At 49.2% G+C, this 142,924-nt stretch overlaps 4 protein-coding genes across 7 annotated transcripts; all 4 read right to left on the bottom strand.

Annotated features, from left to right (window-relative positions):
• Window positions 1-34,763: 34,763 nt before the first annotated feature.
• DCDC2C (doublecortin domain containing 2C) lies at window positions 34,764-73,838 on the bottom strand. Its single transcript, XM_066386568.1, has 11 exons — window positions 73,552-73,838; window positions 68,039-68,090; window positions 65,240-65,316; window positions 62,200-62,328; window positions 60,111-60,248; window positions 59,245-59,291; window positions 58,581-58,591; window positions 56,931-57,042; window positions 54,753-54,853; window positions 50,114-50,182; window positions 34,764-34,895 (listed from the first exon to the last, which is right to left on the bottom strand). Exons 1-11 carry the CDS (start codon window positions 73,836-73,838, stop codon window positions 34,764-34,766), a joined length of 1,155 nt encoding a protein of 384 aa, XP_066242665.1.
• A 1,439-nt stretch (window positions 73,839-75,277) lies between these two features.
• ALLC (allantoicase) lies at window positions 75,278-115,708 on the bottom strand. Its single transcript, XM_066385641.1, has 12 exons — window positions 115,377-115,708; window positions 105,790-105,880; window positions 104,152-104,202; window positions 102,667-102,754; window positions 101,461-101,586; window positions 99,677-99,756; window positions 86,986-87,118; window positions 82,739-82,894; window positions 82,272-82,345; window positions 80,633-80,741; window positions 76,541-76,665; window positions 75,278-75,484 (listed from the first exon to the last, which is right to left on the bottom strand). The coding sequence occupies exons 1-12, from the start codon at window positions 115,523-115,525 to the stop codon at window positions 75,278-75,280; spliced, it is 1,389 nt and encodes a 462-aa protein (XP_066241738.1). The 5' UTR covers window positions 115,526-115,708.
• Window positions 115,709-117,272: 1,564 nt separating this feature from the next.
• Window positions 117,273-131,571, bottom strand: COLEC11 (collectin subfamily member 11). Of its 3 annotated transcripts, none has more exons than XM_066384742.1 (7): window positions 131,497-131,571; window positions 127,424-127,567; window positions 125,040-125,111; window positions 121,475-121,546; window positions 119,326-119,379; window positions 118,356-118,451; window positions 117,273-118,176 (listed from the first exon to the last, which is right to left on the bottom strand). In XM_066384742.1, exons 2-7 carry the CDS (start codon window positions 127,539-127,541, stop codon window positions 117,767-117,769), a joined length of 822 nt encoding a protein of 273 aa, XP_066240839.1. In that variant the 5' UTR covers window positions 127,542-127,567; window positions 131,497-131,571; the 3' UTR covers window positions 117,273-117,766. The 3 variants fall into 3 exon arrangements, with proteins under 3 accessions (XP_066240839.1, XP_066240838.1, XP_066240840.1); XM_066384741.1 differs by having other exon boundaries at window positions 131,486-131,567; XM_066384743.1 differs by having other exon boundaries at window positions 117,273-118,158; window positions 131,486-131,567.
• Window positions 131,572-136,879: 5,308 nt separating this feature from the next.
• RPS7 (ribosomal protein S7) lies at window positions 136,880-142,719 on the bottom strand. Of its 2 annotated transcripts, none has more exons than XM_066385829.1 (7): window positions 142,610-142,719; window positions 142,324-142,407; window positions 142,129-142,200; window positions 141,311-141,454; window positions 140,546-140,610; window positions 137,497-137,647; window positions 136,880-136,989 (listed from the first exon to the last, which is right to left on the bottom strand). In XM_066385829.1, the coding sequence occupies exons 2-7, from the start codon at window positions 142,396-142,398 to the stop codon at window positions 136,912-136,914; spliced, it is 585 nt and encodes a 194-aa protein (XP_066241926.1). In that variant the 5' UTR covers window positions 142,399-142,407; window positions 142,610-142,719; the 3' UTR covers window positions 136,880-136,911. The 2 variants fall into 2 exon arrangements, with proteins under 2 accessions (XP_066241926.1, XP_066241927.1); XM_066385830.1 differs by lacking the exon at window positions 142,610-142,719 and adding an exon at window positions 142,488-142,586.
• Window positions 142,720-142,924: the final 205 nt, after the last annotated feature.

Below are 142,924 nucleotides of genomic sequence, written 5' to 3'. Positions count from 1 at the left end.
GCCTTGGGGTAGTCGATAATGCATTTATTTCAGAGACAGGAATACTGATCTGTCAGCCAGTTCACCAGAGATTAGATACACCATTCCCTAAACATTTTAGGGAATCAGAGTATTTCTACCTCATGTTTTTCTTTGTGAACCTTCAAAAGGTACAGTTAACAGAATGTATTCTTGAAACTACAATATTTATCTTCCTGGACAAAATTTAAAAAAAAAACTATTTTCAAAGAAATCTACGGATTTAATTGTTTTAGTAAGATTTCACAAAAAACACAATGTGAGCAACCTGAGCTCAGTTTTCCTAAAACAAAGCAAGAAAAGCATCTTATGGCCCTGTCTGGTTGGCTCAGTGGTAGAGTGTCAGCCTGGCATATGGATGTCCTGGGTTTGATTCCCGGTCAGGGCACACAAGAAAAGCAACCCTCTGCTTCTCCACCCCTCCTCCTCCCCCCCATCTCTCCCCCCCCCCTTCTCTCTTTCTCTCTCTCTTCCTCTCCTGCAGCCATGGCTCAAGTGGTTGAAGCAAAGTGGCCCCAGGCACTGAGGATGGCTCCATAGCCTCACCTCAGGTGCTGAAATAGCTCAGTTGCTGAGCAACGAAGCAGCTGCCCCAGATGGGCAGAGCATCACCTCCTGGTGAGCTTGCTGGGTGGATCCCAGTCAGGGTGCATGTGGAAGCCTGTCTCTTTGCCTCACTGCCTCTCACTTTTAAAAAATATATAAAGAAAGAAAGAAGAGCATCTTATGCTTGTATGACATTTTCAATTCAGGGTGTTTGTTCCCACTCTTTACCTCAAGACATTCCTGAGGCCCACGAGACAGACAGAAAGGTGTGCTGAGCTCCTCTTTCCAGATGAGACCATGGGGCTCAGAGCGTCACGGAGAAGGAGATGTCTGCGCCGTTCTCTGGGATCCAACCAAAACAGTCACCAAGTACGACTTTAATAATGAAAAGCACCATGAGATTAGGATGCTAAGGGCTAACGGAGTCAGACAGCACAGCCCTGCCCTGAGGGCGGATGGTTCTGCCTCCTGCTGGGCACAGCTAGGGAAGCATCCTTGTGTTTGGTGAGGACGGTGCTCAAGCAGGGAAGGCAGGTGTCTGATTATATGGTCCCGAGCCTGGAAGGCATGAACAATGGGGAGAAAGGAAGGAGAGAGCAGCTAACAATGGAAATCTAACCTGTGCAGGCGCCAGGGACCGGTTCTCGTGTGATAGCAGATAAGTGGCCCGACGTAGGAAGAGCCACTGTGCTCTTATGCAGGACTGAGCAAATGCCGTACATTTTATAGGAACTCAAGGGACTCTGGCTGGTGTGATCAGAAGAAATTCCTGGGACCCAGAGCAAGAACATGCCCCCAAACACAGGCACGCTTCCCCGGACCACTGTGAGGGGCTGTTCCCGGGGAGAACAGGTGAACGTGGTCCCACCCCCAAACGCAGGCACGCTTCCCTGGACCACAGTGAGGGGCTGTTCCCGGGGAGAACAGGTGAACGTGGTCCCACCCCCAAACGCAGGCACGCTTCCCTGGACCACAGTGAGGGGCTGTTCCCGGGGAGAACAGGTGAACGTGGTCCCACATGGGGTGTGGAGGCTACACTACGATGCTTTCCTCCGGGCTCCGTGGAATATCTCTCTCCCTTTCTCCTTTTCTCATGGGGGGCTCTGCATTCAATTCAACCTGCTCAAGATGTGAAAGCCCCAGGAGGGCTGAAGAAAGTTCTTGGAGGTCTCCTTTCAAAATGCCTGCCCAGGCGTCCAGCCAGCTTTTCCATATTTAATCAAAAGCTCTCAAGTGCCTACGTTCAAAGAAGTCAGCGCCCCCTGCGCCCTGCCCACCAGCTCTGAGCTGCAGCTCTTCAAAGGGTTGGGGAGGCCTGCCTCAGCCAATCAGCCGAGCTGAGAAGCACTGAGTGCCGCACTGGGCGAGGACTGAATGCTGAGTAGATGGTCAATGTCATTGGCAGCAGAACACACCCAGGTGGTGCGTGTGCAGGTCATTATCTGTGATGTAGGAAAAGCCAGACAAGAGCCCCCCCCCTTTTTTTTCACACTCTCCTTATTGTTTTCTAATCTAATTAACAAAAAAAAAGCCAAGAAGGGCATTTACAATTGTTCTCTGGCCAATAGGTGAAAAAAATATATATTTTTTACGTGAGAAGTTAAAGGTAGACAAGGAAATAATGCAGGTGCACGGACTGGTGTAGCTGTGGTTGAAGAACAGGGGAACCCATGGCATGTAGGGGAGGTAGCCGGGATGGAACAAGGGAGACAGCACTGGTGGGTGAGGTCACCGAGTCTCACTCTCGGGAAGGACATTCGTGCGTCTAGTCATGCAGCTTTTCAATTAGGAGTGGGGCCTTCTTCATTCTCTGCATCCTGACCCTGATGCCTGAAGAGTCTCTCACACAGGTGCGTGCCAGCCCGGAACACCCTGTTGACCTCTCTGTAAAGCCCACACCCCACCGTGTCAAAGACACAGTGTCCATGGATGCGCAGCCATCAAACATGGCCTTGCAGAACGGTTAACGCGAACGTCTTTGAAATGATCGTGAGTTGTTGTCCAGAGAGTAAAGAAGCTAGGAAATGAACTCTGCATTCTCGTAATGCTCCCGGGGAGGTCAGAAACCCTTTCTGCCCGACGCTGAAGCCACCTTATGGCATTAAAGCTGGAAGTCTCCCGACGACGTCTCTGAGCATCTGAAAGAGCGCTGCTCCGCCCTGTCAAGGGGACAAGTGTTTTCTGGCCGCGCGGCTGCCACATGCTCAGAGCGTAAGTCCTAGTGGATGCATCTGTGTTTCCTGCTATATATAGACTAAATCAGGATTATATAGACCCACTCCCCATAGATTAGATACACATGTCTGTACATGTCTCCTATCGGCCCCAGAGCAGCCCTAGCCCCTGTACGCGAACAGGAAAACCATTATAGTTCCAAATGACAGAATACATAACGACCAAATCGGGTTTCCAGAACAGCCAGTTCTCTCTCGCATGCCTGTTTGTAGTGGACCGCGCCACCTGATAAGCTGACACCTTAGAGATGGCTTTATTATCAGAAAGCAGCAATACCAACATGTACCTCTTTAAGTAAAACTGTGCCTTTCCACCAGATAAGCTCATCCAGGGAGAGATGAATGAATTCTCGGCCAGGGGCATTTCCATTGGCGCCTCATGTGACTGAAGAGAGAGAAGGGGTCCCACAAGAAGGCATGCTGGAGGCGCATTGCGCCCATACATGTCTGCAGGAAGGAAGAACTCTGTGTTCAGGGTGGCAGCAAGAAGAGTGAGACTTAGGAGGGGAAGAGTTTGCCTTCATGAACACACATTCTATTTTCAGACACAAGTCAATGAGGAGAGGCTATAAAAAGGAACATAAAAGACACCAGTGGACAAAGATGTGGAAGCTATGTCTACCAAGAAGGGCCAGTGTCCTCTGAGGAACAGAAAAGGACTTGCCAGGAGGTACTTGTTCCAGACAAAGCAAGGAAGCTGGCTGGCCGCCAGTGTGGCCGCGAAGGTGGCACACCATTCCCCTGACCTGGACCTCCATCTCCTGTCCTGGGAAACTGGACCAGATAGTCTGGGAGGTTCTTCCCAGCCCCAAACAGGAACGGCTCCCCTGGAGAAGGCAGGGCACCCTCGCCTCGCTGGTGGGTGCCGGGCCACACACACAATTCCCCTCCCCAGCCTCACAGCCATCATATTCCTCTCCAATATCCAGCTTGCCCACTGGACCTGCACCACAGGGCAAAATCTGCTACAGAAACTGCCTGTATCCTATTCCCATGGGGAGAAAGGGACACAGGGGGTGCTAAGCACTCCGCCTTTACTTTAAATGAAATTCAGCAATGTCCATCCTGTCTGTGGTCCAGGCGTCTCCTCTGTCAGGAGCTCCTAGAGGGAAACAGCACAGGGGTGGCCACAGCCCATGGAGCTGTGAGCGCAGGCCGAGACTGGAATGTGGACAGCTCAGTGTCCCCCTCACACCTGCCAGGACAGCCACCTGGGCCGTCCCAGGAGAGCAGAGCCCCTGACGCCTGGGTCCAGTCATGAGGCACACCTGTTGCAGGAAGAGATGCCCAGAGCCAGCTCTGCAGTGGCGGGGGCAGAAAAGCATGCCCCGCATTCCTCCCTGCAGCCGAGCCCCCCGAGTGGCCTCGGCGAAGCTCGTGAGCATCTTCCAGCCCCCAGAAAGGAGAACACGGCACGCACTCTGAATGGAGGACCCTTCCTTCTCCTTGCCTCCAGAACTTTGGCCATGAGCTCACGTGGTTCCCAAAGGGATTGCTATTCAAAAACAACAGACAGGGCTTGCTTAAGGCCAAGATCAGCCTACTACTAAAAAAGTTATATGCCTGGGGTAAGACCACCCACCCTGACCTGCCCAGTTGGGAGTTTATGATCAGACCACCCTGCGAGGTTACTTCTCATCCTGGGACTTGTCAGTTTGAATGCAGAATCCCTTTTCCGTCCACACTTAGTCACTATAATTTGCTATTAAAAGAGTGAAGCGTCAAATAATAAGCCCAGAGTAATAAACAAATGCTTGCTTTGGTCAGAAGTTCATGGTGGATGGGTACGGAACCATCGGCCTGTCTAAGCCTTCAAAGGGGCCGGGTGTCCAATGACCTCGTTTTCGACAGATACCTGCTAATGGTCTTCGGGAGTTGACATTTTCTTTGAATTGACTACATTCTTTAAACCTTCACCAAGAACTAGTGAGTGTCATGCCCTTTCATAAATAACAACAATAGCAGGGCGACTAAAACCCTGGGCTTTAGAAGCAGGCTGATCTCATTTCTGGCCTGGACTCGACCACCAACCAATGTGCTGCTGTTTGTTAAATTGGAACATCGACCATGGGACAATTATTCCTGGCAGAGAATCAACACCTGCGACATTGAGATCACCACTGTCACACCCATAACATAAAGGAACAGCTGTTGCGAAAAGGGGGTAAGTATATGTGTTTCACCAGCACATAGGTTGGGGGAGATGTACGCCCCAAAGGAACAGATAATCAAGGTCAGTCTAGAACCCCCTTGGGCACACTGGACCACCACGTTTAGCCAAAGAGGTTGTATAGCGATACTGAATCAGGTGAGAAATCCAAGACAGCAAGCATATGCCCCCGACGGCATGTTAGCGGATGAACCCGACGGCCGGGCTCACGTAAACCCGCTCCTCTGCGCCGACCCACCCCGCTTGCTGCCCGCCTTTGGTGGTTTCTCTGGGTCACAGAAGCCAGTATCCAGGAGGAATGTCGGTTCTCTGAGTGTTTCCTTCCAGGTGAACTGGAATGCAGGATGTTTGCTCAGGGGGTGGTGGTGGGGGTTAGGGGAGAGTCTCATTTCATTAACTGGTGGTCATTTTTAACACACCCACTTGAATGAACCCAGTGTGGTGAGACTTTTCCCAAGTGGAAATGTGTGAGGGTGCATCTGTTGGGTCCTGAAGGCCCCATTGTTTTAACTCCCCAGTCTCACCCATTAAATCACTCACCCATCCAATTAACCAGCCGTTGTTTGTTTTGTGACCACGTTGACAAACACTGGGGGAAATTACAAGGTGACACAGCAGAGACTCGGCTAGGGTGTGGGCTCACTGCCTCCAAAGCGAGTACACAAACTTCCCCGCGTTTCCCACACCAGCCCAACGTGGGCACGTGTTCCCTTGTCTACCACTGAGTCCAGAAATGTGTCTGATGAGCGCAAAACAAACTGTATGAACCTGGTAAAGGATGGAGAAGTGGAAGAGAGAGGGAGAGAGAGAGGAGGGAGGAAGAGAAGAGGTTTAAGGAGAAGAGGAAGAATACGAGGGGAGAGAGTGGGTTTTTTTTTGTGTTTTTTTTTTATTTCATCAGTAGACACAGGGCACGTCCATCCTAGGTGGTCACTGAAAGGCCTGAGGTCTCAGCTCACCCTCAAATACACCTCTACCCGTTCACCATTAATGGTCTATTGAGCCTTGAGAATGCAAAATAAATATTTAAGTAAAACAACCATAAGAGGATAAGTGATTTTTTTCACAGCAAAAAAGGTAGATAGGTAGTTGATAGATAAATGATAGATGATAGATAGATAGATAGATAGATAGATGATAGATAGATAGATTTAGCCAAAGAAACCAGCAGAAAGAATTCATGAATAACCTTCTCTACCATATGCAGAAATGAAAATAGAAGAGGTAGACTACTTCTCTCCAAAACAGAAAAAGCCAACAACAAAACGTGGTGGGGAAAACGAGGGGGTGGGGAGCACATGGTATTACCATGGAAAAACTGTCCCTGGACGGGTCCCTGGGCTTTCCGTGGGAGTTCAGAGAAACTGCTGAGACGTCACTGAAACCATGTCAGGGAGGGGAACAGAGCTGACATATGTTGCTTGACATATTACTGTTTGACAATGTAATATTCCAGGGGGCAGAGGGAACGTGTTTCAGCCACCTGGGGGAAAAACTGCCATTAGCGTGACTCCCCATCTTCAGTCACCCTCTGCACCTGGTCAGCCGGGGGCAGCGTGGAGCAGGTACTGGCGTGTGCTCCTCTGAGATACTTCTGAAGTTTCTTTCCTCGGAACTTAAAGAAACACCAGCAGCTTCATGACCTAGGTCTGGAGCATTACATTGGTTACCAAATAATAATAATAATAATAATAATAATAATAATAATAATAATAAGAAGAAGAAGAAGAAGAAGAAGAAGAAGAAGAAGAATAGCCCTGGCTGGTTGGCTCAGTGGTAGAGCGTCGGCCTGGCGTGTGGGAGTCCCGGGTTTGATTCCCGACCAGGGCACACAGGAGAAGCGCCCATTGCTTCTCCACCCCTCCCCCTCTCCTTCTTCTCTGTCTCTCTCTTCCCCTCCCGCAGCCAAGGCTCCATTGGAGCAAAAAGTTGGCCCGGGCTCTGGGGATGACTCCATGGCCTCTGCCCCAGGCACTAGAATGGCTCTGGTTGCAGCAGAGCGACACCCCAGATGGGAAGAACATCGCCCCCTGGTGGGCATGCCAGGTGGTCAGCAACAGAGCCACATGACATGGGAAGGACACTGCCAGCCACTGCTATCTTTGAAGACAGCAGGGACCATGCACCAAGGGTTGGTAAGGAGGCAGGAGAGGAAAGGAATGGGGCCCCTTCTGGAGCTCCAGGAGGGGCGCCAGCCCAACTGGTACCTTGACTAGAACCCAGGAGACCCCCTTCTGACATCCAGAGCTGCAGGAGAAGATGTTTGTGTTGTTTTAAGCCCCCAGATATGTTCCTATATTTGTGCGGTAGTTTTGTTGACGCTCCTGTTCTTGGGAGTTAGGCTGGACATATTGAGGCCTAAACAGTCTGGGTCTCTCTCCGTGACGATCTCACAAATGGCCCAGCAAAACAGATGTGTGGGGTCAGTCCCAAATCCAACAATGGGACAGCAGCAAGTCAGTCTTAGCAAATAGAGGTGGTGTTCCTTTTACCAACAGTTTTCTTGAGGGGGATGGGGGAGGTCTAAGAATTTTCAGAATAAAATTGGGGATGGGGGGCTGAAAAGAGAAAGAAAGAAGAAAGAATGTTCAGAGCATGTCCAAGTTCGGCCAGAAGGAGGGTTTTAATTCATTAGCCAAGTCTACCATCAACAGAAAACCGGAGGTGACATCCACCACATATTTGAAGATCCCAGATAGTCTAATGGGAGCAACACGGTTAGACGCCCCCCCCCCAGGCCCCCTGAAGCCTCCTCTCCCCCATGGAAATCAGAAGTTTTCTTCCCTGGAGAGGAGTAGGGTGTTCTTGGGCTGGGAGCACCAGGGGAGCGGAGAGTAGACATGTCATACAGAAAATGGGGATTGGGTGAAAATCTGCCCAACTGATGCCCAGTCCCCACATCCTCCCCCACGAAGCCCTAAAGCCTGGCAGCCAAGCTCAAACACCATGAAGGGTCTGGCCCACCAAGGGAAGACCTCACACTCGGGTGGTGGGGGTCTTTTCCACCCTGATCGTCGTGACCACTGGCAGTGAAGAGACCGCCGTGAGCATCGCTCTGGGCGTGGCTCTGTGCTGCCCTCGGAACTATCAGGGAGTCATCAATGTTTTGGGGAAACAGTTGAATACAAAAGACACCGTCCAAAACTTTGCAAACTTTGTTTCACAAACACGGGCAATGCCCCCTAAGATTTTTATTAATAGTGTCAGAGGAAACAAAAGGAACAGTGTAGCCACAAAACAAAAAATTTTGTTGTTGTTGTTTTAAATCAGGAGTATTGGAGAACAAAACTTTGAGAGAACAGAAAAACTAGCTCTTGGAAATTGCTACTATGAAAGCAGGGTTGTTGTTTTAGTTTTTGTTTTTAATTTAGCAAGAGAACTGGAAGAGAGGGTAAAGAAAACCAGGCCAACAAAGGCATCCCGGTGGCTCCTGGCTCTCTGTTTCCATGGCAACCAGCCGCCTTCCCATCAGCCTGTTTCATCTTAACCACACATAGTCTAAGGGCTCTGGCCGCCGCTGGTGAGGGTCATGGTTAGGGAATTGGGTTTAGAATGGCTGCCCCCACTTCAGCCAGTGCAAGAAGCAATCACAAGGCCACCCAAGGACCCAGTTCAAGGTGGCAGATGAAGTATGGAAACCAAGAGGGTAAAAGAAGGGCTGGGGGGGGGGCCTAGAAGTGGAGGGGCCGCAAAGCTTCCCTGCGGCCCCCGGGAGGATGTGGGCAGCCAGAGGGTCCACGGGGCCCTGCACCAGCCCCTCGAGCAGAAGAATGGGGTTTCAAGGGGGCGGCCCCCTGGGGCATCTCTTCTGTCTCGTGTCTCTGGGCTGACCCACTCGGCTTTGGTATTAAGGTTTAATCAGCAAAAATCAGCCTTGACTGCGGCCACTTTCGTCCCAATATCGTAAGTCATTTCTAAAATAAATATTCCCTGAACGCACAGATTCTTAAAGCCATTGATGAAGCAACACGTCTCCGTTCCAACTTCAGTGCAAATGACGGTCCACCCACCATCTGGGACCCTTTTGCAGGGGAACATTGTTTCCCTTTTCACAGACATCGGCTGGAACACATGCTTGCTACTTCCATTCCTGATCGATTGTGTCTGGCTGGCCTGGAACGAAGTGACCAGTTGTCATCTTCAAATTTGGAATGTATTTCCCCTTCTACCCATCTGTGATCATTACTGCTTTTGTTTAACAAGAATCTACCGTTCTAGGGACGTGTTTCCCTTTCATAATTATTTTTTCCAATGAAAAACCTTTTTAATTTGCCAGGTTTGTGCAGCAGTACAACAATGACCACCTTAAAGTAATAGCTATTAGCAGGGGTTTTTTCTTTTTTTTGTATTTTTCGGAAGTGAGAAGTGAAGGGTGCCAGACAGACAGACTCCCACATGCACCCGACCGGGATCCATCAGGCATGCCCACCAGGGGGCGATGCTCTGCCCATCGGGGGCATTGCTTCGTTGTAACCAGAGCCATTCTAGTCCCTGAAGCAGAGGCCATAGAGCCATCCTCAGCGCCCGGGCCAACTTTGCTCCAATGGAGCCCTGGCTGTGAGAGGGGGAGAGAGAGAGAAAGAGAAAGGAGAGGGGGAAGGGTGGAGAAGCAGATGGGTGCTTCTCCTCTGTGCCCTGGCCGGGAATCGAACCCGGGACTTCCACATGCCGGGCCATTGCTGTATCGCTGAGCCAGCCGGCCAGGGCAGCAGTTTTCCTAGTTGCAGAGGTACTGAGAATAACAAGTCAAAGCTCAAGTGTGCCTTACTTCCCAAGCAACGCTTACATTTCACTTTTTTTTATAACATTTCCTGGACAGTCTCTCATGTTAGGCAGTGCAAGACATTCAACGTGGGTATTGAGTGTGAAAAAATCCCTCTCTGGCCCTCAGCCCATCTGACACACGGTGGCTGGACAGGGGTCATCCACGTCCCTTCCCAGTCTGAAGTTGGCAAATCTCTTACATCTTTCCAGGTTTTGCACGCTGTCTCCATGCCAAGGCACAGAATCCTTGAATGTGAAAGATCATTTTTTTGCTGGGCCTAGTTTGCAGAAGAGACGCAGAGAGCCAACACCCCTCCGGGCGCCGCGCACTTGCTGTGGCCAGTGGTTGCCCAACAAGAAGGACTCACTGCAATTCTGAAATTCAAATTTAACTAGGTGCCGACCTTTCATCCAGACCAAGAGTTGTACTGTTAAAAAAAAAAAAAAAAAAGCACCTGCCTCCTCCTGGGGAAAGGCTAGGTTGGAGGAGGACACTGCAAATGACCCAGGTGCTCATCTGTCACCTACCTCGACCCCAGAGTCACTGCTGCTCGCTCTGGAGCTCACAGCAGTGGGGGAGCAGGTGACTGAGAATGCAGAGGTCTTGGCAAGCGTTCCCACCAGGTTGCTAAGCAGAGTGGGCACCCCTCATCTCCACGGAACATCTCTACATGCCAGACTCTCTACTAACTGTTCGCGATCCATGAGTTTAAATCGAAACAAACAAACAGAACAAGTGGGCAAGCTCCCTTCCGCGGTGCAGTCCCCATTCCAATGGGGGTAGACCTAGGACTTTCTCATCCAAATGATGGGAATGATGGTGATGTCCACAGTCGTTGTGAAGAACGGGCTTGGCTGTCTCCACCAGACGCCAGCCTCACCCAGAGCCAGCTGTGTCCTCCTTCGATGACCAGGTCTGAGTCCTCTTATGAGCCCTGCCTGCGGCTGAGACACAGGGGGACAGAAACAGCATGGAGCACTGTGTCCACAGCAAGGAAGATTCTGCTGGTGCAGGTCACTGACATGTTCCTCTCCTCTAGGCACTCTTTAAATCCATGTAACGTGCTTGAAGCCCCACGTATGCCAGACACTGTTTTAATTCAATCTCAGCAGTAACCTGCATTGAACTGAACAGAGCCCCAGGAGGAAGGACCTGTCATCACATTGTGTGACAGCTGAAGATGCAGCCAGGAAGGTTCAATCACTTGCCCAGGGGCACTGCTGACGGGTGAGGCTGAGAATGGGCCCCAGGCAGAGTGACTCCGAACCCTAGGCCAACCTCATCACCACACAATGTCTCGCTGAAACCTCACGAAGTAGGCTTTATGGCTCAGCGCACACCCAGGCCACTGAGTGCTCAGAGTGGGCGTCACGGCAAGTGGTCGAACCACTGCTCCAGCAGCAGAACCGAAGGGCACAAAAAAGTTTTCATCCGCATCTGTTTCCCCAGGAGAAGCCCACCCTGCAGTGCCTGATGAACGTCCCCATTCTGATCCCCACTCTTAGAGCGCTCAGGTCACCCCTACCATCTGCGTGCCTAACCAAGTGCACACTCCCGGGTGCTGTGGTCACACCCTGATGTGGATTCTGGGAGCTTCCAGGCTCCTCCTGGATTATTAACTATCCCACACAAATGAGTATGGGAACCCCACGAGACTAGCTGCGTAAAAAGCAGCAGGAATGAAGCAGAAACCCCCGGGGTGACCCAGATAGTCAGCATTAGCAGACTTGGTTACAAAGGGCACACTTGTCATCGCTGATGTCACCACCATTCAGAAGTCCGCAGTCGTTTCTGTTAAAAAGCGTAGGCCTCTACATGTCTAGTATGATGAGAATTGTATAAAGGAAAGAAAAGTCATGTTTACTCCTCAGAATGGTGCCATTTGGGTCAGCAGGCCAAAGGGAAACCTGTTCAGAACTAGATGATTATAAAACTATGTACACACGTTGCACCCACACGTGCAGATTGTAGAACAGAGCTGCCCCAATAGAATGTGTCCACTTCCTTCGAAGTGCACTAGTCACAATGTGCACTGTGCCACAGACACTAAGGTAGTCACAGTTTTTAACTTCACAGACCAAGGGACCGTTGGGAAACGAACGGCCCCACAATCCTCCCCTCTGTCCACCTCTGATTTACACACAGGAAATGAGCAGCTACAGCAAGTTTATAAACTGATTTTCCAAACTGGCATTTCAGTGCTGGCCTGTTGCCAAGTGGCTCATGTCATGGGCACGTCTGCTTCTCACCTTTCCAATGACCAAACGATGGAATAGTGACATGATTCCCGGTGGGACGTGGCTTTGTCTGTCAACCCACAGCCTGCTCTACATCCGAGACCTGATGGCAACACGTGATCTGGCCCCAAAGAGGCTAAACCCGTCAGGACTGAAGGTGTCTGGTTCCAATGTGCCAGGAGCAGAGACGAACACAAAGCCCACTGAGAAGCTGTCCGGAACCCCGAGCATCACCCAATGGCAGGGAGAGCTGAGGACGCAGGGGCGACACATGTACACACTTCACTTTGGGTCCCAATGAACCGTTTCTCGGAGTGATCCATCAGGGGCCACCTGGTTTTTCAGCATGACTGGCATGCGGGTTTGCTGCGTGTCTTTCTCAAGCGTCTTCACAGCTGAGAGCACGTAAACCTGGTCTGGATGGAGTTTGCACCCTCATTCCTTCATCTGACCAGCTGAGAAAGGATGGAGGAAGAAAGCTTCCCTCTAGCTCACAGACAAGAAATTAGAGACAGGAAAGATCAGACCCAAGGAGAAAGTAACTCAACACTTCACCTTACAGGTCACCTCCAGGCCCTGCCACAATTCCAACGTGAATGGTAGAAAGGAAATTAAAATATTGTTTTGGGTTAAGTTTTCCCTTCATCTACAATTTAGAAATGCTAACAGAATCAAGAGCTAGCGCCCAACATCCTTGTGACTCTGTGAGCTCGGAAAGCACTTCCCATCCTGCAGGTAAATTCGGACACAATTGCTTGTATACTGGGAAAGCTTTTCTACAAAGACCCTGAGGAAATAAATAGTCCAAGCCCTCTGGCCCAGATGACTCTACCGACTAAGCAGGAAAGGGCATTCTAAAAGGCAAAGTGGGCCTTGGTCGGTTGGCTCAGCAGTAGAATGTCTGCCCAGAGTGCAGAAATCCCGGGTTTGATTCCCAGCCAGGGCACACAGGAGAAGTGCCCATCTGCTTCTCCACCCCTTTCTCTCCCCCTTCTATTTCTCTCTCTTTCTTCCCCTCCTACAGCCATGGCTCTATTGAGCAAGTTGGTCCCAGTCACTGAGCATGGCTCCAAGGCCTCTGCCTCAGTTGCTAAAATAGCTTGATTGTTGAGCAACGGAGCAATGGCCCCAGATGAGTAGAGCATAGTCCCCCAGTGGGTTTGCTGGGTGAACCCCAGTCAGAGCATATGTGGGAGTCTGTCTCTCTACCTTCCTTCCTCTCACTAAAATTTTTTTTAAAAAATTAAGTCATAAACATATAATCTTCCAAAAATTAATCTGGAAGAATCAGAAAACCTAAACAGACCAATTACAACAAATGAGATGGAAACAGTTATCAAAAAACTCCCAAAAAAGAAAAGTCCTGGGCCTGATGGCTTCATAAGTGAATTCTACCAAATATTCAAAGAACTAACTCCTATCCTTCTCAAGCTATTTCAAAAAATTCAAGAGGAAGGAAGACTTCCAAGCTCCTTTTATGAGGTGAGCATAATTCTGATTCCAAAACCAGGCAAGACAACACAAAGAAAGAAAATTATAGGCCAATATCCCTGATGAATTTAGATGCTAAAATCCTCAACAAAATATTAGCAAACTGGATCCAGCAATATATGAAAAAAATCATACACCATGATCAAGTGGGATTTATTCTTGGGAGGCAAGGCTGGTACAATATTCGCAAATCAATCAATGTGATTCATCACATAAATAAAAGGAAGGAGAAAAACCACATGATAATTTCAATAGATGCAAAAAAAGCATTTGATAAAACCCAGCACCCATTCATGATCAAAACTCTCAGCAAAGTGAAAATACAGGGAACATACCTCAATATGATAAAGGCCATCTATGACAAACCCACAGCCAACATCATACTCAATGGGCAAAAATTAAAAGCGATCCCCTTAAGATCAGGAACAAGGCAGGGGTGCCCCCTTTCACCACTCTTATTCAACATAGTTCTGGAAGTCCTAACCACAGCAATCAGACAAGAAAAAGAAATAAAAGGTATCCAAATTGGAAAAGAAAAAGTAAAACTGTCATTATTTGCAGATGATATGATATTGTATATAGAAAACCCTAAAGTCACAGTCAAAAAAACTACTAGACCTGATAAATGAATTCAGCAAGGTGGCAGGATATAAAATTAATACTCAGAAATCAGAGGCATTTTTATACACTAACAATGAACTGTCAGAAAGGGAATCAAGGAATCAATCCCCTTTACCATTGCAACCAAAAACATAAAGTACCTAGGAATAAATTTAACCAGGGAGATATAAGACTTGTACTCGAAAAATTATAAAACATTGATAAAAGAAATCAGGGAAGATACAAACAAGTGGAGGCATATACCATGCTCTTGGTTAGGAAGAATAAACATCATTAAAATGTCTATATTACCCAAAGCAATTTATAAATTCAATGCAATACCAATTAAAATACCAATGACATACTTCAAAGATATAGAACACATATTTCATAAATTTATATGGAACCAAAAGAGAACAAAAATAGCCTCAACAATCTTGAAAAGGAAGAATAAAGTGGGAGATATCACACTTCCGGATATCAAGTTATACTACAAGGCCATTGTACTCAAAACAGCCTGGTAATGGCATAAGAACAGGCATATAGATTAATGGAACAGAACTGAGAACCCAGAAATAAACCTCAGCCATAAGAAATGATGACATCGGATCATTTACAACAACATGGATGGACTTTGATAACATTATACTGAGCAAAATAAGTAAATCAGAAAAAAACAAGAACTATATGATTCCATACATAGGTGGGACTTAAAAATGAGGCTCAGAGACATAGACAAGAGTGTAGGGGTTACAGGGTGGGGGGGGGGAGGAGAGGGAGGGGGTTGGGGGAAGGGAGGGGCACAAAGAAAACCAGTTAGAAGGTGACGGAAGACAATTGGACTTTGGGTGATGGGAATGCAGCATAATCACATGTCAAAATAACCTAGAGATATTTTCTCTGAACATATGTACCCTGATTTACCAATGTCACCCCATTAAAATTAATCAAAAAAAAGAAGGAATTTGTCTCACAGCTAATTCAGACAGTTAGAAGAATAGTATAAGGATGCTAATTCTGCTTCTCAGGCCACATCCTGCAAAAGGGGCCCTAAGAAAATTGGTGATTTGGCTCCTCTGATTTTGCCAATTGGATTTTAAAAAAAATAGGTCAGGAACTCCCTGAAATGGAACTAACAATACATGGGCATGAATTTAAAGGACTTTTAGATACTGGAACTGATGTATCTGTTATTGCTAAGCTACACTGGCCTCCTTCCTGGCCCACTCATGCAACAGCCACAGAATTACAAGGTATAGGGCAGAGTAAATCCCCTCAACAAAGTTCTAGTTTTTTACATTGAGAAGATTAAGAAGGTCATTTTGGATTTTTTAAGCATTATGTGCTCCCTGGATGGCCAGTTAATGTGCGGGGTAGAGATGTTTTGAAAAATACGGAAGCGTTGCTTGTCAGTCCTAATGGTCTAGTCAGTACTCAGATGCTTGATCGGGGATTTTTGCCCACTAAGGGACTAGGGAAAGAACAGCGAGGAATTCTCACCCCCATAGAAGTGGCACCCAATACCAGAAGGTGTGGATTAGGATATCAAAATTTAGCATAGGAGCCTTGGTAGCTCCTGCTACCCCAATAATGCATTGTGCAGACCCAATTACTTGGAAATCAGATAATCCTGTATAGGTAGACCAATGGCCCCTTCCTCAGGAGAAATTTAGGGCAGCTGCTCAATTGGTACAAGAGCAGCTACAGCTTGGGCACATTGAACCATCTAATAGCCCATGGAATACATTTCCATATATTGATCTTGTCGCCTCCTGGATTATCAAGGGGCATAGGCGACCCTTACAGCTTATAGGTTTTGAGCCTCAAAATTATTGTTGTTCCTTTTTTCAAAGGATCAACAACAATGGCTCTGGGAAACTTCCACTAAATGGCAAATCGCTTTTGCAAATCAATGGACAACTTTATACTGAAACAGTCAACTTAAAATCAGCTCAAAGACTAGAATTATATGCCATTATCATGGCTTTTCAGCATTTGCCATATTCCTCCTTTAATCTATATACAGACAGCAAATATTTACTTATGGTTGTTTCCACTATAAAGACTGCTGTCTTAGGGACAAAAGCTGATGAACTATTTCAGCAGTTCCTCCTTCTTCGAAGACTTGTATGTCAACATAAAGCTCCATGTTTTATAGGACATACTCAAGCTCACTCCATGCTCCCTGGAGCTTTAGCACAAGGAAATGCCCTTGTTGATCAAGCTACCCAAAAGAAAATTATTTGGAGCAACCATGACAGATTGAGCAATTCAGTCTCATACTATTCATCACCAGAACATTGCAGCCCTGTATAAACAGTTTCAACTTTCTCAGGAAGCAGCACGGCAGATTGGTAAATCCTGTCCAAGGGGTCCTATACTATAATCTGTCCCTTCATTTGGAATTAACCCTCAAGGACCCCTACCAGGACAACTTTGGCAAATGGATGTTACTCATATACCTTCATTTGGCAAACAGTCCTATGTCCACATTACAATGGATACCTATTCTGGATTTATAGTAACCTCTGTCAGAACAGGAGAGGCTGCCTGCTAAGCATGTTATAGCTCATTGTCTGTATGCATTTTTCTATTATTGGATTTCCTAAACTGGTTAAACTGACAATGCTCCTCCATATGTAGCAAAATCATTTGCTGTATTTTGTCCAACCTTTTAAATTATGGGTATTTCTTACAATCTTTAAAGTCAAGGTATTATTAAAGTGTACCCAGAAAATATCATATTTTAAGGTCAATTTAAAAAAAATTTAAAAGGGGGGAATCATATCCTGGAACTCCTACAGTCTACCATATCATGCTTTTTACTTAAAAATTTTTTATTTCTTTTGAATGCTGATGAACAGGAGACACCAAATCTTTTTCTCCTGCAAACTTCTATATTCTTTTATTTGATCCAGCTAATAACACTGTTTTGTCTTTTTCCAAATAGCTCCAGATATATGGAAAAGGTTTATATAGGCGGATGGGGATCCTCAAACCCCTCAGAGAGATCTTCTGAGCATGGCTTTTAAGGTACCAAGAGGCAGAAAAAGCCCAATAGAGATCAGGGGAACTACCAGCTTTTAGGATACACCCTTAAAGGCTCCAATGCCCCAAAGGGGTCTCATAGGATTCCATCTGGGTCCTGCTTCAATAGTGAATAGGAAGGTCATTGAGCTAAAACCTGCCAAACTTACATGCCTCTGCAGTGAGGAAACAGGGACACTGGAAGGTAGGCTTCCCCCTCACTCCTCTAAGGGAGGGTTCAGTCTCTTCCAGCCCTGCTCCAGCCACCTATGACCTAACCTTGCCCAGCATGCTGGAGTTTGCCACTGAAGGCTGAAGGTGCCCAGGGCCGTCGGCCCCATCTATGACACTGTGGACGAGCCTAGGGTATTTCTTCCAAGAAGCAGGTAAACTGATCTCACTTGCACAAGGGCCACTTAACTATGTTTTGCCTGAATAGTCAGGTTTTTTATTCTTTCCTCGAAGATCTCTGTTGTGGGTGTTGATAGTCCTATTTTCTGCTGCTTTGTTTAATATATAGTGTTCCCTTTATTCCTCCTACCTCAATGCCCCACTCATATTTCAGGCTGGGACCTACTCCTAATTTAAAGCTCTCTTTCCCCCTTTTGCCAACTTCTATTATGAACTTACCTTTGCCACCCAGCTTAGTGTATCCCAAGGTTCTCTTTACCAAGCCACAGTCGCAGAGCTCCAGGGAAAAGCAACCTGGTCTCATCTCTCCAGACAGAGGAGAACAGAGGCTCCATATCCACACATTCTGCAGATGGCTTTTCCAGTCTACCTGAATCATTACCAGCTAGAAGCAGCGGTCATTGGGACTTGGACGTGAGCTGCAAAGTATAGAATTGTGACAACAATTCCAGTGCCATGCGGACTTTTCCTGGATGTGGACTTTTCCTGGACTCCTGCTCCTTGTGACAGCTCCTAATGGACTGAACTGGGGTTGAGTTGCATTTTTCAGGGATTTGGAGTGGTGTTGGTGCCAACTTGAACTTGGAGAACATGTTAAGGACACTACTCTTTTATGGATTCTTGCTGCATTGGCCAAGAGTTTGCTTAAAGGCCTTAATCAGTGTAAAAGAATAGAAGACTGGATAAAGAAGATGTGGCACATATATACCGTGGTATACTATTCAGCCATAAGAAATGATGACATCAGATCATTTACAACAAAATGGTGGGATCTTGATAACATTATATGGAGTGAAATAAGTAAATCAGAAAAAAACAAGAACTGCATGAGTCCATACATTGGTGGGACATAAAAACGAGACCAAGAGACATGGACAAGAGTGTGGTGGTAATGGGGGGGGGGGGAGGGGAGGAAGGAGAGGGGGAGGGGGAGGGGGAAGGGCACAAAGAAAACTATATAGAAGGTGACGGAGGACAATCTGACTTTGGGTGATGGGTATGCAACACAATTGAATGACAAGATAACCTGGACGTGTTTTCTTTGAATATATGTACCCTGATTGATTGATGTCACCCCAATAAAATTAATAAAAATTTATTTATAAAAAATAATCAGCCTGACCTGTGGTGGCGCAGTGGATAAAGCGTTGACCTGGAAATGCTGAGGTCACCGGTTCGATACCCTGGGCTTGCCTGGTCAAGGCACATATGGGAGTTGAAGTTTCCAGCTCCTCCCCCCCTTCTGTCTCTCCTCTCTGTCTCTTCCTCTCCTCTCTAAAATGAATAAATAGAAGTTAAAAATAAATAAATAAATAATCAAGTCATTAAAATTCAATAACATTTAATTCCTCCATCACATCTCAACTCTAGAACAGAGTAGAAGAAGGGGCAAGGTGGCTGTCAGTCTAGAAACACCAGGAGAGGAGGTAATAGGCTTTCTCCAGGAGGTAAAGTGTGCCATCGTCAGCCAAGGGGCTGGGCGGGAGGTCCTCCATGGAATGCACGGCCACCTTGAACCCTGCCGATGGCACTCAGATGTGTCCACGTTGTCTCCCACATCTGGAGGGTGGGAGCCACAACACCTTACAGAACAGTTCCATGGACGAGATGCTCAGCATGTCTGGAGACACGTGGCAACGACACGGAGCAAAGCATACTGACTCCCATTGTCCTTTCTTCTCTTCTCCCTCATGATCATTTTTATCTTTGGGCAGTCGGCGTGTACTCCAGAGTCAACGGTCTTCTGAGACAAGGAAACTCCCTGGCCGGGGTCTGACTCCCCCAAACCTGGCCCAACCCTGGCAGCTGGGGGGGGGGGGGTTAGTGGGCATGGCAGTGTAAAGGGATGGGCGGATGGCAGACCCTTTTTCAGATAAACCCCTCCTGTGTTGGATCAGTCCTTCAAACCAGCCTACGGTAAGTGGGGAAGCAGCCCATCGGGACGGTCCCCACTTGAGCTGCGTCCTCTTCCCATTGACTCCGCAAAGATTTCCACCTTTAGGGCGTGGGGTGAGGGGCCCGTCCCTGCTGTCCAAGGTTCCCACCCCTTCCCATCGCGAGCACGTAGGGAATCCAGGGGCCAAGTTCCCACTGCATCCTGAGCTCATGCAGCGACCAGGAAGGCAGACTGAGCGGGTCTGTGAGCGAGCTGAGGAGTGTTTTCAACTCCGAATGTTGTTGGGGTGAGACTGACGGGGATACGGCTGGTCGTGTTGAGGCAACTGAGAAAAACATGGCAGAGGGAAGGAAAACAATGTGAACAGAGCGGCAGCTCGCGAGCAACGGGCGCTCTGCCTCCCTGTCACACCAGATTGGATCACAGGGAAGCGTGATGTCATTTTCCTTGTTATTTATCACTGCTGGGACTCAGCCATGTGAGACTTGGCTGCGGAGCCTGGGTTTCAGACCATTTATTTTATTTTATTTATTTTATTTCTTTAAGAAATTGTTGGATTTTATTGATTGAGTGATGCTTTTTGAGAAACAGAGGGAAGAAGTGGGAGAGATAGAGAGGAAGGGGGAGACAGAGAGAGAAGCATTCATTTGTTGTTCCACTTTATTGTGCATTCATTGGTTGTTTCTGTCTGTGCTCTGATCAGGGATCGACCCTGGTGTCTTGGGACAACACTCTAACCTACTGAGCTACCCAGCCAGGGCTCAGACTGTTTGTTTTCTGCCTTTATCATTCATTAGTCATTCCGATAGCCAAACACTGGAGCTATGGAAATGCAGAAAGGCCCAACTCCCTGCTGCTCTGAGCACAATACACTAATGCCAGGGAGGCAGTCTGCTTGTACATCGTGTGTGGGCCCAAGACGCAACATCCCACGGTGCTGGTGCAACCAGGAGTCAGAGCTGTCTGGGCCTCCCGCTCCCTGCCCCAACCCCAGGTCAAACGTCAAGAGCTCAATTCTGGGTGAGACATGTCAGTGCTCCTAGACTTCTCTCTCGTTTGCAAAATCTTCACCCATCCTTGTCATGCACCGCCCCCCTGCCCCCATCTGGTGGCGGCAGTTTGTGTGGAACATCCCATGATCTGGAGTGTCGCTGGTAAAGACTGGTTTCATCTTGGCCCACGTTGCTGGGGCCTCCTGCCACTGATGTCCACAGGTGGTACGGTTTTCAATGGCCATCCCGAGACAGTGCTGCCCAACACAGCGGTGCTGGCCACAAGCCACTACTGAGCCCTGAGGCGTGGCTCCTCCCACCAAGTGAAGTCCACACTGGGCCGGAAGGCCTGGTACAAAACAGTCAAACAGCTCACTCAAACTTTTACATTGATTGCCCATGGAAATAATATTTCAAGATATGAGGTTAAATAAAATATATTGTTAGAGTTATTGTACCAGTTTCATTTTACTTCTTCTAATGTGGCCACTAGAAAATTACCATGAGCACCCGTGGCTGCCATCTATGGCCCCGTCCGTCTCTTTCTTTGGACAGCACTGTCCCAATGCCCCTGCCTGGCCCACCCTCTCGGCCATGTGGGACCTCACCCCACTCAGCAGCACCCACTGTGGGATGGCGGGCCACCACAGGCAGGCGGCCTGTCCGAGGCAGCCACACCGTTAGCCTCGGTCTTCCTGTTGCGGGACCTTCACAGAGCAGTGAGAACCCAGCTGGAGCCACTCTTGCCATGAAAACATTGGCAGGGAAGGACCTTCACACAGAACTGATGTGCTTCCGTAGTGAACAGTTCATTTTACAAGTTGCTAACCAAATAACAGTCTTTTTGAAAATAATACCTGCCTGACCAGGCGGTATCCTGACAGTGGATAGAGCATCAGACTGGAACACAGGAGACCCAGGTTTGAAACCCCAAGGTCGTCAGCTTGAGCAGGGCCTCACCAGCTTGAGTGCTGGGTTGCTGGCTTGAGCACGGGATCATAGACATGACCCCATGGTCGCTGGCTTCAGCAAGTGGTCACTCACTCTACTGTTGCACCTCCCCCCACCCTTGTCAAGGCACATATGAGAAAGCAATCTATGAACAACTAAGGTGCCGCAATGAAGAATTGATGCTTCTCATCTGTCTCCCTTTCTGTCTGTCTGTCCTTATCTGTCGCTCTCTCTGATCTTTCTCTGTCTCTGTCATAAAAAAAACTATATATTTTTGTTAGCAATCATAAAAAGAAACATCTAAAACAAAGCATGAAGAACACGTGCTGTGTGTACAGTTCTGTTTATAAAAACACACTTTAGTGACAAAAAGCTAGTGAGTGGGGCCAGGGCCAGGCGTGCAGAAAGAACTGAACCCCCCAGGGCACAGGCACTTTGGGGGGTGATAGAAGTGCTCTGGGCACTGAACTGGAAGCACATTCACGGAGCCATACTTCTCAAAGTTCTCCAAGTTGTCCAGTTAGGTTGTACATATCAATCCAGTTCATTTTTAAAAAACTAATGCTATAACAAACATAGATAAAACTCCATAAATTTTAAGCTAGTGAAATAACCTTTCCCGTGATTGGATATCAGCACAGTCACTGACAAGTCAAAACACTTCCTTTTGTTTAGCTTCTCGGGTGGGCTCCTGCATGGGGCCCTTACTGCCTTCAACCCTCGTTACAAAGCCGCTAGTGTAGTTTTTATCACTTTTAATTCAAGAAAAAATTCTTAGGAATTGAAACTTCATGTTAACAAAGAATGCACTTTTTAAAATTGCATTCAGGTCAGAGCTCTTATTTTTTTTTTTTTTTGTATACTAACATTCTTAGCATATTTATGGTTATAATTTTCTTTTTCACTTTTGAAATATTTCACACAATGGACCGTATGATTCTGATAGATAATTTTTTGTCAAGAATGCAGTCCTGTGTCTAAACATATCTCAATGTCTTCCACTGAATGCTGGGGACTGTGTATTTAAGACCAGATCACTCCCGCAGTGAGGAGTCTCTCTCTCTCTCTCTCTCTTTCTCTCTCTCTCTCTCTCTCTCTCTCTCTCTCTCTCCCCAGCTAGCCTGAGTGAGGCTGACGGTCCGGTCTTCTTGGGGGGCTGAGCTAAGCGGGGTCTGTCCTGCGGTTCCTCTACCTCAGCTTCCTGACTTGTCTCTCTACTGGCATGTGAATTCCGTGAGTCTTGCTCACCGACGCCCGCTTCCGAAGGAGACACCAAAAATACTTGACGGGCACCACAGAGGCTCGTACAAATCAGACCTCTGCTCCTCGTGACATTTGCAAAGAGTGAACTACAGTAAAAAGCCAACTGCTTGTCGTTGTCTGAACACACACAACACACAGAGAGAAAGGGATCCTTCCAAGGTGTGCCAGCGAATGGACCGTCCGAAGGCAGGTGCCACTTGAAGTGAAAATCGGTGCTAGAGAAAGCTGTTGCGTGTGTGCACTTTGCCGCCTTCATAAAAGGAAGCAAGTAAACTTCTAAGCTCCTCTTCCCAGCTAACTTGGGTGTTTTTATTTTTATTTCCTTTACTTTTGACTTTGAATTAATCATTCAGAAGATAGAAATACTTGCATCCTCTGAATTTCATACAGCAGAGGTTCTAGAAACCTGTGAGAACTTCCAACTTGTATTTTTTAAAAATAATAATAAATGAAACATTACCTCCGCTACACCGTCCAAAAAAAGAAAAATATAATGAGGGGAAAATATGCAGAGATTCTTCCAAATGCCCTTAGTCTTCCAAATGGTCTTTGCAAGTCTGAATCAGAAGGAACAACGTTTCATTGTTTTAAATGTTGACTAAAGAAATATCAGCAAGGAAAGGGGGTCTGAATAATACGGTATCCATGGGAAACCCTCATCTTTGGCTTTTGTGAAGACGAGGGACACGTCTGGGATTAATGTCACCCCAGACATGATTTTCTCACTGTGAAAATGCCCACACGCAAGGTGGGAGGCCCCAGGAGTGAAGAGAAACTGACTTCAGGTGGATAGCAAGGTGATTTATTATTATTATTTTTAAATCTATGGGTTTCCATGCCAGGCCACCAGAAAGACCCAGAGGAGCAGATGAAGAGACTATGTCCTGAAGCCGTGAGCTGTCACAGAGCCGGTCTTCCCGACGCCTGGATTCTGGGTGTTTTCTGGGCGGCAGCCATGTCTTGTTGACAGGCAGGCAAGGCTCCATGGCGTGAAATGAGCAGTCACCCGGCACATCCCGACAGGAGCTGGCTGCCCGCGGCTGCGGGGGCAGAGAATGATCTTGGACTTACCTCAAATGCGCTTTTGTTCAGTGTCCCGTCACATTTCAGTTGATCTAGAAGAGGCCCCTGGCTGTTCTTTCTACCCTCCCCCGTCTCCTCCAACCCCACCCTGGCCCCATCTTCAAATGCACTGTGGGGCATTGTGGGAAGTCACATTTTGTTGGGTGGTAATACTAAATAACTCTTTTTGTTTGTTTGTTTTGACAGAGACAGAGTCAGAGAGAGGGGCAGATAGAGACAGACAGACAGGAAGGAAGAAAGATGAGAAGCATCAATTCTTCGTTGCGGCATCTTAGTTGCTCATTGATTGCTTTCTCATAGGTGCCTTGACTGGGGGGCTACAGCAGAGCAAGTGACCCCTTTCTCAAGCCAGTGACCTTGAGCTCAAGCTGGTGAGCCTTGCTCCAACCAGATGAGCCCACGCTCAAGCCAGTGACCTCAGGGTTTCAAACCTGGGACCTCCGCGTCCCAGTCCGATGCTTTATTCACTGCGCCACCGCCTGGTCAGGCCTGAATAACTCTCTTAAGGAGAGTGTGACCCGTCCCGCAGCACTCAGATCACAGCACTTAAGCCCCCAAACGTGCACATCATCTAGGTGGAATATTTTCAGTGAAGCAGGGTTTATGACATCATCAACGTACAAGGACCCTGATGCCAGGACAGGACTGGATTTTAGAGTTTCATTTCACTTTAGTCATACGACAATTCTGTACTAAGGAAAAGCTGAACATTACAGTGGATTTGGGACTAAATGTGTTTAAAGACAGGAAGGGAAGAAAAAACATGAGTTTAAGTCCTGTCCTTGAGACCGACAAGTTACAGGTCCCATAGCTACCTAACCCATCTGGGTGACCTCACGCTACAATGTCTGCCATAGACTCCGCAATCTCTAGATTTGTCTTCTGCTCTACTCCGATCATTATTTTATAGAAAACTGATATTCAGAGAGGACAGTAGCTGCTCAAGACTGTTTGGCCACCAAGGGGGGGGGCGTCAAGACCAGAACCCTGGTTCTTACCCTAATCCATGCTCTTCCCGATAACGTGCACTAGGACACCGAGACAGAAGTCTCAGGGAAACAGGAACAGGAAGTGCAGTTCTCAAGTGTTCCTTTACAAACACCCAAATATGTTCTGAGGAGGGAGCTGGATCAATGTTCATGGGCTCTCCACCAGAACAGTATTAACTGCAAAAGGCTGAAGAGGTAATGGACACAGCTCCCATCTGATGACAATGTCTTCCTTAGAGTGTCACAGACGCTGTGGCCAAGTCTCACGATAGGTCAAAAGACCTTAGAAATGGTGAAATGATAGCTTTTTCTTCTCCCTCCACGTGACAACACTAGACAGCTAATTAACCAGTGGTAAAGACCTGGTTTGATCCTTAGCTAGAACCTGGCAGTCCTAAAACCCTTGCTTCCATGTTTGTCTAGAAGTCAAGAAGCCCAGTTACCCTTAGGAGTCAAAAACAGTGGTGATCTTAACAGAGGCTCTGGGTAGAATCATCTGTCTGCCGTCTCTTTATAACAAAGGCACAACCACCAGAATGAAACCACACGGGAATAGCTGAGGTTTTTGTAGTGCCTTCTGTGTGTCCAGCAGTGTCAAGTGCTTTACCCTAAGCATTGTTAAATTATCCCAGCAACCATGGGATACAAGACAAGCTCCGTGACATCATGGTTTTCAGGAAACAAAATAAAACAAAATCACCAATAAACATAGTAGCCCTCTAAACCAAGTAACACAAATCATAAGAAGACAAGCACCGCGATATCATGGTGCGCTAGGTATTATTCACCCCAATTTATGGATGAGTTCAGTGAGGTACAGACCTAGTTCACACACTTAATCAGTGGAACAGCCAAACTTCTGTGTGATGTAAGAGTCTGTTCTTTCAATCACCAAAAATTCACCACATCATGGGGTTCTACAGTCTATTTCTGACATATAAGTCAGAGAACTGCACAGGGTGGGGCAAAAGTAGGCTTGCAGTTGTTCATATGGAAAAATAATACAATAATTAATAAATAAGAATAAGAACAAGCTCTGTGTTTCACATACTCGCAACTGTAAACCTACCCCCAACCCATAACATGTGTACATGTGTGTATGTGTGTGTGTGTGTGTAATATGTACAATCACAATACAATGCTTTGACTCACTTTTACATTGGAAAATAAATAATAGACAACTATGTAAATGTGTGTCGTTTCCAGGGTCTCTGGGTTTTTCTGGAGCCTCAGGGATGGGTGGATGTCCTAAGGAGAAAGGAAGTTCTGAGCCACATGGCAGCAGCCTGGGGTCTCCCTGACCCCTCCCTCTCCACCTCCCTCCACATTTCACATTCAGGAAACACAGGAAGAAGTCCCAGGGAAATCCCATCTTCATCAGTTTTTAAAGGGCCATCCAAATATGAAATGCACAGTTTTTAATATTCTACTCATATACCTCTTCAGCATAAGGTGAAAAAAATGCCTAACGGATTTCTGTTTGCCTTCTTATAACCCTCTCTAGCCTCTAGCTGTTCTTCCCAGCGCGGCTGATGTTTCGTTTTTCATGGTTTGTGTCCTGGAGTCTGTTCCCCTTGAGCCGTCTCTGCTTGGGACGATTGTTCTAAGGACTCCGAGGACAACTGGACAGAGGATTCAACTTTGTTGTGTGTCTGTTCTTGGGATGGTTGTCCCAAGGGTGACTGTTCGAACAATGCTTGTGCCTCGGGTTTTTCTTCTGGTTGTTTCGGTGACAATTCTTGCAACTGCTGCCCCATGGGTGGTCCTCTCTGGTCTTCTGTTTTTACTGGGGCTCCTAGTAGTCCAGGTATATTTCTGTCCTCTAAAACATCATATGGTTCCTCTTCTGGTTTTCAGGAAACAAAATAAAACAAAATCACCAATAAACATAGTAGCCCTCTAAACCAAGTAACACAAGTCATAAGAAGACAAGCACCACGACATCATGGATCTCATAGTGACAGCGAGAACACAAATAAAAATAATTTTTATGTAATGGTGTTACCTTAACTAGATGCTTTTGTATAAATTATCATGGACACCTGCATTTGGGAATGCCATCTCAAACAAGCATCAAAGAGGGTGAGTGAGTATCAGACCAGAGGGGCCCCGGAGAGGCAAGAACAAAAGGTATGTTTCCAAATATTAGACAGATAGCATTCACTAGCGGTTGAAAAACTGGAAAAGCCACAGGAAGGGCTGGCTTTTTCTGTGAGTCACCGAGGTAGGGGACGTACTTTCAGTAAAATGACAAAGGAAGAGTCTGAGTGCGGGAGGACCCAGAGCACAGCCCCTCAGGAGAGGAGCCCACGCACAGAGCCAGTGTGCGTGCAGGAGGGTTCCCAGGGGCTGGCCACCTTCCCGGGGCCAGACCTCGTCTCCTCCTACAATGAGAAACACCAGTGGGCACAGGACTTTGAAGAATGCTCCCCAACACCAGACACACCTTTGAAGTCACCTGTGGAAAGACCCCCTCTGTGAGGGGACCTCAAGGAACCCGAGAGAAGACGGGAAACTCAACCAACACTATGCTTTCCCTCAGGCCTGCTCCTCCTGTGCTTTCAACAGCAACACCAGATTCTGAGCCGGACACTCAGCTCCGGGGTCATCCTCACCCTACGCAGCCATGGTGGGGCCAAGCCTGGTCCATCTGCTCTCTTCCCAGAAACCTGGCAAGTTCCCGTGCAGCTCCAAGCCCCGGCCCAGGCCTCTGCCGTCGGACAGAAAGACAGTTGGGGTCCATGATTGTCTTACCCTCTGTCACAGTGGTGTTGCAAACCATAACTCTGATTACATCTCCCTGCTCTGGCCAAAGGCTATGAGCAGGCCATGCCTGTCCCCTGGGCTGAGAGGTTAATGTCCAAGGTCACCATCTGTCCTCCCCTCCTGTTGCAAACGCGAACGCTGTGCAGGAGATGGCAGAGCCACAAAGTCGAGGGTCCCTGAGTCACCACTCAGGGGAGAGACAGCCAGGAAAGCCTCCAACCCCTGGTAGGGCTTTGTGTGATCAAGAAATGCATACTTATTATGTAAAGTGACCGAGATTTGGGGTTGCTCTTTCTGCTACCATGTGGCCTGGCCAACACACTGACACGAAGGACCTCATGCTCCGAAGTGTGTCTGTGCCCTGCTTCCTCTCACACACTCACCTTCCATTCCAGCGGCCCCTCCTGGGGGCCCCTTCGGTGCATACAGGCTGAGCCCCATGCAGCTCCCCTTTCCTAACACTGCCCGCTGTCACCTTGAACAATCCTCTCCTTTACAACCAGCCACCCCTCTCCTGGGACAGCCAGACAGACAGCCATTCCTCCCTTCAGGGAGTCTCCAGGGTGTCCAGCACCAACCTCTCTCTGTCTACACGTCTGAACTGCACCCACAGTATGAACAGGCTTCCCCGGTCACTGCGTGTCTTCCCAGTGTGCCGTGTAAAGCCAAGTCCACAGTGTTCTGTTTAAGGTATGATTAAATAATACGGGCGTCCTGGCTCCCTTACACTGCTTTCAGAATAATATCAGGCCGGTCCCCTTCCCTGTCGGTCTCTCGGTGGATCCCTTCTTGAGAAACAGAGGTGAAAATGTGGCTCTTTAAAAAGACAGGATCAAATACGGTCCTATTCGAATGAAGCACACGGTGAACACGTGTAAAACCCGTGTGATGTGATGCTCATGTTGACATAAATATGTAAGGTGCAGGAAAAAGGATCACTGAAAACTGTCACAAGGTACGGTATGACTATAAGCCCCAGGTAAGGCAGAAGGGGGGTGCTCTGAGGAGCTGACCCTGCCCTTCAGGGAGCCAGGTGGCCCCAGTGGGGAGGACTCACTCCCTGGATTAGCTCCCCTCCCCATCCTGCTCCCCTTCTGCAGGGGGGGCTGTTTTGAACCCCTCCCCCCAGGCCCTCAGACCTGCCACATATAGGCAGTGATTGTAGCTCATCTGCATTTCTCAAGCCACCCTGCCAGCTCAGCCTGGCTCATGGACAGAACTCAGAAAACATAGGACAAATGAAAGCATAAGGAATAGAAATGACTGGACCAGCAGTCCCCTCACCTCATGCCTAAAGCACCCCTAGAAACAAGTAAAATTAGAATGTGCAAAGTGAAAATGGAATTGAGTATGTTTACATGATTACTACGTCACCACAAAGTACAATAGAAAGTTACAATGACCATGAACACAAAGGAGTACATGTGCTATATTAATCACAGAATAAAACGTATGCAAACCCCCACGTTCTCCTTGCCTCTTCGACGCCCCCCAAGTCCACGTCTCTAGTGCAGCACAGCACGCCATGTGGTTCCCTTTCTCAGCTGAGCCCACCATCCAAAGAGCCACTACATATGGCTAAAAATGGGTCACATCAGTGCACTTGGCTGTCTCAAGTCTCCTTTCTGAAACCTGTAAAAAGTTTCAGGAGCTTACTTTTTTTCTCTCTCTCTTCTCTACTTCCCCCCCCCCTTTTTTTTTTTACAAAACATTATAAGGGTCAATGCAGGGATAGGTGAAAACAATCATTATGATTAAATAATAAAACATCTCCCCAACCGGAACCGCGGCCTGAGACCAGAGCCACCAGATGGTGCGCCAAACCTTCACCTGTCAACTCGCCTGAGCACCACGCACACTGAATACGGCGCAGGGGTCCCTGCGCAGCTGCAACAGAATAAGGAGCTTGTTCAGAGGCCAATATACTGCGTGGAAGGCTGCGTGTGAATGCAAATGAATAAATGACCTTCCTGGACACTTCAGGGTTGGGGGGTGGCTCACACACATGGATAGGGTGAGCCCAGAGCATGGGTCACACGTGCCCCCTAAATGACCATCAATCATTTCCTCTTACCAGAAGATGGAGCCATGTTCTCATCCTTGCTGAGGTTCTTGAGAGATGCTAAAAAAAAAAAAAAAAGAAAGAAAGAAAGAAGAAAAATCCAGATATTAAATACATTCAGCAAAGGGTTTGCGTAGCCGTGAGATTCTGCTGGAGGAGTTATGATGGACGGAGGGGGGTTCCCTGGCATGGAACTGGGCTGACGCGTGGAGAGAGAATTTAGAGCCAACTTCCATAAAGAGTATCACTGTGTTTATTTTACCGAAAGTCGTGCTGACACTGCACATTGTAGCTTCTGGGGTGAAGGACAGCGGGGAAGGTCCTGATCTCAGTTTTCTTCCTCTAAGGAAAGAGCCTATTCTAGCCCCAGGGTCACTGTTCCCTACACTCAGGTCTCCCGCCAGGTTCCCAGCAGGACGTCAGGGGCAGATGGTGGCATTTCCTTTGTGGCCTTTACGCAGATCTAGTGGATCACAGAGTCCCTCCAGTCAGACAGTGACTTTAAAATGCAGGTGTCGGGTGCACGCCACGAACAACCGGAGAACATAAACCAGCTCAGCTGACGCGGGGGCTGCTTTCTTCAAAAACCTTACTGGCACCCAGCCATCAATAGAGAATATTCCGTGTAAAGTAAACAAGAGTCAAACTAGAAACGTGTGGCTTCCACAGACACCTCCGAGACGAACACACACTGAAACCTGACCAGGCGGTGGCGCACTGGATAGAGCGTCGGCCTGGGATGTGAGGACCCAGGTTTGAAACCTCGAGGTGGCCAGCTTGAGCGCAGGATTATAGACATGATGCCATGGTCACTGGCTTGAAGCCCAAGGTCGCCGGCTTGAGCCCAAGGTCACTGGCTTGAGCAAAGGGTCACTGGCTCAGCTGTAGCCCCCCCCCCCCCCGTCAAGGCACATATGAGAAAGCAATCAATGAACAACTAATGTGCCACAACAAAGAATTGATGCTTCTCATCTCTCTCCCTTCTTGTCTGTCTGTCCCCATCTGTTCCTCTCTCTCTCTGTATCTCCCTGTCTCTCTCGCTAGGAAAAAAAAGCACTGAGCACACAGGAAGTACACCAACCCTCCCTCTTGCCCCGGGCAGACTGGCCCCATTTAGCATCTTGTGTCACAACTCCACTTTGATTTCCAGCTGTTCCAAGTCCACAGGTGTCTGTGCCAACGCACCGAAGGCCAAGTGAAAATGTCTGCTCTATGACATGGGACCCACGCCCCTGCGCGCGTCTGTGTGTCCAAGTCTCCACAGGCCTCGGTCACATGGAAATGTTTCTTGCTAATAAGCACTCCAGTTCAACAGAACTCCAGGGCCAAATAACTCAACTGCAGCCGCTCTGAAGACCTGACGTCCTGGCAAAGGAGACCAGCCGAGCAGCTGGGGAAGCTGCTGGAAGCGTGGACGGGAGAGATGAGACTGCCAACAGCAGCATCTGGGAGCGGTGGGGGGAGGGGATCTAAACACTGGAGCAGAGCGGAAAAAACAAACAAACAAGGACTAAGGGTTTTAAGAGAAGGCTGGCTTTGATGGCAATCATGGGAGGTCAGAGGCCACCGAGAATCAGAGCAGGGCAGCCAGTCGAAATCGGTGAGGCCACTGCCCTTGTACCCAAGGAATCCCATTAACTGTCCCTTTAAAAGACAACACGGTTCAAGCACGCTACAAACCCTGCATTCGACGCTTGCTTGGGAACCTCATTTTCATGTTCACCTTATTCTGGGGACGGCCAGAAATCTGCAACAGCTGCTAGTCACGGATGACAAGGCCAGGCTCACGTTTGTGAGAACAGATCTGACGTTTCGAGGAAGGTATAATTCGTGGACGGAGAGTTAGAAATGGCAGCATGAGGTAATACTGGATTTCTGTGTTTACTCACTATGACCTAGGTAGGCATCTGATGTCTCTGCGGCCCTGGGATGTTTTTAAATAAATCAGCAAAGACACACCGGAGTCTCGTGTGAAGAGAGTGATAACTTATTATTATGCAGTCGGTATCGTTTCTGTGGCATTTGCCAAGGAATTCAACGGAAGTATATGGCAGAAAGCTGATAAGAATGTGTTCTCGGATCATCCTGGGCTGGCAACTGTCTCAGCCTGGATGTTTGGCTCATGGCAACGGGAAGATGTCAGTGAGAGGGCCGGTCAGAACCAGGTGAGCACAGATGGCTGGAAGCTAAGAGAAGGACGTTGATGAAGTTTCCTCACAAACAAATAAGGACCCTCGACCAAGCCAGGAGATGCTGACACGGACGTGGAGAGCTCAGAAAACGCAGGCGCAGAACACTGAGTGAAGGACTGCCTTCCATTCATTTATTAGCGTTTCCGATACCCTTTTGGTGACATTCCTCACACTCGGTGACATTAACATCACAACAATGCCAAGGGCCATTTTAAAATAAATCAGTAAGGACACACCAGGAAAAAACGCTCAGAGAGGGTGTGTGACCTGCCTCTGACGGCTCAGGCATCTAGGGCAGGACAGGTGCTCAACCCCATACTGCCACGTCCACGGCTGTGTCCACGGCACACAATTCCGCGATTGAGCCTCATGGTGACACTCAGTTCCTCTGATGAACACTTGGCTTCTCCTTTTCACCTCTCTGATGTTCTAAAGATAATTTTTGAATAGGAACAGCCTCCTAGCCATTCTACCTTCCCCAAAGGCAGCTTCTCCAGGACCATTTTGGAAGAGGGTTGTCTGCAGACAGGAGGAGGCAGACACCTTGTCTCTAGGGCCACAAGAAGGCAGAGCAAACTGCCCGTCTTCATGCCCCTAGATACAAAGCATGGTCTTCCATCACTGGGAGGAAGGCTGCCGTATGCATCCTGCTTCTGTTACGATCGCTAAGAAACAATTCTCATACAACTCGAAAGGTCATTTAATCAGACTGAGATGACTGGAGAGGGCTTTGTATGGGCTAAATACCACACAGAAAACAGGTTAGTCCTGCTAGCATAGAAACAGAGATTCTACATCCCCAGAAATGATTCCAATTTAGTAGAAAGAAAAGGCTCTGAGGAGGAAAAGGCACTGTAAACGCCTTTGTCTGGGATTACTTGGATCCTGTTCCGTGTGAAGGCAAAGACTCTGAGTTCCAGACTCAAACAGTCCCCTCCACCCAGGGAAATAAGTGACCACTGAGTCTCATTCTCTGCAGTGGCTGTCCCCAACATCGTCCTCTGGACTCTGCGTCCAGCCCCGGCGTGGGCAGCGGCAGAGAGGGAAGGCAGATCTCCTAATGCTCCTCTGTCTGGAAAAGGCAATGGGAAGAGCAGGACTCACACCCACTTCACAGACTCAGCCTGCCTGAGATCAAAACGCAGCATCTGGTCCCGGTACCTCCTCATACCCATTGATGAGCTCCCAGGCCGTGCAAGTGACAGGTCTGAGTCGAGACAGCCCTGCGACCACAAGCTCAGAGATACCAGCCGGTCTTTGGGGTGCAGGCACAGGGTTCGATCTCCTTGTACCCTCTGTGGAAGCCCTGAACATTGTTTTATACCGAGTAAAAGACCACAGACTATCACAAACTGGATTTGCCAAAAATTAAACCTCCGATAAACAGCCCTCAGAATTTATCAGAATCAAAAGAAATACCAACCAGCTCGGTTGTCAGCTCACCAATACCTGTGAGACTGGCCCGGAGCGGTCAGACACGTCCACGGTGTGGCCCGTGCCACCAAGCTGATGGTGACCCTTGGTTTCCTTTCCGTCTCCCTTGTCCTTCGGCAAAATAAGTTGCCTAAGTAATGGAGTAACTGTCCGCATGGTGGGCGGCCTCACCTATAGACCAGGTTGCCCTCACAAGCCGACAGAGTATGACCACCAGAGCTCAGTTACTACTGCGCATGCTTAACTGTCAGCCTCTCCAAAGCCGAGGTGACTTCCAGTTAGGACACTAACCAGCTCAGTCTCGCTCTATGGGGTAAAGAACAGTAACAGCTCCCAAGAGCAGAGGTTTTGCTCACTGGCAACCTGACCGGGAGGGGAACATGGGGGAAGGTCTCCCTGGGGGACGGATGAGCAGGAAGAGGAGGGCTGCAGTCACTGCTCTGCTCAGGGTCACTCTGATGACAACCATAAAACCAGCGGGAAAACAAGTAGAGAAGCCTGGTTCGGGCAAATACCGTATTTCCCCGTGTATAAGACGTTCTCATGTATAAGACTCATCTTAATTTGGGGGCCCAAAATTTGAAAAAAAAAATGTATTACATAAAGTTATTGAACTCAAGTTTTATTCATCCTAAAATTCATGCAACTCCTCATCACTGTCAAAACTCCCATCCATTAGCATGTCCTCATCTGTGTGTGGTGATGAATCACTATCTCCATATATTGCCTCATTCTCAGTTCCATCTACGACATCTGAAATGTCACAACCCCTGTATAGGACGCATCCAGTTTGTAGACCCCAAATGTTTCGGAAAAGAGTGCATCTTATACATGGGGAAATACGATAAGTCTCCTGGCTTTACCCCAAGATAGGAAATAAGGATTAAAAAATTAACCAGCCCTGGCCGGTTGGCTCAGTGGTAGAGCATCGGCCTGGCGTGTGGGAATCCCAGGTTCGATTCCTGGCCAGGGCACACAGGAGAAGCGCCCATCTGCTTCTCCACTCCTCCCCCTCTCCTTCTTCTCTGTCTCTCTCTTCCCCTCCCGCAGCCAAGGCTCCATTGGAGCAAAGTTGGCCCGGGTGCTGAGGATGGCTCTGTGGCCTCTGCCTCAGGTGCTAGAATGGCTCTGGTTGCAACAGAGCAATGTCCCAGATGGGCAGAGCATCGCCCCCTGGTGGGCATGCCAGGTGGATCCCAGTCGGGCGCATGCCTCCCTGTTTCCAACTTCAGGGAAAAAAAAAAATTAACCACCACAGTGAACTTCATGGAAGCAGGTGTCAGCACAAGTCAAAGAGGCTGTCAAGGTGAACAGTGTCACAAAACCATGATGTGCTTTAGAGCTAAAATTATGTTGATCAAAAAGCCAAGCTGGTCACTGGATACTTTCTCCATCTTCACAGGGGCCCTGTCTGGCCGGCTGGACTCAAGTCATTGCCAATCATTAGCTTTTGGAATGACAATCTATAACAGGTCGCCACAGAGCCAAGCTAATTTAAGATTATAAAAAAAAAAAAATTACAGATTCCTTATTTAATTCCTAAGTGGCCAGGTTGACTAAAATCATAGGGAGTTGAGGGGAAAGGCATCTAAGGAAGGCTTAGAAAGGAATAAAAGTCTGCCTCAGGGTCTCCGCCTACGGCCGGCAAGGATCGGGTAGGAAGGAACCCACCCAAGGGCGTCCACCCTGTAGAAGGGCTCCGAGGCCAGGCACCCCGGGCGTGGGCAGCGTGGGCGGCTCCGTGACGTGCCCCAGGAACTGAACATGCTGAAGCAACATGAAGCACGTTGAAAGCCACCGCGGAAAAATCTCTTTTCCTCTGAGACTTTGGTTCCCTCCATCTCTCACTTCTCAAAAACAAACAAAATACGCTACAAAAGAACACAGCCAGAAATTATTCTCAGAGAGGAAAAAGAAAGAAAAAAAAAACTCATTACTGCCTTGAATTAAACTCCAGGGGCTTAAAATGGCCTCATTCTCCCAGAAAAATGAAACTTGCGAACTCTCACAAACAGAAGACCGCGCGACGGTGCACAGGAAACACGTGTTGCAGCTGTGGGAGCACAGGGTCTGGAAGCTTCTGTCTCTAGGACGTTGACAGGCTGATGGGTCACATGGGTCACACGGCAGGAGGGGGAGCGTTTCTGACATGAATGGTGAAATGGACTGATTCCCTTCTCCCAAGTAAATCTCGGTGCTGGGCCACAAGTGCTGGCAACCTTGGGCTGGTGGGTGGATCCCCAGAGCTCTGGGAGGTGCCTCAGTGAAAACCCCCACAGACTTTGAGGCTGGTCTTGAACCACAGAGCTACTGGGTCCAGCCCAGAGCTCACCTGGCCACTTAGAAACAAACAGGCAGGGACATAAACTCGCTCTCAGCTGCCTCTTCAGACCAGTCAGCAAGGGCATCGTGGACACCCCTGCCCCCAACCTCCACTCGACTTTTCCCTCCACCTTTGTCCCCAAGGACAAGACAGGTGGCCATTCTGCTCCCTGCCCTGTAAAGTGAGGGTCGTCACCTGGCAGGGGAGTTGCGATGGACATAAAACCCAAAGGGAAACGTCGCTGAAGATATCATGGAATCTGCGCATATTTCTTTAATGATTGTTACAGCAGATGGTTCTATACGTTTTATAAACTTAAGGTTCAATAAAAGCCTAGAAAACATAATGGGACTTTTTTAAGTGCTCAAGACCCTGATGACAGAGGAAGGACAAGGAGGGGCTGGGAGGGGAGAGCAGTGGGATTCTGCCCGCTGATAATTCTTTCCGGAGTAAGTCATCCCCTGCACAGCATCCTTCAGTTAGAAATCAGGGAATGCCACAGACAAGAAGCAGCAGATTGGACCCACATTTGGAACAGCATCAGAGACTTATTTGTGACCCCCAACGGGGTCTCTTTTGCTCACCAGGTGGGACCCAGGTATGTCTGTCTGCCCGCCCCAGTGAAGTACAAACATCACCTGCATATTTTAATGTCTCCCATCCACTTCATAAACCTCTTTCTATAAGAACTAAAAAGCTTCTCTAGTCATCTTGTTGGCACTTATCATACTGAATGACGAGTCTTCTCTTCAGTCACCCAGAAGAGCCTTACCAGACAGTGACACAGTGGATAGAGTGTCGGACTGGGACGCAGAGGATGCACGTTCGAAATCTTGAGGTCACCAACGTGAGAGCGGGCTCATCTGGCTTGAGCATGAGGTCACTGGCTTGAGTGTGGGATCATAGACATGACCCCATGGTCACTGGCTTGAGCCCAAGGTTGCTGGCTTGAAGCCCAAGGTTGCAGGTTTGAGCAAGGGGTCACTGGTTCAGCTGTAGCCCCCCAGGCAAGGCACATATGAAAAAGCAATCAATAAACAACTAAGGTGCCACAACGAAGACTTGATGCTTCTCATCTCTCTCCCTTCCTGTCTCTGTCCCTATCTGTCCTTCTCTCTGTCTCTCCTCTGTCTGTATCACACACACAAAGAAAAACACCACCCAGAAGAGTAGAAAAGCAAACGGTATACATTCCCTGACATTCAATGAAAACTGGTATCGAAAGATTTTGATTGCCGGGATATTAAAAAATGTAATGAAAATTTAAAAGTAAAACCCTAAATGTCATTATGTAGTGCCCAGGGCAAACCTGGGCTCATCAGTCTGCTCAGTCTCCCTGTCACGAGTGAGGAACAGTGCAAAGACCCCTTCTCACAAAAAAACTCTTGCCACCATCTTGGAGCCTGGAAACCACCTTGGACCCAGTCCTACTGGTCCCCAGATGCTGGCCTCTGTCCCCTGGCTTCCAGCACCTCTGCCTTGTGCCCAGTGTCCACAGCCACCCTCTGGCTGCTAGTTCATGATCTCTCTCCCCCTCTGGACTGCCCCTGGGCTTAGTGTAACCTCATCTCAACCAGTATACGTGCTAAGAGTGGTCAGCTGGTGACATGTGACCGGTGATGGCCGGCCCACATGACTAGAGAGCTGGCAGAGGTCTCTCAACTTCTCTTATCTTCTTTCTTCAAGGGGAACAGTGCTCAGGCCTCACACCCAGGGTCCACAACCCAAGAGAGGGGAAGAGAGGAGGAAAGGGGGAGGGCGGAGTCAACACTGTCAGATAATTTCACAGCTAATTACTCCCATAGGACCCTGTTACCTGGTAGGATTGTCATGACCACACCTTAAAGAAAGAAAGAAGTTGCAGGTGCTTTGTCCGAGGGCCTAGATTACATCCAAGAAAACATACACCTTACTGGGAGAGATCTGAGCCACAACTCAAGGCTACAGAATTAACTACATGGGTTTCCATCCCCAGCCACGGATACGAGACCCTCAGACCCCAGAGGACACACCCTGTAAGTGAGTTTGGGCTACAACATTATTAAGTTCAGTAACACAGAAAATAACCATGGGACCTTGGAAAGGGTACCTACCCTTCCTGTGCCTCAGTTCCCTTATCTGTAAAACCCCCAACTTAAGTCATAAAAAGACAAATAGTTAATACAGCCACAGGAATTTTTTTTTACAATTTGCAATGCCTTATGTCATTTAATACTGTAATATCTCATTTTCTTATTTTCCGTGGCCAGTGTTCCACCAGAAACATGTACACATGAAAAGCCTTTATAAACTACATTTAAACCTACCCATCTAAGGAATTATGATATAAGAAAACAGTCACAAAAAAAAAATTTTGGAAAGAAATTTATAATCTGGTGGTATTGTTTTCACGGGGGTTTTTTTATGGGAGACAGCAAGGGGACAGTGGACAAGAATTAAGGCATTTTCTCTGTCGAGTGTTGTCTGCAAGTTTTAAGTATATTTCAAACAGCAGCTTTGACTTACTGTTTAGAGTAGGATTTTATGAGTCCCCACCAGGGTTAGATTATTACAGAACCCGTACATTTCTACTTCTTCAGCGTCTACGTGACATACCTTCTCTCCTTGTGTCATGTCCTAAAGGAAAGCTTTTCTCAAAAGACACTCGTGAACTGTCTCCCTGAAAAGGAAGCCACATGTTAGCCACTGGCACTGTTTTCTCCGGGTGCAAACAAGAGTCCTCGGCTCGGAGCTTGGCTACAACTGGGCCCTGAGAGCTGAGGTTTGCAATAATGGTTAGTCCATCAGAGATGGCAATGCCCTCCACGATGATTTGCCGAGACACGACACCAATGCTGGAAGGCCACCCGCCTCTCCATGCCGCAGCAAGGGCCAGCCTCACTCCAGCCTGGCCAGAGGGTGTGGACCACAATGACAGGGACCTGGACAGCTTCCCTAGCCTGGCTTCAGGGCCTAGCCCCAGACTGTTGGACTTTTTAACTCAGGGCAGTTCAAGGGCCCACTTGGAGACAGGAGTGACGGACCCTGTTCACACTTGACCCCATGGGTCACCCCCCCCCCAGGTTTCTACCACCATCTCATCCCCCTCAACATTTCCCACATCAAAAATGACCCAGCTTCAGCTTGGAATGTAAAAAAAAAAAAAGAGTGGAAAGAGAACCATCCAATAAGAAAAAGCCAACAATCTACAAAATTGTAACCTTCTTGAATGCATCAGAGAGTCGTGGTCACAAGGCAACCAGCTCGCCTGGAATAGAAGGACAGACAGACCCCTCTACAGAGGGGCAGGGCCCAAGTGCGGCTTGCCTGGGGCACAGAGCCAGAGGAAGGGGGGTAGGAAGGTTCAGACACAAGTTACCATGAAAGCCATCCAGTGTGAGCGCACCCCCTCCCCCAAGGCTGCTTGGGTAAAGGGCTGTTCCCATGGCAAGGGCACAGAAAGCACAAGGAAAGCCCAAAGCAACTCATAAGAACAGGATTTCTGGTGATAATTAAATCGTGTCACAAGAGACATGTCAGAAGGACCTAGGCACCAGGCTGAAAGAACTCCAACGGCCAAAAGAGAACAACTGGAACAACAAAAAATAAATAATGCCATGTTGGATTCTGACCCAACGTAGAAAATAAATACATAGACGTCCATGATGATACAAATAAACAGTCAAATAGACAAATAACTTGGAGATAAGAAGAAACACGACCTCCTTGCAGAGAATTCCTGAGAGCAGATGTGCAAATTGAGACCACCCCCCTCCTGAAGGTGATGAACCCCCACCCTGCCTCCTTGTGGAGGCCAGTGCAATAAGACAAGCGTAAGAAATGTAAAATCTGCCCTGGCCGGTTGGCTCAGTGGTAGAGCGTCGGCCTGGCGTGCAGGAGTCCCGGGTTTGATTCCCGGCCAGGGCACACAGGAGAAGAGCCCATCTGCTTCTCCACCCCTCCCCCTCTCCTTCCTTTCTGTCTCTCTCTTCCCCTCCCACAGCCGAGGTTCCATTGGAACAAAGTTGGCCCAGGTGCCGAGGATGGCTCTGTGGCCTCTGCCTCAGGCGCTAGAATGGCTCTGGTTGCAACAGAGCAATGCCCCAGATGAGTGGAGCATCGCCCCCTGGTGGGCATGCCGGGTGGATCCTGGTCAGGCACTTGCAGGAGTCTGTCTGACTGCCTCCCCGTTTCCAACTTCAGAAAAATACAAAAAAAAATGTAAAAAAAGAAATGTAAAATCCTAGAGAGGAAACAAAGAAATAACTTGGTCTGGACTCACAGGCAATGGGATGTCTAAGTCGAAAAGTCCACAAGAATCTACAAGAAGCTACTAGAGCTCATGAGTTGATCAAGATCTCAGAATACAGGTCAATATATAAAAATCCACTGTTCTTTTATATATTAGTATTGAACAATTGGAAATTAAATTTTAAGCCCCATGTACAATAGTTTGAAAACCAAAATACTTAGGTATAAATCTAACAACATACCTGCAAGAGCTGTATTTTGGACATGGAAAAACAATAATTAAGACATCTCAGACCTAAGCAAACAGAGAGATGGACTGTGTTCATCGTGACTTATATTCAATAGTATTCACATTTGTAAGATTCTCCCAAGCTGATAGATCAGTGCAATCCCCGTCACTCTCACCAGGATTTCTGCCGAAATCAGCAAGCAGAATCTAATATTTATTTGGGAAGACCAAGGATCTAGGATCACCCAGAACAATGGGAGGTCTCACATGATCTGAGTTCAAAGCTACAGTCATCAAGCCCGTTCGATATGGGTGGGAGAAAAGACACAGAAGTCAATAGAAGGGAACATCGATTCCAAAAACAGCCCAACACAGACGCTATCAACTGATGACTCTCATAGGCATCACAGTAAGTGAAAGCAGACAAGCTCAAAAGGGTTTACACTGTAAACTTCCAGGTATATGCCTTTCTGTAGAAAGCAAGACCTGAGGACAGAAAGCAGATCAATGGCTGCCAGATCATAATCCAGGCAGGGAGGAGTGGGATGTGGCTGACCATGGAGGGACACAAGGGAACCTAGGACAGTGGATGCTCCATCCTTGTCTGGCTCGTGGCTACATGATTGTGTGTGACTGAACCTGGCATGGCCTGCATTCACCTGAATAAGCACTGAGCGCGGAGGATACCCTCATTGGGTACTTAGGAGTGGTTTAAAATATTTCAACTGCAACAGAAAATTACAAAAAATTCCAGTGCTGAGAGCAGAGATGTTTCTCTTTCCTCCTACTTTGCAAGGACTGGAGGAGAGCTGTTCATGTCCAGGGGCGCCTCTGGTTCAGGGGTTTAAGAGTCCATCCCACAGACGGCCTGCCGGACAGGAGACAGCTGCTGGTCTCCTGCAGACCTCATAACACACAGCTGGTCACGGTAACAGAGAACACTGAGAGGATGTCACACAGGCTCCCAATGCAGAGGACAGACTGCAGTACGTTTAGGAGCAGTCTAGCCCAGCCTCAATATACGAGCAACTTGGTAAAATTCACATGCATTCTGGGCCCACTATATTTATGGGCTCACGAAATGCAGTGTGTGTGTGTGTGTGTGTGTGTGTGTGTGTGTGTGTGTGTGTGTGTGTGTCAGAGACAGAGAGGTACAGATAGGAACAGACTGGAAGGGAGACAGATGAGAAGCATCAATTCTTTATTGTGGCTCCTTAATTGTTCATTGACCTCTTTCTCATATGAGCCTTGACCAGGGGGCTACAGCAGATCCAGTGACCCTTTGCTCAATCCAGCACTCTTGGGTTCAAGCCAGCAACTTTGGGTTTCAAGCCAGTGACCTCTGGGCTCAAGCCAGCGACCATGGGGTCATGTCTATGATCCCTCACTCAAGCCAGCAACTCCCTACTCAAGCTGGAGAGTCCACGCTCAAGCCAGATAAGCCTGTGCTCAAGCCAGTGACCTTGGGGTTTCGAACCTGGGTCGTTTGTATCCCAGTCCAACTCTCTATGCATTGTGCCACTGCCTGGTCAGGCACAAAATGCATTCTTGAATCCATTTCCCTGCAAGGTATAAATTAGCTTTTTTTTTTATTTATTTATTCATTTTAGAGAGAAGGGGGGGGGAGAGAGAGAGAGAGAGAAGGGGGAGGAGCAGGAAGCATCAACTTCCGTATGTGCCTTGACCAGGCAAGCCAGGGTTTTGAACCGGCAACCTCAGTGTTTCCAGGTTGACACTTTATTCACTGAGCCAGCGCACAGGTAAGGCCTAAATTAGCTTTATGATATATTACAACTTCAAAAAAACAAACACCACTTGTCTTTTTCTACATGTTCTACTTACAAGCAGAACATAGGATTGTCACATTTATAGAACTCTTGGGGATTCCCCTCCTTCCAACATCTTCACTGACAAACCCCGAAGATAAATAAATAAGAAGCAAAGGCCTTGGTGTGGATCGCCAGGAGCGGCCTCACAGATGGCGTCCCCATGCCATAGCAACAGCGGACCTCAGCTCTGAGCTACACACCCTGCTCTTCCCACCTCCGCACTCTCCTGGGGAGGAGCCTCCAGGTTCACAGGGAGATATGCTGAATAGGAAAAACCCTCTGCCCACCCTCACTGGCCAATCCAAAGGGCCCACGCACCTCTGACCCCTCTTCTCCTCTTCTGCTCCGGTTTTCTCGCCTCTAAACTATGCACCGGAGAAGGTATTTTCTCCTCTGCAATATGGCTGTAAATTTAGGGTCATTGGGGAATAAACTCACCAAACAGTACCTTCCCAGAGTGTGGTGTAGGCAGCCCCAGTGCCAATCTCATTAGCTGTGCCCAGAAGTAAATTTTTAAATGTTACTTTTTGTGTCGAAAAATGTATCTCTGGCCCTTTCCGTTACAGAAACCTAAACTTCAGGGGTGTTTTTATTTTGTTTCTTTTTTGTTTTTATGCTGCTTTACAAAAGCACCATACATCGACCACAGATAGTTTTAGAATTAAAAATAATGCAGATGTTTTCAAGTGATAAGCTAGCCTCTCTATAACTCATGGAAAACCAAGTAAACACCAATAAAACGATTTTTTTCCTTTGAGATTATGGTGGTTATGTGCACTGTTTGGCCATATTGTCATCAACCCTGTCCACCTGAGGCCCGCGGAAGCGTGCTGAGAGGACCACTCACAAATAACGGAAGAGGATTTGGAATGCACCGTGTCCCGGGTCCAGACTCGCGCTGAGAGGACCACCATGCTAAACCCAGGAGGGTCACTTCCTTCTCCGAGTCCTCTTCCTGCTACTGGAGTACGACACATTGGGCACAAAATCCTATCCAACCCTTTGTCCCCCCGCCCCCCGTGTGCTACCTCCACTGACACTTTTAATAAAGCGCTGCTCACAGCAAAACCCCCCATGCTGTTCTTGTCCATGTCCCAGCAGATGGCTCGAGGTCAGAGTTTTGTCCATCTGATTAAAACCAATTTTCTACAACAGATAATAATATTGAGGGCAACTGGTGGAAGAAAAAAACTAATCAACAAACAGCCCAATACAGGGCTGATGAGGAGTGGAGAGCCTTCCTGAGTGCCTGGCTTTATTTTACCTCCTTCTCCCTTCACAAAGTTAAGGCCGTCCAATACATCAGGGCATCTGAGAAACAGAGAGCCCAGTGGCAGCGTGTCGGAGGCATGCAACAGAGAGTCGCTGAGAACCTGAAGCACATGCAAAATAACTTGGGGATGACTACAGCAGCACGCGTCACTGCTCAGAGATGGCGGCATTCAGACATGACCCAGGGCGAGCAGATCATGTACAGTTTTCTTGGAAGAGGTGGCTGGTGAAGCAATTGGAGATGTGGCATTAGGAAAAGAGGGACAGGTCAGGCATTTCTCAGGGGAAGCACGGGGCAGGCATCCCTGGGGAGGGAGCATGGAAACCATGCCACCACGTGAGGATGGGCACACCTGCACAGGTGGGTCAGCACTGTCTGACCACACACCTGCTACTTTGTCTCACCTGCTCCTTCTGTTTCCCCAGCCCAGCACCACAAACAGAGCTTTTTAGGGCAAGAAGATGACTGAACCATGAACTTCTCTCACTATAAGGAAGATAAGAGCTCTGCCACTTAAAGGGTGCCTTCCTGCACTAGCCCAGGGCAGACAACCTACAGACCCAATGATCCACAACACGCCATTTCCTAATCAGAGACGAGACAGCTGATCCTCACATGCTAAACACTTCAATTTATAGACATCAAGATCTTATCAAGCCTGACCAGGCGGTGGCGCAGTGGATGAATCGCTGGACTGGGATGCTGAGGACCCAGGTTTGAAACCCTGAGGTCACCAGCTTGAGCGCAGGCTCATCTGGCTTCAACAAGGGGTTGCTAGCTTGAGCGTGGGATCATAGACATGACCCAAAGCTCACTGACTTGAAGCCCAAGATTGCTGGCTTGAGCAAGGGGTCACTGGCTCTGCTGCCCCCCCCCCCATCAAGGCACAGATGAGAAAGCAATCAATGAACTAAGATGCCACAATGAAGAATTGATGCTTCTCATCTCTCTTCCTGTCTGTCTGTCCCTATCTGTCCTTATTTGTCTCTCTGTCTCTGTCTCTCGCCAGCTAAAAAATGAATGAATAAATAAATAAATACATAAATAAATAAAATTTTATCACAACACATGAAATCCAAGTAACATTCTTATTTACTTTTATTTAAAGTTTAGGTTTATCCCACAAAATGCATTTAATAACAGACATGGGTTTTTCATGTGTTGCTCAGCAATTTTTCTCTCCTGTTTTATAGATTATATATTTAGCCAATGGGCTAAACTAGAAGTGATTCAGAGGCAGGCAGACAGAATCGCCATGTTTCCATCATGTTGATGGCATTCTGCTCACAGTACGCAGCGGAATCTGAAGTGCAGTCCCGTCAACACGCCATGGAGTGGCTTTGCCTTGATTAATCACGCATACCTTGTCATAAAACGTACAACATGCATCTCTAAAAAGCGATAGGCCATTTCATAAATCAATGGATATGCCAAAAATCTTATTTAAGGTACAATAGTAAGTGATCAAGTTACGCTTGACTTTTGAAGTTTTGAGAGAAAAAGTTTCAGTGATCATTTTATTGTCTTACCCACTTTGCACCTGAAGCTTGTCGATAATTGCAACCTGTCCTGATGCCTGTAAATCAGAAGTGATCTACGGGGGTGTACTGTGTCCTATAACAAAAAGAGGCAAAGCCACCAAACTGCACACCCCAGGCTGTTCCCAAAGGGCCCTTGTGGGTATGACATTTCGAAGAATCCGACACTAGATGGAGCTACAGAAATTCAACCTCCAGTTTCATGATTTAAATTTTAGTTCACATGTTTACATGTCTTATGGGGTAAATCATGCCATTCGTTTCCCTTTCGGAAACCTCTCCACTGTTCACAAAAGTCACATAGACCCAGTTAGAAATCAAATTGAATACTTATCCCAGGAAAAGAGAAGTAAGATTGTCTTTTTTTTCCATCCTGCTGTGAGATCAAAGGACCAGAACAGCTGACTCCCAAGACACTGAACCGTCCTCCAGAAGAATTTCACAGAAACACCATTCACATGTGCTTCCACCGGTGCCTTTTCATGTCAAGGGTGCCTGTGCTCAGAAATGTTTAAATCTATTTCAAGTAACTAAAATCTACATTCTGAAGTACACTGAGAAAAAAACCTGTAAATATTTAAGACTAAATATTGATTTTATAGAGTATTTGTTAAAATAGATTTTTTCTATGGTCAGCAAAGTAGCAAGCTTTTGGAATACATGACATTATGAAATGGAAAATGAAAAACAGCCTGTACAAATATACACCAAAAAAGCAGAAACAGGTTCTGAGCAGAGGAATTCCATGTTTTTACTTTTTTTTTTCTTATTTGTATTTCTTTTTTTTTTTTTTTTAGAGACAGAGAGAGAGTCAGAGAGAGGGATAGATAGGGACAGACAGACAGGAAGGGAGAGAGATGAGAAGTATCAATCATTAGTTTTTCGTTGCGACACCTTAGTTGTTCATTGATTGCTTTCTCATATGTGCCTTGACCGTGGGGCTACAGCAGACCGAGTGACCCCTTGCTCAAGCCAGCAACCTTGAGTCCAAGCTGGTGAGCTTTGCTCAAACCAGATGAGCCTGCGCTCAAGCTGGAGACCTTGGGGTCTTGAACCTGGGTCCTCCGCATCCCAGTCTGACACTCTATCCACTGCACCACTGCCTGGTCAGGCTTATTTGTATTTCTTAATCATTCTAAAATAAGTAAGTTGTCTATAATTTGGTAAAATATTCTTATTTTTAAAATGTGAGGTATTATGGGGGAAAATTCAACTTTAAAATGCAATTAATGCCAACTATATAGCAAGGCACTGTGTGTGCCCGATGCCTACAAAATGTAAATAAAATGAAATTCCTGCTTCCAGGAACTTTCAACATTTGGTGGGAATCACGATTAAGCTGAAGAATAACAATAATAACAGTAGCTGTCATTGACTTCTGACCCCCCCCCCCAACACCCAGAATAAGAGCTTTATGAATATTTCTAGTCTTGGTTCTGACCTCACCCTTTGGAAAGGATCCCGGTTTGACACATGAGGAAACGTTGGCTCGGAGAAGTGAGCGCCAGTTCGCAGGTACAGCTCACATGGGGCCAAAGTAGGCACACTCTCCTCCCTTCGTGTCCAGTAAGACGTTCTTATTGAAAGACAAGTAGCATGCACGCCAAATAAACGACCTTTCCAAAGAGTAACTTGATCTACACCCATATGGGTGCCACTCATGCTCACGGGGACATGGCCACGCACCCCTCCAATGGTCCTCCGGCAACCGCAGAGGGGTTGGTTGCAGACAGGTTCAGGGGTGGAATACCTGATACCAAACCAAGTGGATGGATTACACTGATTTTAACAAAAGACTTAAGAGTGGGAACAGCTAAGGAAGGGTCTAACTTACAACTGACAAATACATACTTCCCTTAAATTAATACATTGTAAACACAGACAACTTGATACTTTTCAAGAACTTCCAAATCCATCCATTGAGCTGTCAGTAAACCTATGAACATGTAAATGAGTTGTTGAGTGAATGAAGGAAGGACAGAGGGGTAAGCTAACTTCGAGGACACCTAGGATGTTCGGGAGGAGCTAAAACGGGGACATGGTGCCCCGTCAATGCCGTGTGCCTTCTGCATGGGCAAGTCCATTCACAAACAGAGCCATGGTTCCTGTGAGTGGCTTCCCCCCGACACACACACTGTTAGGATTCTTTTGCAATTGAGCTCTTTCTAAAGCCACACAGTGAAATGGTGACACCGAGCATATTTTATGGATACTATCTCCAATCCTGGAGGTAGATGTTGCTGTAAATAAACCACTGAGCAAGCTTGAAACAGTGGAGGGAGCAGGGGCTCTGGGATGGCCAGGGGTCTTCCCCAAGCTGACGCAGGGCGAGTGATGGATGGGGCATCCAGCTCTCTGCTGAGCTCAGGTCAAGTCCCAAGTGCGTCCCGTCTGCTGGTTCTGATTAAGGAGCCTTTCCCAAAGATGACTATGGATGGCTCAGGTTTTTTATGGAGTAAAGAAGTCAATGAGTGAACAAAGCAATAAATTTTTTAAAAAGAAAAACCTTGTGGACTCAGAAGATAATCAGAATGGTCACTTAATCATTTAGCAAATAACAGTGAGTCCTGGATTCTTCTTCGGTCAGAGCTACTACTGAGCAGCTGAGCAGAGATGGACATGTTCCCCCAAGCACAGGGGGCCGGCTTCCCAGCCAGAGCCTCTGCTTGCCCAGGGTGTAGCCTCTGTCCTTCCCCTGAACCTTCCCCATGTTGACTCACTCATCCTTAGCCCGGCAGCCACCTCTTATGGGTTTGTGGACTGTCTGGAGAACCCAGTCTGGGTGCCCACTCGCGGATAAGTTATGAAGGTCACCACCTCGTGCACTAAAGGAGCCCCCCACTCTTGGGGGTTTTTAGCTGCTTTTATGGTGGACCCACCACCTGTTTGAAAGCCTTCCCGAAGTTCCCTTTCCTGTGAGTTTTTCTAACTTGGGGGCACAGAGCTATGGTGTGTGGGGGAGGCCCACATGTAGGTCCGACTTCTACAGAGCCCTCGACAAGTTTCTGGGATCCTCTGTGATTATCTTGTTAGGTTCATCCTCAGATTAGGAAACACAGAACAACAGAATCTGCGGACACAAACCTTTCTTTCATCCTCTTCTTCATTATCTTCATAAAGCCTATCATCCTTTTCCTAGTAATAAAAATAGATAAATAAATATGGTGAGCAAGCTATCTGCCAGGAGAGTGTCCAATACACCTTATCCCCACTTCCTCTCACCTCATTTCTGTGTGGAACTCCTTCCTGCTCTATCTCAAACTTCAGCCCCATCCTTACTGCCACTTAGGCTGTTCCTCCTACGTCCCTTCCTTTCCTTGAGGCTACACCTTTCCCATCAGGGGTGAGAGGCAATGGGAGTCAGGGCTCAGTGACCACAGAGCCTCTGTCCAGATGAGGAATGTCTCGGTGGAGATAGTGGTGAGGCTTGTACAACACTCCAAGGTACTCAACACTGCTGTGTCTTGCACTTAAAAATGGTTATAATGGAAAATTTGATGTGAATAGATACATTTTACTACAGAAAAATGTTAAGTGAAGCCCTGGCCAGTTGGCTCAGAGGTAGAGCATCGGCCCGGCATGTAAAAGTCCCAGGTTTGATTCCCGGTCAGGGCACACAGGAAAAGCGACCATCTACTCCATCCCTCCCCCACCTCTCATTCTCTCTTCCCCTCCTGCAGCCATGGTTCAATGAGCAAGGTGGCCCCGGGCACTAAGGATGGCTCCATGGCCTCGCCTCAGGTGCTAAGAATAGCTCAGTTGTCAAGCAATGGAGCAGCAGCCCCAGATGGGCAGAACATTATCCCCAGATGGAGGTGCATGTGGGAGTCTGTCTCTTCTTCTCCCCTCCTCTCACTTGATTTTAAAAAATGTTAAATGATAATAGAAACCCTTGTGATCAAACAACAGAAATATAATATACATTTTAAAATGAAGTTCCTCATCGTGAGCTTCTTACAACCTTGCAAGATCACTGCCACTTTGCCCCACGATTATATAATCAAGTCCCCAAGGCCCATGAATGCTCTCCGAGGCCTAAGGAGTTGACATACCAAGTCCATAAGGCATAGATGACAAATTCTGATGGCCCGTCTGTACAAGTTGCTCAGGGGACGGTATTAACTCAGTATGATCAAGTCACCTGTGTCATGGTTCTACTAAAATACAGCATTCTGTTCCTCCATAGTGAGACAGGACAGCTCTCCTTCCCTCCACTGCTCCAAGCAACCACGGATCTCTGCCCCTAACGCCCCAGACTAATGTCTCCTCCACCGTTGTTTCTGGGCTCAGAACACGGCTTACACTCTGCCATCAGGGCACCTATCAGCACACCCCCTCATTGCACAGTCACCCCTAATCATGCAGACAGGGCCTCCACATCAGAAGTAGTCAAGAGCGTAAGGAAGAAAACAAGATTTGCTGGGAAGATTACTCCCTTTGTCTGTTTTAGATCATAAAACAAATTTGAACAAACTTCCAGAAGACCCACATCCTTCTCACAAGTGTCCCTTCTCAAGGCTGACAAGAACCAGGGAGACCCCTCCGGGCCACTCCGAACCCTGCCCAGGCACCCTCCAGGGTTCACTCCTTCTTTTTCAACATGGGCGCTGGAAGCTGGGGTAAGTTTCAGAGCAGAAAGGTTTACTTGCTCCCGGGTTTATTTATAAATCGGGGGGGGGGGGGTCAGCATCAGGATAGACTTGAACTTGACACCCCAGATTTATTTCACAAACTCCTGCGTGGGCCCAAAAGTCTACAAAAAATAAACATCCTTGGGGGAAAAAATCTAGAGACAGAATTTCAAAAACAGTCCTAAAAATCTATTATTTAGCTACCTTTGTCTTCAATGTCTCATCTCCAAGAAAAAAAAAGGAAATGGTAATTACTAGGGTGATGAATATGTTAATGAGCTCCACAGTGGTGAATATTTTGGGATGGATAAATGGATACGTACATCAAACCATGAATTGTACACAATCTGTCATTGCCAAGTATCTCTCAATAAAAAGTGAAGCTAGCAGTCAACTTTGTCTTCCCGGTCCCTGTTATCTGTGGCTGAGTCCCCTGCCCTATAGTTCCCCATGGTGGCCCATCTCACACTTGGGAAGGGAAGGGGCGCACAGGGTGGGCACAGCAGCCCCCCCCTGCTGTCGTTGGTGGAGCGCACGCTGCCCATGGCCCTGCTTGCCCACTGACATGCCGCGTACACGACACAGATGACCCACGTCACATGTGTCCATGGTGCCCATGAGAAAGGCATCTCCCACACACCCCACTCCATAGTCCACCCCCCGGCATCCCCTCTAGAAATACATCTTGAAAGTTGTTTTAGTCTAGGACAGAGTGCCATCAGTGGTCATTAAGACAAACCAGAAGCCATTACACTTCCTCATATGGCCCCTAGCCCTCAGGAGACCAGGTGTAAGGCACAGCCCCGTCTGAAAAACACCCCCTCCATCCCTGACTCTGGGCCAACTTGTGCCCCAAGCCCTTCCCCACCAGCATGAGGAAGACGTGTCCCAGACCCCAGCTGGGAGATACCCTCAAACAGCAGATGGCTCACCCTGCTGCTCTCAAAGTCCGGGCTGTTGTCACTTATCTCTTCATCCTCTCTAACCATGTTGACCAGGACCTGGGGAGAGAAGTGAGAAGCGGCCACAGGTGAGATGCAGTTGTCGTCCATCAATGTGCACTCCTGTGAGGGGCACATGCGAGGTGGTGCAGCCTTCTACACACTCCTGTGCAAGGAGCCAGGGAAGCCACCACGGTTTTCCTAGGTGGTTGCTTTCTCCGCAGGACTGCACCTGATTGGACCAAAATTTAATGTTGGTCCCAACAGAATGCCAACCTGTTTACTCAGACTGCTGGAGAAAGATTTAACCCTTGGAGGAGTGAGTTTTTTGTTAACCCTTGGAGTGAGGACATACATAAACATTCATACTACTCAAAAGATTAAGAAGAAATTATCAGCTCTGGCTGGTTGGCTCAATGAGAAAGCATTGGCCTGATGTATGGATGTCCCAGGTTCAATTCCCGGCCAGGGTACACAAGAAAAGCACCCATCTGCTTCTCTACCCTCCCCATTTTGCTTGTCTTTCTCTCTCTCTCTCACTTCCTCTCCTGCAGCCATGGGTCAATTGGAGCAAGTTGGCCCCAGGAATTGAGGATGGCTCCATGGCCTCTGCCTCAGGCGCTAAGAAGAGCTTGGTTGCTGAGCAACAGGCCAGATGGGCAAAGCATTGCCTCCTAGTGGGCTTGCCAGGTGGATCCAGTTGGGGCACATGTCGGAGTCTGTTCCTGCCTCCCCACCTCTCACTGAATAAAAAAAAAGAAAGAAACTATTAATCCTTTCTGTATAAAAGGGAGTCAATCAGTCATTGCAAGTTACATATGTCTTTGTCTCTCTCGGTGCACCATAGGGATGGTAACTGGCACCCTCCTCCTGTGTGCCCAAGAGATATCTGCCACACCTGGCCAGTCACATGGGTGAGTGTGTGCTCATGGTCCCTGTGGGCATTTTCGTTCTCATGACTTGTTGGCAAAAGGCCACAGGCAGTCCTCAGTGGTGCCCAGAGCCTCCGTCCAGCCCGGAGAAATCATGTGGCTATGTGACAGAATAGAAAAATGCTCCCCAGGGGCCATCTCAGTCACAGTTCTGCATCCGTGAGACCAAGCACCAAGCAAGCCAGCATACCTGCAACATCCACTGTGGGCTGGCGAATGGCTCTAGCTCACAGTTGCCCAGGACGCCCGGCAGATATACACCCCAACTCTGCCTGTGTGATCTCGGAGACCGAGAGGGGCGGCGTGGCGAATGACCTCCACCTGGAAGTGCACCCTCTTTGCTCCCCTCCCCTGTCTCTGGTGGGGACCGGTGGCACAGCCACAGGAGAGGTCAAGTGGTGGAGAAATCCCCCTCCCCGAGTGGGCAGACCTGGGTCAGGGCAGAGCCCTTGAGGCCCAGCAGATCCCACAAGCCAACCCATAAATGTGCAGGAACCCCGCTCTGTAGCTCTGCAGGCATGAGTGACAGTTAAGCACAGCCAATCCATCAGCCCCGACCTCAGTCACCCAAACTTTCTGAAAATCCAGACCAAGACCACCTTCTTCTCCTAGAGTTTTCCTCGGGAACCAGTCATGATGCTATAACTCTGTGGGGACGTCACAAGCCACGTAAACAAATGTCAAAGCACCTTCTCCCAAGCAAGCACACATGTGCCGCCAATCAGTGAGTCACCGATTCTCTCTGCAAACACACACGGGACACCCACCGCAGGGCGTCCCACACACAGACACGGTAGAGAGCTGCTGCACACAGACACGCCCTCAAGAAGCATAGGGTCTCGCAGGGGCGCCAAATATTCATTCAACAGTCACACAAGTAAGCATGAGACACAACTGCGGCAAGGGTTCCGGGAGAGATTACATGAAGCCATGAGAACACAACAGGGTCTAACACACACGGGAGACAGGGTGCGCCCCCTGCCGCCAGGGTGACCGGCGTGGAAATCTGAAGGCTGGAAAAGCATTCGTATATAAAAGGAAAAGAAGGGAGACTGACAGAGGGTTCAGTGTGAGACAGCCCTGCTGCAGGAGGAAGCGTGGAGCCACAGGGAAGCAGGCGAGGTCCATGTGTGACAACAAAGGCAATGTCGCCAGGATGCCACAGTCGGGACTGGAATGACCGTTACAGGGCCTGGGAGGCCAGGTCAGCCCCAGACACAGTGAGGAGGGGACGGACAGAACCTGAGATGACCCAGATGGGTGAGGGTGGGTCCCAGGGAGAGTGGGTCCCAGGAAAACCGCACGTGTTTCTTCTGTCTCCCTGATGGACGGGGTGCCCACACTCACTGAGACAGGGAAAGAGTCACATTTGGGGATGGTGGAGGAAGGGACCTGAGCTCGTCCTCACTATGCCAAGCTTCGGTGACTCAGAACAACCAACCAGGGACATGAAGTTGGCCGATGTGCGTATGTGTCTGGAGCTCAGAAGAGAGAGAACTGCGTAGAGCCTGAAGCCAGACCATAGAGAATTTTGCCCAGAAAATAGAGTGATTAGAAAGGAAGAAAAGAATAAAGAAGAGAAAGAAGGGGAAAGAAAGAAAGAAAGAAAGAAAGAAAGAAAGAAAGAAAGAAAGAAAGAAAGAAAGAAGAAAAGAAGGAAAGAAGAAAGAGAGGGAGGGAGAGAGAGAAGAGGGAGGGAGGGAGGGAAGGAAGGAAAGAGAGGGAGGGAGGGAAAGGGGAGGGAGGGAAGGAAGGAAAGAGAGGGAGGGAGGGAAAGGGGAGGGAGGGAGGGAAGGAAAGAGAGGGAGGGAGGGAAAGGGGAGGGAGGGAAGGAAGGAAAGAGAGGGAGGAAGGGAGGGAGGGAGGGAGGGAGGGAGGGAGGAAGATACCTAGCCCTGAGCCGTGTTGAGCTCCCCGGTGGAGGACCAGGAGCATGAGAAGAAGAATGAGTACGTGTGGCCAGAGAGAGAGAAAGAGAGAGAGAGAGAGAGAGAAGAAACTGAAAGGTGGGCAGGTCTTGCCAAAGGAAGAATATTTCAAGGAACCGCGTCCAGTGTAGGTGAAAGGTCGAGTGTGACAAGGATGGAGAAGGGTGTTGGGTTTGGTGGCCTGAGGTCAGGAGCTTTGCCCAAGCTGGAAGAGGCCAAGGTGGAGGGGAGGCAGAGACAGGAGAGACCACTTCCAAGGACCACAGAGCAGGGAGGCCAAGGGGTGAGGGCTTCTATTACAGCAGAGCTATCAGCGTGTTTGACGTCCAGCCAGGAGGAGCCCACTGAATATATAGAAAAAGAGAGAATAAAAATTGATAGCACAGGTTGGAGAGGGGCTCTGAGAGGACAGGAGCCAAAGCCCAGGAGGGGACAGGGAGTCGGACACTGACCGCAACTGAGATCTTCGCGTACAGGCTCTGAGGGCTACCTGTCTCTTAGCCATGTCTTATCATCATTGTAAAAATCCCAACTTTCTCCAGGGACCTGTCACACAATTCCAGGGAGACTGGGCCCTTTTCCAGATACCAGAGGTAAACACAAACTAGTCCTACACCGCACGTGTCAGTGCCGCCCTGGCCAGCGCTAGGAACCGGGCAGAGACAGGTGGTTGGTGTGATGGCCCCTGGGAGAGTCTTGGCTCACAGAGGAAGGCAATGGTCTTTCTTCTTGTCCTCGGTCACGTGTCTCCAAGTGCCACCCAGAGCTGAGGTCAAACGCCCATGCTTGTGCTCGGAGACAGCCAGTGGAAGCTGGGAGGAAGCTGGACGATTCTGGGAGCTTCCACGACACGTGCGTGATCAGCATTCCCTACTCAGCCGTGTCTCTTAGGTTTTCTGTCCTTTACGGCTAAGAGGATCCTAAACCGATCCGGCACTAATTGCACTTTTTGGTTTATTCACGGAAGTGGTCCCCACGGACCTCCGCGAGCCCAGGCTCAGCCTTGCCACGCTCCTGGACGTTCCAACACCTTCACGCTCCATTATTAGGTTTCCCTAATGAAACAGTCGATTACACCACGTTAGACTGACCTTCCCCTCAATAGTCAATGTCATTTTGGTTTCGCTGTAGTTTCCATCTCACTCTCAGCTCTGTCCTTGGGTTGGACAGGACGGAAGGGAAAGCCATCCGGCTCAGGACACATCCATCGGTCATTCCCAGAGGAATGAAGACTCTTCCTCACACTGACTCTTTGAGACTCGGAATGCGACTGGACTTCAGGGGTGGTCAGGCCCAGACCCAGGCCTTTGTGACTTCAGGACCCATGATTCCCAACCACATCGCCTGAAGCTCCTTCCCTCCATCACCCCGTCATCATCCCACAAATGAGTGTGGAGCGCCTCCTACCTACCAGGAACTCTGCTGGGGACAAGGGCCACAACAGTGACCAGGAGACCGTCCCCTCCTGAGGGAGCACAGAGCTGAGTGGGGCAGAGACAGGAACCCAGTGATTACGGCAGAGCTACCTATGCAGTCACGACTGTGACAGGCATGAAGAAGGGGAGCATGGGAGGGAGAGGCGGGCAGGAGGGGAAATGGGCGGCAGCATGGGGTCTGACAAGAACCAGAGGAGGCGCAGGATGGGGCACAGAACATTCTAGAAGCAGGGCGCACATGGGGGAGGGCTTGCAGGTAACACTGCGGGCAGGCAGGGCTGACGGAGAAGGAGACAGAAGGCTGCAGGCACAGCGGTGCGGTGCTTGTACCCACCTGGTCCTCGGTCATCTCCACCTGCACGTCCTGGTCCTCCCTGACTTCCAGTGCTCCCTGGGTCTTCATGTTAGGAGTCTGGGCTTTATACATGTCACCTTCTAGAGAGAAAGAACATGAACAGGGAGTTTTAAACCAATGTCATGGGACACTTTCTGATGCAAACCACAGTGACAGCTCAGTACCCTCTGAGCCTCTGTCTGTGTCCCCGTCAGACAGCCTGGTCTAGAACCCCTCCCCATCCCCGATGGCCACCCCACCTCGGTTCCCCAGCACCCTGGCTTTTGCTTCAGTCGTGACATGGGGCTCGGTGGGCCTCAACGCCCCATTGTCTGCATACCTCTCTGTCCCCACCAAGGTCCTGGACCCTGAAGCTGTCCGTGGTCACTGCTCTGTACCACCCACTGGGTCACTCAGTCCCAGAGAAAGAGTACAGTGAATGTTCAACAAGCGTTGTGTCCAGCTAACTCAGAAATAAACAAAAAACAGCCCCCCTGGCCTCAAAACCAGGTCCTAAGGACATGCAGGGCATGAGTTCACATTACGTCTCACACTAGGCTGCTGTCTCATCCTCAAGTTAGTGGACAGATAAGTCATTTTAATTAGCATCACAGTTGGATGTCTGCGATGCTTGTACGATTCCAAGGTTCTCGAAAAGTTTCTCTTCACCCTGATAGGAGCAGGTAAGTTATGGCAGGAGATACGGAAGAGGGGCAACCACTTCTTTTCAACCCTAATGAGCTCAGTGGTCCCACTGGGAAACTGACCACATCTCAATTCTCTGTCAAGAATCTTGGGACCCCCTAACCCCCCAGGGGTCCATGCTGGCCCCTCACTGCCCTCGCCCTAGCCCAAACTTGGTCTGTGGGGGTTCCCGTCCCCCACAGTGAGGGCTGGAAGGCGCGAGGACTGGGTGGTGCTCAGCAGGAACCCATGGCGTTCCAGCCACTCCGCCATTCATTTGGGGTCATTCCTCATGACAAGCCTCAGGCAAACCATGGTGCCCGTGTGTAGGCAAGGGCTTTGCTCATGTCCCATGTTCATGGGCACCCACGCCGCCTCCCCCAGGGAGGTCTGGGAGTGCTGCTCATGCCAGACATAGTGTGCCAAGAAACAGCACATGGAGATTAAACTGTCGACGTCTGTGGGTATAGTTTGTTATTTCAGGTTGCGCAGGGTCAACAGGCGTTAGTCTCAGACCCAAGCTGGGCACGGTCAGGCTGTATGAGGACAGTGCAGCCTGTGTGCTCACATGGTTGCCAGGTGGGGGCGTGGAGGACCTGTCCACGCAGCCTGTGTCCGCACCAGGGCCTGGGGGCAGCGGAGGACGCAGTCGCACATCAAGGGCTGGGTGGACCGGCAAGGGGACAGGACAGACAGCAGCTGGAAGCACCCAAGAGCGAGAGGGCACCCAGAGCAGCCAGAGGGCACCCAGAGCAGCCAGAGGGCAGAGAACAGAGCCTGGGCACCATGTAGCCAGGCCACGGAGGGTGGGTCTGCGGAAAAACGGCTTCAAGCCCCGTCAATGCTGCAGAGGAGCAGGGGGCCGCCTCCCTTCTTCCCTCCATCCTGTTCGCGACTCGCTCAGGACAGGTGTCTGTGATCAAGTATGAGTCACACCCCCAGCCTAGATACCACAGGGAGGAGCCTCCTTCTGCACGGGTATCCATCCATGCCCACAGAAGGCAGGGCGGTGGCAGCAGTGGTTAAGAACGGTTTAGGGGCCAGGGGCCACATTTACAGCCGTGCACTTTAAAATCTGTCCCGAAGCGTCACGTGTTAATTGTCTCTCAGGTGCACAACGTCACCCCCATGATTCAGATTGCTTTTGTTTCCACGTTTCCCTCAAAAGGCTGATGCGTGGGTTGGTCTTTTCTGTGACTTCGGTCCTCAGGGGAACGTCCACCCGCCCGCCGTACACCTGGGGGATGGAACTCCTTGTAAACGTGTGCTTATCTCGGAGGACTTCCGCGGCAGGGCGTCCTGCTGCCCTCCGCGCCGGGGTTCTGTTCCTCTGCTCTCCCCACCGCGGCCCGGAGCTGACCTTTTGTTACTAACTCACGTTGTGACAAGCCACAGCTCGGCTATAGGACACTGCCCGGAGTAAAGCCCTCGGCTCACACAGGGATGGCATTTTTTTTTACAGCCCAGCGCAAAAGGGGATGTCACATTAATTACCTGCCCCAGTGTGGCCCAATGGCTCCGCCGGCCTTTTCTTCTTTCCTTCTTTGGCATAAAACACAGAATCCCGGGGTTCAAGTGGAATGAGGTCGTCTCTGTGAGGTTCTTTCTCTTTGAGACCCTCCTGCAGAACGGATTAAGAACAAAAAGCGGGTTAGAAATGGCCACAGACGATTCTGATCCAGTATTTTGAGAAGGATCGGGGACAGCACCCAGCCCCTCGGGGGATGCGAGGATGGAATTCAGGGACCTTCAGGGAGCCTCCCTCCAGCACCATCTGGACGGCGCCACGCTCTACACCTCTCTTCTGTTAAGGGGACATGTCAGGACTTGATGCAAAGACATGGGCTCTCTTTACGGCACCAGGGTCTGTTTCCTGCCACCAGAGATGACCTGCCGCCATCACAGGACACTCACCAAATCCCAGAACTTAACCCCTGTAATAATAAGTCTAGCTAATCTATCACCCGAACACTGTCCTTCGCAGGAGTCCCCTCAAGTGCAGACCAGTCCAGGATCACCCACGGCGTGTAGAAGCCCTGCCCTGTTTGTCTCCTTTAACCCTGCATCTTCCCTTGGGCTTCTTTCCTCTTTACTGATGTTGGCATCTTTGAAGAACACAGGTTGTTTCATTTCGTTTGTTTGTTTCACAGAAAAGTCGTGAGATTGGCTTACTGTGATGTTTCTGTACAATGACATGAAGCTTCACCTCCCTGGCTGGGTCCTACCTGGCCGCATCCCTTCCCAGGTAGCACACCTGGACGCCCAGGATGACAGCCTCTTCTTTGGGGATGTGGGTGCCCAGGCAGGGGCTTACAACTCCCCTGGAACCGTCCTCTTTGTCCCTTCCAGCTGACACCATCGCTGGACGTGCAGATTTCTGGTCCCTACCATACCCTTGCCCTTGACTTGGATTCCACCTGAGTCTTGACCTAATAATAATTACCTTTCCAACAAGCTATAAATTACTCTCACTTAAGTGGGATGATTTTAATTATTTAAACACAGCCTGCTGTGATATAAGTGTTGGGAGAACTCGAAAAATAGAGCAAAAAAATATTTACTTTCTTGCTTTTCAATGAAGAAAATAAAATAACCCCCCGAAAAATACATCAAGAGCTAGCAGCAAAGTGTACGTCAGGACCTGCACACCTACTCAGTGTAACAAGACCCGCCTGTGGGGCTTGTGCTTGGGCACACACATTTGACAGGTCAGGCCCAGGCACGGAGCTGGGATGCCGGACTTTGTCCGAGAGAAAGAGAGGCCTCTCTCAGCCAAGCGAGACTGCCAATATGCCCCCTGTGCCGCTCTGATGCTGCATGCGGTGGGGGCTCAGACGCCCAATGTCACCCCAACTCCCTCACACACCAGCCTGAGCCAAAGGCACATTCCGTCTCAGTGCCCTCCAGACGAGATGGGACAACCGTCGCCCTCCCAGTGTGGTCACAAGGACCGCAGAACCTCACACCCTATGGATTCCAGAGCCGCGCTGGGCACACAGGACTCCAGGATGTGTTAGGAGTGAAGATTTCTGTGGCGGTGGGCAGACAGGTGTGAGTTAAAGGTGGGCAGGGCATCTGAGTGGCCATGGGAGGAAGCAACTCTGAGGGCAGGCTGCCTTCAGGTGCTGGAGAGAACGGGTCAACACCCTGGGACGCTCCAAGGCCAGTGAGCTGCAGGGTGCAGTGGGCCCTCTGGCAAAAGAGCCAGACAGCAAGGAGCCAACAGGGTGTGGGCACTGAACAGCTTTGCTGAACAAAGCCACTGGCAGCTCAGCATTTATACATGGGTCACGGCGTGCAACTGTTGTGCCTAGAAGGGCCCGGGTCTGTCTGGCTTCCAGTCTGGTACTCTAACCTTCCTCGGATTCCTGGGGCTTTATGTTGTAGTGTTAGACTGTGTGTCGATAAACATACACACACACACACACACACACACACACACACACACACACACACCGCCCAGAGCGAGCTGACCTGCACCTCTGCGCTCACCGCAGCCGACATAGCCCCCCAACAAGCCCTCCTCCCAGCCGGCTACCAAGCCCATTCACTGTCTGTCCCCTAAGTCTTGTGTCCCACGTCTCCCTGGGCCGGGCTGTCCTCACATGCTTGGCCTGCCTACAGCGCCAGGCTCAGCGCCAGGGCACCCAACCTGCATTCACGTCTCTCCCAGGAGCCGGCCTGGCTCCTTGCAGAGCCCAGAGCTCCATCCGGCAGCGTTGGGCTCACGCCCTGTGCCGTGTCCTTGCTAACACCAGACGACACCAGATTTGGTTACGGTTATCATCTTTTCTTTTTTAAAAAGTACTTACTTTTTTCTTTTTGGGCGAGGATTTCCTGGTGTCTGCGTGCATTCTGAAAGGCAAAAGAAATGTATGAAGCTCATCCGGAAACACCTTTAGAAACATGCAGACAGCGGCCATGGTTCTCGGGAGGGCACGGACAGGAGGAGGGAGTTCGCTGTCCCCCAGCACACGGCTCACATCCACAGTGACCTCCCAGCCTCGGGAGCAGAAAGGCCCCTAAGGAGCTCTGTTCAGTCTTTGAAAACCCAGGGTTTTTCTGCCTCAGGATGGAGACACCAGGGGTCCCTCAGACACAAGGCTACAAGAGAACAGGAAGGGACGACCGTGTCCTCTCAGGGGACGGGACAAGGGTTGCCACCAATGTCTTCATCTTCCTTCTCGTCATTTCCTCCTGTCCACACACACACATGGTGCGAGACCCCAGCAGCCAGATCTGGGGTCCACTCGAATCATCACGGCTTTCTCACCGGGAGGGACGGCAGCCCCTACACAAACTCCACACTTCAGAAGGAAACATGCACCCCTGTGCTGACGGAGCAGGAGCAGTCATGACCAGGGCCTGGGCCAGCTCTGTAACTGTTGGCACGTGTGGGCTCTGGACCGCTAGGATTCCCAGGGTCCCCACAGAAAAGGCAACAGACTCCACACAAGAGTTCCCTATCCGTGTGACTGCGTAAGACAACCTCGTCTGTCCGTACCCAATTCTGAAAACCCAAAACTGCATCATATTCAAAATGAGGATGTTGAGTTTCACTTCAGGGAAGCAGCCCAGAGCAGAATCGGCTGGATGTGAGAGAGACGCTGGCCGGGGGGGAGGGGGGGGGGGCAAACGTTACCAACGCAGCAAGAAAGGCGTGAATGTGCTCACTGTTGGACCTTGGCGGGAACCCGTGTGTACTTCCAGTATGGGAAGGATTTGAAGTTCTCCAGCCCCACCGCGACGTAGAAATGGTTGTCGTGCAAGTCCTGCGAGCTGTCCAAAAGATGCCCATCCATGGTGAATAACCTGTGGGGAAAGAAAGATGACGACGTGGGCAGGAGGCTGCAGACCTGCGGTGTGTGGGCTGGGGTGGTCTTGTCAATGGCGTGACAAGCATGTGGACCAACAGAGGACCGACACCTTCCGGAGCCAGCGTAACCCAGATGGGCTCGTTAAACCCGGGGCGGGAGCTAGATTCCAGGAATTAGTCTTGGTTTCCATTTTTATATATTTTTTAAGTATCTTTTAAATTATGTACCAGTGTTCGGAGGCCCTGGAGAACATTTTAAGTGCTTGGTTGGTGTTCAATTAAATGTAACTAATAACAGCTGAAAGGAATACAAATCTACTCATATTGTTCTAACCAGACTTGAAACACAAACGAACATTTACGAGAATATGATATTCATATTTATAAGCCCCCAAAGACTAATCGTTGTCGGCTTTTTATTCTGACCCCTCCCCCTTTTTTGGCGTGAATTCATTTACAGACCTGCTTGTCTGAGAAACAATTCCATGCCTTCGATGCTGAGCATGTTATGCACCAGACGATGAGAGAAATAGGCACTGCCGTGCTCAAAACATTGAATATAGTCACCACTCCCCCAAAGTCAAGTGCTGTCAAAAACCAATAAAGAGCCTGACCAGGCAGTGGCACAGTGGATAAGAGCGTCGGACTGGGACAAAGAGGACTCATGTTCGAGACCCCGAGGTCGCCAGCTTGAGTGCGAGTTCATCTGGTTTGAGCAAAAAGGTCACCAGCTTGGACCCAAGGTCGCTGGCTTGAGCAAGGGGTTACTCGGTCTGCTGAAGGCCCCCAGTCAAGGCACATATGAGAAAGCAATCAATGAACAACCAAGGTGCCGCAGCAAAGACTTGATGCTTCTCATCTCTCTCCCTTCCTGTCTGTCTGTCCCCATCTGTCCCTCTTTGTCTCTGTCAAAAAAAAAACAAAGACAAATGTGACCAGAGTAGGGCAGAGTGCGGGGTGTCCAAGAGGAGGGAGACCACGCAGGTAGGGATGAGGGGAGGACAGCTGCAGATGGGAGAACACCTCTGGGACAGCGAAGGGGCCTGGGCAGAGAGCCAGGACCTGGGCTGGGCTCCCACAAAAGGGTGAAGCACAGACACGACCTTGAACGTTGGATTCTAGTGCCTGCGACTCCAACGAGAGTGATTTATAACTGATCTGGCCAGTGACGGGACAGTTCTGTGGAAGAGCAGTTGAGCTGACTGCGGTGCATGGGCTGGGACAGAGGACAAAGTCCACCCCAGGCCACCCCAGGCGAGGGGACGCGGAGCTGCCTCAAGGGTGTCTGACAGGTCCTGAATAGAGCAGCGAGCCCAGGAGCAGAAAGAAGACAGGGAACACGAGGCACTGTCGTCGAACCCGCCGAGCTCACTCTCCCCCAGCAACCCTCTGAAGTCACACAAGCATGGGGGGGGAGGGCAGGAGTGGCTGACACGCAGGTGGGTGGCGGGGTGCAGCCCCAGAGCATGTGATGACCCTGAGCCCATGTGGCCAACAGGTGCTCAGCAGGTGCTCAGCTCACAGTGACACTGCCGCTTCTGGGACCTCACACCAGCCCTGGAGGGATGAGGAGGTTTTCAAGCCAGGAGACAAGCCCGGTGATGGTGACATGGAGCACAAGGCCTCTCGGTGCGAAGCAACGCTTGGAATTCTATTCTCCTCCTGCCATTGCCTTGGGACAATCCGTGCCTGGTCCCCACCAAAAGACTCTGACACCCAGTGCATGTGACCCAGGAGTGAGTCTGGGAAGCACAGACCCTGCTGCAGGTGAGGTGCTGAGGGACACAACAGAGCTTCAGCCATCCTCTGAAACATGAACTCTGCACCCTACCCCACGACTTCAAATACCATCTGTGATGCTGATACGCGAGGCTATTCCTCCAAACCAACCTCTTCCTCCCCAGTCTGCAGGCTCACTGACCCCACCACGAGTGACAAGAACCTTACTTGCGCACGCCCCCAAAAGGGAAGACTTTCTCTCCGACCCTGGTCAGCACGTTGCTCCACTCCATCAGACTGAACTTAGGGATGACAATCTTCACTGGAGCAATGAATACTTTTCCGTTTGTGAAAACACTGTAAGGGCAGAGTGAGAAGCATTTGTTAGGACCTGGTGCTTGAGAGAAGATGCTGGAAATTTGCAGAGAAAGACACATGATGGCCAGAGGTAACCACACCTGTGGGGGTGCACACCCTGCCCCATGGAGGGGCTTTTCTCGCAGAGAGCACCCGAAGCCGGGTGCCAGACCAGAAATGCTGGAGAAACATCTTTCCATTGAATAAGAGATGATCAGGACAGAGCTGCACATTCTAAGAAAATACAGTGTGTCCGTAAAGTCATGGTGCACTTTTGACCGGTCACAGGAAAGCAACAAAAGATGATAGAAATGTGAAATCTGCACCAAATAAAAGGAAAACTCTCCCAGTTTCATACCTATTCAGTGCAATTCGATGTGGGCTCATGCACAGATTCTTTAGGGCTCCTTAGGTCGCTATCCCATATAGCCTCTACAGACTCATCACTGATTGATGGCCTACCAGAACAGTGTTTCTCCACCAAACTGCTGGTTTCCTTCAACTGCTTATCCCATCGAGTAATGTTATTCCTATGTGGTGGTGCTTTGTTATAAATGTGCCGATATTCACACTGCATTTTGGTCACGGATTCGAATTTAGCGAGCCACAGAACACACTGAACTTTCCTCTGTACCGTCCACATCTTGACTGGCATGGCCATGGGCTGCTCCGCTGTATACACGGTGTTGTGTCATCATCTGCACATGCGCACATGCTGCCACATAATCCTACAGAAACTGGGAGGGTTTTCCTTTTATTTGGTGCAGATTTCACATTTCTATCGTCTTTTGTTGCTTTCCTGCGTTCGGTCAAAAGTGCACCATGACTTTACGGACACACTGTATATGCCTCCTCTAGGGTGGATGAAATGGAAGAAAGCTGCATCTGTTTTGAAAACAAAGGGGGAAACTTTGCCTTTAAATTTGGTTATCTCTCCCATCCTGTGGAGCCAAGATAATAAAGCACGTACCTTTGAAAACAAAACAGAAGCCATTGACTTCATCCCTGCAGCTTTGAGACAGATTTCCAGACACCCCAGTGGGGTCATCTCACCATTTCTGTGTGTCAGGCTGGGAACGTGGGGTTTGGGGGGCAGATTAAACCCTGTCAAGCTATCAGTGCCCTGGTCCCCACAAGGCTGTGCCCCTTAGCCAAAGCCACTTGGTGACAGTTTCCAAATCTTGTGGCTTCAGATTAAAATAATGTAAACTATTAGGTTTTATTTCTTTAGGTCTAGAAGTAATAAGCAGTGTAATATTAACAATATAAGAGCTCAACTTTACAATTCTGGTCCTCAGGAACTTTCCACTCTGGTTGCCTCTGGGAAGTCTCTAGAGAAATGGGGGTAGAGCCTGACCTGTGTGGTGCAGTGAACAGAGCCTCGACCTGGAACGCTGAGGTTACCAGTTCGAAACCCTGGGCTTGCCTGGTTGAGACACATACAGGAAGCAACTACTATGAGTTGATGATTCCTGCTCCCCCCCTCCTCTTTCTCTCTTTCCTCTAAAATCAATAAATAAAAATTTAAAAATAATAAAAATAATAAAATGTTTAAAAAAAGAAATAGAAAATGGGAGGGAAGACTCACTTTAAATATATAGCTTTTAAAACTATATATTTACCATGAACAATTGTTACTTTGGCCATATAAAAAAGTTAATTTCTAAAAACAACATTGAAGTAAGAGAAGTTAAAAGCATAGAACTATTTTGTCAATGTACCTCATGTGTCAATTAATTTATAATAGGGAACATTTTAAATATTTTAAGTAGGACATTTTAATTTTTAAATAAGAAATGCATTAATTTTGGAGGGATTAAGAAACATTTCCTATTTCTATGCATAACATTAATCAAAAAAGTAGATTCACAGAGCCATGCATCAGTAATAAAACAGAAAGAGAACAAAATATTCCATGGACGTACTGAGAAGTTCCAAAGGGACACACACCAAGCTAAAACTGTGATACAGCTAGGCTGCGGTTACACCACAGGCGCTATTCATTCCTGCATTTTCTCAGTGAGCTCTTTCTTATATTTGCCTTTCTCTTTTACAAGACGTCAAGATGTGGCTTTGTATTGAAGATTTCTTTTTCCCCAATCCTTGTCCAGTTTTAGCCTGGTGATAACCACGTTGCTCTGGTGACTCTATTTGGTGGCCTTTCCAGCACCCTTGATATGAAGGAGGGAGCCTCTGCTGCAGAGCGAATGGATTATAAGAAAATAAATGTGGCCCTGGTGGGTTGGTTCAGCAGTGGAGCATCTGCCTGGCGTATAGAAGTCCCGGGTTTGATTCCCGGCCAGGGCACACAGGAGAAGCGCCCATCTGCTTCTCCACCCCTCCCCCTCTCCTTCCTCTCTACCTTTCGCTTCCCCTCCCACAGCCAAGGCTCCATTGGCACAAAGTTGGCCCAAGCGCTGAGGATAGCTCTATGGCCTCCACCTTAGGCGCTAGAATGGCTATGGTTGCAACAAAGCAACACCCCAGATGGGCAGAGCATCGCCCCCTGGTGGGCATGCCGGGTGGATCCCAGGCAGGCGCAGGTGAGAGTCTGTCTCTCTGCCTCCCCACTTCTCACTGAAAATAAATAAATAAATAAGAAAAGAAATGAGTGAAGCGGGGAGACTCATGGATGTCTTAGCTCATGCTCCAAAAAAAATGTAGCTTTAGGGATGTTGGTCTTTGCCAGGGAGGATTCATAAGCCAACAGTGCCCCCTGTTCTGAACAAGGACAGAGCAGTTGGGTTGCTTTTGCCAAATGAAGGTCCCAGAGAGGAAGACCATGTGGCCCTGGAAGGCTGAGCCCCGCAGAGCCATCCAGGGAAGCGAAGTTGGGAGGAAGGGAGGTGGAGCCTCTGGGGCGGGGGCTGCAGGTGACCCCTCAGGAGCTCTGGCTCAGCACTGTACTCACTTTATGTGTCGGGATTGATGCTGGAGTGTCTGCCACCTAGAAGGCACGTCTATGTTGCAGTGCACCACTGGTTTGACCTGCAAAAGGGGAGAGCAAGCCTCGAGATTCAGTGCAAACTAACAAACACTTGTCAAATATAACACACACAGCACTGCTCCCAAACCCTAGGTAAAGGTGAGGGGGGCTTTGCTAACAGGGGAGATGCAGGAGGGGTTCAGGCACAGCTGGGTCGTGCAGGGGGCGGGGCTGGGGCCAGGCACCCTGTGGAGGATAGGGCCACGTGCGAAGGTGTGGCATGGGGGGGGGGCAGAGTGGTCGCTGAGGCCAACCGGGGTACTGCACACCTATATCTACCGTTATCCAACCATCATCCTATACAATTTATTCACCTGCATACTCATAGTGAAAAAAACAATGCCAGGAATATCAACGAGCATGAATTTACAGACTGAGTTGGAGAACAAAATAGCTGAAAATAACCTCTGCTAATTCTATTAAAGGCACAATGATCCTGAGAAACAGCTTTCTGCTGCTTGGCTGCACAGAATTATGGAAACCATACCTGACAAGCTCATTTTGTGGGTTAATAATTCATTAACCCTGATGTCACCTGCCTAATTAAATAACTCCAGCAATTAAACACAAGATTCTGAATCTCCACCACCCCCTGCTCCTATAGTCCATATAATAATCTACTAAGACGTGTCATACAAATGAAGTTTCTTGTTATTGCCTGATGGCGGTGACAGTTGCAAAGACTTGTGTCACTCATGTGGCCGGCAAGGCTAAAGGTCTCTGTGGGCTTCAGATATCTTTAACCATCAGTCCAAGGGGATTAAACAAGTTGATGCCGGCCACAGAAGACCCTGGAAGATGACTGTTGCTGCCTTTACCTGAGTAGTGGCTGGGTTTATCGCATGCCTACCGTATGTCAGGCATTGCGGTCATGCGTTTCTGTGCACTCATATTTACTCCTCATGTATCCAGGCAAAACATCCAGGTAACAAAGGACCAGAGAGCTTATACTCTCTTCCCAAGAATACATGATTATTAAGGATCTTGGCCATGATGAGCTATCAAAAAAAAAAAAATACTGTACTGTACTTTTTGGCAAAATGGGGATTTGAACCTTTGCTAATGCAGCATTTAAGGAGCTGGTGTTTGTAGTAGTCATGATTCTAATACTGGCTGTGTCGCTTTCTAGCCGGTGTCCCTGAATCAAGTTCTGTCACTGCCTAAGCCTGTTTCTTCGTGGGTGCAATGCAGATGAAGGGGTGCCTATCTCACCCGGTTTGCTTTCAAACTGAGTGACACACAATGAGATCGTTGTTCAGTGCTCAGCAGGTGCCCGAAGTGAGTTAAGAGCTCAACTAACAGTAGCTGTTGTTGTGTTGCTGTTGTCTTGTTGTTGTGTTGGTGGTGTTGTGTTGGTGATGTATTGTTGTCATTCTTCAATTCCAAAGTCAATGCCCTTTCCAGCTTGTGCTGTTCCACCTACCTTACCCTCTGTGAACAGCCCTTTTCACACAAAAGCACAAAAGACTCAAGAGAAAGTAACCTCAAGACAAGACCTGGTCTTGTAAGCGTGTCTCAGTTGGTTAAAGCATTGTCCTGATAAGCCAAAGTTTTAGGTTTTATCCCCAGCCAGGGCACACACAATAATCAACCAATGAATGCATAAGTAAGCAGAACAATGAATTGATGCTTCTCTCTGTTTCTTACTCTTTTTTCTTCTCTAAAATTAATCAATACATAAAATTTTAAAAAGAATACTCATATGTCTTTTCCACTCTCTTTAAAAGAACCCTGAATACAATGACCGCCCGAGTTGCTTTATGGTAAGTAAGAAATGAGACAACCCATCTCGTTGCTTTGAAGCGCATGCTTGAGTCAGCAGCTAAACGCTTCTGCAGGCAGATGTTTGTGACCTCTGCGGAAGCTGCTAGAATGTCCTTCCCCAGAACACGGGGTGGTGACTCAAGGACACAGAGAAGGCCAGCTTCTTTAGGATGTGGAGGAAGAGACCCAACCTTTGTCCAGGGCCGGTGCATTACGTGCAATTCCTCCTTCAACCCTCACAACAACCCTGCAAGGGGAAGGTTTCGTCTCCACGTTACAGAGGAGACAAATGGAGAAAAGAAAAACTGCCACTTAGAGAAGTCCATACTCTATCCCACCTTTGAAAAAGTCCTCAAAATGACAAGGCCATGCTTTAAAGTAATAGCCAACCATGTTACATTCTAAATATCCACAGGCTATGTCTCTTAAAACCTGGCGATTTTTGTTGCTTATTGAAAAAAACAAAAAGTGGGTCTCTTTTCTTTGTTCGATCAGGTGTCGGTTTTTTTCCTTTTTTGCTAAGAATCGAGCAATGCATCTATCAAGTACAGAAACGTCGAGGTCATGTGGCGGTTCTTTAAATCTATCATTCTAACTGGCTTCCACATTCACAACATAAAATCATTTTTCCCAACCCATCTTTCCAAATCCCCCAAAACAAAACAAAAGTGAACAGTGTTAACGAATCGTCGCACACCACGCGTCTCAAAGCTGACTGGCTCGCTGTCCACGTTCTGAGAACACCCTTGCTGACCTCTGTCACATGAGGTGCTCGTGTGATCTGACGGATGTTAACAAGCCTGTGCTGTGAATTCCGGCATCGGGAGCAACGTGCCTTTACTAGGCGCTCCCTTCAAAGTACCGTTTTTGTAAAACTGATTATTAGAGCCTGGCGTTTACATTTTTTTACCAGATCATTCAATTTACCCCCATAGTAAGTAGTTAGCAGTGAACACTTACTTTCTTCAACTTTCTTGTCTTTTCAGGTTTTCTGTGAGCTATATTAAAATAACTGCAAAAAAAAAAAACTAATTAGAATGTTACTAAGCAGGTAAAAATGTCGATCATCTTTAGAGATGACTTCTTTTCGGCACTGCAATGCACAATAATTATACAGCAATTGAAAACTAAAATCAACAACCCCATTCATGTTAGGGTCCACCTCAACATACAATACTGACCCCAGCGGGAATCAGACAGAACATTCTCAGAGCTCTCGTCAACAAAGTCTGGATTCCAACTCCATACTTCACTGGTCTAAAAAGTAGTGCAGCCTGACCAGGCAGTGGCACCGTGGATAGAGCATCAGACTGGGATGCAGAGGATCCAGGTTCAAAACCTAGAAGTCGCCCTGGCTGGTTGGCTCAGCGGTAGAGCGTCGGCCTGGCGTGCGGGGGACCCGGGTTCAATTCCCGGCCAGGGCACATAGGAGAAGCGCCCATTTGCTTCTCCACCCCCACCTCCTTCCTCTCTGTCTCTCTCTTCCCCTCCCGCAGTCAAGGCTCCATTGGAGCAAAGATGGCCCAGGCGCTGGGAATGGCTCCTTGGCCTCTGCCCCAGGCACTAGAGTGGCTCTGGTCGCGGCACAGCAACACCCCAGAGGGGCAGAGCATCGCCCCTGGTGGGCGTGCCGGGTGGATCCCAGTCGAGCACATGCGGGAGTCTGTCTGACTGTCTCTCCCCGTTTCCGGCTTCAGAAAAATACAAAAAAAAAAAAAAAACCCTTGAAGTCCCCGGCTTGAGTGTGGGGTCGCTGGCCTGAGCGTGGGATCATAGACATGACCCCATGGTCGCTGGCTTGAGCCCAAGTTGCTGGCTTGAGCCCAAGGTTTCTGGCTTGAGCCCAAGGTCGCTGGCTTGAGCAAGATGTCACTCGCTCTGCTGTAGCCCCCCCCAGGCAAGGCACATATGAGAAAGCAGTCAATGAACAGCTAAGGTGTCACATCGAAAAATTGATGCTTCTCATCTCTCTCCCTTCCTGTCTGTCTGTCCCTATCTATCCCTCCTCTCTCTCTCTCTCTCTCTCTCTCTCTCTCTGTTAAAAACTGAGAAAATAAAAAGTAATGCAAGAAAGTAAGACCCCAATGTCTCTCCCTGTTGAACTTCACATGCAAATATCACCCACTTATTTCACAGTGGTGAAGGGACAAGAACAATCATAACAATGCAAAATAACCCAGGCCACCGGCCACACCCCAGTCCCGTCCTTCCGAGCTCATTGCACAATCACATTTCCTTCTGCATGAAAATAACTAACAAACGTTAAGATCTGGGGAGAGAGACACCTCACAGTCTTTCTCCTATTGCTGCCATGTGTCCAAAATGTTTAAGTAAACTCTGAAAATCCCTCTGCAAAATGAGAGATCAGTCTGGGTCATTAGACAATGCCCAACCCTCAGGGTGGAGTGAGAGGAGTGGCCATCCGTGCGTGCCCCCAGCATAGTAGCCTCAAGGTTCCCCCTCATCTGCTCACGTGGAAAACTTAGGCCAATTTTAAAGGAAATGTTGGGTGATGGGCACACAATGCAATCAACAGTTCAGATGCTAATAGAGATGTTCACCTGAAACCTGTGTACTCTGATCAATGTCACTCCATTGACTTTAATTTCAAAATTAAAAAAATGTTTTCAGGAGAAAAAGTTATATAAATTTCACCATACACATATTAAAAAAAAATTTGCAGATATATTATTTTGTTGTCGAACCACACTGAATACTGGATTCTGGTAGGAAATTGGAATCCAGTAAATGCAGGGTCTAAGTCCATTCGGGCTGCAACAAACATTGATTTCTCACAGTTCTGGGGCTGGAAGTCTAAGTCAAGGACCCAGAAGATTCAGTGGACTGGTGAGGACCCTTTTCTTGGTTCATAGTCGGCTGTCTTCTCACTGTGCCCTTACATGGTCAGGGGCTAGGAGCTCTGGGGGGGGTGTCTCTTTTTTTCAGCGTCCTGATCTCATTCATGAGGGAAGCAACCTTATGACCTAGTCACCGCCCAATGGCCCCACCTCCTGACACCATCACAAGGAGGGAAGGTTTCAACATCTAAATTTCAAGGGGACACCAACATTCAGTTTATAGCACGCAGTAGCTAACCCTGAAAGGAAAACCATCACAGAACCAAACAGCTAGAAACAAACATATTCTTTTCGATGGCTTCTCATCCACAGCAGGATTGTCACTGTAAAAATGTAAACCTAAAATGTCAATCCAAACTCTACCTCTGGGCACCTGGGATGTCTGTGACTTGGGATTTTTCTTCACAAAGAAAAGGATGTTAAATTTGTCTCTTTGCAAATGCCATTGGGAATTTGGATCGCAAGCCAGCTCCACACAAAATCACACAAACTGAGTGGTCAAAAAAAAATCCAACTACCTTTGAACAGGGAGCATTTCTGGCATTTGGAAAACAAAATGCAAATTCTCTCTGGAGAATTTCAGCTTAATCTCAACCCTCAAAGCACTTTCTTAAATAAAATCCCATAGAAAAGAAATCGTAGCCCTGGCCGGTTGGCTCAGTGGTAGAGCATCGGCCTGGCGTGCAGGAGTCCCGGGTTCGATTCCCGGCCAGGGCACACAGGAGAAGCGCCCATCTGCTTCTCCACCCCTCCCCCTTTCCTTCCTCTCTGTCTCTCTCTTCCCCTCCTGCAGCCAAGGCTCCATTGGAGCAAAATTGGCCCGGGCGCTGAGCATCGCCCCCTGGTGGGCATGCCGGGTGGATCCCGGTCGGGCGCATGCAGGAGTCTGTCTGACTGCCTCCCCATTTCCAACTTCAGAAAAATACAAAAAAAAAAAAAAAAAGAAAAGAAATCGTTCATTGTTTTAAAAAATTAGGAAATCAACAAGGATGTAAAGGACTATGAGAGGAAACCAGCCCCCAAAACAGAAAGCAGAGACAGATTTCCAGCACGACCCTTATAAAGACCACAGAAGGAGGCATATGTCAACACAGGCAAGCTTGGGAATACAGAAGGACCAAGAAACTTGAAAGAATGGCAAGAAGATTTGAGAAAGAACCAGACAGAACTCTTAGAAATAAAAATTTAAATAATTTAAATGGAAAACTCTGTAAATCGGTTTGGTAGCATCGTATGCAGGCACAAGCATATGCTAACAAGCAGAAAAACCAGCCAGAAGATCTATGTGAAGGAAGTGGAGTAGAGCACAAAGATAAAAGATAAATAGCCCCCCAAAAAAGAAGAGGACCCAGGAGTGAGAGGACCCTGGAGTAAGAGCCGATGTCATTGGACATCGGCTGACCCATGTCCACTCCAATCCAGAAAAAGAGAGACAAAGCATAAGACAGGGGCATCACCTGAGGACACAATGGCTGAGAATTTGCCAAAATTAATGAAAGTCACCCACACCAGGGACTCAGAGGATCCAATCAACTGCTTTTAGATGCAGAACTTAGACCACCGCATATTGACATCAAAGAGAATGATTCTAAATAGCCAAAAAGATACTACTTTCATTTCAAAGAAGTGAATATAATGATAGCAGATGTCTCCTCAGCAACGTCTAAAATAAAAGATGATGAAAAATACCTTTCATGAGCTGAAGGTCACTCTCATCGACAGAGTCCCAGGGCTGACATAAAAAATACATGTGAAGGGTACTGGAGAGAGGACTTCCCTCTGGGCCAACCCTTCCCCAAAAATGAAATGGACAAAATGAAAACCTCTTTTTGGGATATAAGATATCTAATAAGATAAGTGAGGAATTACCAGGCAACAGGCAGGAAAAAAGGAAATCCAAAGATATGAGTCCAGTATCAGCCAACACTTGGGCCCATGGGGTTATTGTCAACAGAGCAGAGGGCTGAGAGGTTGAAGCATGTTTTTAATAGCCTTCTGTGGCAAGCAGGCAAAAATGCCTGTTCAGGGCCCACCAACAAGGGGTTCTCAGTGACCGATTCCTCACTGTGAATTGGGACCCACTGACCTGCACCTTAGGAGCAGGAAGCATCCTGTCTTTGGTCTACCTGGATGGCCCAAATTATCTCACCTTCTGAAGCTATACTAAAGTAATCACAACTGTCGATGACACAGCATACTCCCCCCCCCCCAAAAAAAAAACCCTACTTTGGCAAAAGGCAGTATCAAACTAGGCTTCAAATTAGATCAGCAAGTAAGTGTTCAAAGTAATGTCCAGCCCACAGTCAAAGATAACTGGGCAGGCGGAGAGAGGAGACAGTATAACAAAGAACCAGCACTCACAACAGACGTGCGGCTTCTATCTGGACCACTCGCGCTGGGAGGGGCAGCGGCTAAGTCTCCTGTGGACGGGCTCACACAGCAAGGATGGAGCCTCTGGCCGTGGTCAGGTGCGCGAGTCCAGAAGCACCCACCCCGGGCGGGCTTTGGGCGGACTGCAGCTGGCGTCTCCGTGAGCTTTTCTGAGCCAGAACCTCTCAGCTCACCTGCTCTGGGGATTCCTTATCCCAGAAACCATGAGAGGATCCACATTGTTCTAAGCCAGTAAGCACGTAGTAACTGGGTGTGCAGCGGTCATAACTAACACACTCTCCTAGAGAGAATCTCACCCACAGGCACCAGGAGACACGCCAGGGAATGTTTGCAGCGGGGCTGCTTATTTTAGCATGAAATTAAAAACAACCCAAATTAGCATTCTACAGATTGGATCAATAAACTGGTGCATTTATTAAAGGGAGAATACAGAACAGTAGAAATGAATGACCAGTTGCGACGTGCTATTAACAGCGATGAGCTTCAGAAGCATATTATTGGGTGAGAAGGCAAGTAACAGACATATGTGAAAGGTAATTGCATTTAAATGAAGTAGACAAACATGAAACATTAAAAAAGAATCTACCCCCCAGGGACATCTGATTATGAAAAGATGATTATTATAAAAGCCAGGATAGCAGTTACCTGTGGGCAAAGAGCAGAGGCAAAGGTGGAGGTTTGCAAAACAGTGGTCTGGGCTGTGGTTGACACAGAAATTCGTTGTATTACTGTTCTCTAAGCTAGGCATAGAATTGTATACACTTTTCTGTATACAAAATATAGTTCACAGTAAAAGACACGGAATTAGCACTGTGTAAAGAACCGTAATATCTTTCCAAGGCAGACAAGAGAACCAGGCAAAGCTGAAGTAGGTCAGGACCTTATGGGAGATTAAGAAACAATTTCCTCTGCCTTTTGTAGAGGAAGCCTCTTCTGAGGCTCTGCGGCTGGGCAGGATTAAACCTGTGCTCCGTGACAGCAGGTGCCACCTTCTCTTTCTGGGTTATGCGCAGCCCCGCGGCTGCCCTCTGGAAGGGCATGCTCCATGACTATTTGTTGGAGACTGAGATTCGGGTTGCAGAGAAATCTGTCCAACAACAGTTACCAAGAAGGTGCAGAGAAGTTGTAAGGAGACCAAGGCTGGTGTGGGGGGGTGGGGGTTGCTACCCAGCCACAAGGCCCCACTGCCCGGTGCGCACCCCCTTCCGGGACCCGCGCACTCACTCCAGGCGCTTGAAGCGCTCCGGCCCTGCCGCCACGTACTTCCCACCGGTCTGCAGCGTGTCCAGCCCCAGCACTGGGGTCCCGCCCGTGGGCGTGTACAGACGCCGCACCCCGAAGGGTGTCTCCACCTCCTGGGTCAACTGCTCCAGCAGCGCCTCGAAGGTGGCCACGCGGCGCCGGCCCAGCACGAACTTGCGGCCCACGAAGAACCGGTCCCCGTTGCGGTACACTAGGATGGTTTTGGCGGGTGTAGTGTCCACCAGCAAGTAGGGGCCTCGCGTACCCATAGCTCCAGGAGAGCGCACCTGCTGGGCACCGGTCAGGCACCCGGGCGCTAGAGCACCTCACCCGGCAGCCAGAGGCGCTAGAGCAGGACTGCCACCCACCCCCAGCCGGGCGCTCCCGCCTATGTTGACGCCACCCCGGAATTGTGACCGCGAGGGGCGGCTGAGCAGACAGGCTGAGGGGCATCAGAGAGCCCGGACAAGCGTGAGGGCAACAGGAAGCCAGGACAGATGAGAGCGAGACAAAGTCCAGACAGGCGCGGAGGTGGCGAACCTGGGCAGGCGCGTAGGCGGCAGTGAGCCAGCGGGACAGGTGAGAGCAGCAGAGCTCGAGGAAGGGAAAGGGGGCAGAGGCTTCTACAAATGGGGCAGGAATGGGAGCTGCTGGGCATCCAAGTGCCCACAGGACACCCCACGACACTCAGTCCTCCTCCGTAGAAGCTGGGGGACCAGTGGGAACAGGGCACGGGCATCAGGACTGTCCTCAAAGCTGAAACTGGGTGGTGCTGGAGGGTACTCAACCTTCCAGAGTCTCAGTACCCTTCTCTCAGCATCAGCAGCCAAAAATGTCCCAGAATTCCTGGCGTGGGGTGGGCAGCGTGTTTTTTCCCCCTGAAAAGAAGTGTCTGCACCTGTCCCGGCAGTGAGGATGACTTCAGGTGAGTGCGTAGTGCCAGGAAGGTGTACAACCAGGGGCGCCTCTATTGGAAGAAGAACAAGTCCAGCAACAGGTGTGCCTGGGAAAGTAGTTTCTGGTTCTGGATAAAGATACGCCAGTCCTTTGTGAGCTGGGACAAAGAATGATCTAGAAATACATGGTCCTGATGGGCATGAACAGACTTCTAAGGACAATAGGCAATGTCTTACCTGTTGGACTCACATGCAGAAAGTGCAGAATATTGATACTATGAATATCAACATCTTGTAGCATTAAAAATACGTTGTCCTGGCCCTGGCCAGGTGGCTTGGGGAATAGAGCGTCCTCCCAGTGTTAAGAGGTCAAGGGTTCGATCCCCCGTCAGGGCACATACTAGAAGCAATCAGTGAGTGCACAACTAAATGGAACAACTAAGTAAAATGAGTTGATGCTTCTCTCTCTCTCTCTCTCTTTCTCTACCTCCCTTTTTCTCTTTCTCTCTCAAATCAATGGAAAATTAAAAAAAAATAGAAATAAAATAAAAGATTAGTTACCCTTAAGCAAACACCCACCATCCACAGCCTACAGCCAATTCTTAAATCACCACACCCTTCATGGCAACATGGAATAACAGACGTCAACATGTGAGCGACCACTTTATTAAATCACCAGGAATTCGGTTGCTCTTAAAAAGATTAATTGCCAGAAATTTGTTAAGGGTTAGATGCTGCAAACACTTCCAAGGAAGAATGGGGCTGAGTGGTTATGTAACCAACATACATACAGCAGCTTTGGGTGGTGGGGGTCAAAGGTTGGCTCGGAACCCTGCCTTCACCAAAAACCTCATCATGGGTTTCTCCCGGGGCCGCAGGAGGCAGATGGAGCTGGGGAAGCCCTTGAGACGCAGGCGGCTGACGCCCCCATCCGGCGTGATGGTGAGCCTCGTGTGGGTGATGACGTCCTGGAGCTCCAGGGTGAGGCTGTCGAACACATGGCTTTCATCGGGGGACAGCTGCAAGAGAGGCAGGCGTAGGAGTCCTTGTAACAACCCGATGGGCTAACCTGCCCAGAGCAACCCATGGGTTTGGAATAAAGCACCTTAAAACATAAGTTACTCACTGGTACTAATTTGGCTAACCACAGAGATTTGCTGGCAGGGAAAGAATACCCAAGTAATGCTGACATGAACACCCAGGCCCCCAGGAGGGTTGTGGTGCTGAGGAGTTCATTAAGTGGACAATCTGATAAGAAAGGGAAGTGGACATGGTGTCTCCAGACACCACCTGCGGACATGGTGTCACCCACCCTTAGGGGGGAGCAGCCCTCACCCTCAACTCTGACCCACAAGTGAGTCCCTTCCTGGTCGGTCCAGAAAGACACTCTGGGAACATCTCTGTGCCACCCTCATGTGACACACTGTTACAGCTTTAAATAAGCTAAAAAGTTAATATAATGCGGAAACACTTCTCCATACTTATATTCTCTGCACATGATGGTGAACATCAAAATCTGACTGTTAGAGCCTGACCAGGAGGTGGCGCAGTGGATAGAGCGTCGGACTGGGATGCAGAGGACCCAGGTTTGAGACCCCGAGGTCACTAGCTTGAACAGGGGCTCATCTGGTTTGAGCAAAAGCCTACCACCTTGAACCCAAGGATATTGGGTCCAACAAGGGGTTACTCGGTCTGCTGAAGGCCCCCGGTCAAGGCACATATGAGAAAGCAATCAATGAACAACTAAGGTGTTGCAATGCGCAATGAAAAACTAATGATTGATGCTTCTCATCTCTCTCCGTTCCTGTCTGTCTGTCCCTGTCTATCCCGCTCTCTGACTCACTCTCTGTCTCTGTAAAAAATAAATAAATAAATAAATAAAACATTTTTAAAAAATCTGACTGTTAGATACGCAGAAGTATGAAAAACAGGGCCCTTCTTTTTATGATGTCCCTGCACAGGTGAGACTATTAAAGGCTTATTTGTGTTACTGTTAAACTGAAGCCACACGGATGGAGCCTTCTGATGGTGACCTTGCCGGACAAGGCCGGCCAGGAGCCCTTCCAGTCCTGCACCTGCGTGACTGGGAGCAGCGCTTTCCACCGGTGGGCAGGAAGGTCCCACTTGTGCCTGATCATGTCTTCCTCCTCCTGCATCGTCAGGATACAACCATCCAGGCTGCAGCTGGCTGGAGAGTTGCCTATGGGAACAGAGCAAAGAGTGACTTTCTCCATGCCATCTGCCACTCAGCACAGTTTGGTTTATGAAACAGCAGACATGTTAAATCAGACCCTCGAACCCAGCAAACAACAAGTCACTGTTTGCTCTGGGAAGCAGCAAAAGTACGAGGCCTAAGAGAGAAGGGGCATCCCAGCGTGGGATGGAGCCAGATTGCCCCTCCCCCCAAATAGGTGGTGTGTTTTGTGGAGGACTGAGCAGTGGCCTGACATGGGTCCTGGGCTGTGCATCCAAGTGTGAAGCAGTGGCCCTGACTTGGAAAGGGGACTGTATTTGATAAGCTTCCTAGACTGCGGATTTACTTCCTTGCCATCGTGCCGTGTGGCTCTTCTGAAATGATATAGCTGGGAAATCTTTTCCTTGTGGCGGCGTATTTCGGAATGGAACACTAATGGAGAAATGCTGACATCAGTTAATCAGTGCTTAGCACCGATCAAACACATGGGTTCAAAGGATTCCTACGTGTTCTCTGCGTGCTGAGTTTCTCCTCGCTCTGGAATGTCGTCTGAGTCGTGTGCCCAGTGTGGTAGAGGACCTTGATGGAAGGACCCTGCCCTCTGTGAGCACTCCTAGAGGGTTCCTAGACTTTTAAGACTCACAGAGGAGGGGTTTCTGACAAGAAGCCTGATAAAAGAGGCTATTCATTGTCCTCATGCTCCCAGGTGACTCATCTCTTAAAACAGTGGTCTCCACGGTGGGCAAGCACACCCCTGGGGCATATATGCAAACCCAGAGGATGCAGGAGAAAAACATCAGAGCGATGATTTTTGTTTCTGTAATGTGCACACCTGCACGTGTGTATACACATACTAAGTTTTGCACGTTTGGCATGAGTGGATTCTGCACGCTCCCTGGTACCCATGACTGTTGTGATGGGGACAGGCTAAAGTGGTACCAGTGGGGTATAGGTAAAACACACTGCAGTTTACAGTGCCCAGTTTTGTGGATTTCCTCATCCTCACTTGGTCTTGACTAAACTGTCCCTGACAAATATAAACAAGCGACTTGAAACTATTTGTGCAGAGAGCCATGAACTGAAGTCACTACTGAAAACACAAGCATCCACACACAAGAGCTGATATCTCTCCTAACCCTCTGTCTCAGACCTTCCTCTGTCAAAACAGCCGTGTTGACATTGGAAACAAGGGTCGGCCAATTGGGCTACAACACAGTCTTCCACATTGAAGAAAGAAATTGGAGAAGACACAAACACATGGAAGGATAGACTGTGCTTGTGAGTGGGAAAGATGAATACTGTTAAAATTATCATACTACCCAAAGCAACTCACAGATTCAACACACAATTCCTATCAAAAGACCAGCCAGTCTTCTCAGAACAAATAAGACAAATAAGCCTAAAATGCACATGGAATGACAGAAGACCTTGCCTAGCCACAGGATTCTGAGAAAGAAGATCAACATTGAAGGTACCTATGCTACCTGTCATCAAAACAGCAGAGTACTGACACAGAAATAGACATACAGATCAATGAAACAGAATGGAGAGCCAACAATAAGTCGATGCCTATATGGACAATTAATATATGCAAAGGAGGTAAAAAATATACAATGGGGTAAAGACGATCTCTTCAACGAGTGTTGGGACGACTGGACAAATACTTGGAAGAAAAGAAAGTGCACTACTCTCTTACACCATATACAAAAATGAATTCAAAATAGGTTAAAGACCTAAATGTAAGGCCTGAAAACATAAAACTCTTAGAAGAAAACATAGGAAGTCAACTATCTGACATCAGTCTGAGTGATATCTTTGGATATAACCCCTCAAGCAAGGGAAACATAAGAAAAAATGAACAAATGAGACTCCATCAAACTAAAAAGCTTCTGCACAGTGAAATAAACCTTCAACACAATGAAAAGGCAACCTACTAAATGGGAGAATATATTTGCAAATGATACACTGAATAGCGGGTTGATATTCAACATATATAAGAAACTCATACAACTTATAACAAAAAAAATTCACAATCCAATCGAAAAAAGGGCAGAGGACATCAAAAGATATTTTGCCGCAGAAGACACACAAATGGCCAAGAGACATAAGGAAGATAGTCCACGTCACAAATCATCAGGGAAATGCCAATTAAAACCACCATAATATACCACCTCACACCTGTCAGAATGGTTATTATCAAAAAGTCAACAATAAAAGGTGCTGGCAAGAATGTAGAGAAAAGGGAGCCCTTGATGCACTCTTGGTGGTGGAACTGCAAACCGGTGCAGCCCCTGTGGAAAACAGGATGGAGAGTCTTCAAAACATGAAAAAGAGATGTACCGTATAACCCAGCAATTTCACCTCTGGGTATTTATCCAAAGAAAATGAGCACACCAATTTAAAAAAAAAAAATACATGCACCCTTATGTTCATTGTCGCATTATTTACAATAGCCACGATACGGAAGCAACCTAAATGCCCTTCAGTCTAGCAATGGATATAGAAGATGCAGTACTTTTACACAATGGAATATTACACAGCCATAAAAAGAATGAAATCTTGCCATATACCTGGATGGAGCTAGAGGGTATAATGCTGAGTGAAAGAAGTCAGGCGGAAAAAGACAAATATATAATTTCACTTATACGTGGACTCTAAAAACAAAAACAAGACAGAAACAGACTCACAGAAATAGAGACCAAAGAGATGGTTACCAGAAGGGAGGGGACGGGGGATGGGTAAAAGAGGAAGGGGAACATAGTCAACAGTATTGTGATAAGTTTACATGGTGACAGGTGATTAGGAGAATTAGAGGGACGATCACATTGTTAGGCATAAAAATGTCAAATCACTAAACTTTACACCTGAAACTAATATAACCAATAGATTGCATAAAAACAGTACTTAAAAATAAATTTTTAAAAAGCCTTATGCCCAGAATTAATACCAATAATAATAATAATAACAGCCTTCCAAAAACTAGTACAATCAAGACTTCTTGATATCATTAACTTTCATCCACTACCATTGAAGGTGGATCTCTTCTTAAGTATATATGGGGCCTTGATATAATTAATAATTGAGTGAAGACATTTATAAATCAGACATCCAAAATATGAATATAAACTGCCACCATTTATTCAGAGACGACTAAACAATCATGAGACAGTACTCATCAAAATTTCAACTAGAAAATATAAAAGTTGAGTAACCTATTCTGAATATTTAAAAATAATGGCACATAAATATATTTTATAAAAAGGAAGAATAGAATATCAGGGGTGCTTGTTTAAATAAATAAATAAATATATATGTTTTACCGTGGAAGTGAACAATTTTTTAAATGGGTGGCTAAGTGGATAAAAGATTGTCCCAGTACACTGAGGTCATAGCTTTGATCCCCGGTCAGGGCACATATGAAAAGCAGCCAGTGAGTGCACAATTAAATGGAACAACTAAGTGGAACAACAAGTTGATGCTTCTCTCCCTCTCTCTCCCTCAAAACAATGGAAAAATTAAAAAATAAAATGAAAACATGTAGCTCCCTTGCCCTAAAAATCTACCTGGAGGAGTAATGGTCACCCCAACCAATCCACTTAGGATCCCTCCCTATAGGAAGATGCCTCCACCCCATTCTTGTCATGACCTAACCACAGAGTGCTTCCTAAGGCTCTTTCCAAATGGGATTTGGAGCCCTACGGTAGAGAGCCTTAAAGCATCGTAGAATCTCCTGTGTTTGGAGTCATGAAGCTCAGCTCTGACATTTCACAAAGGAGGAAACCAGCATACCAAGAGTTAGAGTAACCTACTCAGAGTCACACCACTGGCTGGCCGGTTGGCTGGCTGGTGAGTGGAAAAGCCAAGCCCAGAGTCCACTGTCCTGAGCCCCACCACCCACCACTCACAGGACACGTCACCATCTTTGTAACCAGGATGCCAACTAAAACGCATCTCCTCCTGACTGAACAGGTACCTTTAAAATAGGTTGTATCGATTTCGATTTTGGTTATCACTCCAGGATGTGCCAGTCGGAACATGGCCCATTCACAGCCGGGAACGAGGAGGGTGCCGTCCTCACTGTTCTGGAATTCAAGAGGAAACGTGTGAGCTTGCTGCTGGTGGTCATTCGAGAAACCAGCAGTGAAACATGTTGACGTGCGCTTACGTCACTTCTTTGCTGCCTTACTGTGAGCGTGTGTTCTGTGACCCAGTGCGTAAGTTAACTTTTTGTGCCGGTTGCCTTTCTGCCTTTGTTCCTCCCCTGCTGCATGTCGACTTGTGAATTTAGTATTGGGCAGTTGGCAGGTTTTTACAAATTTCTCGTATGATTTTCTACATCAATTATAAATCCATGTGCAATGTGACACACAACGGGGTCTTTATCTAACCCAGCCCATATTATAGGTCCTCTGATCCGTTTGTTTTCACCTTTCAAGTAGATATGTTCTCGGTCAAATTTAAACCAATATATAGGGTCTGCCTTCACACTTTAGTCTGTAACAAGGAGAGTTTATTCACTTAGATCTGAAAGCGTTGGCTGACGTGAAAACCAACCCAAGAAAGTGATGTTTACAACCAAATTGTCAGTGGGATTTACAAATGGGAAAGTGTTTTTTGTTTGTTTGGTTTTTTTGCTTTTATTTGGATTTTCTTATACTCGGATGCCAGCCAAGTCAAACAGCTGAGTGGTCTCTAGAGTCCTCTATCTGTCACAAGTTCCTGGGATATGCAAATATTAAAAATTATTAAATCATTTTTTTTATTTTGGGGGGTTTTTTCTTTCTTTTTTTAGCAAGAGAGAGAGAGAGAGAGAGAGAGAGAAGGACAGACAGGGACAGACAGGAAGGGAGAGAGATGAGAAGCATCAACTTGTTGTAGCACTTTAGTTGTTCATTGATTGCTTCTTATATGTGCCTTGATGGGGGACTCCAGACAAACCAGTGACCCCTTGTTCAAGCCAGTGACCTTGGGCTCAAGCCAGCGACCATAAGGTCATGTCTATGATCTCACGCTTAAGCTGGTGAGCCCGCACTCAAGCTGGCGACCTCAGGGTTTCGAACCTGGGTTCTCAGCATCCCAGGTTGACGCTCTATCCACTGCGCCACCGCCTGGTCAGGCTAAACCAGTTTTTTTTTCTTCAGATCAATCAATGCATTTATATCAGTCAATTGTAGATCCTCTTGTTTCTTTATTAAAGAAAGAGAGAGAGACTCAACAGAGCATTTGAGTTGCTGCCGGTGGCCCACAAGTTGGACTGGCTGGGTCTTTGCCCCGATCCAATAACGAAGCCATAGGGAAGTTTGGAAAACATGGAGAAGTGATAAAGCTTTTAGAACAATGCGTAAGAGGTTTCTAAAATAAGAGTTTCTTCCTGGCCTGGTGGCTCAGGTGGTTAGAGCGTCATCCCAACACGCCAAGGTTGTGGGTTCCACGCCCCAGTCAGGGCACTTGAAGGAGCAACCAACGAATGCATAGATAAGTAGAACAACAAATCAATGTTCCTCTTTTCCTCTCCCCAAAATCAGTAATAAAATAAAATCGTTTTCTTGATGTAAAATGAAAACTGTCACTTTTCAGAAATCTATAAACAGGGACGGTGTTCAGCTTCTTGCCTCCAGGATGGGTGGCCGGTCGGGCCTCCTCGCTGTCTCCCAGCCATCCTCTGCCGACTTCGGCTGGCCTACTCCTGCGGGAAAGAGCATCACTGAATGGGACAAACGTGTTTTTTTCTTAAACGTGAGGACGGGCTTGTTCATAGGTGTCATTCCCTCATGGTCCCATACACCTGAGCACAGCTGCCTACATTATTTTCATTGAGTTTAACGGCTCAGCAAAGTCACACACAGCCATAGGGCTAGCAAATTGTACTTCTCCTGTTATGCTGACTGCTTAACCCAAAATTACGAAGGAAAATCACTGTTGACTTCCTTCATATCATAAAGGCATCAAGTCCTACATATGGACAAATAATCTCATCCACATCCATGCTTTGAGATGAGCCCCTCCCTACCATAGTGAGGACTTTAATGCTGGTGCCCAGACACCCCAATAAAAGCCAGGTTCTTGAGCACTGTCTCACCTATTATTTTGTTTGGGTGCCCAAAATACGCATTGCTGAATCCTACACAGGCACCCCCGCAAGTGATGGCCGCCAGGTCTATTGGCTCTTTGGGGTCCGTGGCAGCCCAGTCTTTGTGTCCAATACCGTATACCCGAAGACGTGCAATCCCACCATCTGGAAAGAGAAGGTGCCTTGATTATTGTTTCGTGGGAAAAGTAGCCCTGTGGGGATTGTAAGCTACAAAAGCCCTTCCCATTTGCAGGCTCTGTCTTTCATTTGCACTAAGCGCACGCCCTGGGGCCTTTGCCCCTGCCAGGTCCTCCTCTTGAAACAACTTCCTAGGCTCTCCCAAAGCAAACTGGTTGTTCTGGGATCCCACCTCAAGTGTCACAGCCTCGGAAAGTCTCCCTCCCCTCACTTTCTAACGTCACCTCCTCCTCACTCCACCTGCCCCCTCCCTGCCTGACTCCCCAGGTTAAGTTTATCACCACCCCTCGCATTTTTACTCCACAGTCTAATCACAGCCTAAAGTTATCTCTTTTTTTATTTCCGTCCCTGCTAACACGTCTCCTAAAAACCAGAATATAAACTCTTTGAGGTCATATTATCAATAGCTGCCTCTCTTGTTCCCTTCTGATTCACCGGTGCCTAGAAACCATTGTGGCACAAAACAGATGTGCATTTTATTATTGAATTAATAACTCTAGGAAAAGTCAAAAAGCAATTGAGAAATTCACTATAGATAGGATGTTTGCTGCCAGACGTTAGCATTGCTGAATTCCACACAAACTCACACAAGAGCTGGATGTTTTTATTTTCACAGTGATATGTGGCCTAGTGATGCAGATGAGAAGACGAAAGGTGATGTTTACAAAATCAAATCACATTAGCCCGAGTTTAGGTCTGAAGAGCAGAAAGTGGCTACTAACAACAACTCACATACATCATCTGGTTTAGACCAAGTGAACTTTTTTACATCTTTGGTTATGACTTCCACGAAGGTAAGAGCTAAGATATAGATATAGATATAGATATAGATATAGATATAGATATAGATATAGATATAGATATAGATATAGATATAGATAGATATAGATATATAGATATAGATAGAGAGTTATATATACATATGTATATATAAACTCAAAATCATTATTAGTGACCATCACTTCAAAGAAACCCAAATGGAATTGGGCTGGTGCATGAAGCAACTTCTTCCCAGGGCACTGTTGAAAGAAAAGAGAGCAATCATGATGGCAATTAGTGGAGCTAATTGTGCGAGTTAGGGAAAGAGATAATCAGAGAGAGTTCAGACAAAACTGTCATCTCAGGGTCACTGTGGGCACCAAGGACACATGTCCCTAAGGAGCAGCATCAAAAGGCTCTCACTGTGAAGGTGAGACAGGTTCTGCTAATGCAACACTGCCACTAGCCAACATGAACTCATCTGGAAAGGTGAGTGTGTAATTCTCCTATGGACAGTGTACACACATATTTCCTCTCCTCTTAAGTGCTTTAAAAAGCACTAGTATAATATAATATGTGTGCCACGTATTGATGGGGTTATAATACATAGACATGTCATTTATGTGTAATATATTCACCAGCGACAAACAGGACCAAAAGGTTTGTTGGGAGCATGGCTGTATTGGGCTGAGGAAACAGCCCAATGGAAACTCAAAACCACAGAACAAATGGAGAAAACCAGAATTGATAATGAAGGTTCATATAACAAATCTTAAATAAATATGAAGTATAGACTTGCTCTCTTGTATGCTCTCAGCTGCTTCAGAAGACATAACATTATATAAATAACTGTGACAATGTATCGTTGGGTTTAACATTTATAGATGTACTTTGGGTAACAAGGAAGCCACTAAAAAGGGGGAAAGGAAGAAAAGCTATAAAAGAGTAATATCCCTAAAAGATAAAAAAAGTAAAATAGTAAAAAAAAATCATTAAAGAAATAAAAATGCTAAAATAAACCCGTGTGTCTATTAGTCAACTAATGTTTGACAAGTGGCCAAAGTCAGTCCGTTGGGAATTAAGAGCCTTTTCCACAATAGTTCTCAGACAGCAGATCTCCACATGCAAAAGGATGAGATTGATCCTTACCTCACAGCATAGACAATAAATTAACTCAAAATTGAGCAAAGACCTAAATCTAGAAGCTAACCTGATAAAATCTTAAAAGAAAAACATAAGGATTTTCTTCATGATCTCAGATTTGACAGTGATTTCCTGGGTATGACCCCAAAAGCATGAGCAACAAAAGAAAATAAAAGCACATAGTTAAACATCAAAATTAAGAATCATTGCGTTTCAAATGACACTACTAAAAAAGTGAAAAGACATCCAACAGAATAGGAGAAAATATTTTGCAAATTATATATCTGGTAAAGGGTTTGTTTTTAGAATCCACAGAGAGCTGTTATAACTCAATCATAAAAGACGAAACCTCAATTGAAAAATGGGCAGAAGCTCTGGCTAGACATTTTCTCAAAGCAAACATACAAAGGACCAATTAAGCAGCCAGAAAGTGGTCAACATAATTAGCCAGCAGAGAAATGCAAATCAAAATTACACACTTCACATCCTCTAGAATGGCTGCAATCAGAAGTCAGATGATAATAAGTGTTGGCAAGGATGTGGAGAAATGGGAGCCCTCACACCCTGCTGGTGGGGATGTAAATGGTACAGCCACTTTGGAAATCAGTCTGATAGTTCCTCAAACAATTAAAAACAGAGTTATCAGCCTGACCAGGCAGTGGCACAGTGGATAGAACATTGGACTGGTATGCAGAGGACCCAGGTTCAAAATCCGAAGGTCACCAACTTGAGCAAGGGGTGACTCGGTCTGCTGTAGCCCCCTAGACAAGGCAAATATGAGAAAGCAATCAATGAACAACTAAGGTGCCGCAGCGAAGAATTGATGCTTCTTATCTCTCTCCCTTCCTGTCTGTCTGTCCTTATCTCTCTCTCTCTCTCTCTCTCTCTCTCTCTCTCTCTCTCTTTCTCTCCCTGTCATTAAAAAAAAAAAACAACAGTTATCATATGATCCAGCAGTCCGAATCCCAGGTATATACCCAAATTAAAACATATGTCCACACAGAATCTTGTACAAGAATACATAAAGCAGCGTTATTCGTAAGTAATAAGTAGACAACAGATGAAAACCATCCCAAGTCTGTCAAGTGATGGGTGGATAAACCATGTGGTCCATCCATACAATGAAGTTTTATTCAGCCATAAAAAGGAATAGAAGGCAGACATGGGCTAAGCATGATGGGCCTTGATGACATCATGCTGAGTGGAAGAAGCCAGTCACAAACAACCGTGTAAATGAAATGTCCAGAATAGCCCAACTGTCAAGACAGAAAGCAAACTAATGGTAACTTGGAGCTGGGGGCAATAAGGGTTGATAGCAAACAGGTAATGGGATTTCTTTTTGAGGTGATAAAAGTGTCCTGAAGTTGACTATGGTTGAGTGTTACACAGATACTATGTATTTATTCAGGCTTTCAACCACATACTATAAGCCAGGGGTCCCCAAACTTTTTACACAGGGGGCCAGTTCACTGTCCCTCAGTCCGTTGGAGGGTCGGACTATAAAAAAAAACAACTATGAACAAATCCCTATGCACACTGCACATATCTTATTTTAAAGTAAAAAAAACAAAATGGAAACAAATATAATATTTAAAATAAAGAACAAGTAAATTTAAATCAACAAAATTGACCAGTATTTCAATGGGAACTATGCTCCTCTCACTGACCACCAATGAAAGAGGTGCCCCTTCCAGAAGTGTGGCAGGGGCTGGATAAATGCCCTCAGGGGGCCGCATGTGGCCCGCGGGCCGTAGTTTGGGGACCCCTGCTATAAACCATTGACGGGTGCAGTCTAAACAGGTGAATCGGGTGGTATGCGAATTACAACAAAGCCATTATAAAGTAAAATTAAAGGAGGGTCTTGTGTACATATCACCTCATGCGCTGATATACCTGTGAAAGACAAGTTCTTAGGCGATGTCTTAGCCCCATCACATACTAATTTACTTGGTCGTTTTTTATAATTCTCTATGGACTGGTGGGTTAAAAAAAGAACTGTCGCAGGGAACACAAAGAACAAACTTGAACCCTAAAGTGCTGGAGATGTCAGTGGCCACAAAAGAAACGGTGATTACATTTTATATCTCTAAATATGCCAACATTAAGCAAAGAAACCAAAGAAAGGACCCAAGGAGATGGGTCCATCCCATATTTACCTGGGAAAACGTTGAGTCTTATGTGAGTCCATCTGTGCTGGGAACTGATGAGAAAATAATTGTGGCTGGAAGCAGGGTTTTCTGGTTTAAGGTCTGTCATGGGAACCAAGTGATCCCAGTCGTTGGACTTCAGCTGGCAATAAATATTAAAATGTCAGCAACGGCTGCAAGGAACAATAAATTCTTATATCCTAGTGCCCAGGTAGGGCTGGCAGGGTGGAAGTACTCTAACAAGGGATGCCGCCTGGAACACTTCAATACAATAGTGATAAAGATCAGGTTTAACGAGCAGCATGAGGGCCCTGGTTGTTTTCATCCTGATCAAAACAGCCACCAGTTTGCTCAGTGGTAAAGCAACGGCCCAGCATGTGGAAGCCCCAGGTTCAATTCCTGATTGGAGCACACAGAAGCACCCATCTGCTTCTCCACCCTTCCCCCTCTCACTTCTCTCTCTCTCTCTCTCTCTCTCTCTCTCTCTCTCTCTCTTCCTCTCCCACAGCCATGACTTGGTTGGAGCAAGTTGGCCCTGGGCACTGAGGATGGCTCTGTGGCTTCCATCTCAGGCACTAAGAATAGCTCGGTTGCTGAGCAACAGAGCAGTGGCCCCATATGGGCAGGGCATCGCCCCCTAGAGGGCTTGCTGGTGGATCCTGGTCAGGGTGCATGTAGGAATCTGTCTATGTAGGAATCTGCTTCTGCCTCCCCTCCTCTCATTGAATTAAAAAAAAAAAAAACAGCCACTGGGTGAGAGTGGTGGGCAGTGGGCAGGGAGAGTTGAGGTGAAGAACCAGATCTGAGATCCTTCCAAATGTCTCTACCTTAAGCGTTCTTAAAAAGGAGACACCAGCCTGACCAGGTGGTGGCGCAGTGGCTAGAGCGTCGGACTGGGATGCGGAAGACCCAGGTTTGAGACCCCGAGGTCCCCAGCTTGAGCGTGGGCTCATCTGGTTTGAGCAAAAAGCCCACCAGCTTGGACCTAAGGTCACTGGCCCCAGCAAGGGGTTACTTGGTCTGCTGAAGGCCCGCGGTCAAGGCACATATGAGAAAGCAATCAATGAACAACTAAGGTGTTACAACGCGCAACGAAAAACTAATAATTGATGCTTTTCATCTCTCTCCGTTCCTATCTGTCTGTCCCTGTCTATCCCTCTCTCTGACTCACTGTCTCTGTAAAAAATAAATATAAATTTTTAAAAAAAAATTAAAAAAAAAAAAAAAGGAGACACCAGATGGCAACATGAACATTCAAGTAAGAGCTAGGGCTGTTCCCTTGGGCCACGAGATCTGGGGTAACCAGGCTGGCCTGGACCCTGCTCCAAGTTTCTTTAGACCAGGACTTCCCTGGAGGCAGAACCGTCTGCCCTATTAGTTACTTCCTAGTCTGTTACAGGTCAACGCTTTTGTAAAACACAATATGAATTCATTACCGGACAAATAGCATTAAAAAAAACATGAATGTACCAAAACACAACCCCAGATTGTTTATTAAATTCATCAGGTGTGGGGGCGGGTCCTTCCGATGGCCCCCATGGTGATTCTATCACTCAGCTTCCTTCCCAGCCTGCCTCGCGCCAGGGCCGGGCTGGGCCAGAGCAGCCCAAGATGGCTGACTTGGAGGATCAGGTGTCAGATGAGGAGAAGATGATTCTGGATCACCTGTAGCTCCAAGAAGGTTGCTGAGGGCCAGTCAAAAGTGGTGACTCCCACTGGTCTTCGCCAGTTTCCAGCCTGGGAGGTCCAGGGCCGGTACATCCAATGGCCAGATACGGAGAGCATCAGCTCAAGACCTAACAACCATAGTTAGAGTGGTATCTTAAAGAAAGGCTCCTCACACCTGACCCAGCTAAGGCATAGAAAACATTGTCACAAACAGCAAAAAGAGCAGTAGCAGCAGACAAGTAGTCCACAGCGGATTACAAACAGCTGAAGCTATCCCAGGAAGATTTAGAAATTACATAACTAAAAGCTGGAGTCAGACAACACCAACCCTATACTCAGCTACACAAACAACATATTTGAAGGAGCAGTCTATATCGAGACAAAATGGGAAGACAGAGAAGTGCAATTCAAATGAATCAACAAGAGAAATCCCCAGAAAAAGAATTGAATGAAATGGAAATAACTAAGATGCTGTATGCAAAGTTTAGAATAATGATTGTGAGGATGCTCAAGGATCTTAGAACAACCATAGATAGACAACATGAGCACCTAAACAATGAGATATCTGGCATCAAAAAGGACATTGAAATCATAAAAAAGAATCAGACAGAAATGATAAACACAATATCAGAAATGAAGACTACACTACAAGGAATTAAAAGCAGGTGGGATGAAAAAGAGGATTGGGACGTCAGAGTAATGGCGGGGTAGGAAGCAATACCAATAAATCTCCCCCAAAACTCAACAAGATCTTCAACCAGAAACAGAAAAACCTATCCTTGGAGCCTCCAGATGTTTCACAATACACCCGAAGGTATGATAGAGCGAAAAATTGGCTAAATATATAACCAAACCCCGAAGGAAATGGGGAGTAAGAAATGCTCCGCCTTCTTCACTAACCTAAACAAGGCGGCTTTCACTGGAAACTGAGAATATAGAAACTAAGATAGGCAAAGGGGGTGAATAGATCCAGGCCGCGGCACAAACAGCCGAACCGGGCTGTGGCACGGAGATCCAAGCCGAGGAAAAACTGTTCCTGTGACAACCCGGGCAATACAGCTAACACTTGCGCCAAACCCAGACAAAGAAAGACAAGTGGGGCAGCCATTTTACCCGATGTCCTGGTCGGCACGCGCAGATAGTGGGCGAGAGATTCCTTCCAAAGCCCCGGGAGTGTGCGCCCGGGTTGTCCCACAGAGAGGCAGAGTCAGAGGCATTTGTGTGGGCCGAAAGTGGAATCTCTGGGCTGCCCCAGCACCCTGGGGGAGCCGCGCACGGGGAGGGAGAGAGAACTAATTCCAACGCTGGAACTTTTCCGTGCGGGAGGGGGTTTCACTCAGAGGGTGAGGCCACTGGTCTGATATCCTGGTCTGCACGTGCAGATAGTGAGCGAGAGATTCCTCCGAGTGCCTCGGCAGTGCCCATCCGTGTTATCCCACAGAGGGGTAGAGTCAGGGGTCTTTGTGTGAGCCAAAAGCGGAATCTCGGGCCGCCCCAGCGCCCTGAGGGAACTGCGCACGGGAAGGGAGCAAGAGCCAATTCCAACGCTGGAACTTGTCCGTACGGGAGGGGTTTCACTCAGAAGGTGAGGCGGCTGGCCTGATATCCTGGTCAGCGCACACGGAGAGTGGGCAAGAGACTCCTCCCAGCACCTCAGGAGTGGGAGCCCGTGTTATCCCACAGAGGGGCAGAGTCAGGGGCCTTTGTGTGGGCCGAAAGCGGAATCTCAGGCCGGCCCAGCACCTTGAAAAAGCCGCACACAGGGACGGAACTAGAGCCAATTCCAACGCTGGAACTTTTCAGTGCGGGCGGGGGGTTTCACTCAGAGGGCGAGACTTCCGGCCTGACATCCTGGTCTGCGCGTGCAGATAGTGAGTGAGAGTTTCCTCCAAGCGCCCCGGGAGTGGGTGCCTGCCCGTGTTACTGGACAGAGTGGCAGAGCCAGAGGTCTTTGAGTGGGTGGAAGCCCCGCCTGATTATGCTAGCAGCTCTGACTGACTGAGCCTTACCCAGAGCCCTGTGCTGAGTGTGAATAGAGTGGGGAGTGGCCAGCTCTTTGAGTCTCTTATTATCCAGGCAGAGGCAGCAGCAACCCCATAGCTGGATTATCAGGCTACTAATTGAGGAAAGAAAGACTAGGAGAGAGGCTCCAGGAACACGGACTCTCTCACTGTTGGAGCCTATAAATGCTAATGAGCCTCGACTGCCAACGTGACTAAAGCACAATACATGACATCGCCATAGAGACTTATCAACTGCAAACCTCTACCTGAGCGTGCCAAAGGGGCAGAACCCGGGGTACAGAGTCACCAACCAGGAACAGGGAGAGAAAAGAAAAAGCAAGAAGATAACCTCTCAAAATCAAGAATAATCCGCAGACTTTATAACCTATCCCATTTTATTATATTTGTTCGTTTGTTTCTCTTATCTTCATCCTTGATTTTTTTTTTTCCTCCTCCAATTTGGTCGTTTAACTCTCTACCGGTCTTACTCTCTCCTCTCCTTGAACTACACTACCCATAAGTGTTACATTATCTTTTCTTTCCTCTTCCTTTATCTCTATGAGGGTTGCACTCCAAAACTCTTAACTCTCTCTCTCTCTCTCCTCTTTTTTCTTTTTTCTTCTTTTAGTGGTTCCCTCTTTTCTCTCTCTCTCTCTCTCTCTCTTTCTTTTCTCCCTCTATATTAGTTTCTTTCTTTCTCCTTTACGTCTCCTCTCATTCAAACCTCAATAACGAACAAATTATCTTATCTGGGACTCAAACTTATGTTTGTGGCATTTTGGGGGGTTTTTAACTCACTAGCAGTGCTCCCATCCCTGGCTCTCCATTTTATCAAGCTCTTGTTTCACTAAATACAATAGTAATTTTTTAATTTGTCCCCTCATTTTCCTGTTTCCCTCTTATTCCTCTCATCATAACTCTTAGTCAACCAACACCTAAACGCAAATCATTTTATTCTTTTTTTTTCTTCTTCATTTTATTCTTGATACAAATTTTTCCTTATTTGCTTTTTGTGGGTCCATACCCCCCCTTTTTTTAATTTTACTTTTATTTTTATTTTTTTTGCCCCTTTATTACTTTTCCCCAATTCAGGCCCTCCATTACAGGCATTGTTTGTTCTATTAAATACAATATAATTCACAGTTCACCACAAGATTTTCTCAAGAAAGAGGGGAGAGGAGAGGAGAGAAAAAAAGGAGGGGGGGGAATAATTTCCTTTTTTTAATTTTTATTTTATTTTATGTTTCTTTATTTCATTATTAATTTTTAAAAAAAACAACTTTTTTCAATTTTTTATTTTTTTAACTTTTTATTCCTTATTAAATCTCATTAATACTATAAACAAAACCACCCTCAGATGCCATTAAAGAAGAGAAAATCGAATATCATGGATACAAAAGAAAGAGAGGTAACACAGATAGATGAGGAAAAAATCTATGGAGAAAAAAATTTAATATATTGGAAACCTTGGAGCTAAATGACAGAGAATTCAAGATAGAAATCCTAAAAATCCTCCGAGATATACAAGAAAACACAGAAAGGCAATTTAGGGAGCTCAGAAAACAACTCAATGAACACAAAGAATATATTTCCAAGGAAATTGAAACTATAAAAACAAATCAAACAGAGATGAAAAACTCAATTCACGAGCTGAAAAACGAGGTAACAAGCTTAGCTAATAGAACAGGCCAGATAGAAGAGAGGATTAGTGAAATAGAAAACAAGCAACTTGAGGCACAAGAGAGAGAAGAAAAAAGAGACTCAAAAATTAAAAAAAAAAAAATGAGATAGCCCTACAAGAATTATCTGACTCCATCAGAAAGAATAACATAAGAATAATAGGTATATCAGAGGGAGAAGAGAGAGAAAATGGAATGGAGAACATACTCAAACAAAGAATAGATGAGAACTTCCCAAGCTGTGGAAAGAACTAAAGCCTCAAATTCATGAAGCAAACAGAACTTTGAGTTTTCTTAACCCCAACAAACCTACTCCAAGGCACATCATAATGAAATTGGCACAAACCAACGGCAAAGAAAAAATTCTCAAGGCAGCCAGGGAAAAGAAGAATACAACATATAAAGGAAGGCCCATTAGATTATCATCAGATTTCTCAGGAGAAACTCTACAAGCTAGAAGAGAGTAGACCCCAATATTTAAAGTCCTGAAAGAGAGGAACTTTCAGCCACGAATACTATACCCATCAAAGCTATCCTTCAAATATGAAGGAGAAATAAAAACATTCACAGATACAGAAAAGATGAGGGAATTTATCATCAGAAAACCCCCACTCCAGGAAATACTTAAGGGGGTTCTCCAATCAGATACAAAGAACAAAAAAAAAAACAAAGCCACAAGTAAAAGCTCCAAGAAGAACACAATAAAACCAAATTTAAACTGTGACAACAACAAAAAGAAAGGGGGGGGGAGAGGATGGAGATTAACAGTAGCAAAGGACGATGCAGTCCAAAAGTACTCACAAAATAGTGCACTACAATGAACAAGGTAGGAACCCTTTTCATTACTTAAAGGTAACCACCATTGAAAACACCACCACAGAAGCACATGAGATAAAAAAGATAGCAACAGAGGAAAGATGTATGGAATACAACCAAATAAAAACAAAAGATAGAAAAACAAAAGAGAAGGATCAAACAAGACACAAAACTAACAGAAAACAATCTATAAAATGGCAATAGGGAACTCACAAGTGTTAATAATTACACTAAATGTAAACGGATTAAACTCACCAATAAAAAGACACAGAGTAGCAGAATGGATTAAAAAAAAATCCAACTGTATGCTGCCTACAGGAAACTCATCTAAGTAACAAGGATAAAAACAAATTCAAAGTGAAAGGCTGGAAAACAATACTCCAAGCAAATAACATCCAAAAAAAAGCAGGCGTAGCAATACTCATATCTGATAATGCTGACTACAAGACAGCAAAAGTACTCAGAGACAAAAATGGCCATTTCATAATGGCTAAGGGGACACTGAATCAAGAAGACATAACAATTCTTAATATATATGCACCAAACCAAGGAGCACCAAAATATATAAGACAGCTACTTATTGACCTTAAAACAAAAACTGACAAAAACACAATCATATTTGCAGACCTCAATACACCGCTGAAGGCTCTAGATTGGTCATCCAAACAGAGAATCAACAAAGATATAGTGGCCTTAAACAAAACACTAGAGCACCTGGATATGATAGACATCTATAGGACATTTCATCCCAAAGTGACTGAGTATACATTTTTCTCCAGTGTACATGGATCATTCTCAAGAATTGACCATATGTTGGGCCACAAAAACAACATCAGCAAATTCAGAAAAATTGAAGTTGTACCAAGCATATTTTCTGATCATAAAGCCTTGAAACTAGAATTCAACTGCAAAAAAGAGGAAAAAAATCCCACAAAAATGTGGAAACTAAACAACATACTTTTAAAAAATGAATGGGTCAAAGAAGAAATAAGTGCAGAGATCAAAAGATATATACAGACTAATGAAAATGACAATACGACATATCAGAATCTATGGGATGCAGCAAAAGTAGTGATAAGACGGAAGTTCATATCACTTCAGGCATATATGAACAAACAAGAGAGAGCCCAAGTAAACCACTTAACTTCACACCTTAAGGAACTAGAAAAAGAAGAACAAAGACAACCCAAAACCAGCCGAAGAAAGGAGATAATAAAAATCAGAACAGAAATAAATGAAATAGAGAACAGAAAAACTATAGAAAAAATTAATAGAACAAGGAGCTGGTTCTTTGAAAAGATCAACAAAATTGACAAACCCTTAGCAAGACTTACCAAGGAAAAAAGAGAAAGAACTCATATAAACAAAATCCAAAATGAAAGAGGAGAAATCACCACAGACACCATAGATATACAAAGAATTATTGTAGAATACTATGAAAAACTTTATGCTACTAAATTCAACAACTTAGAAGAAATGGATAAATTCCTAGAACAATACAACCTTCCTAGACTGAGTCAAGAAGAAGCAGAAAACCTAAACAGACCTATTAGTAGAGAAGAAATAGAAAAAACCATTAAAAACCTCCCCAAAAATAAAAGTCCAGGCCCTGACGGCTATACCAGCAAATTTTATCAAACATTCAAAGAAGACTTGGTTCCTATTCTACTGAAAGTCTTCCAAAAAATTGAAGAAGAAGCAATACTTCCAAACACATTTTATGAGGCCAACATAACCCTCATACCAAAACCAGGCAAGGATGGCACAAAAAAAGAAAACTACAGACCAATATCTCTAATGAATACAGATGCTAAAATACTAAACAAAATACTAGCAAATCGAATACAACAACATATTAAAAAAATAATACATCATGATCAAGTGGGATTCATCCCAGAATCTCAAGGATGGTTCAACATACTTAAAACGGTTAACGTAATACACCATCAACAAACAAAGAACAAAAACCACATGATCTTATCAATAGACGCAGAAAAGGCTTTCGATAAAATACAACACAATTTTATGTTTAAGACTCTCAACAAAATGGGTATAGAAGGAAAATATCTCAACATGATAAAGGCCATATATGATAAACCATCAGCTAACATCATAGTAAATGGCACTAAACTGAAGGCTTTCCCCCTTAAATCAGGAACAAGACAGGGTTGTCCACTCTTATTTAATGTGGTACTAGAGGTTCTAGCCAGAGCAATCAGACAAGACAAAGAAATAAAAGGCATCCATATTGGAAAAGAAGAAGTAAAGGTATCACTTTTTGCAGATGATATGATCCTATACATTGAAAACCCCAAAGAATCCACAAAAAGACTACTAGAAACAATAAGCCAATACAGTAAGGTCGCAGGATACAAAATTAACATACAGAAGTCAATAGCCTTTCTATATGCCAACAATGAAACAACTGAGAATGAACTCAAAAGAATAATCCCCTTCACAATAGCAACAAAAATAAATAAAATACTTAGGAATAAACATAACAAAGAATGTAAAGGACTTATATAATGAAAACTATAAACCATTGTTAAGAGAAATCGAAAAAGATATAATGAGATGGAAGAATATACCTTGTTCTTGGTTAGGAAGAATAAATATAATCAAGATGGCCATATTACCCAAAGCAATATACAAATTTAATGCAATTCCCATCAAAATTCCTATGACATTTTTTAAAGAAATAGAGCAAAAAATCATCAGATTTATATGGAACTATAAAAAACCCTGAATAGCCAAAGCAATCCTAAAGAAAAAGAATGAAGCTGGGGGCATTACAATATCTGACTTCAAACTCTATTATAGGGCCACGACAATCAAAACAGCATGGTATTGGCAGAAAAGTAGACACTCAGACCAATGGAACAGAATAGAAAGTCCAGAAATAAAACCACATATATATATTCAAATAATTTTTGATAAAGGGGCCAACAACACACAATGGAGAAAAGAAAGCCTCTTCAATAAATGGTGCTGGGAAAACTGGAAAGCCACATGCAAAAGAATGAAACTGGACTACAGTTTGTCCCCCTGTACTAAAATTAACTCAAAATGGATCAAAGATCTAAACATAAGACCTGAAACAATAAAGTACATAGAAGAAGACATAGATACTCAACTCATGGACCTGGGTTTTAAAGAGCATTTTATGAATTTGACTCTAATGGCAAGAGAAGTGAAGGCAAAAATTAATGAATGGGACTACATCAGACTAAGAAGTTTTTGCTCAGCAAGAGAAACTGATAACAAAATAAACAGAAAGCCAACTAAATGGGAAATGATATTTTCAAACAACAGCTCAGATAAGGGCCTAATATCCAAAATATACAAAGAACTCATAAAACTCAACAACAAACAAACAAACAATCCAATAAAAAAATGGGAAGAGGACATGAACAGACACTTCTCCCAGGAAGAAGTACAAATGGCCAACAGATATATGAAAAGATGCTCATCTTCTTTAGTTATTAGAGAAATGCAAATCAAAACTGCAATGAGATACCACCTCACACCTGTTAGATTAGCTATTATTAATAAGACAGGTAATAGCAAATGTTGCAGAGGCTGTGAAGAAAAAGGAACCCTCATACACTGTTGGTGGGAATGTAAAGTAGTACAACCATTATGGAAGAAAGTACGGTGGTTCCTCAAAGAACTGAAAATAGAACTACCTTATGACCCAGCAATCCCTCTACTTGGTGTATACCCCAAAAACTCAGAAACATTGATACATAAAGACACATGCTACCCCATGTTCATTGCAGCATTGTTCACAGTGGCCAGGATATGGAAACAACCAAAAATCCCATCAATAGATGACTGGATAAAGAAGATGTGGCACATATACACTATGGAATACTACTCAGCCATAAGAAATGATGACATCGGATCATTTACAGCAAAATGGTGGGATCTTGATAACATTATACGAAGTAAAATAAGTAAATCAGAAAAAAACAGGAACTGCATTATTCCATACATAGGTGGGACATAAAAGTGAAACTAAGAGACATTGATAAGAGTGTGGTGGTTACGGGGGGAGGGGGGAAAGGGAGAGGGAAAGGGGGAGGGGGAGGGGCACAAACAAAACTAGATAGAAGATGACAGAGGACAATCTGACTTTGGGTGATGGGTAAGCAACATAATTGAAAGACAAGATAACCTGGACTTGTTATCTTTGAATATATGTATCCTGATTTATTGATGTCGCCCCATTAAAAAAATAAAATTAAAAAAAAAGTAAAAGAGGATTGAATCAGCAATTTAGAGGACAAGATAAGCAAAAACATGGAAGCAGAACAGCAAAAAAAAAAAAAAAAAAAGAGGATCAAAATGTCTGAGAAAACTCTAAGAGGGCTCTGTTACAACAGGAAGAGAAACAACACCTATATCATAGGGGTTCCTGAAGGAGAAGAGAAAAAGCAAGGGATAGAGAACCTGATTGAAGAAATCATAGCTGAAAATGTCCCAAAATTGATGCAGGAAAAAGTTACGCAAGTTCAAGAAGCACAGAGAATCCCATTAAAAAGGAACCCAAATAAACCTAAAGGAAGACACATCATAATTAAAAAACCAAAGCTAATAAATAAAGAATACTAAAAGCTGCAAGAGAAAAGCAGTCAGTCACCTACAAAGGAGACCCCAAAAGGATGACATCCGACTTCTCAACAAAAACACTTGAGGTGAGAAGGGAATGGCAAGAAATATTCAAATCAATGCAGAACAAGAGCCTACAACCAAGACTTCTTTATCCAGTAAGGCTATCATTTAAAATAGAAGGAGAAATAAAAAGCTTCCCGTACAAAAAAAAAAAAAAACCTCAAGGAATTTATTGCAACCAAACCAATGATGTAAGAAATGTTAACAGTCCTGTTGTAAACAGAACAAGGGGAGAGCGGGGAATCTAGTAAAGAGGAATGTAGATTTAAGATTTTAGAAATGCATCCAAATTGAAAAAGAAGAAGTAAAACTATCATTATTTGCTGATGATATGATACTGTACATAGAAAACCCTAAAATCTCAGTAAAAAAACTACTGGACCTAATAAATGAATTCAGCAAGGTGGCAGGATATAAAATTAATATTCAAAAACCAGTGGCATTTTTATACACCAACAATGAACTGTCTGAAAGAGAAATTAAGAAAACAATCCCCTTCACTACTGCAACAACAACAAAGTACCTAGCTGTAAATTTAACCAAGGAAGTTAAAGACTTGTACTCAGAAAATTATAAAACATTGATAAGAGAAATCAAGGAACATAATCGAATCAAAAATGGGCAAAAGAAATGAATAGACACTTCAAAGAGGACATACAGACATACAGATGGCCAATAGGCAAAAGAAAAAATGTTCAACATCACTAATCATTAGAGAAATGCAAATTAAAACCACAATGAGATATCACCTCACACCAGTCAGAATGACACTCATTAACAAAACAAAACATAATAAGTGCTGGTGAGGATGTGGAGTAAAGGGAACCCTCCTGCACTGCTGGTGGGAATGCAGACTGGTGCAGCCACTGTGGAAAATGGAATGGAAATTCCTTAAAAAATTAAAAATGGAACTGCCGTTTGACTGAGCCATCTCACTTTTAGGAATATATACTAAGAACACCAAATCACTGATTCAAAAGAAGAAATGCACCCCCATGTTTATGGCAGCATTGTTTACAATAATGAAGATCTGGATACAGCCCAAGTGTCCTTCAGTGGACAAGTGGATTAAAAAATTGTACTACATATACACATGGAATACTATGGGGCCATGAAAAAGAAGGAAATACTACCTTTTGCAACAACATGGATGGACCTGGAAACTATTATGTTAAGTGACATAAGCCAGGCAAGAAATAAAAATATCATATGACCTCACTCATATGAGGAATCCAATGTACAATGTGAACTGAGGAACAGAACGGAGGTACAGGAGGGATCAAAGGGACCAGTGGGAAAGCGGACAGAGGGAAAGGGGATGAGAGGATGGGGTCAGAGAAGGGAAAGAGCTTGGTGAAATTATGTATACATAACAGCATTATAGAGAGCAGAAGAGCAAATCCTGGAGGGAAGCAGGGAAGGTGTTGGGGGAGGGGGCAAGAAGGATGATGAGGGGAATTTGGGTGTGCGGGAGGATGTATTCGGTGGGACACTTGAATCTATGTAAACACAATAAATTTAACTCAATAAAAATAATAAAAAATTCATCAGGTGTGACGTCGTGCTGTCCAATTCCTATAAAAAATATTTGATTCTGTCCGTTTCTGCTTTGACCTCAGAGTGGCAGCACCTTGGAGGTGGGTGGTCTACAGACTGTCCTGTGAGAGGCATTGTCCTAGACCCACAGCCACAGCCTTCCCTCCCACACGGGCTGCCTGAGCCACTCACAGGACCTCTGCAAGGCATGTGAGGGGGGGCACGCCAGCCACATGTCCCGCCGCCATGCGTGGCCAGGCGTGCTACCCGGTTCCCTGCAACCTCGCTGTCCCTGGCAAGACCCGTCCTCCTTGGCAGGCATACCTTAGCAACAGCTTCAAATTCCTCGGGGGTGGCAGCAGCTCCCAACCTGACCCCTCTCGGCGGGATTTCTGGTTCTTTATCTGAAGTTAGAGTCACCATTAGGGTGATGGTTCGTGTTCGAAATCAAAAAGAAAAAGAGAAAGAAAAACAACTCATGGACATGGACAACAGTGTGGTGACTGCCTGGGGGAGGGAAGAGGGGGTAGGAAGGTGGGCGGGGCATAAGTGGTGATGGAAGGACCTTGACTTGGGGAGGGGGACACACAGTACAAGGTACAGAGACATGTTGTAAAATTGAGCCCCTGACTCCTGTATAATTTTGTTCATCAGCACCACGCCAATCAATCCAATGAAAAGGAAAAAAATAAAAGGGATGACATTGAATCAATCAAGTTGACTAAGAATCTAAAACAATCAAGAATACTGCGCACCCTTGGTGGGTTGTGTGGTGAATTGTCATTTTGCCAAATAACGCTAATGATTTCATTTCCTAAGTTAGGGTATCAGGTGATGAAAGTAGCAGGACCCACTTTGCTGAAGTTCCTCAGTATTTGAAATACAGTGCTTTCAAAAGCAGTGCGATCCATTTGGTAGCACCGTGGCTCTTCAAAATTGTGACTCTTTCCAAGGTAACTCAAACCTCAACCAATCTATCACATCATTCGAGTTTTCAAATGCTGGGAATGTGGCAGGGTCAGCCTGCGGTCCCCCCAGGGGCAGCCTCAGAGTTGATCCTTGAGTGGTTCAGGAATAGAAGCCCCCGTTGGGAGGACGGCTGAAGGACTTTCTCCTCTGTTGTTAGTCCTTTGCTTTGCACAAAGAACCTCGCTTCCACCATCAGGGCAATTCCCGGGCTCCCGGCAGTCTTTCAGGAGCAGAGCTTCAGACGCTGCCATGCTTTCAGCACCAACTCACCAGCTGACTCGACTTGCCTTCCCTAAGTGCATGTCTGTACACACACACATACATAATTATTTCTTTTTTCTTTTTGTGACAGAGACAGAGAGAGGGACAGACAGGGACAGATAGACAGGAAGGGAGAGAGATGAGAAGCATCAATTTTTTGTTGCAGCACCTTAGTAGTTCATTAATTGCTTTCTCATATGTGCCTTGACTGAGGGGCTACAGCAGACCAAGTAACCCCTTGCTCAAGCCATTGACCTTGGGCACAAGCTGGTGAGCCTTGCTCAAACCAGATAAGCCCGCGCTTATCCACTGCGCCACTGCCTGGTCAGGCCATAATTATTTCTAAAAAATTAAATCTGGACCACCATCATCATATAATGCCCATGAAAGGACCAGAAAGACAGGTTCTGACTTTTTGGAGGCTGCATGACTCAGAGGGTCTCCCTACTCCAGCATGCAGGGAGAAACTCTCTGAAAGTCCGTGATGCCATGTCAGCATGAGAGGGGCCGATGCCCCTGGCCCCACGCTGGCTCAGACCCGGCTCCATGTCATCCAGGATGTCCAGGGGGCCCTGCCACCCATCCCATGCTACCTGTCTGCTACCCCTCACGGCGACACGACGTGCCTCTGGGTGAGGCATGAAGAGTGTGGTAACAATGCAATCTAAATTGGGTCTGAGAACATGGCTCAGCTAAAAATCAGAAATCACAGGGCACGCTATCGGGAATCACAGGGAGCTGGCTCAAGGCAGCCGAGTGTCCTTGACAAACTGCTGAGGCGGTCTGAGTTGGAAATGCATGGTCAGGGAGACGGGTGAATGAAACAACCCCCACCCCCTCCACCCCCAACCATCCAGGGCCAGTGTTTCCCAAGGCACCTTCTTCCAAGTTTGCTGCTTGAATTGAAATCCGAGGGGCGTAGTCCCCCATGAAGTAAGAAATGTCTACATCGATGCCCCGGATCATGCCCTGTATCCCCAGCTTGATGATGCACCAGTCGTGACCTGAGGACCCAAACGACAGCATGTCCCTGTTACATCGAAGTGGGCAGGCGAAGCAAGTGACCAACAGTAGCCCCCTCCTCTCATCGCAGGAAACTGGATGGGTTCATTTTCAGCTACAACATGAGGATCTCCCATAATGTGGTCCCATAGGGCCACCGTGCCCCACAGGAACCTCCCAATTCTCGTCAGACCAGAACATGGATGGGCCTGGGAGGCAGAGAGACCTGACACCGATTCCAAGTCCACCGTTTCCTCTCTGTGGGTCCTTGGCCAGTTGCTGGCTACCTTGAGACTCATTTCTCCCGCCATGGATCAGGGGTGAGATTAGCCTCCAAAAAACTTAAATGTGACTGTCCTGTAGAGGATGCCCTGCCCAGCTCGGCTGTTGGCCTCGCTGCCACCTCAGGCTCAGGGGACCCCTCTCCTGCCCCCACCCAGAACCCTCTGGTGCACATGGTAAAAGTCATGTCACTGTGTCCAAATGCTCAGAGGTATTAAAATCTAATAATGTCTGGAACACCAGGAACTATAGACAAAGTTACCCAAATATCTCCGTAGTGCTTGAGACAATAGAAAAATAGGGTTGTTTAGCCTAATGTGCTCTTACAAACATTTCTCCAACTTTAAAAGATGCATTTTGATGGAGACCAGCTGTGAGGAAAGGCGACAGTGCATGTGGCCACATAGGACAGGTCTCAGTTCGTGTCCAGGCTAAGCTCACAGTTACGTGACTGGGGCTCAGGTGACAGCGATGACAGGTGGACCAGAGCACGTCCCCCAGAGAGCTGTGAGGCCATGCACGTCCCAGGTTGTGTCTGCACTCTGCCCTCTCCCATCTACTGCCCGTGTCACAGTGTCACCTTCCCAATAAGTGCTGCAAACCACCCCCCTGACACCTGGCAGTGCACTGGGGACCAGGTCTCTGCTACCCTTCCTGAGGGCTCACGAGGGACACCCCAGGTGACAAAGCACTCTAAGGGCCCCAGGTGAAAACAAACCCAAGATGTGCCCTGGCTTTCCAACAGCCTGTTTTTTTAAACTTTTCAGAACAGAATAAACAGAGTCATGCCCTCTAATCACCTGGAGTCCGTTTCCTTCGGGTCTCCCATCCATCCACCCATCTGCCAAATGCGGTGTGTTCATGCTGCTTACAACGAGGGCTGTCGGCCTGAAGCAGAGACGTGCAGTCAGTGACTCAGTGACTCATGCTCATGTGAGAGCCTGGGGCTCCCAACATTGTCACCTCTACCCCAAAAGGACAGAAAAGGGCCATGCAAACGGGGACCCTCACGGAGTCCTCAGGAGGCATGGGAGTGTCTGCCCCCCCCCCTTCCCAAACACTCATTCCAGCCCAGGGTGCCTGCTTCTCTTTGTTCTGTTCTGTGGACTCTGCACAAAACCAAACACTGAGCCACGGGGTAAAACCACATCACAGATGATCTAGGGGCCCCACACACGGTGCAACCACCCACCACCACCACTGCAGTTGGAGCCTCCAGAAAGGCTGCCAGGCAAGGCAAAGGAAGCCCAGAAAAGGCGATTTAGTAAGAGATTCAGCTGAAGCCATACGAAGAGCGGTCCAGGTGATGGTGTCCAGCTGAACACTTCACCCCAGCACCCCGAGTCACTGAGACAAATGGCTGAGCCCCCTCTGTTTCGCTGTTAAGAACAGGGACGGCCACGACACCCTCTGCAGGGTGGTGATGATGCTGCATTCTGTGTGAATCGTGAACTCATTAAGCCAGGGTGAGCCTGCATGCACACTGTTCAGAGAGAGACTCGTGGCAAATGGTACACGCTTTGATGTGTGGCAGCCATGTAACCTGGAACAAGCTAACCAGCACCTCTGGTCCTCACTTCATGACCGATGTCTCTGAGTAAGGTAACATGTGCCTGGTGCTCTCACGTCAATGTGCTCAGGACCGGCCAGGTCCCGCCGCAATGAGCAGCCATCCCACCAGCATGACCAGATGGCCGGTAACCACAGGGGAGGACAGCGTGCTGCCCCAGCCGGAGGTCCTGGGCTGCCGCCCCATGCCTCGCACACGGCGGGACTCTGTGCCCCTGGGCACACCTCCCGCCTTGCCAGGGTTCTCACCCCACATGCTAGTGGGACATGGAAGCGGCGTTCCCACAGAGCTTCCATTTCTTCCCCATTTGGGCAGTATTTTCTCTACTTTGCCTTTTTTTTTTTTTTTACATAAACATGCCCTACATGTTTGTCATGAGACAGGTAAACATGTTCCCCCAAAAATTTAAGACGCATATCACTTTCCACCCCAGCGCAGATCCTGACTGCCACGCTTGAGGAGTAGGGTGAGAGCACAGTAATGTCCCCCATAAAGCGACGTGTCCCCTAATGTCCCATGCCCGTGTCTGCTGCGTCCTCTCCCGAGTCCACACGGACTTCCTAGTGTGTCTGCTGCTCATGCGCGGCTCAGTGGATCTCTTCCGTGGCTCCTCCCCACACCCCACCAGCTACCGGGGAAGTGGGGGGTATGAATTCCCACGTCCATGCAGCTCCCTGCTTTCCTGTGCTGCACACCCAGAAATCCACTCTCATACCTTTAGAAGGTTTTCTGCAGGAGCGAAAAAGTCATCGGTCGCAAACAAAATCTAGGCAAAGAAAGAAGTAAGAATAAGATCACCGTATGTTAACAACCATTTTATTTCATTCCCTAGTAACACATTAGGAGGAGACACAGTAAAAAGAACACATGGACTTGGACTTGGCCCACGGAAGAGGAACAACATACAAGTACGCTAGGGGCTTCCCCACGTTCAGACCTCCCTGCCCCTCCCAGCCCTGAGTCTGCTCATCCGTCTGGAGGGAAAGCCTAGCTCCTGTGCTTGGGAAGAGAATACGCCCACTTCCTTTCCTTTTTTCCAAGAACTGAGGACCAATGTGAGAGGCTTCGTGCCTCTCACAAGCAGAGCCTGTGGCTCTGGCCCCTTAAAGGACGCCCTGCAGGTGGGCTGGCTGGGGACATATCAGCCAGAGCAGGACGTTTGTGACCAAGATGATGTGCTCTAAGTCACACAAAGAATGCAGGTGGAAAGAGGGTTTTCCTAAGCAAAACAGGCTGCCAGTCACCCTGTGTCCCAGGACCCAGAGGCACTGCAGCCTGGAGGAGACAGTCCATGGAGGGACGGGTCTGACTCCAGCCCGGAACCCGAGAGGCCAGCGAGGACCTGCAGTGTTGCGGGGGACCTGCCCCTGAGACAGAGTCGAGGTGACACACAACAGGGGCTGTGTGGGAGTTCTGCCCCTGCTCCAGGTCCCTCAGCGGCTCCTCCGTGGGAACACTCACAGGGCACACGGAGCCCTTCCTCTCTCTCCAGGCCCCCCTCCACCCCCACTGCCTCACCCCTGCTGCACTGGAGTGTTCTGGGAAGGCTACACAAACTGAACTAATGGTGCCCCTTTCCAGCACCCGCTGTCCGAAACACCTCCTCGCCCCTTCTTGGCTTTGACATCTCTTCCCCCACTCTGAGCACCCCTCATCTGGAGAGCTCTCACCGCCCCCCTGTCCTGGCCCCGCCCCAGCCACCCAAGGACAGAGGGAGGCGAGGCTCTCCGCGGCCCCTGCCCTGTCTGATGACCACTCTCTGACAGCTCTGTCTGGACTTCATGTCGGTCTCCCGTGCGGAGTGCAAGCCTCTTTCAGGGCATGCACGGCCTTTCCCTTCACGCCCTACATAATGCCTCTGTGCACCTAAGAACCTCCGCACTTTAGTGGTATCTTAGCACCCTGCACATTGCTGATAGCTTAGCAACTTTGCCCTTGCCAGTAGCTCAGCACCTCTGCACGCGGCCGATAGCCCAGCGCCCAGGGTCTCTGCACGTGGCCAGCACCACAGCACTTTGTACTCCGTGTTCATGAGCTCTCCGGGTGGCTATCAGGCAACAGTTGTAGACCACTGCCCTGTGCTATACAGCACACACAGAAGGACAGAGAAGTCTCTTCGCAATTGCAGAAGGTCCCTTCCTTTCACTTAAGGTGATGCTGCCCTTGCTCAGAATCCCGCCAACGGGAGAAAGACTCTTTGGAAGCCTCTCAAGGTCCTGGGCTTCCTGGGACACTTGGTCCCTTCCACCCGCCCAACCCCCGCTGATCTATCCACCTGGTCCCTCCGCAGGGGTGCGCCGGTCCCTCCTGTGACTGCATTCTGTTTTGTCCCTGCCCTGGGACACCTGCTCACCTTTCCTCCCACACATTCAGATGCTATGTCGATCAGCTGGATGAAGTCCGGAGACCCGGCCCGTCTTCCCTCCCTGGGAGAGTCAGCCATGCTTCCTGGCAAGGAGAAAGCCGGGCGCGGTCACCCTCCGTCTGCGCGGGTGGGCAGGGCCCCCCAGGCAGGCTCCCAGACCCCCAGTCCGAGGTCTGAGATGCTCAAACAACACGTCCTGTCAGGTGGTGGGGCCGGTGCCTCCGCCACCATGACCTCTCCAGGTTGAATGAAAAGGTGAATTTGCACAAACAGTAAAAGGAAAAGGAATTAGATCAGGGCTTCCTTTGTTTAAGAATGAAGTGTACAAACTTGACTGCCACAAAACACAGGTTTTACTATTAAGGGGGGAAAAAACGTTATTTTAGAAAAGAATAATTTGCTTCTAATAGTCTTTAGATCCATTCCAAAAACACTTACTGAGCAAAGAGGTGGCGAGCACTGGCTAGAAATGGGGGACAGCAGGGAACGCCCACCTGCAGGAGCTCCCTCCACCCCCCACGCCAAGAGACTGACACCCCCAGATGCAAATGCCAAGTGACACTCTGTAACCACCAGACATGGAGTCACAAAGATTTCTTTATCCAGGAGGACTCGGGACTCCTCAGCACCCTCAATTTGAAGGTGAGAAAGTGGATGGAGAAGTGGAGAGAGGGGCAGAGGGAGGCCTAAGGTGGAAGGACTGGCCGCTGCTGCCCCTGGTGACCCCGCTCCACCTGGGTCTCCTCTCGGCCAGTGGCCACCCGCCCACCCGCTCAGCCCCTGGAGCAAACACTTGGGAGTCACTTTTCATTCACCCCCTCTCTTCCCCTCCCATCTCGCACCCAGTCTGTTGGGGAACCCTATCTACCTTCACATCATCAGATCCAGAGCCTTAAACCTAATCTAGAGAATTTCCCTCGAATTTCTGAGAAGGAGCAATGTGAAGGGCAGAGGCCATACGACTGGCCACAGGTGATCGTATTGTTGTAGCAGGATGATGGGTCCTGCTACAGGGAGGATCCATACAGTGTGCACAGTGTGGGCATCACACACACACGCACATGCACGCACACACATACACACACGCACACATAGAACACAAGTGGGGGAGGGGAGGTGCCATGTCAGCTTTCTCCTAGATCATCATGATGTCCCCACCCGATCTCCCCACGCCCACCGCCCACTGTTCTCTCCCGACTGCTCTCAGCACAGCACCAGAGCCTTTTTTTAAAGGAAGCCAGAGTGTTGAACCCCAACAGGCATGTTCCCCTTTCATTCAAGCTAAGAGCTGGTTTCCTTACCACGTCCACTACACCCATCCACTACACCGACTCTCGGACCCCCAGTTTCCCTCCCCCCTGCCCCTGCTTTGGCCACCCTGTCCCCCTCCCTCCTCATTGAATGTCAGCACCTGTCCTGCCTCCCACAATGTCTGTTCCCTCTGCTGAGATGCTCTTCCCTGTGCACTGGAGCAGTCATGCCCCCATCTCCCATACGCCTTTGCTCAACCATCGCCTTCTCAGTAAAGCTCACCTTGACATCCCCGGCCATACAGGGGCATCTGCACACCGCCTTTAACCACAGAACCAGCTTATTCTGGTCCTGTCTTGCCGCGAGCCAGTGCGGCTAGTAATTCCAGGTCCTAAGTAGGAATGGAACGGACTTAAGAAAATAGGTTTAAAAAGAAAAAAGGATGGGCTCCAGAGGACTTTTTGCAATGCAGAAGATAGCTTGCAAAAGGCAAGCTTCCACCCCCCTACCGCTTTATTTAATGGGCAAAGGGAGGACATTAGCAAATCAAAGAGATCATTAAAACAAAGTCACATTTCCAAGGCAACCCAAAAATTCTACCAAGTGCAGAAAACCCCCACCATACATAACATCCTAACTTCACAAAACAAAGGATAAAAAGAAACTGCCTCCAGTCTTCCCAGGGACATGGGGGATAGGACGAGTATAAACAATCCAGCACCACAGCTAACATGGAGGTGTGGAAAAGAAACAGCCTTTAGCAACTTCACTAAGCAAGGGAGGTGGGGGGTTGGGCACACTGTCAGCTTACCGCCAGTTCCCCACACCTCTGTCCCCAAAAAATCTAAACTGCAAAGACCCTGTTGGCTTTTGGTCCCCCACACTGTCCTGTAGCTAACAACACCCAGAACCAACGCTCACCACCCTCACGCGTCACACCTGTGAACACTCAGCTGCTCCCCCCACGGAACTGAAGGACCAGACACAACCGGCAACTGAAGCCAGAACCCGAAGCCAGAACCCTTCCAGAGGCTCAGGGATTGCTGTCAGGAAGACTCAGTGCTGAAACCCTTTAAACCACCCCAAACCCCGGGTGGAGGACACAGGTGTCTTCTTCCCGGCTGATCTTGCAGCTAAAAGCTCTTTCTCAAAAGCCGGAGACATAGTCCTGTCATCTATGTGCACTGGGCAGAGAGCTGTGCTGGGTCACACCCCAGCACTTCCAGCCCCGTTCCACTTACCTCTGTTTCCACAGCCCACTGATACACCTGCTGTGTAATTCGCCTGTTTTGAATACTTATCTGTCTTTCCCGATTAAGTGAGTGCCCTACAAGGTCAGTCTTTTTGTTGGGTTCACTGGTATATCCCCAGGGCTTGGAACACTGCTTGGCACATACAAGATGTTAATAAATCCATGTGGGAATAATGTTTTCCAACTTGCCTCTGATGTCTTAAAACACTGGTCCCTATACCGATTGAAGTCTTCCTGAGAGTGAAAAGGGGCAGAGCGAATGTATTACAAGGTTGCAACAGCACTATTGTAAGGCCAGTAGCCAGGGCCACCATCACAGCAGCCTGGCCCATGCAGGTTCGCATTGGATTCGGACAGTCGGTAAAGAAACAACGGAGCCAAAAACTGGTGGGCCATAGTCTTTAATCCTAGCTTGCACCCGGCGGGCAAGTAAAAATACACACTGGGCTCCAAAACCCACTCACATTCAGTGCTCACAAAGCTACTGACTTATCCGAGTTTCCTAGAATCAAAGGTTTCTAGCTCACCAGACTTATTCACCTCTGTTCCCCATCTCCTTCCTTCTCCCTGCACAAACTCTGCCCAAACTGGCTTCTCTCTCAGCACTCTGCCATCTTGGCTGCTTCTCCTGGCCACATGGCCTCTTTCTGCTCTCCTCTCTGCTCTCTTCTCTAAAGTTAATCTCAGGAACCAAGGGGGCAAGCTCCTGTTCTGCCCCTATTTTATAGTGTAGAAATCCAAACCTTTAATCCAATATACAAAATAGGGAAGTCTCTAATACAAAGTCATTTATCAGAGACATGATGGGATTGTACCACCCCACATCAAAAAGGGTGGAAAAGGCTTAATCCCAAAACCAAGCCCCAGGCTACAAGGATTCTGCCTGCCCACAGCCCACAGAGACACACATTAATATCCCCTGGGCAACAGCCTCTGTGTGGGCAGCGCCATCTTTAACAAAGTGAGCATAATATATTTTATCTGCCCAACAACCATGCATGTTTTCGCCCCCAGAACATTATGTCACTTTTCTCCTCTGCACCAGTCGGTGACCATGCAGACATTTGGGGAGCATGGCGCCCAGAGAGGGAGCTCCTCATCCTGTCCCCACCCCTGTCCCTGCACATCTCTTCCATCGGGCTGTTCCTGCAACACGTCCTTTTATAATCAAACCATGACCTAGGAAGCAAAACATTCCTCTGAGTCTTATGAGCCACTCTAGCCAAACAGTCAAACCCAAGGAAAGGGTGTGGGAGCCTCTGATGTCTCTAGCCAGTGGGTCAGAAGCACAGGTGACAGCCTGGGCTCACGACAGGCATCTGAAGAGAGGGGCAGCCATCTCGTAGGACAGAGCCCTCCTCCTGTGAAATCTGATGCCATCTCTGGGTGAATTGTAGGTGCCCAGCTGGTATCCTCCCCACATAGAAACTGGATGCTCAGACCACTTTAAAAGGCTCTGCTTTTTTTTTTTCCAGTGGGTCGTAGCCAGCTCACTGTGACAAGGACAGAGCACTTGAACATTTTGCCTGAGCCCATAATTTCATGGTCCCTCTCAACTGCCTTGGTTATAGAGAAAGCAAGGTGCCCTCTGGTTCCTGCTGGGCAGGGTGTTCTTTTCATCTCTGCTGTCACACCTGTCCCTTTGCTGAGCTTCAGGTGACCTCACCAAGCAGCCCGCACCACCTGCGCATCCCAGAGGCTTCAAATTCAAGGGAGGAAGGGTTTGAGGGAGAAGGGAGGCTTTCTACACTTTTGTTTTCAAGGTATCGGACCCTATGCATCAGGTTTCTAGGCTCCTATCCCCCTCCCCAAAAAACTGACAATTTAAACCATAAAACACTATTGTTCAGCAATTGTCTTTGTTTTTTTCAGTGACAGAGAGAGAGAGAGAGAGAGGAACAGATAGGGACAGACAGACAGGAAGGAGAGAGAGATGAGAAGCATCAATTCTTTATTACAGCACCTTAGTTGTTCATTAATTGCTTTCTCATATGTGCCTTTGAACTGGGGGCTCCAGCTGAGCCAGTGACCCCTTGCTCAAGCCAGCGACCTTGGGCTCAAGCTGGTGAGCCTTGCTTAAACCAGATGAGCCTGCGCTCAAGCTGGTGACCTCGGGGCCTTGAACCTGGGTGCTCTGTGTTCCAGTCTGACTCTCTATCCACTGCGCCACCACTTGGATAGGTTTTGGGTTTTTTTTAAAGAATGCTTCCCTTTGGAAAAGAATGTTTCTGTCTGGGGAATAAATAAATGAACAGTAGTGGGTGTCGTCCAACCAGGCAGCAGTGCCCTCTATACAGCCAGTGCTGCCGTGGCACACAGGGCCCACGTGCAGAGGGAGGTGAGCCTCGTTCACCCTGGTGAACGTGACTTCGCAGGCCCATTACCATCCACGTGCGTTCACGAAAGCACACCTCAAACACAGGCGGAAGTTTTCAAGGCTAGCGTCTGTTTTTCCAAACAAAATGTGGCCTTTGGACATGTCTGTTTTAGCTGGCAGGAATGAACTCAGTTTGAAACAGGACACCCCACGTAGCCCGAGCTGCCGTCCGCTTACCTCACTGGAGATGAGGGTTCGAAAGGGACCCTCACAGCTCCTTCTACGGACTTGTGGCTTGAACGCTCCGTCATTCTCTCGGCAAAGCCCATCTGCAGTTAAGACCCTGCTGTTTGAGTGTGTGTGAATGTGTTACACGGGGATAAAAAGGAAAACAGACCTCTGAAATACTGCAATCAGCCAGAGGGTGACTTTCAAAGGAGGGTGAAATCCTAATTTAATAGAAGCCATAGTGGCGGAGGTGGGGTGGAGGAGGCAAAGTCCAGCCACCATCTCCCTGCGCCACACGCACCCTTTTCTGCTAGCTTGTCGTTAGAGAAACCAGACCTTGCGTCGGAGAGACGGTGCTGGGTTCAGAGCATGCACATGTTGAAGTCTAGCCACGGGTGTCTGTTCCATGGCTGAGCTGGGATGAGAACCAATGGCACATGTGGTACTGGTGAGATTCAAGTGTGGTGACTGTACCAAACGACTCAGAAGGCACATTCCTATCCCTGCGGAAAGCCCTAGTCATGTTGCAGGTGTGCAGCACACAGGGCATTTTCATGCATGTTATTGAGCACCCATAATTATAAGATGTTTTTTTTTTTTTATGAATGACCTTAGAATGTCGTATCACTCAGCAGTGGTCTTAGAAGTCTTCAGTGACCTCTCATCGGGGTAGGACAGGCTCAACACCACTACAAAGGCATCCATCTGTTCAGCGTCCTGCTACAGAAGACCTACTATGTACCAGGCATGCACCAAGCACCTGACGTTGGCACTCTCCCTGGTTTCCACGACCGCCTCACCCAGTGTTCAGGGCCGGTCTCACATGCTCCACGGAAACTGACGCTCAGGGTGGTTCTATCACCCTCATCCAGCACCGCATAGTCCAAAGAGGAGCGTACACTCAAATCCTCCCCTGATCCTCTCACACGGCAGCCCAGACCTACCTGCTGCCGTGCAGCACAGAAGGAAGCCAGTCCTCTGCCCCGCGGGGACCTCCGTGATGCTCACTCCCGGAACTCCCTGCTCCTGTCCCCATGGTGGGCCCTCCCCTGCCACAACTGGGAGAGCAACCCAGGTCTCTATGGGAAAAGGCTGGCACCCAGCAGCCGTGAGGACTCCCCTCACCCCCGGAACGCCACCCACACGCTCAGACCAGCTGTGGCCTCTGCTTCTAAATCTGTCAATGAACTGCTGGTTCAAGTTAGCTTCTACAGAATTCTCTGCAAAGGAACAAGATCTCACGGAAAAGGGACAAGCTGCAGCTGAGCCCAGGCTGTGAGGGTGGATTACGCTGAGGATTGTACTTCAGAGTGCAACTGACTCCTCAGGAATGAGGAGGAAGGCACCCTGGCCGAACAGTGCAGTTGGTTAAAGCATCCTCCCGAAGCACAGTACACATGGTTCACTCCCTCCTCGGGGCACATACAGAAACAGATTAATGTTCCTGTCTCTCCCTTCCTCTTTCTCTAAAATAAATAAATAAAAATTTTAAAAAGATTAAAAAGAAGAAGAAATGAGAAAGAAGGTAACAGTTTACTCTGACGAGAGGAGGCAATGGTTTCCTTCTGCTGGAAAAAGTATAGCCTGAAATTTCATAGTCAAGTGATGCTTCATTTTTTTTTCCTTTTTGGGATTTGTCTTAAAATATAAAGACACAACAGGGTGAGTCTAGAAAACATGGGAGAGACCGTCCCCTTGGCCAGCAAGGCTCTGGGCCAGGAATGACCCCATTAAAGGTCTGCAATGACTTTCCTCCTTCCTGTCAACAAATCCTAAGAAAGCTTTTGGCCAAAAGTATGAGATCTGCTGTGAAATAAAAGTTTACTCAACTTTGGGGCCTCACTAGAGTAGCTCATGCTGAGAGTGGGAGGAGCCCCACCTACCTCGTCCTTTGTCCCTATTCAAGTTTTGCTAGAACTGGTGGCTCTTTGTTTAAACATAGGTTTATTTTACCTGTGAGTTGAGTTCTTTGGATGTTTTTAAAGCCCAAAGTCACATGACTTTGACCCAAGCAGAGCGGGACCAGAGCTCAGAGCCGCGCACCTCACTCAGGGGCTGTTCCCAGCCCTGGACACACTGTTCCCAGCGTTAGACCATCCCCAAAGGCCCCGGACAACAGGTGGGGTCATGTCTGCTATTATCTGCCCCACCCTCCTCTTTTCAAGGTGTTGGACACTCGTGACTATTAACTTCATCCCCGCAGTCACCCCTGTTCTTTGGACAATGAGAACTTCAACACAGCATGTCCTTGACCAACAGCACGCCAGCCTCACCCAGGAGTGTGAAGTCCCGTGTCTAGGATTGGATCTCCTGCTCCTCACCAGCCAGCCAAGGTCCCATAGTGCTCGGGGGCTCAGCCAGGAGAGAACTCATCACAGGGGCCTGATGGAGCGTGTGAGCCTGTGTGATGTCACAAGGGCTGTGCGGAGGGAGCCGAGAGGTGAGCAGCCCCTCCCTGGAGAAGCTCAGCATCCTCTGCAGGACCCTTTGTGAGGAGGGAACTGACCCTGGGCCCCCAGGCACTGCAGTCCCTGGCTGAAGGCCTCCTTCCACAGGCCCCGTTCCACGGCTGCTCCAAGCTAGTCCTGCGTCTAGGAGGCTCACTGGCCACGGTCCCCACCTCCCGGAGAAGGCAGGCTCTGGTGACACCACTGACCGAGCAGCAATTGTCAACCCTCTTCCTCTCACGGTGCACATAAACAAATTTCTAAAGTTCTGCAGCACACTGAAAAATCTATTTTTTGCGAATTGGACCAAAAACTAGGGATAATTTTGGTTGATTTATAAAAAATAATAATAGTAATCGTAGTAATTACCTACCCTTTTTACTCCAAAATGACTTTTAAAAATCAGATGACTATACTAGTCTATAAGGATTTCTAGTGCCAAGAATTCACCAACCAGGCACAGCCTTATTGTGCAACGTGGCCAATAAGATGCAACTCTATTAATTGACCTATATATTTATGGTTCAAAACTGGGCATTCATACCGGATGGCTATTGTTATGTTGGCTGTTGTCATTTTTTTTTCATTTGACAACTAAAAGAAAAGAGGTCATTGCCCCTGACTAAGTAGTCAGGTGTTATTGCAGGTTTAAAAATTCTTGCGGCACATGGGTTGAATATTACTGCCCTTGTGGGGAAGGACCCTCGATCCCAGGAAAAGACAGGTGCACACCCAGGTTTCACAGGATTTACCAGGGTTCGTGGGCCCAGAGGAGGCACCTTAGTGAGTGGGTGCTGTGCCTCATGGCATCAGGCACAGACTGCAGTACTGCCCTCAGAGCCCCTGGTCTAGCAGACGAGACTCGATGACAGATAGCTGAGTGCCCACTAGCCCCTCGGGGCACCGTTGACCCCATTTGTGTCAGATGGTGTTGTCCAATTCACAGACAGAGGGGCCGGCTCAGCTGTAGGAAAGCCATCAGGGTCCCTAGTGTCCTCTCTGCCTGAACCCCCCAAGAGGACCCAGCATGAGCACCCAGGGACCAGGAAGAGACTGACACTCCCACGCTCCCTTCCCCCTCCTTTTTTTGGTGGCAGAGACAGAGAAAGTCAGGGAGAGTGACAGATAGGGACAGACAGACAGGAAAGGAGGGAGATGAGAAGCATCAATTCTTCGTTGCAGCTCCTTAGTTGTTCATTGATTGATTTCTCATATATGCCTTGACCAGGGGGCTACAGCAGGCCAAGTAACCCCTTGCTCGAGCCAGCAACCTTGGGCTCATGCTGGTAAGCCTTGCTTAAACCAGATGAGCCCATGCTTAAGCTGGTGACCTCGGGGTTCCCAAACCTGGGTCCTCCTCATCCCAGTCCAACGCTCTATCCACTGCACCACCACCTGGTCAGGCCCTTCCCCCTCCTTGATGAACCAAGCCACCTGGGAAGGCTGGCCCTGCGCCCACCAGGCCCGCAGGTCCCACTGACACTGCTGTCCTCCTTGGAATGAGATTCCTAAGAACACAGACCACACCCTGTGCTATGTTAGACTGCACCCTCCCATATAAACAGACGTGATTCTGTCCCGAAGTCTCCCATGACCCTACCTGGGTTGGCAGCTAACACATTCTGCCCTCTCAGCCTTCAATGAGTCTCAAAGCTGCAAAGCACAGCAGCTCACTTCTGTCCCTCATTGTCACAGGATCTCAGCCAGCTCAGAGGACAGACACCCGGTGCCCAAGGACGGGCGTGGCTGCCCTGACCCTCTCTTGCACACCAGAGCCGGCTTCTGAGTCTCAGCAGCTCGTAACCATGCGGTTCTGACTGGATCAGAGAGGGGCTGGCAGTACACCCCCCCCAGACCCCCAGGTGATGCCCGTGTGCCGGTCCACCGACCACCCAGCCTGTCACCCTCCCCATACTTCTGCCTACACAGAGCTTTGTGCCCAGGGCTTCAGGGTGCTGAGACCCAGGTGAGCAGCCTCAACCTTCCCTAGAGCTTATCTTCCCCACGCCCCTCAGTCCAAGCACCTGTTCTTCTGACAGGTCTTTGTTCTTTGTGGGTATGGACGCTGCCCCCTGGAAACTTGCCTCCTGACTGAGGATGAGACATCACAGGGACTATGCCCAGGGGTGTTCCGGAGGGTGCAGTCCTTCCTCCCTTATGTCCATTGTTCTTCTGGCACTGCCATCGCCTCTGGCCACACACATGCACACACACAGAACAAGGCAGCATCTGAGTAGCTAATGGCTTCGCAGGTTTTGTCACGGCACCACCCCCTCCCGCCACCAGGTGGCAGTGTGGCCACGCAGATCCTCAGTCACCTGCTGGCAGCCCTGGTGTGTTATCTGGGCACCATCCTCGCCAGCTCACCATGCACTGCACACCGCAGGCCTGGGCTGGCCCCTCACCACAGCACCTAACAGACGCCACTGTCCACAGCTGGTCCCTCCCATCCTGCACATCAGACTCTGCCCCTCCCGAAGAGCTGGGGATTCATTCTGAATGCGCGTCCCGTTGTCCACGTCCCATACATTTGCTAGAGACAGTCACATCTTATAACCTCATGTGACCAAAGGGGCAGGCAAAGGCAGGTGCACATGAAGGAGGGGCCTGGAGGGCTGACGTCAGATCCCACAGGGCGTCAGCTGGTCTCCTTGTGGACTGCACGCAGCAGGAGACGGGCCCGCTCACAGAGGAGCTCACTTTGGGCTGCCCTAGAACTCAGGAGAGGGGCTGCCCTGGGACTGGGTGACTGCCCAGGCAGAGGGGCACCGGGAGGCTGTGGGAGCTCAGACTCAGACCCGCCCTGCCCAGGCCCTCCCAGGCCCCCACCCAACCTCAGTCACCACATTGGGTCAGCGGTCCCGCACAGGCCTCTGTCCCCACGCACTGGACTTGCCCCTGGGCACGAGGAGGCGTCTGCTCCAGCCCAGCACAGGGCTAGTGGCTGTGCTGAGGAATGTGTGGCTACTCTTCTTGCTTCCACCCCACTCAGGCCCGGGGTGCCCCTGAGGCCCCGGCAGGACTCCAGGGCCAGGCCTGCAGCTGTGGCCCCTCTGACTCTGATGGTGGAGCAGCAGCCAGAGCTCCGAGCCTCCGACCCTGCAGGGTGCCCCAAGCACCGCATCAGGTGACAGGCACAGCAGCAAGCAGCAGTCACAGAGCAGGAGGCCTTTCCAGGGGACAGGCAGCAGCCTCCTCCCTCAGGAGGTGACAGCATCTTTATTCCAGTGGACAGTCCCGGGCCTACCCGCCGCCCAGAAGCTTGGAGCAGACGTGCCCTTTCCTCTGCGGATGGCTGGGGCAGGGACGCACCGCGACAGTCTGCTCCACTAACACCGTCACAGTCGTCCCCCAGAGCAATGGACACCCAGGGCCTCACTCAGAGGCAGAGAGACTGACACGGCCTAGAGCACTGCCCCCACAGCGCCGGCAGGCCCCAACCCAGCGGCTGTCCTCTGTGTGTACGCCCCTATGTCATCTTTGAAAGACAGAGGTGCCTGCTACTTTTCACTAAGGGCTCTGGTGCGCAGAACGTGGTGACCGGCTGGCAGCTGAGGGCCCTGCCTCCCTCGGTCACATCCTTGTGAAGTCCCCTCCCTGAGTGTTCATGCTGGACTTGGTGACTCGCCATCATGATGAGACTGCAGCCACACGACTGGATGCTACTTTCCAGATGAGACTTGGAGAAGCGGGGACAGTGTCTCTTGGGCTCGGGGGTTCCTCTCTGCTGTCCTGCAGCAGGGGGTGTCAGGTGGAGAGGCCACATGGCCAGGGACCCACGGGTTCAGTCTAACAGCCAGAGGAACACCAGAGCCCAGAGGGGCCAGAGTCACACACTGAACATGGGAATGGGGAAAATGTCATTATTGGTGTCACCAGCCACTGACGTTCGGGGTAATTGGAGATACGGCCACAAGATAATAAACACAGCTATGGGAGACAGCGAGAGAATAAAACACCACCACACACTCCACTGTTATTTCGAAGAATTTATTTCTCTTCTTCCTGAAATCTGGGTTCGCAGCAAAGCAAAATTATCCCTACTTGGCCAAATGTGTCAAGAGTCGTATATTTTAATATAATTTACAGAAACACTGGTCAAAGTGAAGCGGTTCTTTTGCACACAGAAATTCAACAGAAGTGAGTAGGCAGACCCAGCCACCAGTTATACTAACTACACAGTGCAGAAAGGCTACCTTATAGCTTGTACAGAGGCAAGGCCACTTCTGAGTAACAGGTGCATAGTGAACATCTGATTACACTAGCAATGAAGTGCTACTTCTTCCGCAGAAACAGCTCTTTCATACCCCTCCTGCCCAGGCTCACGAAAGACAGTCCTTCACTTAAGGGGCTTCGCACTCCTGGGGGGACCCGCCCCTGGAGCCGGCCCACCCACCACGGGCTGCCTGGGGGGCCTGGGAGGGCGCCATGGGCAGCAGGGACCCGCAGCTCCCCCCCCACCCCTGCTGCTCACACGTGCTCCTTGTCAAACTCGCACAGGAAGTGCATGGTGATGTGGCAGGCCACGTCGTTCCAGCCCCCAGAGGCCACCATCTCCACGCAGTCCTCCTCATCGTAGGCGTTGTTGGGCTCCCCGCCACGCCACTTGTTGAAGGTCTGCATTGAGGAGCGGTCCGCATACACGAAGGCGCCCTCGCGGTCCAGGTCGTTGATCCCGATGAAGACGCGGGCCAGGCCGGCCTGTGCCAGGTAGGCGGCCAGAAGGCCGTTGGTGGCCTCGTCCTTGGGCATGGCCAGCGTGCCGCCTCGCCCCTGGCAGGACAGCTGCGCATCCACGTATGTCCGCTCCTCCTTCACGAGCAGGTAGATCTTGCTGTCCGTCTCACGCACGCCAGCAACAGCTGCGGGGGAGGGCAGTGCTGGAAAGTGAGACTCGCGTTTCTGCAACAAACTCGGTGAGCGCCCCGCGGTGCAGACACAGCAGCAACAGCGGCCACGTGTACACGCTGTCGTGGGCCACACTATCTCTGGGTTCGGGGGTGGGACAGGGGACTGGGCCGAGCAGCACAGGATGAAGAAAGCACAGAGAAGGACATACCATTTTTTATGAATTTTAACTCAGTCGTCAGCTGGGAGACTTGGTTGTCCATCTCCCCGATGGCCTTCCGCAGCTGACTGCACTCGCACGGGAGGCCTGCAGAGACCGGGGCTGTGGTCAGGACGAGGAGCCAGGGCCGGGGCCAAGAAAGAAAGAAAGGAAAGAAAGAAAGGAAAGAAAGAAAGGAAAGAAAAGAAAGAAAGAAAAGAAAAGAAAGAAAGAAAGAAAGAAAGAAAGAAAGAAAGAAAGAAAGAAAGAAAGAAAGAAAGAAAGAAAGAAAGAAGCTGCTCCCCCCCAAAACAGATGTTCCTCTGCAGGCCGCCGAGGCCCTGGTGCAGAGGTGTGCAGGCTGGCTCCAGGTAGCAGCGGTGGAGGTGGAGAGGAGGAGACAAAGCGTCTGAGGACAATGGTGGTGGTGGAGCCAGGACTCAGCGAGTGAAAACTGGGATGAGATGGAAGGGGTCCTGTCTCAGCGACTCACTGCTGAGCTGGGCTGGGAAGAGGAACACCAGGCTGAAGGTCCTCTGAGACACCCCAGGGGGCTTGGGGCTGACACTGGGGTCGGGGTATGATTTGGGCACTGCTGGAGTGCATGTGGAGTAAGGGAGGGTGGGATCGTGGGAGTCAGCTGCAAGGACGTGCGGAATGAGAGGAGACCCAGGCAGTGCAGGCCTGCTCTTCTCAGAGGTTTGATGGCCAGAGTGGGTGCTCCACAATGCCAAGAGAGGGACGGGCAGAGGGCACTGTGCTTCAGGACAGTGTGTCTGAGCTGCATCATGTGGGAGACATGCTCACACGTCATCGACAAGCAGATTGCAGTCCTCAGAGAGTGTGACAGATGCAGAGAGCACGCGGCAGCCACACACACTCTGTTTCCCAGCCGAGGCCAGTTTCAGCTCATGGGTTACATTTTTTCAAAAGTGCAATTTTAAAACATGTTGTAAAAACCCTTGGACCCTTTATGCAATACCTGGTTCTCCACTGGGGCCGGGGGGTCCTATGTCACCAGAGTCCCCTTTCTCACCTGAAAAAGGAAAGAAAGTAAGGTCAATGTCACCACGTAGAGGAGGGACATGGAGCACAAGTTTAAACACATCCAGGGTCACAAAGTTACATCTCTATGCACAGTCCCTGGGGTTCCTCCCAAACCACCAGAGTGACGCTCTACATACAGGTCACAATTCCTCGAGCTCTCCGCATGTGGCACAGAACGTGCACAGTTCACGGGATCTCAGAGTGAATCAGACGACCATTCTTTACACCAACTCTGGAAAATCCCTGGTGTCCCGAGACACTTTGCAGATATGATGTCATGAGTCCTTAACACCGTGAGGAAGTGACCACTAAATCTGATGCTCGGTCTGTCCGGGTCCCTCATTACAGCAGGGAAGTTCAGACAGAACGTGTGACCTTAGAGCTGAAGGGACCTCAGAGACTGTCTTAAGTGAAGGGTCCTCACCATCCTGCTGAGACGGGTCTTTCCTGACCCCACCCTGGGGGGCAGCGAGGTGTCATAGGAGGGCACAGCCACCAGCAGACTTGGGCCTCTGTTAGGTGGGCCGTGCCACTTAGCCACTCTGCCCTTCCATCGCTCTCAACTTACAACGCAGGAGGGCTGAACGAAGTCATGGCCACAGAGCCTTCTGGCTGCTCTAAGGTTAGACAGTGAGGGCTGACATTAGAGCCACATGAATATTCTGACAGTGTAATCTTTCTCCTCCCTGGGACAACCCAAGTGTCCTGGATAGCAGGACAGCAAAGGGCCAGCGACTTCTCCATCTGTGGGTCCGTGTGCCATTTGACCGGGGAGAGATAGGTCCTGGTGGTCTCCATGCAACTGACGCCTCTGTGTTCTTTCTCAATGCCGGACAGGGCCCAGGCTGGTAACCTTGGAGACGGAGCCCACCAAGTGCACTAGGCCCCACAAGAGGCTTAGGTTGTCCCTTGTGAGACCCTGATGTGTGTCCGGGGTGCATGCTGGAGAGTAAAAGCTTGCACCCCCCTCCCCATGGGGCAGTGCCCACTACACTGTCACAGAGCTGAGAGCTGGGACAGTCCAGACACCCTTGAGCAGATGTGTGGACGACTGAGACGTGGCCCACTGTGCACTAGGATACCATTCAGGCTCAGTGCACAGGAAAGGCATTCTGACACCTGCCACAATGCAGAGGGGCCGTGAGGACACTGTGTCTGGTGCCACAGGACCAATTGGGCAGGAGCCATCTATGTGAAGTCTCTAGCACGGGCGAGCTCACGGAGACAGGAAGCCGGTTAGAGGCCGCCGGGAGCAGGGGTGAGCAGTCACTGCCCCATGACCGGTGTCTCTCTGGAGCAGAAAGAGTGTTGTGGAAGTGCACGGGGGTGATGGTGGCCATACCGTGTCATGCCCGTACTTGATGCCACTGAGCTAGACGCTCAGAGTCTCCGTCCCAGCCCTGGCCAGGCTAAGCTGGGGCAGGCTGTAACCACAGACCAGAGCCAACCACCGGAACCCGCTCGGGGCCCAGAGCCCAGGCAGGTTAAAGGGGCACAGGGACCAGCACCAGCTCTGGGCACATGGCCAGCCTCCTGCCCACGTCTGATGCCCAGCAGCTCTGTGCTGTCCGGCCCTCCAGCCATGTCTCCTTCCCAGCACCCTGGACAGGGCCTGTGGGAGACCTACCTGGGGTCCCCCGCTGAGCTCAGGAATGGGGCTCCTTGGCTCCAGCCTCCCTCTGTGCTCGCCAGAGCCCAGCACAGGTGAAAGACAAGCCAGGGTCAGGCACTCCTGCCAGCTGAGTGCCCTGGAGGACAGACAGCTGTGTGGTTTTGAGCCAGCCCTGAATGCCCTGGGGCCTTCAGCCCGGATCCACCCTGCACTCTAGGGTTGTGGGGGTCAGACGAGATCACAAGGCACACAGTTTGGGAACGGCAGGCAAGTGTCACTAGAGACTCAGCCTGCCACGGGGCACGAGGCTAGCTGTGACTCTGAGCACTCCCAGAATGTACACAGTGGGACAGAACATATCGCACACAAGAACACACGCCCACCGGGCAAGACCGGGCAGTCTGCCGTCGTCCCCAGAATACCCAGTGCCACAAGCCTGGCGGGAGCGCGAGGCAGAAAGCATCGGAAGTACCTTTAGCACCAATGGGACCAATTTTTCCATGGCGACCCACAGTGCCTTTCTGTCCTTTGTCACCCACATCACCTGTGGAAACAAGAGCAAACTTAGTCGATGCACGGGTGATGTGACATCCCTTCTGTTAGCATGACATGCACTCACGCTCGCACACACACACACATACATTCACATACACACAGACTGCATGCACATGTGCTATACACATAAATGCATGCATACGCATACACACGCCTATACCATACACACATATACATACATAGTTACCACACACACACACACACACACACATACTTCCAGACAGCACACTCAAACACATTTCACAAGTATACGCACACCATACATGTGTACATGTGCACAAGCATGCCTTCATCCTCGCACACACAGGTTGTGAAGCTGGTCAGCACAAGCTGGGTGTGAACACAGACCATCTGTACCTCCTCCTCCCCTTCAGAGCCACGCGCACTGAGCCTTAGGCTGCTGTTTCTACAGGGACGATCTCCGTGCTGGGCACATAGGATAAGGTGAGAGCCGCTCGCCTCCAACTGCCCCCCCCCCCGCGATTGTCAGACTGCCTGCTGGATAGCACTGCAGGGTGGTCCGTGGAGCAGGCGTCTTTAACTTGGGACATTTGAGACATTTGAGGCACAGGTCAGAGGGAGCTCTGCTTCCTCTGCCTCCAGGGTCCACCGGCTCCTCTGAATGACAAGAAATCTTTTGCAGAAAGTAAGCTAACCTGCCCCCAGTTGTGTGAGATGACTGGGAAGGCTCTTGACACAGGGAGACCCTGTCCCTTCACACTCAGGGTGGATGCAGCCGAAAGCTGGGGCACCGCAGCGATCTCCCTGGCCCCTCACTGACCCCACCACTGGTGAGGGTGCATAGCATAGGCAACCTTCTGGGGAACTCGCAGCAGGCGGGTGGTTCTCGCACATTTTAATGAGGACAGCGCAAGGCAGAGCCTCCCCATCAATTCTCACAAAGGACTGTGAGACTCCAGGGAGCCCAGGAAGCCAGCCCATCAGTGACGCGAAGCAGGGCGCCCTCTACCTTCCTGTGCCCCTGGGGGGGGGGGGTTCTCAGCTCCTGAGACAGAGGGCAGGCCACCGCCCTCCACGTGTCTTTGCTGCCTGTGTGGGGACCAAAAGCCTGACAGTTGAGATGACACACGAGCAGATTGTGTCTGCAAAACCTGCGCTCTGTGTCCTCGTGACGGGATGGGCAAGAAATACAGGCATCATTCTGACTCCAGCAAAGGGCAAAGGATAGCAGGAGGCTTCTGGGCACCATGGCTTGTCTGTTCCTTCAGAGGAGGCCATGGTCAGCTGGCCTGGGCCTACTCTTTCTCCTGCAGTTGTTCGCCTTCCCGGTCGGGGGACCCCTAACACCTGGCCAATCAGCCAGAGGCAGCCAGGCGCGGTGTGAACACAGCTGGCATCCCGTGGAAGTGGCAGTGAGAAGAGCACCCAGGTGGAGGATGTCCAGACTCCAGACCAACCTGCAGTGGCCCACAGAGTCAGCACCAGCTGGGCACTTCCTGGCTGACCCCTGCACCAGCTGCCTGGAACCAAAACCAGGCTGCACTTGAACGAGTGCCCAGCAGGCTCCTGGGCACATGTGGTGTGAGAAGCACTGGGCCCAGGGCAGGAGACAGCAGAGAATGAACCCAGCTGCACGGATCAGGAAGCCTTGGCCACATGTCTGCTCTCCACAACCAAGAGGTAGAGATGGACGGAGACCAGAAGATGTGAGTTGGGACCATGGAGCCGCCCACCCCCCGGGGACTTCCTAGACAGGGAGTAAACCTGCTCTAGCGCACTGAAGGAGAATGGCGTCAAGTCACCGGGCAAGAGATGCACCCCGCGCAGGAGAAGTGGAAAGGAGGGGTGGATTGGCCCGGGCCCCAAGGTGGAGCGTGGCTGGCTACCTGTCACAGCTGAGCGAAGCTCCGAGCCGTGGGCTTCCATGGACCTGTCGTCATCAGTCAAGGGGCTTGTGCAAAGTGCTGCTCCCATTCCAGCGACTTGGACAGAGCAAGTCCACTGGGCTAGAATGACCTCTTCTAATGGAGGCATGGCGTTCTGCCCTTGACGGCCTAGGGGCACTCTGCCCAGTGTGCATTGAGGCCTCGGCAGGCATCCATCCCCCTCGCCCTGCTGCAGCCATTTAAAGCATGGCTTCCTGCCTTGATCTACCCTTGTGCGTCTACAAATCTCCTTCCCCTATGGGCTTCAAGGGGCTCCGAGCTCATCTCCGGAGCACTTGACACTTCACAGAGCTCAACTTAGTTCTTAAACCACAGGAAGATGCGCTGAGCCAGGCTGCTCCCGGGCCCAGCAGTTCCTTTCTCCACTTAAGATGTAACGGGACCATCTGAGGCCACATGTGCCCACACTGCCTTTTCCAGAGAGAACAAGAGAGAAGGAGGGAAGAGAGACAGCTGAGCTGAGGGACAGAGACGACGGCAGAGCAGCGTCTGGGACACATGACGCCAGGCGTTCCTGCCTCTTGTGCTGCAGCTCAGACGTCATGACTCTGAAAGTCAGTGAGCGTGACCTGTGGTGGTGCAGTGGACAGAGTGCCCACTTGGAACACTGAGGTTGCTGGTTTGAAATCCCACGCTTGTCCAGTCAAGGCACACATGACAAGCAAACAATAAGCAATGAAAGTGAAGCAACTATGAGTTGATACTTCTCACTTTCCTCACCCACCTCTCCCTGAAAAATAATTAAATAAAATCTTAAAAGGAAAAGAAAAGAAGATAAAAACGTCAGTGAAATGACCTCCTGGAAAGAACATGCGGCCATCAGACTAGGGGAGATCTCCACTCCCTAATTGTGAACTACACAACTCCCCGCACAAGCAGTCAGAAGAACTTCCGCTTAAATTGCATAATTACTTCAATAGCAGAATAAGTAAGGTGTAGGTGGGCTGGGTGCCGGCCACATAAGTGTCAGCACACATTCTCAGGGCATGGTGTGCAAACAGGGACAGCGCGCTTCCACAGACAGGTCTTAGGGACGCAACTGAAGATGTAGAGCAGCAAGCTCTGTCCTCGTGTCAACACCACCGCTAGGGAGCGCCCACCGTGTGCCGTGCTGCTGTGCATGCCTGACGTGGTCCCTGTGACCTCAGCACAGCCGGGACGCCGGAAGGGTCGGCCGGGTGCTGAGGACACACACTCACAATGGTCATCACCCTGCAGACCGCACACTGCACCCATTTCTGCACGCCCCTTGGCTGTCTCCACTTGTTTGCACACGTCCACCGTTGTTCACACACCTCAAAACAGCACTTACACATGTGACACTCACAGAAACCCCTGTGTGGCAGACGAGGCTGGTGAGGGCTGAGCACCCCCCCGCTCCCAGGACACACGGTCCTTCTGGAGCAGGCAGGCCAGTGCACGGGCACTCACTGTTGAAAGAGGGCTCTCTGCACCGCACTCCCGGCCAGGACAGCTGCTGTCCTGAGACCTACACAGGGACCAGCTGCCCACATGTCCCCTACCCAGCTCTCCTCCCTGCCTCCGTGGGCAGAGCTCTGGGGGCTGAGCCGGTACCTTTTTCTCCGGTGGGGCCCACTCTTCCCGGCCGTCCTGGAGCACCTTTGTCTCCCTTCTCTCCGGTGTCCCCTGTGGAAGAAGTCACGGGCATTTGGGACTCACCCTGAGCACAGGACCCAGTGCGGCAGGTGGAGGGACAGCAGGAGAATGCTCACTGTCTGGGCCAGCAGCCGGGCCCCTGGGGGGGCGTCTGCTCCCTGCCCAACCCTCCCCCACCCCTGGACAGCTGCCTGTCATCGCAGCTCCTGCCCCATGTCCACCTGCCTCCATGGTCCGTCTCCAAGCTGACCAAACACTGTTCGTTATCACGTTGGTGGCACCGAACATCACCCCACTGTTGTGTCCCAAGCTTGCGTTACAGAAAGGGGAGACAGGATTACGTGTCCTGAAAGCAAGGCGTTCTAGGGAGTGGGACCTAACACGGGTTTCTTTAGGTCTCAGCTGATCGGGAAACCCACTTAAACCCGTTTCCCCAGGAACTCGGCTGAACTGACATCTGATGCGTTAGCATGGTTCCTGCTGAGTGTCAGCCAGCATGGACGCAGGCGTCCTGGACCCTCCCTCACTCACAGGTGCCCTCCAGAGCTGGAGCAGGTAGCCCCTCCTGGCCACCTGGGCCCAGGTCACCTCCCCAGCCTTTGACTCCTAATCTGTGATGAGGGTTGAATGAGCGATGTCTGGAAAAACACCATACGGGTTGGTGTTACAAAAAGTGCCCTGCCTTGCCCTGGCCGGATAGCTCAGTTGGTTAGAGCATTGTCCCAAAGAACAGAAGTTGCAGGTTTGATCCCCGGACAGGGCACATGTATCTCTCATTTCTCTCTCTCTCCCTTCCTCTCTCACTGAAATCAATAAAATAAAAATATTAAAAAAAAAAGTTCCCTTCCCTTCTGCACCATTTCCATCCTCGTTCTGACCCTCTGTGGCATGGCTGCCTCCTGGCCTGATGCTTTCCTAGTGATCTTGGCCTCGTCCTTGGAGACTAGCCCTGGACATGCCCCTTGAGAACAAAGGCTGTTTCAGAGCTCTGTTCACATGCGGCGGGGTTTGAAATGTTTGCTGTCTGCTCCTCCCAGGGGACAGAAGGACCTAAGCCCCGGATGGTAATAACTCCTGCCAACACTTCCATAAACCTCTCCACTCGAGAACTGCATGCATCCTCTCACGCACACGCATACCCGGGGAGCGTGGCAGCCTTGCCCGCATCCTCCTTCCTCTCGGGTATTGATCCGGGCTGACTCAGCACGCAGAGCTCCCCATGACAAGCTGTTTCTCTCCCAGCAGTGGTCTCCATCTCCACTGCCTGGCGCACTCCCCGCCATCATGAACAGACGCCCACCCCCCAAGGAAATAAAGAAAATGCCGTCGGTATTGATTACAACGTGCTTGTCTCCCTGCAAATCACACAAAAATCTATGAGCAGGAAGTGCTTGCCTAGACTGCGTGGCGGGCACTCCAGGGCCCAACCAGGAACGCGCACCAGCTACGTAGGGCCGACCAAGCAGTGGTCTGATCCAAAGCAGCCAGGCAGGAGGGCTGGAGGTTCCCTGACCTCAGGCCTCCGGCTTCTGCAGCGGAACAAAGACCGTGGGCGCCCAAGCTGCCCCTGCACGCACTTGGACGCCTGCGCCCGGCACGGAGGGGCTGTGTGGAGACTGCACTGTCGGCCCCTGCGCGTCCGCGCACACCCACCTCTGTGCTCAGAGAAACCACTGCTGTTAGCGTCCCAGGAGGCTTTCCTCCGCCTCTGATGCAGTCCTATGTATTTGTACACTGTATCAGAATTAGGGAAGGACTGATTAGATGTGGGCATTAGCTCTACAACATACTTAATCCATAACAATAAATGCACATTTAAGTCATTCCTTAAAACCTGTCCTTGAGCGTCTCCCATGTCATTGAAGGTTTGTTTGGTCTGTGGTCAGGCCCTGTGCCCACGGGCCCTGAGGAATTTAGGAGCAGAGAACAAACAGGTATCCTGATTTAAGTCCCAACCTCCTCGCCCTGGGAGCCGTGCTCAGGAAATACCACCACCATTTAATGCTCACAGAACCCTGATCTGATGATGGCGACAGAGCCGGGCAGAACAGGTGCCTTGTCATCCCTTAGGGCTTGTACACAGTCAGCTCAGATCACTGGACCTCACAGCCTGCATCCTCCCTGAACATGTGACGTCAGCACTGTGCCCACAGACACTATGCATTCCAACCTTACCTTTTTCAGATGGGGAAACAGAGGCCCACTGAGACCAGGCCTTGTGCCAGCATCAGGACTCCAGACCTGACCTCGGGACGACTACCATGTCAACAAGCACGAGGTCCCCACCCTTCTACCGGCTGCTGCTCAGAGGAGGCCCCACGGGGAGCCCAAAGCGGGGTTACCTTTGAGGCCCGGGACGAGAATCTGCACGGAGCAGGCATCATCTGCTGTCTGCTGAGGGTGTCCAGATGGGACCAGCGACAGGAAGGCCAGGCTAATGAGGGCCAGACCACTCTTCATAATGAGCGGGGGCAGGGCACTGACTCCTGGAGGGAGGAAGGAAGGGATAAACAGTGATGGGAATTCCGAAAACCAGGCTGGCGAGTGACAGAGAGCAGGCCTCCCTCGGCTGGGCTCGCGGCCACCCCCACAGGGCCGCGGGCGCTTAGCTGCTGCGGAGGCTCCCGCCGAGTTGGCCGCTCTCACTTTTTACTGTCCAGTGAGCTGTAACAACGGACACTTCCTACACACAAAGCCGTGTTTGCAGTTACATGAATCCCTCTCGGCAAGCCTCAGCCAGGCCTGGCCACACACTGGTGTCCCCAGCCTGTCCTGCTTGGTCTCCCCGCACGGGGCACCACTGTCCTAGTCAGTGAGCTCACCTTTCTCTTGCTGGCTCTTAAATAGCATCACGACAGAACACTGTGGCTGTGCTTGGTTTGAGTTGGACACAATAGCGTGTCACAATGCATGGAGTCTGCTGCACCCACTTTCTAGCCCCAAACGGCACCCGGGCAGCTCGAGCTCCCTGACCCAGGAGTCGGCGTGGTGTGGGGTAGGGTTGGTAGGAACAGGACACAGCTGCCGACGGGACCTGCCGACCCTCCCTACCATGTGGGACTCTGGTGTCAGATGTCATCGTGCTTGGGGACAGCTGTGTGTCTGTCTGGACCAGTGCCCTGGCTTCCTTTGTCTGCCTGCTTTGCCTTAAAGCAGAGGTACAACCCCCTCCGGTGACTCTGAGTGAGAACAGGTGAGGCACCCAGAGCTCAGCCCGGCCCTGGCCAGTGGCAGGTGCTTGTTGGTGACAGTTGTATCACTGGGGTGGCGCCAGGACCGGTAACTGCTGCACAAGGAATGAGGGCTGGAAGCCAGCGTCTCTGAACCGGACACGCCAGCTCTCCAGTCACCCATGCAGCAGACACACGTGAACATCACCTACGACCTGGACCGTCCTGGGGCAGTTCTCAGAACTGACTGCAACGGGCCAGGCGTGGGGATGAACGGTCACTGCATCGGGGGAGAAGGACACTGCAAACACTCCATAAGACCAACACGACGTCCCTTTCCCGGGCGGGAACCAAGGAGAAAGCCAGTGACCTGCCCAGCACGGCACAGCGGGAGGTGGGGACGAGGTGCTGGACCTGACTCCCTGACACGGCCAGACAGTCAGCCGTCTGCACCAGAGCTGAGGCCTGTCCTCCGCCTGGCACCCCATGGGGATGGCTGTGGTTCCATTCTACTCAGTGTTGTTTCATCTGGTGGAGAGCAGAGGAGCCAGTATTTGCTGCAGGCTGATGTGGACATGCATCTAGTACCCAACTCCCAGGGCCACCCTGTGGGAGACGTGGCCACTCCTCTTAAAGACAAGGAGGGCAAGCAACCAGGGGAGGAGTCAGCCCCACCCATGGCTGATCCAGATGCTGGGGCTCCAAGTGCCACCGCACTGAGCCGCTCACACACACACACACACACACACACACACACACACACCAGAGCCGCTCACACACACACACCAGACACACACACACACACACACACACACACACACCAGAGCCGCTCACACACACACACCAGACACACACACACACACACACACACACACCAGACACACACACACACACGCATCAGAGCCGGGGGAAGGGGGAAGGGGGGGCAGGAAGGAAACACAGGCTGCCCAACACCCAAGGCCAGGGGGAAACGTGGATTGGAAGAGATGGCACAACCCCCAGTCTGTGGCCTGTGAGGAGTTGAGGGTGCTCCGGCCTGGCGCTGGGCAGGGGCTGAGCTGAGAGGGAATGGACAGACAGACGGACGGAGATGCACGACTGCGATATGCCTAGAATTGACGCTCTCCTCAGCCCAGGTCTCCCACGTCCTGGAGTGTCCATTGAGCCCACTGTCCACAGCGTTCTAGGGGTCAGCTCCTGACTCATCGCCTCTGACCCTTGGCCCCGTACATGCAGGTCTGGCAGGGTTGGCGGCAGCGCTGTCCTGGAACGCCGAACCATGGGTGCCACGTGTCTGCAGCCAGGCCTGAGGGTGCCTGTGTCCTTGACCAGCTGGTTCACTGCCTTCCCAGTAACGATGATGAGATGTCACAAGTCGATTCCATCTCGGCAGAGAGTCACAGTGACTTACTCCTGCACAGACTTACACGCTCAGCCCAGCAACATGCGCTCCTGGTGTTTGTCGGCTGCGCACTGGGATGAGGCTTTCTATTCTGCTTTTCATCTTTTTTCCCTGTGGGAAGAGACTTTTAAAGATCTGGGGTGTCAGGAGTGGCCGTGGACTTTCCTCTCCGGCTGGAAGCCACAAAGTCACCGGACGACCTGTTTAGCAGACGTACTGCTCTGCGTGAACAGAGGGGAGAGGGCCTCTAGAACGGTGGTCCCCAACCTTTTTTGGGCCATGGACCGGTTTAATGTCAGAAAATATTTTCACAGACTGGTTTTTAGGGTGGGACGGATAAAAGTATCATGTGACTGAGACAAGAGTCAAGAGTGAGTCTTAGACGGATGTAACAGAGGGAATCTGGTCATTTTTAAAAAATAAAACATCATTTAGACTTAAATATAAATAAAATGGAAATAATGTAAGTTATTTATTCCTTCTCTGTGGACCAGTACCAAATGGCCCACGGACCGGTACTGGTCCGCAGCCCGGGGGTTGGGGACCACTGCTCTAGGAGATGGGCCGCTGTGTCCTGGGGAAGGAGGGGGCAGTGAGGCTCCAGAACAAGCCAGCTGGAATCCCTGGTCTGCCCCTTGCTCACTCACCAACCCGCGGGCTGTTCCCACACCTCTGTGCTCCCAGGCCTGCCTGACCCTGTTCAGCTCCCCGGTCCCGCCCACAGCGGGAAGGGCGGGTGACCCTGGCAGGGCCTCCCTGTCCTGGCTCCCTCCTGCCCTCTGGGAAGAGGAATCTTGTTTTATAAACGAAGAAGCTACCGCACCTCCTGGGTCTCCTTAAGAAAAACATCCTTATCTCCAGGCCTGGGCCCCGAAGGCTAGGAGACCCCTGCAGGGGAGGCAGCAGCCTTGCAGAGGCTAGGGGATCCCACTGCTTTTCTTAGTAGGATAAAGATGAAATCAGCAGTGAAAATAAAAGGGGTACGTGACAGACGCCTGCAACACCATGGAGAACCATACTCAGGATGCACTGCAGCTCAGGCTGGCAGCCGAGGGACCCCACCCAGGGCCAGGACCTCAAGGGGGCTACAGAAAAGATGGGGGGCCATCCTCATGGCACCCATTTTTATCTCTTGACCAAGGAGGGGCCTTTCCCGATTACTGTCTCCTCGCTTTACACAGACCACCTGTCTGTTCTCTTCTTAGGGGCATTTTTCCACATTGTAAATAAATGGAACCACCGTGAAAGTTCAGACACAGCTCTGCCTACGGCCGAGGGCTCCCCATCCAGTGGAGAATGTCATGTACCTATGCCAGCTGCAATGGCCTCACACCTAACTTCTGCCCCACTGGACGGCCAGTTCTATGGGCCACTTGTCCCGGCAGGAGGGGGGCTGCCCCACAACACTTTTGTCTTGGAGACCAGGTGGCCCTGCCCTGTGTAGGATGTCCTGCCTGTCCCCCGCATCCAGGGTCCCCATTGCTGAACTATTGGTCATCCATGTAGCCCCACCAGCAGGTGGTCTGGCTGCTCAGGAACAATTCGCTGCTCCTACAGCCAAGTCTGACCCTGGGTGGGTGGTGAGGGAAGAAATGGCTCACCCTGAATCTGTGTCATTCGAGGACCTAGGTCCCACTCATGGTGACTTTCCCAGGAACTGGGGAATTAATCACACCCGGTCATCCTGGTCCTGACGGACTTAGGCTTGAGTCTCTGTCTGGACTTCGGCAGAGTCCCCTACCCTCCATCCAGCTCCTATGTCAGCCTCTCCCCACTGGTTACTCCCCATCCTGCTCTCCAAGGTGGCAGCCGCCAGCTAAGGTGTCCCCTACCTGAGACGCACACGAGGCAGAGGGGTGTCCTGACCGTCGGGGGGCCTGCGAGGACACTGTGTCCAGCCGCCTCATGACTGCTATTTACAGGGCCAGCTGGCCACAGCCCCACGCGGAGGGCTGCGCTGCTGGGCTGTCCCCCCGCCCAACAAATTGGGCTGGGCGTCCACTGTGTTATCTGCAGACAGCTTCCTGTTTGAAATCACAGCTGTCCTACAGGGAGGCAGTGCGCAGAGCGTGGGAATGTGGCCGACGTCGGGAGTCAGGGCTCATGGAGGGGCCCCTGCAGAGGCCTTCCTCACTATCCACCCCAAACACCCCAACATCCTTGCTGTTTGCCTTTTTTATTTTTGTTTAATATATTTTTCCAAAGTGAGAAGTGGGGGGGTGGGCGGCAGACTCCCGCATGCGCCCCAGCTGGGACCCACCAGCATGCCCACCAGGGGGCAATGCTCTGCCCATCTGGAGCGTTGCTCAATTGCAGCTGGAGCCATTCTAGCGCCTGAGGCGGAGGTCGTGGAGCCATCTTCAGCTCCCGGGCCAACTTTGCTCCAATGGAGCCTTGGCTGCAGGAGGGGAAGAGAGAGAAAGGAGAGGGGGAAGGGTGGAGAAGCAGATGGACACTTCTCCTGTGTGTTCTTGCTGGAATTGAATCCAGGACATCCACACACCAGGCTGACGCTCTACCGCTGAGCCCACTGGCCAGGGCCTTCTTCTCTCCCTTTTTGAAAAAATAACCATGCGTGTTTTGGATACCAGGAAAGTGTAAGCAAGTGGTGACAGGCACCTGATACCCCCTCACACAGAAACAGACACAGATGCCATTTCATTTTCCCGGGGTGGGGGTGGGGGGTCCACCAGGAAGCACCATGTGCTGTCTGCTGCTTGTCCAGACCTAACCCACCTGAGACCCCAAACTCACTGCGCTCACTGGACTTCCATTTAAAGACAACACATGCCCCAGAGATGTCCGTGGGAGGCTGGGTGGAATCACTCATACGATGGGTGGGGGCTTCTTTAAGAGACACAGTGACAATCACGGGAAGCTGGGCTCACAGGTATTTATTCAGACTGAAAGGGGAAGTCAGAACAATTCACCAATGTGAAAATGACCCAGTCCACTCACATCACAAGATCCATGAACAAGAGTGGATTCTTTATGAAAACCGCCTGACAGCATCAGGACATCTGACATCTGAGACAAAACAGACAATGTCCTGAGCAACACAAATGGCTACGACGGGTCCAGCGTGGAACAGAGAATGGAACAGCCCCATGAGGATGAAGGGAAGTGAATTCCTGATTCAGAAACCCCCAGAAATGAAAGCTCTTGGCCAGACAGTTTCCCAGGAGGATTGTACCAAACGTTTAAAGAAAATTAACACCAATTCTGCATTCTTTATGGAAAATGGGGGAGCACTTACCCATTAACGTGGGTTACCCTGAAGCCTATGCCAGACCAGTAACCCCCGTGGATACAGAGGCAGTCTCTTTTAGGGAAGTTTAGGGATGCAAGGCGGGGCCTCATGCAATATGAACAAGGTAACAGAATCACAGGATCAAGTGATGCAGAAAAAGCACAACAAGATACCAGCCTTTCATGATAAAAACTTGCAGAAAAATCAGAAAGGAGGTGAAGTGCCTCAACTTGCTAAAAATCATCTATCTCTCTTTTTTATTTTATTTATTTGATTTTATTACTTGATTTTAGAGAGAGGAGAGAGGGAGACGAGGAACAGGAAGGTAGTAGTTGCTTCTCATATGTGCCCTGACCAGGCAAGTTCAGGGTTTCGAACCAGTGACCTCAGTATTCCACAAACTGGTGAGTGTTCCAGGACCAAGCGTCCTCCGTTGCTCCATCTATCTTTTTAGCCCCTGGTGCAACCGCTGTGGACGGGAGATGCCTCAAACAATGAAAACGAGAGCTTCCTCCTGACCCGGCACACTTCCTCCTGGGAATGCATCCACAGGAAACAAAAGCACCAACTTGAGAGACCTCTGCACCCACGTTCACTGCAGAAGCATTTGTGGCAATCTAGACACGAGCCACCGCAGTGCTTCACTGTGCGTACACGCCACACTTTCTCAGCACTTCCCCAGGGGCACACCCGGGCACTGCACTGTCAGCTGCAGTGAACACGGGCACAGGTCTCCCTCGTGCCCCTGCCTTCCACTCGTGGGCTGTGCCCAGAGATGGGGCCACTTGTATCAGGCAGGGACTTGCCCCCCAACCCCACCCCATCTTCTTTCACAGCTGTAGTGGGTACTTACCTTTTGTTTTTATATCCTGAAATAAGGGCTTTTCATTTTAAGTGCCAACAGCCTGAGAATGAATCTCCGATACAAAACTAAGTGATAATATGGCACCAATCTGCCTTTTCAGCGAGTAACTCATGGGTGCCCGTGTCTTGCCAGGGGACAGAGGGCTGGTAATCAGAACCATAGGTACTTCTCCCCTGAGGCCGGCCTTCCTCCCTCCCCTTTCTCTCCCCCTTCAGCTTCTCTCAGAAGCATTTCAGTCCTCGAAGCCTCTGCCCTTATGCACTCTGACCCCATCCTGGCCCCTGGCAGCAGGGCCGGGGGAATCTTCCTGCCTCCCGGTGACTGTTTACATTTCTCAGAGATAAGGGAGAAGACTGGACGCAAGCCAGAGAGCTCATTTGTCTCTAGATGGGAATTTTCACCGAGGTCACGCAGACTTGCGGCCCTATCGCTGGGACACTGCCTGTCAGGACGCCGACCGTGGCCACCCTTCCCTGCTCAGAGGAGTGCCTCATTTTCCCAGTCCCCTGAAACTGCAGAGCAACACAAGGCCTCATTTCCCCAACAGCGTGGACTGTGTCCCTTCCTTCTGGGTACATGCACCCTCAGTTGGGCCACTGGTGGACAGAGTCCAGGCTGAAAGACAGGCATCCCTGCAGAACCACTCAGGCTGGGGGGACACAGAGCCCAGAAGGCGAGCTCTGGCTTCACACCCGAGGTCAGCAGCAGGATGGACACTGAAACGTCAGAGATATAGTGACGTACTGTGAAATCTGATGTCGTATCACCTCTGAAAGCACAGGCCAGAGGGCCCCATCCCTTGTGTTCAGTAGGTTGGTGGTGGGACCCAAGCGCTTTCATTTCTGACAAGTCCCCATGCGCTGCCACTGCAGGGACCACACTCAGGCCACTGGCCCACCCAGGGCCACCACAAGGGCCGAGTTAACAGTGAACCGTCCTCTGGTGCCTGGCACGGGCAATGGCGCTGCTGCTGCTGCTGGGGCTACCTTCCCATCCTCATGGCCTGTGCTGCCCATGCCCTCAGCTCCGGAGCCCCATGGGACCGCATGGCCCTGCTGATGCAGAAATTGAGTCACCAGACCGAAAAGGGAAATGCCTGTAGGATGTGCCACCATTCCCTCCATGTGGAGGGAAACCAGCTGAAGATGAACACCACACAAGGCCTCCTGGGGGGACCCGTCTCTTCATTATGGTCCCTCCACAGCACCCCCCAGGACAAGCCATCTTCAAGGGGAGGGTTAGGCTCTTTTTTTTCCTTCTTACCAAGTCCATGGGGTTAGGCTCTTTTAGGGAGATTCAATGTTACACCAAGTGAAATGGCAACCTACTTTATTAGAGAACTGGACTTCATCTGTACAGAACTTTGTGTGAAGACGTGATTGCCCATCAGGCATTTCAGGTTCATCACCTCCCAGGGGCTGGATGCTTCAGCTGAGCTGAGGGCAGGAGTGTCCCAGGAGCAGCAGGCACCCTAAGTTGGCCACTGCGGTCAGTGACAGGCCCTGCTCGTGCAGGACTGTCATACACTTCTCTAAGCTATGTGCATCTCCACACCGTGTCCCTTTATCAGCAATCCACTTACTTCGCACCATCTGAGGGAGACTGGATCCCTGTACTAGCAGGGAGGGTTTAAAGCAACTCCTTTGTGTCACACACACAGCCGTTTTGGCAGGCTTGAGCTCTAACCTTACAAAAGTGTTGTTTCCCTCCACAGCAAGCTTGCAGAGGACAACTGTGGTGTTGACCACACTATTTTGTTGTGCACCATCAATTAAAATTTTGAGCATATTCCCTCTAATGTGTAGTTAGTAGAGAACAGAATGCACAAGAGTACTGAGTATGTCACAAAAACAAATTTCAAATGGAAATAGTAATTTTTTAAATGTTTTAATCTTTTTGTTTTGTAGCAATTTAAAAACTGGTTCTGCTTTCATCTTTCCTGGTATTCTGATCATTTTTTCTTGTAAATTGGAAAGCATTGCATAAATTTCTAACAAATGAATTCAATGTTGTCAAACTCCTGAGCTTTAAGTGGATTAGAATATTCTAAGTTTTCATAGCGCACCCATAACTCACGTTATAGCCAGCTGCACCCTCCACACTATGGCACCTCAACTCAGCTCATCCCACAGGCCACCTGGAGCTGCTTCAGAGCCCCGACCCCAGAGCTGACATGGGCAGTCACAAGGCAATCCTGCAACCCCTGGCTCTCATTTCCCTCTTTTCTAGGTTTAGCAATCTCCAAGAGCCACTTGGCACAAACATTTCCGGATGTCCACTCCCCCCACAGCCCAGGCCCAGGCCAGCCTTGGCTGGCAGGTCATCTGCTCTGTGGCAGGCCCACACTGCCCTTCTCTCACCTCACCCACTGCCTTCATTTCTGGAGGACAGAGTAGCTCACCTGCCCCAAGTTCACACCACGGAGGAGCAGGTGAAATTCTAAGCACACATTTACGGTTCACTTCCCAAAGATTACTTAAGACCTAACATTAATTTATATACAAACTTTCCTGATTCTGGGAGAAAAGTGGTTCAATGGGTAGTTTCAGTTCTACAAAATGAAAAGTTCTGAAGATGTAAATACACTAAGGGCTATTGAACTTAATGCTCAAGACAGTCAATTTTGTTTTGTTAACAATAAAATAATTCTTTCTCATCAGATTTGTCTCTTGAAAAAAAAAACAAAACCTGTCTCCATCAGGCAGTTTCCAAGCAACTGCTCTCGGCTGGTGTTTGGTTACTTCTGATGCCTGTGAGTTCTCTTAGGTGACATCACTTCCTGCCTGGCTCCCCAGGGACATGGACTCCCTCCTGTCACAGAACCACTGGTGGCCCGGTCGGGATGAGGCAGGCGTGTTGGCATCTCCACCTCTCGGGCGCCTGTGTGCTACAGGCTGAACCATGGGGAACTGCTAGTGTTTGGCCGCTGCACCTGCCACACCTGTTACTCTGCGTCCAGCATGTCTCTCACCTGCCCCCCCCCCCCAAACCTCGTGGACAGACTGTAGGACCTCTGTGCAAAACTGCTGGCCTGCGCAGGAACCCATTGATCATGTAGACAGCTGTGTACCCATGTCTCTGAAATTTTGAAAAGTGTGCCTAAACACAACACCGAAAACAATTATTTTATTTAGTCAGTTTGTTTACAACTGAAACTCTGGGAATTCAAAATTAACATCCTTGCCTGTGAGCTTCTTATACACACCAGAAAAAGTTTCGACCTACAAGAAAGAAAATAATTTATCACAAATCACAGATTTTTAAACATGCACTCACCTCTCAGCCTAATGACTGTACACCTGTGCCCTGCATGCTCCTTCTCCTCCACCAACAAGTGCTGAGAGGAGGACCACACAGGACATGCCCCACAGCCCCAAGACTGGGGACAAACCCATCTCCTATCCTGGGACAGCACTCTGCACTATGTGCCCGAGCACTGCGCTCCTCTGGGCCACACGGCGGAGCCGCTGGTCTGTCCACAAGGGGCACACTTGACCAGGCAGAAAGTGAGTCTCCCAGACTCTACCACCCCCGACCCCATACATACAGTCTTACTCCAAGTCTCACCATGGAATTACTTTACTTCCTATTTCCTAATAACCTGCCCCCCATCCCCACTAAAAGCAGACGCACAATCCACAGGACATGTGAGACATAATGAGCCCAGGGGCCATGTGTATCCAGTGACCGGACCCGTGGCCCCAGCCCCACAGCCCCACGGCCAGCACCTTGTGCTCCACGTTGTTCTGCTGGGCTTTGTCCAGGTGCACCTTGATGAGCCGGCTGCCATCCAATTTCACGCGGATCCTCTTACCCACAATCTCGCTGGGGAAGACCAAGTCCTCCAGGATGGCGTCATGCACGGCGGTCAGGGTGCGGCTGGAAGCACAGTGACAAGGTAAGAAATGTGGGAACAAGTCCTGCTCAGCCCCGTGGGCACCACGCACGGCTCCGTAGAGATGGCAAATGCCAGGTTCCTGAATCAAAAGGACACCAGTTTTCAAACGTGCTACTTACATTGAATGCAGCACACCAGAGCCATCGTCAAACCATAAGAGAGTGACAAACACCCCATGACTTTATCTGAAAAGGTTGGTGTATGTCACTCACTATCTTGTAGACTACACAATCACATCACTGTGAGTGACTGTCTCCAGGGAAGGGGCCTGGTGGGCTTTTACTTTTATACCTGTGTTTAGGTTCACTCTCACTGTAATGCTTTCTCAACTAAACCCCCGCACACGTCCTTACCAGTGTCGCTCATCTCCAAGACCAGCCCTCTGGTGCTGGGAAGCTATTGGAAGGCTGAAGAGACCAGTCTACCTATCAGGGCCTTCACGACCTCCGCTGGCCTCTGAATACCACTGCACCCCATTCTCAACAACCACGCCAGGCAACACCCCACTGCAGACAACGTGCTGTCACCAGCTCTAAGGCAGTGGCTGCGGAGGGTCCCCAGCTGCCCAGACATCCCACCACACACATGGCCATGGAACCTGCTCCTCCCAATGTCATGTCACCTCCGCAGCTGGCCTGGCTGCTGACAGCGAGGTGGACTCCTCCCACACTAGGGGACACATAGCAAGGAACTGAGCAAATGAAGACAGTCCATTTTCCATGCTCACAGAGGACGCTGCATTATGGGTCTGTCAAGGGTTCCATCCAATCAGACACTGCATGGTACCAATCTGCACCTCCTCTCTGGCAGGTCCCACACACACAGCATTTCCTGGTGGCTCCTAAGTGATTGCCAGGCTCTTACAGGGACATGGCCACAGCGTACTCCCAGACCTTCTTCACTTTCAGAGCAAAGGAGACTGGCAGCTCAACCTGTTGCTGCTACTGCTAACTAGGCACCTTCTTCTTCTCATGACCAGGAAGCACAAACACGGAGATCTGTCACGACTCTTCTCAGAACAAACCAGAGTGGAATCACAGCTCCTCCAGAGCCATCTCAGATTTCAAGGCTGTCTCACTTCTTTTGGGGGTGGGGGGCTGGTTGGTAATGCAACCTCACTAACCAGCAGCCAGAGACGAGCCGCGCCTGAGGAGAAACGGGAGGCTCTGCTGCAGTCAGAAGCCAAAGCAGACGTCACTCTCAGCATCTCCGCCGTCAGAGACAGAGAGGACCACCGAGGGAGACAGTAACTGAAGGCAGGAGCCCACTCGCAAGTGGCAGAGCCCCCTGGCCTCCCAGCCGGATCTGATGCCAGGGAGCAGGGAGGCTTTCCATGCCACTAGGGGTCACCGTGGGTCACACCTGAGAAAAGGTGGGGAACACAGGCTGGGAAGAGGGAGAATGAAGGCTGCAGACTTGGGAGCCAGTCCCTTCGCTGGGTGCACAGCAAGCGTTCTGCTTACACTCAAGTGCCAGTGGGGTTCTCAGATCTGAGGTCACAAAACCACTCTTTCAAGTATTTTGATTAACAAAGGAAATGCTCTTGATAAACTGTCTGAAATACAAAAACATTCCTGAATTCTTAGCACTGCTCCAACTGCCCAAAGACCAGCTCAAAGTGCTGAGCCCTGTTAATTCAAGTCCCAGAAAATCGGCTCCAACCTCTCCATGTAACATGGTGCAGGACGCCAGCCCACAGCCGAGTCCCACCACCTCCTACCAGACATTGACAGGAGGCTGAGTGTACCCAGCATCACATAACCAGCTACAAGGGGCCAGCTCTCCATACCTGGCTCATCGCCCCAGGTCCCGGTATCCCTGTCTTCTATTTTTAAAAATTACTTTTTATTATTCCTCCCATACCTTTTGAAACTTATTTATTTTTTTACAGAGACAGAGAGTGAGTCACAGAGAGGGACAGACAGGAACGGAGAGATGAGAAGCATCAATCATCAGTTTTTCATTGCGCATTGCAACACCTTAGTTGTTCATTGATTGCTTTCTCATATGTGCCTTGACCGTGGGCCTTCAGCAGACCAAGCAACCCCTTGCTGGAGCCAGCAACCTTGGGCTCAAGCTGGTGGAATTCTGCTCAAACCAGATGAGCCCGCGCTCAAGCTGGCGACCTCGGGTCTAGAACCTGGGTCCTCTGCATCCCAGTCCGACGCTCTACCCACTCACTGCGCCACCACCTGGTCAGGCAAAACTTACTTATTTTTAAATAACAAAATACCTCTTCTCCCCATCCTTTAAGCAAAAAAAAACTAATACAAATTATACACTTCAGGCAGGCACCACCTGGCAGTTAGAGGGACACCAAGAAATCTTTTTCAAGCTGGTCCCTACAGCAGGGTCTGCAGGGACCAAATAATCCAAGTCCATGAAACCAGAGACTCCACCAAAATACCAGAAGGCCTGAACCAAGGAGTCAGCTGTCAGCATCCAAGCTTGTGCACAGAACCTAAGCCAATCAAGCTCTTAAGCACTGCCCACCTGCATCAACCAGACACTTTCAACCTGTGATGCCAACAACAGGAAAACCTAATTCTGCCTTAAATCACAGCAACAGTAAAAAGCAAAGATGACACACCCTGGCCCACCCTCACTGTCTGGAAACAATCTCCATCTTTTGTGACAGCTGTGACCTCTGACACCATCGATGCCAGCACATGTAACTCTGATCTCCAGAATCTTAAAAGTATTTCACATAAAATTATGGAGGGAACCGAGTGACTCAATCAACAACCCCACAAGAACGGCTGTCCTGAACTACCAACGGCTTGACCAATCTGCTGCGTCTCTTACTAGGCACAGCCCCTGCAAGTCAGCGGTTGTTAGTAGAGCGGAGCACACGTTTCTGATGCGGATGGAAGACTCACCTCCTCGGACGCTTCTGCTTATTCTTTGTACGGCTTTTTCGAGTTGGCTTGGGCAGAATTCTCCTCTGCAAGGTAAAAATAATCATGCAACAGCAGAAAGGACATAAAGGTGGCAGTTAAAACCGTCAATCTGCAGTTCAAACTTTGAGAAACCTGAACCAGGGAACGAATAATTGAGACACCCCCTTGACTATTTGCCCTTTGCCTACAGACCACTCCTCAGCTTCTCTGTCCCTCCCTGTCTCCCGCCTCACCCAAGCAGCAGGAACCTCACGCAGGCAGGTGACCTCAGTCTGATCATCTCGGCCACCACACATACGCCATTGGGAAGGTGGAAAAGCGGTTGTAACCTCTACAGCAAAAGTACACTTCTCCTGACCTGTGGTGGCGCAGTGGATAAAGCGTCGACCTGGAAATGCTGAGGTCGCCAGTTCGAAGCCCTGGGCTTGCCTGGTCAAGGCACATATGGGAGTTGATGCTTCCAGCTCCTCCCCCATCTCTCTCTCCTCTCTCTCTGTCTCTCTCTCTCTCCCTCTCTCTCTCCTCTCTAAAAAGAATAAATAAAAAAAAAAATTAAAAAAAAAAAGTAACACTTCACCTGCTTAACCCACCACAAGCTCAGTTTTCCAGCTCTCTACCACCTACAACAGTTTCCCTGTATTCATAACAGGGTTCTTACAATTACTAATTACCCAGAGTCCCCACACGCGTGCTCTGCTCTCAGCCAAATTAGCCCGGCAAAACATGCCACACAGAACAAGATACCTGCGCAATAAAGACCACGTGCTTGCCGCTGAACTTCTTCTCCAGCTCCCGCACCAGCCGGACCTGGATTTTCTGGAAAGACTTCAGCTGAGGAACCGGAACAAAGATGATGATAGCTTTCCGACCGCCACCGACTTCAATTTCCTGCAGAAAAGAAACCCCCCACTCCCCGTTTCAGTCCACAGCCTCCCGTTGTCCACGCTCAGGTGCAGCGTCGGGTGCACCGTTCCCCCGTGGACCTTCTCAGCTTGGGACTCTCGGAATGCTCAGACACTTCCTTCCTTCTTGAGCCTCTTTCCAGCCTGTTCCATTGCCACCCCCCACCCCGTCCCCAATAGGTGACACACAGGACGTTCAGTCTGTGAATGAGGAAATCCGAGGGGGGGGGGGACACCACAGGTTAACAACAGGCCACCGCGGGTGGGCACTGAAGTTGTCTGCAACAAAAAACGGGCCTCTTCGACGAGTCTGCAACTGACCCACATCCTGCAGCTTCTGCCAGGCACGAACTCAGAAAAACCCAGCCTGTCACCTGCACGTTGGCCACGCCCGGAATGGGGACAAAACGGCTTTGAAAGTAAAAGGAAAACGTTGCAGTCCAGCCGGAAGCAACGAAGAAATAACGTGTAACAGGGTGTGTGCAGTGAGATACGTTCATTCATTTCTGATGCAGACACGCTCCGGGTCAGGTGGCCCGGTGGCCTGGCACCTACATCGCGCCCGCAGGGTGCAGCCGCCCCGGGACGCAGCCAGCTCGGGCCGTGCCCACCCCCGCGCCCACGGGGCCCAAGTCCCTACAGCTGGCGCGGCGACAGTACCTTGGCCGCGGTGATGTTCAGCTCCCGTAGCTGGGCCTTGAGGTCTGAGTTCATCTCCAGCTCCAACAGAGCCTAGGACAGAGGGCGGGAGGCGACCTGAGACCCCGTCCCCATCCACCCACGTGCGGCCGCCGCCCGCCGGGAACACGCTACCGGGGCTCGCGTCGGCCCCAACCCTCCACCCCCACCCCTCACCTGGGAGATGCCAGACTCGAACTCGTCTGGCTTCTCGCCATTGGGCTTCACGATCTTGGCGCTCGAACTGAACATGACCTTCTCCTGCCAAGAACAGTGACAGCTCTAGGCCGAGCCGGTCCCCGCACCCCCGCCCACCCCGCGCACGCCATCGGGGGACATACGCCGCGTTATCTGCCGTATCACCACCCGGGGAGAAGGGCCCCCCGCTTCAGGGATGACTTCAAAGCCTGTTCCCCTCAGAATTGGCAGAAAAGTCAGCACAGAATGAAGGCCGCACACTTACCTTGTTGAACGCCGGATATGGAAGAGACTTAGGTATCGCGAGAAGTCGTCAAATCTCGGCGGCGAGACGGAAGAGGCGGGAACTAAAGCAGTCGGAAGAACTACTGAGAAGCAAAGAATGCTGAAGAGTCCCGGAAAGAGGCTGCTGGGGACCTGGTGTGATGGTGACGCTTTAAGGTCTTGGGGGGCCTCCTTTTCGGTCCCTTTCGTGAGAATTCCCTTGCCGGGTTCCGGGCCGGGATCTGGGTGGGAGACCTGATCCGAGAAAAGCAACTTCAGGACCCCCTCCCTGAAGATGGAAGGCAGAAGAAAGGCC

Source organism: Saccopteryx leptura, chromosome 5, assembly GCF_036850995.1.
Source record: "Saccopteryx leptura isolate mSacLep1 chromosome 5, mSacLep1_pri_phased_curated, whole genome shotgun sequence".
Classification (NCBI taxonomy): domain Eukaryota; kingdom Metazoa; phylum Chordata; class Mammalia; order Chiroptera; family Emballonuridae; genus Saccopteryx; species Saccopteryx leptura.
The sequence above is the reverse complement of the archived record's forward strand: the minus strand, read 5'-3'. Positions and strand labels throughout refer to the sequence as shown.

Coding starts and splice junctions, on each gene's coding strand:
- DCDC2C (XM_066386568.1), bottom strand. CDS start 73,838: ATGGGTACGCGAGGCCCCTACTTGCTGGTGGACACTACACCCGCCAAA. Junction 65,317..68,038: donor AGACAAGAAAGTTGAAGAAA/GTAAGTGTTCAC, acceptor CCCCTTTTGCAG/GTCAAACCAGTGGTGCACTG. Junction 54,854..56,930: donor ATTGGGCCACACTGGGGCAG/GTAATTAATGTG, acceptor CTTTCTCTCTAG/AAGGTGACATGTATAAAGCC.
- ALLC (XM_066385641.1), bottom strand. CDS start 115,525: ATGCTGCCTTGTTCTGTGTGTGTGCATGTGTGTGGCCAGAGGCGATGG. Junction 82,895..86,985: donor AAGACTCAACGTTTTCCCAG/GTAAATATGGGA, acceptor TTCTCTTTCCAG/ATGGTGGGATTGCACGTCTT. Junction 80,742..82,271: donor ACCGGCCACCCATCCTGGAG/GCAAGAAGCTGA, acceptor CTTGAATTCCAG/AACAGTGAGGACGGCACCCT.
- RPS7 (XM_066385829.1), bottom strand. CDS start 142,398: ATGTTCAGTTCGAGCGCCAAGATCGTGAAGCCCAATGGCGAGAAGCCA. Junction 140,611..141,310: donor ACGTGGTCTTTATTGCGCAG/GTATCTTGTTCT, acceptor TTTACCTTGCAG/AGGAGAATTCTGCCCAAGCC. Junction 136,990..137,496: donor AGAACAACGTGGAGCACAAG/GTGCTGGCCGTG, acceptor TCTTTCTTGTAG/GTCGAAACTTTTTCTGGTGT.
- COLEC11 (XM_066384742.1), bottom strand. CDS start 127,541: ATGAAGAGTGGTCTGGCCCTCATTAGCCTGGCCTTCCTGTCGCTGGTC. Junction 125,112..127,423: donor TCTCGTCCCGGGCCTCAAAG/GTAACCCCGCTT, acceptor CTTCTTCCACAG/GGGACACCGGAGAGAAGGGA. Junction 121,547..125,039: donor GGGCCCCACCGGAGAAAAAG/GTACCGGCTCAG, acceptor TTGTTTCCACAG/GTGATGTGGGTGACAAAGGA.